The sequence below is a fragment of the Aphelocoma coerulescens genome, chromosome 2, assembly GCF_041296385.1.
Source record: "Aphelocoma coerulescens isolate FSJ_1873_10779 chromosome 2, UR_Acoe_1.0, whole genome shotgun sequence".
Classification (NCBI taxonomy): Eukaryota; Metazoa; Chordata; class Aves; order Passeriformes; family Corvidae; genus Aphelocoma; species Aphelocoma coerulescens.
The window spans coordinates 84,938,793-85,082,971 of NC_091015.1; the positions used below are offsets into that span (position 1 = coordinate 84,938,793).

At 35.8% G+C, this 144,179-nt stretch overlaps 1 protein-coding gene across 3 annotated transcripts; it reads left to right on the forward strand.

The window, feature by feature from the left end:
* Positions 1 to 19,282: 19,282 nt before the first annotated feature.
* LOC138105801 (cadherin-9) lies at positions 19,283 to 87,802 on the forward strand. 3 transcript variants are annotated; one of them, XM_069005885.1, is made up of 11 exons: positions 19,283 to 19,525; positions 42,769 to 43,063; positions 63,278 to 63,397; positions 65,622 to 65,789; positions 69,504 to 69,691; positions 71,001 to 71,254; positions 72,536 to 72,672; positions 73,980 to 74,101; positions 84,150 to 84,267; positions 84,354 to 84,605; positions 87,315 to 87,802. In XM_069005885.1, the coding sequence occupies exons 1-11, from the start codon at positions 19,295 to 19,297 to the stop codon at positions 87,800 to 87,802; spliced, it is 2,373 nt and encodes a 790-aa protein (XP_068861986.1). In that variant the 5' UTR covers positions 19,283 to 19,294. The 3 variants fall into 3 exon arrangements, with proteins under 3 accessions (XP_068861986.1, XP_068861987.1, XP_068861988.1); XM_069005886.1 differs by lacking the exon at positions 63,278 to 63,397 and having other exon boundaries at positions 19,457 to 19,525; positions 65,622 to 65,811; positions 69,520 to 69,691; XM_069005887.1 differs by lacking the exons at positions 19,283 to 19,525; positions 42,769 to 43,063; positions 63,278 to 63,397; ... (3 more) ...; positions 72,536 to 72,672; positions 73,980 to 74,101 and adding an exon at positions 83,699 to 83,774.
* Positions 87,803 to 144,179: the final 56,377 nt, after the last annotated feature.

Sequence of the window (144,179 nt, forward strand, 5' to 3'; positions counted from 1 at the left end):
GCCATATTCTTTAATTCTAGAAATGGATGTTAAAAGTCATAGGTTATCTCACTGAGAATTTAATACATAGTTGTAAAAGTTAATTTGTTTTACTGTCTACAATCCTCTAAAATTACACGCAAAAGAAATTTCAACAAAATCACTGTAAAAACCATCAGTATTTAAATGCAGAAACATACATATGCTTTCCTAAGATTATATTGTGAGAGTCATGTACATAATTTTGTTATCTAGTAGAAAGCAGGAATACCAGAAGATCCCAGTAGAAACTTAACATGCATGAAGCCAGTAACAAAAATTATTATCTACCAGAATGGCAGCAGTATCATAACATTTCTGACATTTATCTCTTTTCATACTGTGTTTCATACATGTTTGTCTTAACATTTTATTGATATTGAAACAGTGAAAGAGTGAGAAGTTTAAGAGTAATTAGTAATGTCTGTACTCCATCATTAGGAGCACTTCAGAAAAGGACAAGGATTGGCCTAAGCATAGGATCCCATCTGGCCTAAGTACATGCACCCATATCACTGGACATCCATAACTTATCGTGCTATTAGGGCAGTCATTAATAAGGCGAGTTACATACTCCTCTATCACATTTATTCCCAATGATAGTGACTGCCTGGCAAAAATTAATAATTACTAGAAATATTGCTAATATTTCTGCATTCCCCCAACATGGAAAATACTGCCTATTACTTAAGTGAAAGTCAACTCATCTTTTGTATATTAAAGACACTGAACCCAGCTCTAATAGAACAACACAGCACTGTCTAGATGTCTAGGGATACACTGGTTTGAGTGAGTGGTTCTCACACTGCGAGTCTGAAAACTGCTAAAACTGGAGCCTGTTTCTAAGAAAACTACACAAAAATATACAGGCCAATTACAAACAGCTTGAAATTTGTCATAAAGAATTGCACTTTCCTGATGGAAAATATTTATAGTGTCTGTAATCTGTAGTAACCAAAAAGGAACAATTTAGAACCATATGTGTCTACTGCATTTTCAACAGATTAGAGGTTTGTGAAAAAAGATATGTGGCCTAAGTAACCTTGTTTTTGTTAGACCATAGACTGCAAACAAAGGGAGAGATAGTACAAGAATAGGAAGTGGAGAATTTTTTATTCATACTTTGTTGGGATTTTAATATCACTAAGAAATCTGAAGGCCAAGAGGATAATCAAGAAGGCACAAACATTGCAGTTTTAAAACAAGACATTTTAACTCTTCTAGTTTTAACATGAAACTATTAACGAGTTCAAAACCTTGCACAGATATAAGACTGCACTCTTTAGGTTCACGCTTTGCCTTTGACTCCATCTTTGATGAGAATAACCAAATAATTTTACTTTTGAAATCCTGTCAATGTACTGGTACAGTGGGAGAGTGTGAACAGTCTTAGCTTATTGTTCAGGACAAAGATACACTAGCTTGAATAACATATTTTGTGATTGAGTCAAGAATAAAATACTGAAATTAAATCTTGAAGCAAGAAATACTAGAACATGTGAAAATTATACAAATAATATTAGCACATCACATGCAATGTCTTTGTAGCAATATGGTTCTATCTCATGGATCTGAAAGAAGATGTTTTATTAGAGACAAAACAAATTAGCGCTCTTGTGGTGCCCTTCAGAAATTGCCAATTACCAGCCAGTAATTACAACAAAGTATTTCAATGTGTTCTATGACAGCAATCAAGTATAAACTCCAGGTAAACAACAGAAGTGCACATAGTTCAGATGGAAAGCTCGTGATGGTCCAGCTGAGTATTCCCATGTACATGAGTAACATTTAGAGCCAATCATTATAAAGGCAGGAAATATTGTCACTATGAGGCCGCGCGGAAGACGTGAGAGCTGCAAAGGGACAGAAAGGGCAGAATTCACTGTACAGCGGAGCATCAGCTTGTTCAGAACACCTGAAGTGCCTGACTCTCACCAGGCTCCACCAGCTGGGCAACAGCAATAGGGTGGAAATGGTCAACTGTTGCACAACCAGGAGTAATGTTAAATTGCTAGAAATTTTTCTTTCCACTATCTTCACATCCTTTCTCCTGCACAGGGACTGATATGTGCACAGAATCCCCATTATTTGTATAATGTCCATGTGTACAAAATGTGAGCAGATAGATAACATTAAATGACAAAGCCAACTAATGTGAAAAAAACTATATATATATATTTTTTTTTTTTTAATGTATTCTCTTCTGCGCAGAAGTCATCGGTATTCAAGCAAACAAGTGGAATAAAATCCATGTTGCTTTCAAGGTAAATGTCAGAGGATACAGTATTGCAAAATGCCAACAGATAGTGATTTCTGATATGGCAGAGGATAAAGTTAGATGAAAATACAGACAATATAAAAAGGCTTCTTTTTGCATAGGCTGGGAGAGAAAGGGAAAGTATATCTTGTTCAGCTACCAAAATTGAGATTGAAATATAATTTCAGTATAACTTAAAATGAGATAAATATAATATTGTGAATATAGTACTTATAAAAGTAATACTTTTTAATTAAAATAAATAATAGATAAAATAAATTGCTATATATGAGTACTGTATGGCAAGAACAATAGAAAAACACAAATTATACACAGGGCTAAAAATCTTTGGTTTAAAAATTCAAAATCAAGTATACATTAGTCAAGTCCTGAAGAAGTCATGAAGGTATTAGAATGTATATATTACTGAAGAAATTGTCATTAAAAGGCAGAGACAGAGCCAAAGTGGAAAAACCATAGAAATATAACAGAAACCTAATTGTAAACCACTGTAGTTAGCAGAATATTTTTACTGACTTAGACAACTCAGAAGAAAGTTCTAAAATGTCCTACAAATACTAAAAGAGAGAAAAATATGAACAGTATTATGTACACCTGGGACGAGCAAATGTAATACATGTAGGTAAGAGGCAAAAAAACCAAAACATCCCTACAAAGATTAATTGGTTATTGAAATAATGTCCTGTGTAAGTGATGAAGCAAAAAAGAAAGGAAATAGAGTGCCATACCACACTTAAGCTTTAAATGCATACCAAATGAGAGGCATACTAGAATAAACACATTAGAAAAATGCAGAATACATTGGCTTTCAGAAAGAAAATGTAAAATTATAATTTTATGCATCATAGAAAAATCACTAGAAATTGAGAATTTCAACTATGAAGTCACTACCTAAATTCTTATTAAGGCCACTTTTTAGTGTAGGTGCGGATAGAACCTACATTAGAAACAGACGGTAATTAAGTAATCTTAGTTCACTTTATGACAGAGGACTTATATGATTAAAACAAGGTAATAAGTTGAAAGTATGATTGTTTGATTGTTGTTGACTCAGTTATAGAGTATTCAAAGTAAGCCTGATGATGCATAAGAGAACTTTGTTGAACATTACTGGAGTAAACATGAACATAATTTCAAATGTCAACAGGGAAAACAAAAAGTAAAAATATGGCTAGAGTAAGCACTTTTAATTACAGTTGCAATGATCACACCCAAATGAGGTAAGTTTCACATATAATATATTTTCCAATGTACTTTCTTTTATAATTTTAACACATGGAAGCAGGTGTTGACAAAAGTATTTTCTTTTGCATTTATCAATACAAAAAGGGAAGGCTAAAGACAAGAAATATGTTTCACCTCAATTTCATATTTTTTTTTATGATGACTTAACGGTAGCTAATTATGTATTTTTTTATGGTATGAAATTAGCTGCTCTGCAAGCTTACTCACTTCCATTATGACACAAGTGGGGGGGGGGGGGGTCCAATATGAAAATTAAGATAAAGTATTTAGTTTTGTATTAGATGCAATGTATTCAATAACTTAAGTGATTTTATTATTTCATATGAATTACTAAAACATTTCATCTCACAACAGAAATGATGAAGTGGAATTTGTTTTTGTATTCTGATGCAATATAATAAAAGCTAATAAAATATCAATAGTAAAAGTGAAAAGAGCAAATTTTAAAACATACCAACTAAATAATTTTCCTTTTGTGGGAAATTTGAAAAAATACTAGTAATGACAGTAAATTATGGTGAACAATTCTTAAAGAATAATAACTTGATAAAGATAAGTAACTTCTCGTTTTTGTAAGTTTTGTGTTCAAATATGTTGCTGGAGCAAATTACCTGGAGGTCAAGTCACAAGCTGTTACAAGGTGCATCATAGGCTGGATTGCCTATATGTCATAAGGAGATATGAGATAAGTAAAAACTATCTAATGAATTTCAGAGTGGAGAAGAAACTGTCTAGATGCTTTTTTCAGCTAAACTATTTTAAGGTGGAATGTTTATTCCATCGCGCTTTATTCAGTTATTACTTTTTTTTTAGAAAATCTGCAGTCCTACTTGTCTGCTTTGCTGTGGAGTCACTTTTAAAGCTTATCATAACTTCAATAACAAAGAAGTTTTCCTAAAACTTATCTATATATTTTATTGCAGTAGAAACTGCTAGGTGACATCAGATACGACTGTGGTAAATACAACTTGTGTGAATGATGCTTATTCCCAGAAAAATATTATCTTTAAAGTTTCACAAAAAGTAGCAGAGGTTCTTAAAACACATGGAGAAAGTACTGCTATTATAAATATTACCAGTGAGAAAAATCTCATAATAAATGAAACAATAGATCCAGTGTAACACAGACTGTTTTCAGAATTGCTGAGCATCTATAAAACTAGAATAATTCGTGGACCACCTGACAATTAGCAGCTCTGGAAAAGTCAGATCCAGGTTTCTTGAGCTGGATAACTGGAAAGTGCTCCTAACGGACAGCCATACTTCATCTAACAGATGCTATGAATGGAAGGTTCACATTTAACTTTAAACTCTTCTCTGAAGAACACTTATTCTCCTTTCCTACACCTTTGTTTTTCTCAAGTGTTTTTATCCTCTCCCTTCTTTTTCCTCATCTTCTCGGTGCTTTCCTCATCTTTGCACTTGCTCTTTCCCTTTCCTATACTTGACTCCCTCATCTTGTTTACTCAGCATTCATGTCACTAAAGACTAGAAGCAAGCAAACAAATAGAAAAGACACTAAAAGACATAGTGGTTTAGATTTTATGACATATAATTCCATGGTGTTTAATTTTACTTAAGAATAAGTAGAAAAATACTAGAAGAAATCACATTCCATACAAGGGTTTTCATTTTTTTTTTTTTTTTTGCATATACGATTTCAACCGCAGAATTTGCATTTGGACTTGCATCTCTGGACTTTTAACTTGGCCTGTCTTTTCTCATTGACCAAATAGGTCTGCAAAATCAGCATTTACATTACTTTCTGCCGATTACATTACTACAAAATACTGAGATATAGTCACAGATAAACCATGAAGAGAGCTTCCTATTTGTAAATCAACAGGAAAATCAAACATATACTTCAGTTAAAAAATATTAGAAAGGGATTAAACCACTGTCAATAAGCCTCTGATGCTGTGAATACCAAAAGCCCTTCCTCACAAGGGGTTAGAAGGCTGTGCTGGAATCCCAATGTGGCACATGGAACTCTCAGGGAAAGAGAATGCTGTAAAGAAATTGTGAAAGTAAAGAACATACTATTGATCACCCTATGCTTTTCCATTCTACACTTTCAGGTACATTCTTGTCCACTGACCTTTCAGATATGAAGGCAATCTAGTCCATGTTTTCCAAAATATGGGCAATGCCTTTACAAGTACTGTGTTCCTCTAAGCAAATGGTTAATAACTGGAAGTTTCATCAGTTATTGAGAGTATATTATGTCAATCTCACTTTTTACAGAGACATGCAATCAAAGTACGTTTAGAAAATAACTTAGGCACTTTTATATATATATATACACATATATATATAAATATATATTCCATGTCAAAAGACGGGAAATAAGTAAAAAGACACTACACTCTTCTCAAAATTGGTAAAAGTGCATGTGGGTGAAATCAAGAGCAAGAAAAATTATTCCAACTATTTTTTTTCATGACAGGATGTTTTCTAAATCATTTTTGTCTTTAGTGTAACCGTTTCACTGAGATCTGATAAGATTATTAGCATGTATTATCTAGTTCTGGGTTATGCTTATTAATATAAAAAACCAAAAAACACTTCAGAACAAGTATCATCTTTAAAAAAATGGAATAAAAGGAATTTATGTAGCTTCACTGTCTCAAAAAGTGCAAAGATATAGTATAATGTTATGGCTCCCTCTTTTGGATAACAGATATCTAGTATTAAATAATAAGAAAACTCATCATGTCCTTAACACCAAAAAAAAACTCCTCAGGGCTCGATTTTTTTTCCCCCAGATCTTCCTTAACAATGATTAATGCAGTCAATAAAAACAAGCTTTTTATAAGTTTCTTGCAAAATGCATTTATATTGTAGGTGTCCATTTTATAAAATAGATATGCATTTCCAAGATAGCACTGTAGTTAGAATATTTTTGAAATATGTTGAACATTAGTCTATCAAGTACCTATAAAAACTGGAACATGAAACTCTGATGGATTGCTCCTTATTTTAACAGTGTTGTTAATACAAAATAGAGAACACTAAAGAGATGATTGATGAAAGCACTTACCCTCTGAACAAGTGACCAGAAAGGAACAAATTTTACTCCTACACTATTATTACTTCATTTATAACTGTGAGTGAAAAATAAAATGAATGGTCACTTGGGTTCTTATTTTAGAATCTCCATGGTAAATGCAACCCAGTTGGAAATCCACAGATTTATATGCACTGGTTTTTGAACATACCATTAAAGAATAAAAAGAAATGTAACATGTTTAGAATTTAAAGAAAAATAATAATTTCTATAAAATAAAATGTTTTTTTGTTAAATGAGGAAGGTGAAGAAAGAGAAAAATTGTTAAAATGTATCAATCAACACAAAATAATGACTCCTGACAGAGGTTAAACTTCTATGGTTTATGATCTTTTCCTAATGTAAGATTAGTAATCATTGTTGTCTTTATAGATATTGTTGCATTGAATTCTGAATTTGGATTTTGTTTTCCCAAGTACTGGCAGCATACCACCATTCTTCTACATTAATATCTAGTCACAATTCCATAAAAGGTTCAATTTTCATCATGTATCCCTGTCTGCTGCTGTGAGACAACTAGAAATAAAATTTTCGCAAAAATGCCCATGCAAAATTCAGTAGCACTATTCAATTACTTCAGCAGCATCAGCTAGAAGGCAGAGTTTATTTCACTCAAAACCCCTTCCTATTGCTTTCTTATTCCTTTATATAAAATATTGATGTTAGGCAGGAACATATAAATGAATGGATTTACAGGTTTTGCTTAGCACTTTCTATTCCTAAAAATAGCCGTTCCTAAACATTCATTATGATGTTGAGCTGTACAATTATAAAATTAGCTGGATTTATATCAACTAACTTAAAATCGTTATGTCATGATGGTCATTTTTATTACACCATTGCAGTGTGTTTTCTCAACATCCAGAACTGCAATAGGACAGTTGCATTTGACTAGGGTGGGTCATTATTATTCATTCTATTTATTAGTAACAGTAACTATAAAATGTTTATTTTATAATCAACACTGCAGTAATGAGAATTAGATGAAGGTACATCTTTCCCATGAAGAACTGCCTGTGGATAGTGCATATAATGACAGTGTTTCAGAGTTAGGAAAAACAAGGCAATTTAGCAAGGCTTATTGAAAATAGAAATTAGGCTGTTTAACTAAGTGATGTTGTATACTCCCAGCCATACTACTAAAACATGACAGCAAAATTTGGCTGTAATAAAGATTGCAGAATCACAAAGTTAAAAAGAGGGAAGAAATTCCCTTGTACAAGATATAAGTTTGTTTCACATGAAATATCTCTTCCTATTTAAACCAAGAAAAGATTAAAAATCAGAGCCTGAGACATCCTTATGTATAGATTAACTGTGCACCTTTTTTTCCTGTTACATGCTTGAGTTAATTTGTTTTCTATGAAGTCACACATTTATGACTTGTCTTAGCCGTACGAAGCCCAAAGACACGTCTCCTCATATATCCTTTGCTCTCAATTTTTTAGGAATGCAAGAAGGAAGGGAGAGAGTCACAGACATTTGAGTTTATGCAATAAAGTTTTAAAGCCAGACTATGCACTGCCATTTCAGGCAAAGCTCGATCAAAAGTACTAGACCAGAAACCATAAAGCTTATGCTTTGCTATATCAACTTTTTTTCAATCTTATTTCTATTCTTTTTTCAGTTTGAAATGGGAACCATATACATGGTTTCATGCAGTTATAATTTTGCATTTTACTGGCTTTTAACCAAAATGACAAGGAAAATATAGGAGGCAATTCTGAAATGCTGTCTGAAAAGTACTCTGTGTGTTTTGAATTAATCCAAATAAATCATATGAAAATCTGAATGTTCTGGGAATTCATGCTGAGATATAGATTATTAAATCCTCAAATCTGGTTCAGGTATTACTAAAGGAAATATGCCACATGCCATTTAAAGCTGACTTGTATTTTAAGAGAAATAAACTAGTTATTTCCTTCCCTGGTAGCTAGGGAAAAAAAGAACAAAATAGCAAAACAGATAGCAAAACAGTCGGTATCAGCAATAACAACTGCATTGTCATCAGAGCAAAATTAAATTATTAAAAACATATGCAGAGACATATTCCTCTACCTTTACATGCAGTTCTAGGTGGGTCTGAAGTCTCCTGAAATTTCCTGCCATGGGAGCAATGATAAACCACATATAAAGTCTTCCCTAACAATACAAATTTGAGGAGGGCAAATTCAGGAAATACTACAGGAGATCTCAAAACCTCGTCGGGGAAAAGTTTAATCAAATTTTCAATAAGAAATTGAACATTAAAGCCAAACTCTCAGCTACTGCTCAGAGCTCTTGGTGGACTTCTCTGCAGTACTTTCAAACACCAGAGGGCCACATTCAAGCTATTATCTCTTGAGAGGGAGTGTAAATATAGACCCTTAGGAAACAAATAGCGGAACAGGGCTCCACTAAAAAAGCATATACAACTAATGTCCAGAGCTATGTATTAGTGTGATACCCCTTCTGTCATTTCGTCAGAGGATGGGGGAAACATTTTAACAAACTGGTATGATTAAAAACTTCTTTGGGAAGTTCCACGAAACACTTTACCATCAGTGCTGTGCCTGTGGCTACCCAGTGTCCTGTGGTTCACTTGTCACAGTTTTCAGGAAAATAGAGAAGGATTTATAAACCCGAAAGGAATGAATGTCACATTGGTTTGTTTATTTGTTTATTTATTTCTTTGACAAGGGACTCAGCAGAAGATCTCATTTCAGTACAGTGGGATTTCAAGTTGGCAGCCACTTCATGCATACTATCAGGAATCCTAAAATCTCAATGTTGAAACTGTTGAAATATTCATTTATTTTCTCTATATGCAATACCAAGTTTTAAAAATCTTTTCCTGCAACTTGTTCCTGGTACAACTGAAACTAAGTTTGAGGCCCAAATGAGTGAAACTGTTAACACTTATAAAGAACCCAATAGACACATGGTGTACTGGAGAAAAGTCAGTGTAGCTCTTCAGTAGGAAAGTCCTGCCTCACAGACCTATTCAAGTTTTCTGAGGAGTCATTAAGCATAGGAATAGCTTTGATCTCTTTGATATGATCTAGCTGTACTTCTAGAATGCTTTTGACAGGGTGACTCACCAAATGATCTTAAGCACCCATGAGCTAGAAGTGAAGGTCCCTGCATATATCATTAATTGATTAATAAAAACACTTTTAATTAATTTTAATTTAGTAAATAAAGAAATATTAATTAAATAATAAATCCATTGAATTGATTAAATGACAGAAACCAGCAGGGAAAAGGAAATAATGAGTTTTGACATTGAAATGTCTGTTTCAGTGTTCCACAGGGATCTGTACTAGAGCCAGAAATACACATACTCATAAATAAACTGAAAACAGGTTTGAAAATCAAGGTGAAAAACTTTGCAAGTGACATTCAGCATGTGCTGGGATATAAAGTTAATTTATTTCATAGTGGCTAGTAATGGGCTGTGTTTCAGATTTGTGTTGGAAACAGCATTGATAGAAATGTTTTCATTACTGCTGATCAGGGCTTACACAGGGCCAAGGGCCTTTTCTGCTCCTCACAGCACCCCACAGGTGAGCAGGCCAGAGGTTGACATGAAACTGGAAGGGTCACAGCCAGAACAGGTGACCTTAACAGACCCAAGTGATATTCCAGACCAAATGGCATCATGCTTCAGATATAAAGCTGGGCAGAGAAAAAGGAAAAGAGGGACGTTCAGCATACAGTTGTTTGTCTTCCCAAGTAACTACTAAATGTGATGATGAGTCCCTGCCCTCCTGGAGATGACTGAGCACCAGCCTGCCCATGGGAAGCAGTGAATGAATTCCTTGTTTTACTTTGCTTGGGAGTGTAGCTTTTGTTTTACCTATTAAATTGTTTTTATATCAACCCATGAGTTTTCTCACTTTTCTGTACCTCTCCCCTGTTCTACCATATGGTGAGTGAGTGGTTGTGTGAGGCTTAGTTTCCACCTGGGGATAAACCACCACAACACAGCATAATAAAGCCAAGGGGGTGTGCAAAGGAATCTTATGGCTATATATGAAAGGAATCTTATGGCTATATGGCTAAGCTAACATACTTCAACTTTGAAACTTTGTAATGCACCTCTCCATAACTTTTCAATATTATTACAGACCCTAGCATTATTTAGCTTGTACCAACTGTCACTCTCCCAGAAAATTCCCATTGTGAATTCTCACAGATGGTATGGACATGGTAGACCCACTTTGGACTGAGGCAGGGGAGAGAAGAAGACAGTTTACCCATAAGGATTTGAGCCTTGCTATGCCAACCAATCTCTACCTTACAATGGTCTAATAGCTACAGGAGTTCGCCATACTTACATTTGAAGTCTATGCAATACAGTGAGTGGACACCCAAATGATACATGATGAAATGGTTATGAAATTATGTGAAGCCACACACATGGTAAAACCCAGACTACAAATTTAAAATAATAAATTCTTACTACTTGCCATTGGGGAATTACACCATAATGTAACAAAAGATAATACAGGAAAACTTTAGCCCAGGGCTGTGCTGTCAATAAAAAAGCAAACTATGCCATATATCATGATGAAATTAAGTACAGAGAGCAATTAAGCTGCTGTTTCTATATGCATGAAGCAACAAATTATGATTGCCAATCTCAAGAGATACACCAAAAAAAAGAAAATAGAAGAGATTCAGAAGGGGGCTACAGTTGCAATCAAAAACCTGGCACAGCTTCCATAAAAGAAATGATTAAGCAGGCAGTCCCAGATCTTTCCATCTTGGAAAAAAGACAGCTGAATGAGACATTGATTTAAGTCCATACATTCATCAGTGGCAAGAAGAGTGGAGAGGGAATAACTATTTACCATCGCTTCCAATGGCTGTACTCGTTGTCTAATGAAGATGTCACTTACAATGTTCAAAAACAAACAAAAAGGGTTTGTTCTTTTCACAAGATTGTTAAAATATGAATGTCCTTGCAGAATATTGTTTCTCTGAGACACTTACATGCTTTCAAAGAAAACTTTGAGAAAGTCATGGCAAAGAGAATCTGTGGGGGACTACTACCTAATATTTGGAGACTGAGAAAACATACAGAAGAAAAACTATTATATGCTTCTCCACACTTAGGCACTATCATGAGTGTCTGCTTGTTGAAGACATCCTGATTTTGTTTTATCAGGTTACTACTAATAAGCACTACTTTATTGCACTTATTTTGAATTTATTCATGTTTCGTGTTTATCTTTCATTAAAACGACATGTGAGTGAATGAGTTTTTGGTTCTTTGTTGGCGGACTCTTTTTAATTTTTAAAAAGAGTATCAGACCTAAAAATAAGGAAAAGGAAAGTTATCATAATTTATATTTCTGAGATCTATTTTATTGTTGCAAATAGGAGAATTACCATTTGTAGGTATTTTAAAGTGTTTATTATGGAAATATAGGATGAAATCTCAGTTGCACCCGACTCCTTTCAGACAACCGGAGATAAATTAATACCAAAAATTTATGTTAAGGTTATGCATTATTTCTGTGCACAAATTCCTAGGCTTTCAGGAGTCCTCCTCAGCTCTGAGAATAAGACTTTCCTAGATTTTGTGATCGCATCGGAGACAGCAGAAGGACATAAAGGAGGTTGAGCTCTATAAATGACAGCATTCAGCAGCTGCTCAATTCCCTGAGGAAGGAAGCAGCAACAATGGGCTAGAATTACATTCTGAATTTGCTAACCACCTTTAATTGGTCAGCAACTCAGTTTTTCCAGTCCAGAGAAGTGAATGTATAATCCCTTGCAGGCAGTAATTAAGTCCTTCTCTATAGGAACAAGATTTCTTATGACTCAGATGTATGTGAGCAAAAAAAAAAAAAAGTATGGCAGAGATTAAAGTTTTTAAAAAGACTTTGAGATACTAGCTTGCAGATAACTTTATTCTGAGAAATTCTGCTTGTAACAACCTCTTGGGCCATTATACAAGCTGTAGACTCAGGAAGTTTAGCAAGCTCTCATTGTGGTACATGTCATGCTCAGGAGATATGCAGAGATAGGAGGCACCAGATGTGGAAACTCAGAATGCATCGTTAGGAGTAGGCTGTGTGACCAGAGTAGACTGAAGCATAATGAAACAGCAAGAAAAAGAAATTTACCAAAAACATGTATTCCCAGTTATCAGGAGAACTGGTAGGTCCCGTATTAACAGTGCTTCCATAGGTGAATCTCATCTGCTTCATGCAGAGACAATAATGAGAATCAATATGTCTGGAAAATAGGGGCGTATGCCTCCAGATATGTTTTGAGTTTGTATCTGGCAGATAGAACGCTGTACTGCTTATGAAAAAACCCCAAACACACAAGCAAACAAGAAAACCGCAACCCCCCAAAACCCAACAAAAATAAATCCCTTAATTTTGATACCTGCAGGGTATCAGTGTCAAAGTACAGACAATCTGGTTATGAGTGACAAAACATGAAACAATCTTAAAGGGGAGGAAAAGAGAAGAATTTTTCTTTGATGATAGCACTAATTTTTTCCTCATGTTTCTAAAGGCTGTTCTTTAAAACCATGAGTGTGATGAATGTGTTGCATTTGTAAATAAGGTGTGGCATAAAAATTTATAATGTACCTTCATTATATGATAAGACTGAAATGTGTTCCCTGTGGAGAAAAATCAATACTAAAGATCAAAGGAATATCTTCAAAAGTCCTTGCTTTAAGGGTTTACAAGTGCTATATTTCCTTGCTCTCCTCATGTTGATGAAAAGGAGATCCTCTAAAAATGTTCATTATTGAAGAAAAAGTTGGGGTTTTTTTCAGTGAGAAAATGCACATTTCACATTTGTAATCTAGTGACCTGCTGCCTCAGAAGTAGATACTTTAAAGCCTCTTTTAGCTTCATTTAATACCATTGCTAAGAATTGAGAGACACTTTCCATGGTGGATTGGGAGTGCTGCAGACTTCGTTCACCAGCTGATGGAAGGATGGTTGGAGGACAAGCAGTCCAGAAACAGTTTCATCTGCTCCTCAGAAGATACTTGATCCAGAGAAGGGCTGATGGTACTTTCACTGCCCAAGGAGAGTTGCTTTAAACCACAGCTATGTCTCTGCACAATTCTGCCAGTGGGGATTGTCCAAATATGAATCAACACTTTCTCCTGCCAGATCCACCCACCCAGGGGATTGGAGTTGCTCACTGTGAGTGCTGTAGAGAGGGTGACTGAGGCCATGATGAGGTGAATTTGGACCTGTATCTCCAATGCAGATACCCAAGAATCTGGAAAAACTTTAAAATAAATGCTAACGCTCTCTTGTCACAGCAAGAGAAATGTTTCTTCTAATACGCCTACAAGCCATAGATTCATTTGCCTAAAGACATTAACTCAACAGACATTCCAATACAAATTGCTATTATTTCAAATTCCCTATAAATTTATTTTTATTAGTATGACTCCTGGAGACATGTAGCTAAGGGAACCTGCACTGGTGTCCCAGAAATTAAGAATTGCCTTCAGCTGTTTTCTGGGAAAATTTTCAAATGAGCTTATCTTTACTGTATGTATTGCTCAACAGATCAGCAACCCAATAGGCAAAAGCAGCTCTGAAAATCTGTTCTGAAAGGTTTGCAGTGGGAGCTGCTGAGTGGGAAAATGTTACTTTATTAGTGTGGCCCATGTTTCTGTGCCTGAAGAGGATCTGAGTTTGTACTCAAAAAATGGGTGCTCATCAGTCAAAAAAACCTGCCCCTTAAGCTTTGGGGATCCCTCAAAAGCTACTTTGGCTCTCCTAGAAATAAATGAAAACACCTTTCTTGATTACCTCAAGTTTAGTCCGTATGCACATTGGTTGTTTCCTTTTAATCTTTTCATCCTTATCCCCAACCCCATCTTTATCCATGGACAGGAGAGGGAAGAAAAGAACCCCAACTTTCGGGCAGAAGAATGCGAAAAAAGAATGCTGTTTTTAGAAACTCTGACATCCAGAGTCTATATTCATGTGTGCACTATGACTGCACTCAGAGAATATTTGAGTGCTGCAGTCAGAGGGAAGCATGTGTATGCATACCTGGGATATCTTTAATTAGTTGGGGAAGTAATAAAAGTGAGACTGCAATGGCACAGATCCAACCTCTTCCTAAATCTTGGTACTACTGGTGGCAATGTGCTGTTTATAGCACAGCCTTTTGTTGCTACAGCTTCACCATTCTTAGTGCTCAGTCTAGGTAGATTAAAGATGCATTCAAATGTTTTGTTTTCCAAAAAAAAGGCTGACAAAGCCAATGAGACTGCTTCCATGCGTGCAGGCTACACAAGATTTATATTTGCTATATCCTGTTAAAATACATACTTAGTTTTACAGATTGTTTAGATCATCCTGAACATTAGTTACATCTTTCTTATTTAGAGATTGGAGTGCAATACGAAGCACTGCTGCTGCAGTTAACTCTGCTATTTTTAGCTACTTTAGCACCCGATCCTATTCTTTTAGAACACAAATTTTGCTTCACTGTTAACAAACGACACAAACTAATGTGGGATACATTATCAAGTTGCCAAAGGTTAGCTTTTCTTCATGTCATGCTTATGGGTGACTGTGCTGCACTAATTAAAATCATTGCCATGGCGATTGCTATAGAAACATTTAAATTGGCATCATCAGTAACAAATCCTTGCTATTGATCCCAGCAAGGCTTATTTCACACTACACCTGAAGAATCTAAATAGAATATTTTGCATTCAAAAGGACTTTGAGAGATAAATTTTTTACAGTTGTTACTGTGCTAAGGAGAATAATGTTTTTCATACAGAGATAATTCATTTACCTGGAACTGTTTTAGGATTCTGATATCAAAGTCCTTACTGCAAGGAGAGACTGAAATGGTTCTAGGCTACCACTACATATCTCTCAAAGCACACAAATAAAAAATACTTATTACCTGCACTCAGGTTCACTGATTTGCAAAAGGGGGAAGAAAATCAGGTTCTCAAAAATATTTGGCATTACAATGTTTAACACATGAATGCCCAATCTTAAGAGACGTTTCCAAGATAACTAGAAAGAAAACCATTTTCTGTAGTTTGACAAGAACAAGAAGTTGACATTTTACTGATTAAATGATGGGAGCAGAAATGAAGCGAGGAGAGATTGCATATAGAATATTGATTAGTTGCTTGGAAAAAGAAATTGTTCTCTTTGTTTTCAGACCAAAAATCTTTGCTCCTCTTAGAAGAAATCAAGTTAGATGTTTATCATAATGTTCAGAAGACACACTGACCCAGACTAATAAGTCTCTTTTTACACCTAAAAAGTCCAATTATTTTAAAATTGCAAACGCAAGAAAAAAATGGGCTGTAACTTTGTTTTTGTTTTTTCCTCATTCTTCTTGACATTAAGGATTCCACCTTTCCCCTCCGTAGTAACGTCCTGCTAATTATCAAGGAAATCAGTAGAGGGCAGCGCTACACAGAAAACCACACGTGTAAAGCAATCTCAGTTTAACTTCTGCCCCGTCCCGGACGAAATGTCCTAGACTCCTAGACTCCTTCGAGAAAAAGACCTCTGTTGCACAGAGATAATTTCTTCTAACAGCTTGAGAACATGTGTGCACGAAGCACTGGGTTCCTTTGAATTGGCAAAGTTTGTCTTACTTTTCCAGACTATACCACAATCCTTTGTTTCAGTATTAAACTCCACCTTCTGAGTCTACCAAACGCAACTCCTGACTTGCTTGAACAGTTGACAGTGAGACAAGATGCATAAGCCAATGACCACCTTGAAGTATTTCTCTGAGTACAAACAAAAGAGTAGTATAAACATCTCCTGCATTTAAATGAGTATGGCAAATATTGTTTGGACAGAAAGGAATGAAGGCAATTTCAGGAAATTAAAAATGTGCAGTTTTGAAATAACAAAAGTGAAGCACTTGAAATTTTGTTTACATTTTAAATTATCACCAAACTGAACATTCAATCATACATCTCTAAAAGGCCAAATGAAAATATACTGATGTCACCCATCCTTCTCTCTTAAAAAAAAAAAAAAAAAAAAAGAATAAAATCAAAGCAGACTAAATCATCTGACTGTCAGGTTTGTCTAAGTTTTGAAATAAGGACATTTTTGAGAGAAAATTTAAACTGTAGTTTTGTATAACTTATTTTTCACAGCAGTCTTTCAAGGCTTAGAAGTTTTGGAAAATATATTTTTACCATTTTTAGTAGTTTATAGATTTACTATGTATTAAAATTTTGCCAAATTTGCATGTCATTTTCAGGAGGTTTTTTTTTTTTTTGCTTTATGGTTTGTTATGTTTTAATGCAGAAAAGATGGCAAGAAATTAGAGAAATAAATCAGTCACAACCTTAAATATATAAAACAGAATATTTATGAGAATAGATACATAACAACGCATAGTACATATCAAACCAAAAGTAATCAAATCCAATATTTGATTTATAAGAACATTTGAATGTTATCCTTCAGAATGTACAGAAGAGGAATTCTTGAACTACAGTCCAAATGCAGATGTGAAAGAGAACTATTTGAGGACGCATCAAACAAGAATATCTCCAGAAGAGAGTTGATAAGAGTCACTGGACAAAGTTGATTGCCTGACTTCTGAATACAGTATTTCCAAAGGTTCCTGTTGCTGCCCACTTTCATTCTGCAATACCTTACACAGGATCTAATTTATAAAGAATGAAGAGGCCCTCCAATCCACCTCAGATGATGCAGTGGGATGGATTTGAAGCACAAACAATGATGTCTTATGCTCTACATTAATAAATAGTGATTAAAATCTACTTCAGTCTAATATTATACAGGGAATTTGACTCATCAAACTTAAACATGGATAGAAGATTGGCTGACTGTTGTTTTTTTTTTTCTTTTGATCTGTATCCAGTAAATTTCAACCACAAGGCACGATCATCATGTACTAAACATGCTTTCCAGTTAATGTCAAAATTTACTAGTATTAAATTAACCACAAGAGAGTTGCACTTTGCCCCTCTGCGTGCAACAGAGAAAACCAGAATTCAAAGAAAACACGTTCATGAATTTCTGCTAAGATCTATGTACATTCATGATTTTATGCAAATTTAGTTAATTTACTTGTGCTTTGACTCTTCACTTAAAATAGAAAACAAAAGAAAACAAGTTTTCCTGCACCATATACATGATCTTCTGCATAAACATGACACCTATTAGGTTGTTTTCTTTTTTGGTTTTGAACATGATCTCAGAAAGTGATAAATATTCCAAGCCTCCACTTCTTGCTCAGCTAAAACTCTGTTTGAAGTTACTAAAATGCTAAGACTTTGATCCTCCTTCACAATTGCTAGTTAAGACCCTGAGTCCATACAGAATATCATCATTTTAAGACAATTTCACACCGGGGCACAATTCCAGTAATTTAATCATTAAGGCCTTTAGAGCACAATTCACTGAATGTTTTCCATTAAACAGTTTTGGTTCTCAACTGACTAATAATTTTCACAAAAAGCATCTTATTTCCAAAATGAACTTTTTGTACAGAAAAGACTCCTTTCCCCTCTCCTATAAAAACCCCAAACAAATAAACAACAGAGTGAAAATAGCTGTTGGTAATGATGGGTTGCAGAAGAAAGGGGGATAATTTTGCATGGGTTTTTTAATTTCAAAATTTCTGAATGTTATGGCCTCATGCTACTATCACTGTTAATGGACCAGGATTCTCAGAGAAAGTATACTTTTGCTGCTGAATTATTTTCCTATGATTTCTGTAATATACAATGACAGCTCAGCAAAATATATCCTAAAGCAAAAACAGACTTAACATGAAAAAAAATTTATAGAAAAGACTGGGACATCAGGCACTTCATTTATACTGCCAGATAAAGAGTATGAGATTGATTTGGTTTGATTAAATATTGCTTACAAATCTCCACAGAAAACATCAGAGTAATTTTCAGAAAAATACTAATTAAAATAAGGTTCTATATCATGAAATTTAACATTCATTCAGCCATGATTCAGGGAAATATGAAGTACTTTCCAAATGGAGAATTATTTTCCAAATGCAGAATTTTGTTAACCTCAGCAGGATTCCTATGAACCCACAGTTGTCTAACAAGTACTTTTTGTTCTTGTTTCAAGAACCTGTGGAAGGCACCAATAATATTTTACAAATTCCATTTTATGACTTCCTTTCTGCAGAAATAAAAGAAGATCCTCTGGACAACTGGGGGCTAGCAAAGGGGAAGAATGAGATGTATTAATCACAAGGTAACAGAAAATTCAGAATTGCAGACAATTCTGAACAGATACTAAGGAAGGATAGCACCAGGCTGAGCTGGAAGGGATTAGGTTGGAAGGTTTCCTATTTGGGCTGTTTCCTTTTGTCAGGATGCTGCTGGTAGCTAAAGCTTTCAGATAAAGTATTTTACTATCTTGTGTTTTAAATTAATGTCTATATATGGCGTGAGTGAACTAATATAAGATGAAAAAAAATGTTAAAGAACTTGACTTAAAACTCTCTGAGTAATTTTCATGGTTATTTGTCATTCCCATGGGTTATTGTTGTGATCACTAGACTGTGTTCCTGTTTCCTTAGGGAAGAAAGTTATTTCAACTTACACAAACACTTTCCTCTGTCCCTTAGGTTCTTACAAGAGGAATACAACATTCGAAAAATTTTTTTCTGGTGAATTATTAGAGGAGTGGAGGCTAACAGCATCTCTGGAAATGATGAGGACTCACTCCTTTCTGGCAGTTTTGCTTTGGAGCTCTGTGTTTTATGTGATTCATATGACGCCAACCCAAAAAAGGACTAACAAGCACTCACACAGTGAAAGGATAACAGGATTGTTAGAGAATGATGGAAAAACACTGCACCGCACCAAGCGTGGTTGGATGTGGAATCAATTTTTCTTGCTGGAGGAGTACACAGGTCCAGATACTCAATACGTGGGCAAGGTAAGCCTTGTGTTTCAAGGATTCTTTAAAGGTGATGCATCTAACACCCTTGCTATTTTCACACCTTCTACACAGTTGTTTTGCTTTCTGTGTGGCAGTGGTCCCAATTTCTCATTAAGTCAAAGCACACCACAGACCACCTGAGATTCCATGATTGTTCAAAGTTGTGAGGGAAATGAAGTAGTTCAGTGAAAAAAGAAGGAAACTATTCAGACTAAAATGTTCTAATTTCTTATTACATATGCCCAAGCAAGTTTTATCACTTTTTGAACAGTTAAACATAAATATTAGAGGATAGAAAAGTTATGATTTTATTCGTCTACCTTGTGGCATTCACCAGTATACTGGGCTGTGTACTTCCTCAAGTGAAATATACAATTCTATTAACAATAAAATTGCTGTCTATCCATGATTCCAAATAGGGGTGTAGTGTTTGAGGGAAAAAAAAATCTGAGTTTTGTCATTTATGAAATAAACCAAAAATTTTACTTAATGACTTGAAGGGCTTTGCATTCTTTGAGATCTATCTACATCAGATGTTGTCAACAATGGCACCTCTGAATTCCAGCTGTCTTCAGTCCTACTTTCTCTGATAACATGCAACTCAGAGGTTTCTAGATATTTAGCCCTTTGGTGTCTCACCATCCACAGATCTGATTTATGGCCTAGTAATTTTTATCAAGATCTAGAATATCAGAGATCTAGAATACATCCAGAATGACTTACAATTAAGGAAATGTTGATCTTAATGGCTTAAATGAATAAATGCCCTTTCCAGTTTCTGTCATTCATCCACCATGTTGTCACTAGCTCTTATTGTCAGGTAGCTGTCTCATTTTCAGGTGCCTAGCTACTAAACTGACTTGGACATTTGTATATAAAAGTTCCAAGATATTTTTGAACATCAGTTAATATCTCTGGCCATGGCAGACATGATCATCGGAAAACACAAAAATCTCTCTCTATTAAGAAACAAATGTCAAAGAAGTCAACCCTGGTAACTATGAACTTGATTCTGACCTTGCTCATACCAACACCTGTACAATTGTTTTCTGTGACATAAATTCTGACTTGAAGTAGGAGAAGTAAGACAAACGCAAATAATCCTATTGCTAAATCTGTTTATCAGTGTGTAAAATAGGAAGGTTTATTGTAGGCAAAAAGGTCTTCAATAAAGGGTGAATTAATCACATAGAGATATTTCTAAAAACAACTTGTTTACAAGTATTATTTAATATTGAGTAGACTTGCCAAGAAAACAAAGAAAAAGTTACACAGTAATTCAAACTCCATAGCTGTAATTTCTACCTAGAATCACAGAAATAGACTGATTTTTTTTTTTTAAATAGAAATCTGTCATAGAGGAGAAATAAATATTGAACATAAGAGCTGCTTCCAATTTCAGTCCCACTGAATATAGATGAATGACTTCAAACCACTTTAAGACTCAAATAAATTAAGCTTACATCAAGACCATCACCACCATCCCGGTTTCACTCAAGGAATGCTTACATGCTTTGTTGCAACAGATGCAAACTTACCAGAGTAAGGTAAATTAGCATCTTACTTATTCCGAACTAACTAAAAGCTATTGGACCTTATTACCATGGACTTAAGTCTGGGAAGAAAACTCAGTTGGCTGTAGAGCAGTTGGATCAGAGATGTTTCACTTCTTACAACATTTTACAATTACATATTGATATTTTTTACACTTCACTGCAAAATATTACAGAAAGACCCCTGAGAGAGGTCAGCATCACTAAACAGAGATTCTCTAAAGAGATGTAAATTACCCCGAATATTATCCTGTGTTCCAAAGAGGAGTTGCATTGAACTGATGAACTCCATGTGGTTTTTTAATTTTATAACATGATGAAATGATCACAGTTCTGTCCTCAATGGTACAAAACTGTGGTAAATTCATTTTGAGTTAGTTCAAATTATCCTAGGTACATGTGACATACAGCACCAAGAGGGAGATGCTACAATAAGAAGTCAAAGAAGGAATTTTTTTAAAGAAAGAAAAAACATGCCAACAATTTCATTGAACAACATTGTTCTGAGAAAGGCTTAAATCGCAGGTTTATTATTCTCCTTCTCAAAGGGATGGTAATTAGCAAACTGGTATGTGTGAAGTAAGAGCACTTTTATTCTAACCCATGGGGACTAGTTCATAGCAAGCGTTCCTATCTATCCCCTTTTTAATATTGATATGCACATGCAGAAGGGCTACTGGGGTAGAATAACAAATGTAGTATTAAAATTTAAATAAACTGAATTAAGAAACTTTATCAGAAAATAAACTTCTAGGGGATAATAGTCATAATATTAAAATCTTCATTTTCACACCCTAGTGCAATTCTCATAAAATTTTTATCTGTGTGGTCATTGATTGTGTTTTGTTACTAATGTAATTTATAGATATTTTATTTTGTTATGAGTACATTCTGTTATTGGCAGTGGGGAAGAATCACTCGATATGACATAATGAGATAAAATTTGTTTACTAAGAAGGATGGGTACACAGGATGGAGAGATATTCTGTGACATCCCCACACCTCTCATTCTCACTGCTAAGACCCCAATCCAGTTCAGATCAGCATCAGGGCAACTGGACACTTGCTTTGACCACTGGACCATCCAAATCTTGTCTGGCAGTCTGGTCCTTATGAGAAGACTCCTTGTGCTCAGGCTCTACTAAGTTTCAAGGGTCCCTGGAGTGGAGTTTCTCCCTCATATCTGAGGTGCTATCATCTTAAATAGTAATTTTTATAGCTGGATTGTTGGCAGCCACGCTTCAAGGATGGGTGATATATGCAGAAAAATTGCTTTGTGAATGTGATGGGAGTCGGTAAATCCAGACAACTTACAATATGTCCACCTCACATCATTCTTTCCTTCTGCCAACTCAGAGGATTCATCTGTCTCAAAAACAGGTGAATGTAAAAGATAAGTGCATAGGGAGTCTCTAAATTTTTTAGGTCCTACTACTCATGCTTGTAAAAATGCAGAAACTGCTTATGGTATCCTTCAATTTCTTATCCTTCTAAGTTATATTCAGGAAATTCTTAGACCAACCAGCAGATCCATCTTCCTACAGGTTGTTTATAAAATGCATAGGGAGATAAACATTGTTCTGGAGAGTTTACAAGTGAAATATTCAGTCAGAAATATGTAAGGTAAGCAGTAATAGAGTCCTGTTTAAAAAATTAGCCAACAAGAAAAAATAAATTCTAGAAAATAAAAATGACCATATTCTTTCAAAATGCCTGTCACTTAGTGAGACTGTTGAATATGTCAATCAGATCATCAATGTGAGAAATTTTCACAAGATGTAGTGAGAGGAACTGTAAAACCTGATTCTGCCTACTAAGAATTAATGGAAAAAGTGGGTTATAACATAGTATTAAGAGTTAAATTTACAATATAAATTTCTTTTTAAAGGAAGAAAAAAACCTGTTGTGTTTTTTTTTTTTATTTTTGTGTGTGAAATAAGATGTTGGGAAAATAAACACCTCACTGGATGTCATATCTGGGATCTCCTTTTCTTTCATTAGGGAGGGGCCATAGATCCAGCCCCTTAGCTGATACTGACTTTAAGCTCCTTGCAGAACCTGAGATATGAAAGTCAAAACACTGACTGTCTATGAGAAAAGTGTACAAAATGTACTCACTTCCTAGCAAACAATCCAAAGAGATAACCACCTAAAAAAAAAAGGGACTAGCAATTCAGGAAGTATTAAAATGTTGATGAGGACAACGTTCATTAATTTAAGAAAAAACTTGCACTGAAGGCTCTAACCATGTAGCCCTTGAGGGAAAATTAGTTTTATTTTCCGAAGATAATATTGATTTTATGTGTCTCCATTTTTAAATTACTTACCTGATACCCACTGAATGGACATCACTTGTGCAAAATGCCAAATACCATTAACTCCAGTCCTTATGAAATTTCCCTAGACAAGAAGAAATAGACCTGATCAAAATCATTAGCCATTTTGGAAAACATGGTCCTTTATGTTTTGTAGCAGTATATTGAAGTGATTTCCAGAGAGGAGATTTTTCCTCCTTTAAGTCACTCAATTACATTTTTTACATGGAAGCTCTCCTCTCCCTATATCAAACAGGCATTTTGCTAATCAAAGTCTGCTAATCTTGATGGGCAGATAATGTGTGAAGTACCATGCCATAAACGTCAGACCCAATCATAAACTTTACAACCAAACACCTGCCATACCCCAGAATTTTAAAAAGAAAGAACAAACAAGAATAAAAACTTTTTTTCACACCATCTGCAACTTTTCTTTCTCATAATAAGGGGGGAAATACAAAATCAAACACAAAATAAATGTCACTGTTCAAAATTAGCTGTTCATGAATAACCTCCTGTTTAATAACTTCCATATAAATAAATGAACTAGGTTCTGCATGTCATAAGGGGCATTTAAATTGGATGCAAACTGAAGAAATATCTCTTTTCTACCACCAGTTAAGCAAAGAATTTGTTTCATGACATTTGCTTGTGTGTCTTAACAAGAAATATAAAATGAAAAGAAAAATAGTAAGAAGCTAGTTTTTGGGGGGGGAGAGTGTTTGGTTTGGTTTGGCTTGGTTTTTGGAAGGGCAGAGTACAACATATGCAACCATTTATTTCTTGTAATCTGCATTTATAAACATTCAGACTTCCACAAGGAAGGTTGTGTGCTGTAGCAGTGTGTCTTATAAGAAAAGAGAGAGACAAAACCAGAAGAACTTAATGTAACAATTGCCAACCTCACCAGACTAGGTTATTTATATAAAATTTCAATCAATTGCCCGTTTTTATTGAACGGTTTTGGGGTTTTTTCCTATTATTTAATGGAATGGATAGTATTTTTTTGTAAATATACACTGTAAAAGTACTAATGGCTGAAAATATTATTTCACATTAGTTTGCTGTCTGTCTTTGGTACACCTACCAGTCAAGAGTAGGCTCCCTCTTCATATGCAAAGCAGTATATTAAAAAGCCCTTCCTTCATTAGTCCTACACTCATTCATTCATGTCCTCTCAACATGTTGCTGAGGCCTTGACCATACTCAGTCTCTGCTCTGAGCAGTTTGGAAGGAAGAAGCTTATGGCCCCCAGGGGTGACCCAAACAAGCTAGCTCTTGGCAACACCGCAGTGCCCAAATCGGCAGTAACCTTAGTTGCTCCATCCTGAAGCATAATGTTCTCTTCCACAGTAGTTTTTAATAATTACCTGATATTATTTTCTTTGTGTGTTGAATTTTTATCTTAATCTTGTGTTTGGAGTGTGACAGAGAACTTACTTTTTTACTTGTGACCTTAATCAATTTGTGTAATTTTTCCATAAGATTTCTTTACAGCATTTGCTATTTCCCCTCTACAGAGTCAGTTTAAGAGCGACCTATAAGGATGGGAGGTGCACTATCCTTTCAGAATTTCAAGTGTGCACAGTATCCCAAAGCCATCTTATAAATCACAACTTTTGGAGAAGATCTAATAATAAATTTTCATTAGAATTTCTGTTCCTAAAGTAACACCAATATATTAAGACTAAATAAAAGAAGAAAAATTAGTAGGGTCTCCTTTTGTCTTTCCTTTCTCAGACCTCAAGCTTTCCTTGTATTTAAATAAATACAAGGAAATAATGATGTATCAAAGCAAAAAGGGAAAGAAAAATACAGTAAGTACCAAAGGAATAAGAAAAAGAGTCTGACCAATATTTTAAAAAACACAAAAGAGAAAACCTCTTTGATTCATAAATTAATAAATCATCTCCATTTACACCACATTCTTCAGTTAGCACATTTTTTCAAGAAACATTTGATCTAGTTTCAAGCAGCCATATCCCTAAGCAGACGAATCACCGAAATAAAGCTAAAATTGAAATGGGCAAACAGAAAAAAAAGGTTAAAAAAGTCCACAAGAAGACTCTGTCTTAGGTACATTAATAACGTAATTGCAAAGACCAATAAGGAGCCTTAGTTTTACTTGTTTAAAAATAATTTGTATTCTGAAGGCTTCCAACATAAGCCTTATTGAAAAATTGCTGGAAGCAAAATATACTTTTGTCAAAAAATAAAAATAAAGAAAAGTCTTCCATAAATTTTGCTATTTTAAAAAGGAGGCTGGAGGGCCAGGGAAGAAAATGATGAAAGACAACTGTTACATCTGCCAAACACAAGGGACTCTTTTTTTTTGGAGGAAGGAGAGCAGTGATTTCTGACAACCTAAATACATTTTCAACTGAAGTTTCAAAAATAGTGACGAGATCTAATCACATCACGCATAACCCAAGTATAAACAGTTTAAACATTAAGTATCTTGAATGTTACATTGCAATAATGGGCCTAAGCTAGAATTTTGCTGTCAAATTTGAACATCATATTTCACATAAAAAAAGATTTATTTTTGAAAACAACTGGAATGATCAGAAGCTTCAAAGACATGAATAACAAGGGTGAGTTGGCATTGTTTGGTACAGATAGAGCATCTGTCATGAGATCTGTCAGCTTCTGTGTCTTCAACTACATAAAAGACTGCTAAAAAAACAATCTGAAGTTCTTGTCATGTTCAGGACAAGAAGTTGGGTTCATATTTTCATAAGGTTGATTTACAGTCATCAGCAGGAAAAAAAATTGATGGTAAATACAGTCAATACAGTTAAGTACTAGGTAAAGAATGCTCAGAGAGACAGGATTATATTGATACTGGAGGTTTTCATGCCAAACTAAAAAAAACACATGCCAGAAAGTTGACACTGATCCTACCTGGAGGATGGAGGCTGTATACCACTTTAGGGCCCCCTCTGTCCTGTTCTCAAGGGTTCTGTGTGAGTTTTCTAAGTTCAACTGCTAAATCAGCTAAACTGGTTTTGGGGGAAAAATTAAACAAACAAACCAAAAAAAAACCTGAACCAAAAAATAAAGCCGGAAACATAAGAAATGAGGAAGTCCTCAAACCTCTTGTCATAATTTTTTCCCTTTCTCCTTTCCCTTGTTTTTTTTTTCCATTTCCTTGTCCCTTCTTCTCTCTCCTCTTTTGGGACAGAACATCTAGTATGCAATGATTTTCAATTTTAAAAGAACAAAACAGGAAGCTACCAAATATGTGCCTTTATAGATATTTAATGGAAAAAGGGGACTTCACAACATAATTTTTGAAAATTTAGCAACACTAACTGAAAACTTCATCCATAGCAAAAATGCAGACATCTAAAAAATTACTCACCTACTTTTAAAGCTAAAGTCAATGCAAGAGAATTCAACATAGGCAAACCAGCAATATTTCTCCAATTCTTTTCCCTTTTCCCTCTCTCCCTCCATGCTTCTCCCAGGTGTGGAAAAAGTTATGCTCACCCAACACCCAACCTAGCAGTAAAGGTGTGGAGTCTAGTTTACAGTTCATCTCCATGCTTGCTCTTGGCTTAGTCACAGCTTCCCAGGGGATGTCCTGAGTGTGCTCAGAGCACCAGGGGGGTGGGACCAGAAAACAGGAATGGAGGTCGGGGGCTTGCGCAATGGAGGCCTCCCCTGTGGAGTTCACCGGGATTGAGAATGTTGACATACTAATAAAAAAACAAGGCTTGAAGCAAAACCACCTGTTTTAAAGACATAGTGGGCACGGAGAATGGAGCCCTCTTCTGTCTGCAGAGGTAACTTCCAGCTGCCAGTTAAAATATAATTTTCTTTTTAATAAGCAATGGCTTTTCTGAGCTTAAAAGTCTCTTGTTCTTGTCAAGCTCCTTATGCGAAAAGGCCTAAGAAGGTCTGGCTTGAAGATCTGGCTGGCTTAGAAACTTGGCACAATAGGAAATTGTTATGCATAGAATAGTCCTATCTTGTTACAACTTCATTGGCTGGTATTTCTAGACCTTGCAGCTTTAAGCCTGGGAAAAGAAGATTAGACCAGTGGCAATCTGCAGACCTATCATTATCTATTATCAGGCAATCATTTATTGCACATGAAAAGGTGGGAGGGTGAGGAAAACATATTTCATGAGATATTTTTCATTATGCTGTTTATTTATTCCCTTGATTACATTATGGGAGCAATTCTGGAGGGGGTAAGTGCTTTGACTATATTGTGGTTTAGTGGTACCTGCCAGCCTGGTGATAGAGTGCAAAACTCATCAGAGCAAAACAAAATGTGACTCCCTAAAAAGGTCAATTTGACAGCATCAGAGGATGGTGTTGTGCAATGACTTGTCTGTCATGGAGAGAGTTATGAATAGTCGTCTTGACAACAAATAGGGAAGCTGTCAACAAGCAACTGCCAAGAACAGCAAGACTTTTCTTCCTGTATGTGCCCGATACATCAAATCTTGTCTATTGCAGGAATCATCACACATTTCAGTCTTCTGGAAACTGAAAAACAATGTTAGTCTGGTCCATGTAATTGGCCAATTTAACACTATGCTGGGTATCAATCAAAAGAGGAACCTGTGTACTCATAATTTTTGGAAATACACAACCACCTATGTAACCATATATACTGCTGTAGCAGCACAAACACGCTGAGCTAACTTCTGCTCACACTTACATCAATCTAGGGTCAAGAAACTGCTGAAATGCCGCTTTTCTGTTTCTACCCAGCAGAATGTAGTAAAAATAATAAGAAAGCATTACAGCCTCCATGAACATTTCAGAAGTTCCAAATTCATCCCTGTCTTGCTTCACATTTCAGAGACAAGTATGCCCATTTCAGATGGAAGCCACTATAACTGTTTTGTCAAATTTTGAGTTCAAGGAAATGACAACCAGGGTGATAATATTAACGGAGTCTTTTAACTGAAGAGAAAGTTTGTTATGTATTCTCCATTTTCATAGGAGGAACCTAAGGAGAAATGGCACCAATTCGCCCTTGTTTTAGTTATAAAACTCTTAACAGAATCTCAAAGAGGTTTTTGGAATGGTTGATTCATCTACAAAAATTAATTTTTAGCCCCTTTCCTGCCATAAAACTAATTGGTAATGCTGGAAATAATTATTAATAAAATTTGATTATATTTTTGTTTTATATAAATTTTACTTCATTTTTTCCATCCATAAATTGTAATTGCCAACATTTCTCTAGTGAAGCTTCCCTCAGAACATGTCTGTGTATGAGGTGTTCCCACAAATATTACAAAACAAAAGCTCTGGAATATAGCGACAGTAGCCATGAAGTATTGGGCTGAATGGTATACCAGGGTACATGATGAAATGGAGGAAGGTACAGATCCAAATATTTACTAGTTCCCTACTTGGTGAACAGTGCTTGAATGCTTGAATTTGTGACAAAATTGATTGTTTTAATTTTTCCTAATGAGTAACAATGACAAAGACAGAGATACTAAGTGGGATATTGTTATACTTCTACACAAGCACTCATAAAAATAATATACCTAACTTAAAATTTGTGCTTTTTGTCACCACCTGTAGCCATTTTTGCCTTTCGAACTTCTAGCCGTTACTACGTATTTCTGATTAAGACCTGAAATAAACTACATTTACAAATATTGAGAATAAATTTGGCTCTTATAAAAAAGTTCTGGTTTACAACTTCTATGCAGTTAAGTAGAATTAAACACTAATATATCAAACTGAAAAAAATGTTGCAAGTACTAATGCAACCTTTAAAAATGGTGCTCTTCTGATAGTTCAGTCTTACAGGGACTGTGGAAGTAAACATATTTTTCTTTTTAATAAGCATTTCTGATTAATAAACACTGTCAAATACCAGGAGGTAACAGAGCATTAAATGTTCATATACAACTGGGTCAGGTAGCTGACTGATAGGAACAAATTAAGAAATGAAAAATAAAATATTGAAAGTATTTGCTTTCCTTTTCTCTCCACCATTGCAACAGTTGCATTTAAAATGGTGACACTAAAATTCCTTTAAAACAATAATTGAGAAAAAAAAAATGAAAAAAAAGATTGTATGTGTGGTGTAAAACAACTGACTAAAAGAAATAACTGTGTATATTTGCCTTTAATTTTAAACCTATATTAATTAGGCGTGGACAAGAAAATGAATTTAAAGAGGAATTTGGCATGGGAGCAAGTATTTCTGTATACAGTGTCACTGAAGCAAATGGAAGGAGGGTTGTTGCAAGAAAGCAAAATAAATCACGGAAGTGTCTTGGGATGAGTTTCACAGAACATGTAAATGCATTCATCTCTGTAAAGGCTAGTAATTATGAAATGGAAGAGGTCATGGTTTGATTCCCACACACTCCGTATGAAAAATTTAGAATCACATACAGAAAGGCATGAAGTGAAGGGAAAAATATGAATCTATAGCAGAAGAAATTTTTTAGTCTCTTAAAAGTACTGAGGGAAAAAGGAATCACCCATTCTGTTTTCATCTTATTGTAGACACTGCAATTAATTTTCTTCGTATTTCAGGTGGCTAAATCTGGTCTAACTTCATAGTGTGTAAAAGTAAAAGAAACAAACCCCCTGTAATTTAAAATCATTTTATGGTCCTAAAAATTATGAAAATATATGTGTGTATATATTCATGTAAATCTTTAGGATAAAGAAAGGATTTACGTTGATCTCTTTGATGAGGATAAAAGAGAAAAGGATAAGTAAAATGCTAAAATCATGATTCTAAGATTAATAATTTCCACTTCCTTAAGTATCATTCAATGAAATGTATCAAAGTATTTTACAATAAATGAACATCACCTATGGTGAGACAAGCAATGGCAAAATATTTCTTCTGAGGAGAAAATTGCAACAAAGTTGCTGAAACAGTGACTTGAGGTCACAAAACAAGTCAATGCCAACAGTTTGATGCAGAATGGAATAGCTTCTGGATAGGGACAAATTCACATAATGTCAAGGCTTATCTATTTGTAGAGGTCAAGACAGAAAGGACAGCACTCATCAAGAGTGAAAACAATTTGAAAAAAAAGAGCACTCCTGTTTACTTATTTTAAATAATAGTGAAATCTCAAGCTCTATCTTAAAACCTATTTTCAAATGATTAACTAGATCATTGTCAACGTTTGACTCCAGATGAAGTTGTAGGATAATTAGCAAAACAACCAGTTTTATTATGTCTGCTGTACTCCAAAGTACAGAGTACTTTCTTAGATAAAAATGGATTTCAGAAAAGAATGGAAACAGTCATCATTGAATTCTTCAGTTCTAGCCCCACAAATCTTTTTTCATAAAGTTATTAGAAAATTAGCATCAATACATTCAGAATTTTATCTGCTTTAACCACATGCAAATGCTTTGAATATCCTTTCTGTTAAACTGATAGTAGTTTAACTCTTCCCTTATGCATCGCCTGCTGTGTTTTTCTTTTAATTAATATTTGCATTAAGAATTTTTTTTTAAAACCCCTTCTAAATAAGTCCTGCATTGTCTAATGTCTCCTTCTTAATCTCACTTCATCTGACAAGCTTTCAGATTCAGCTATTACATTAAACATGAAGCAACACTGTTGGTCTGCAGGGCTTTATGCTTGGTTTGGGCCTTATTTTTTGATTTCTCTAGGCACCACTTCTCTTTCATGGAGTTTTCATCTGAAGCCCCAGGGAGCCTTATCCTGGCTCCCCTCTAAGCCATGATCTTCATGTTTAATCAGACAGGTACAATCAGCCTGTGATTTATGCAGAACCTGAACTCCATCTCAGGCCCCCTCCAAATAGAGTTGCACTTATCAGTTTCTGTTGTGTCCTGGAAGTCATTAAGAAGTGTTGATAACTATTCCAGCCACTGCCTTGTCTTTGCTCTAATTTACAGCTATGACCTTCCAAAGATGGTATTTTGAAATAAGATTTAAAAGAACCACATGAGTACGTAGTGCAAATTTGAATAAATACAAAATTAGTGAAAAATAAGAAAAAAAAAATACATTGAATATATTTTCCTAACTACTGGTTTTCATGACATTCTTCTTGAAACAATAGCTTCACTTAGGAAGATACCTTTTCATAACACAGATTTAAGGCTTGGTGCTTATTATGTTCTGTCCTGATTGAAACCTTTTTCTTTGGTATATCTACCTTTGAGAATCTGCTTCCTGAATTTTACCAGGAGTTAGGCATGTGCCTATCTGTCTTGGAGCAGACATGGGGCAGGGGAATTGCACTCAGACTGATGAAGGTATGACATGGATAACTCCACAGTATACTTTCACTGACTAGTCTTGAGTTGGTATGACAATATACATTTTCAATACAGTCAGCAGAACAGAAAAACAGTATAATACTTAAAATTAATTTTTCTGAGTTTTTCTTTTTGTTTCTTTTTTTTTTTTTTTTTGGCTTGGTCAACTTTGTCAATAAATAAGCAGTAGCAAAGGACCTTAGTGATACTTTAAGTCAAGAAATGACCTTACCTTCTTTCTAGTACTGTTCACCTGAAAATTCGGTTTTAGATAAAAATTTAAGGTATTTAAAGTGTCACCACATAACAATGGTATTCTGAAATGAGTATTGAGGAATGAATGAATTTCTTCTTGTGAGGTGTGTACAGTGTCCACAAAATATCTAGTTTACCAGTTTGCAAAGCAGGATCTTAGGAAAAATACATCATTTTAAAATGAAGCTTTGTGGTAGAGATCATTGTGAATCAATAATCATGACACTCAGCATAATAACTTTTTAGGTTTGAAATGCATTCATGTAAAAGCAAGTATGTTTTAAGGATAATAAATAACTCATTTTGAATATTTCTGGAAACTACATCTCCAGCAGCTTAAAAAAAATCTACATTTCAGTCTGCATGTCTGCAGTCTGGTTTTGCTTGCTTGGTGTTGAAAACCTGGAAGTCTGTTTACATATTTAAGGCCAGAAAAGACTCCGATCATATTGGCTTACACCTCAATATCTTACTATTCCATTATACTGTATGACTTTCTAAAAATCATGCAGTCTTGATCAGTGCACAACTGTCTATAAGTGTGTGTATATATATATATATATATATATATGAAATTATGATCAGGAGTGACAAAATGCTCAAATATTCCTGTTATTGATATATTCTTCATATTGTTGTGGATGACCTATCCCTGGAAACACTCTAACTTTCAGTATATTCAGTCAATACAGTCCTTGTCCAAAGTTAGGGCAATGGATAACCAGACAAGTTTAAAGATAAAGATATAAAGACAAAAGAAGAAAGGAGGGGAGGGGAGGGGAGGGGAGGGGAGGGGAGGGGAGGGGAGGGGAGGGGAGGGGAGGGGAGGGGAGGGGAGGGGAGGGGAGGGGAGGGGAGGGGAGGGGAGGGAAGGGAAGGGAAGGGAAGGGAAGGGAAGGGAAGGGAAGGGAAGGGAAGGGAAGGGAAGGGAAGGGAAGGGAAGGGAAGGGAAGGGAAGGGAAGGGAAGGGAAGGGAAGGGAAGGGAAGGGAAGGGAAGGGAAGGGAAGGGAAGGGAAGGGAAGGGAAGGGAAGGGAAGGGAAGGGAAGGGAAGGGAAGGGAAGGGAAGGGAAGGGAAGGGAAGGGAAGGGAAGGGAAGGGAAGGGAAGGGAAGGGAAGGGAAATCACAAAACCACACACAGGTCTATTACAATCTGAAAGTTCTAAATTCTGGGAGGCAGGGACACTAAAATAATCAAAAAGTACAATAGTCAGACTGAATACTCTCTCAAACCAGCACCTCCTGTTGCCTCTGAGATAAAGTACTTGGCTAAAAAAGACATTGGTTTCCCCTATTAGAGTATTTCTTGTAAGCTTATTAGTATAGAGCTGAGCTCAGAGCAATTAGTTCTGCAGAGGGTAAGGGATGATCCATCCATATGACAAACTCATGTTGCTTCCAGGGCCAGAGCTTTTATTCCTGCCTATTTTTGTGCACATCTTTTGGAACTAAAGGACAATATGAGGGGCTCTAGAACAGCAAGAGAAGTCATGCACACAGACAGATTTCACTCAGGAGTTTCTGGTGAAAGAAAAACCCATGAGAAAGAAATTTCTGTTATTGCGAAGCCTTTGAAAAAATGATGGATTTAACACCTGTTACAGGGATTGATTAAAGTGACAGTGCTTAATGTTATGATGTCATAATTTTGACCTGTGGACACAACTGATGACTAGAGTCACTTCCCCTAAATCTGTATCTCATGTTGTGGCAGAGAAAAATGACTGTGTATGGCAAACCATAAATAATAATAAAAAAAAGTTGGCTCTTTTGATCAGGCTGAAAACCTGTAACTCAGGGTGATTTGGAGGGTAGAGAGAGAAAAAATCCTTTGTGCTCTGAAATCCAGTTCCTCGCGTAGAAGAAGGATGCAACCTCTTTTGCAAGTTTTGACTACAGTTTAGCATAAAGGGCACAGGAGATACAGAAGGTAAGAAGGGAAAGGAGGCACTTGAAAATACAGCTCTGGTTTCCAGGACTCCTTCCTAGGTATGCAGTGGATATATATGAAATTTCCCCATATTGTGTTTGTATCATTCAAACCAAAAGACTACTAATAATTCTGCTGAACCCTTCCTCAATGGAAACAAGATTTACCCTAACATACGAAGTAAAAATCAGCACCTGCAGCTGATGTCAGCAGTGTTTTTTCACAATATCATTCTCTAGAGAATTTCTAACAATAGACAACTGAACACAAGAACCAGATGCTGGAAAGCAGAAGATAAGAAAAGTAAATGTCATTTGCCTTGTTTAATATACAGTCACTTAGGTTACCAGCACACACAGAATCTGGTTGTTTAATTAAGAAGTTTGTGCTGATGTCACAAATTCAGGTCAGGTAAATACATTGCCATTTAGCACATACATAAAACTTTTGATTAAACACACATAAATAGAAAATTAAAGCAATGCATATACTGCTACTCCAATCCACACTGAAGAACTACTGCAGCTGTTAAAACGTCTTTAGAGTTTTTAATTACTTAAAATGCTAATGAAAGAGAATATTGGCTGAGCTGCTGTATCCTAACTGCTGAGGATCTCACAAAGGTCTGAAATCATACAGCAAGGGCACTAGTTAATATCCTGCCTGTCACTAGCACTCAATGCACTGTGTGTGAGATTTTAGGTTTGGCTGAGATGATACCAGCCTGTATTTCAAGCACACCACTTTCATTTTTTGATTAGAAGTAAATTATTTTGGTTTGGGCAATACTCATCCTCTCTCACAAATACTGTCTTCTTTCCCACCTCTATATACACAAACTTCTTTAATTGAAGCAAGCTTAGAGTGATAATTACAGTCAAGTCTCCTGGAGTCAAATAAATTTGTGCTTTCATACATACTGGGATGACATGGAAAACTCAATTTCTTTCTGTTTCACAGTTTTGTAATAAATAGCATAGTATAATCCCCATACATGAATAGAAATTTGATGTAAATAGACACATGGCTTTGTAGAAAAAAACATACACACATTTTCCTGTACGTAGCATGTTTCTTCCCTCAGGCCAAGAGCTTTAGCTAAAAATTGTGATTGAAAGATATTTGAGGAATCCTACAAATAGAGAAATGTTCTTTATTTTCCTCTGGTTTCAGAAAGGGTCACTTTGGACACACTTGAGTATCTTATGCTTCTATGTTCCTTCCCACTTCTTACCATAATACTTATTGTTTTAAAATTTAAAAAGATATATTTGAATGCATCATACAAAATATGACAGTTAATAACACTTTTTCAGGTTGATAGCTCATGCCATATACAGTCTATTATTCTTTCTCTATACATTTCCCAGAGCCAGGAGGTCTGGATACATTACAGCCAAACCCCAACACTTTCTAGCTATAGAGCTATTGAGATAATGCTTCATTAGGTTAATTTTATGAAAAATATTTTTAATTTGAAGTTACATATGGCTTAAGTATTTCACCTTAAGCAATGAAGAAAGCAATGTTACAAAAGGTAAATTCAAGAAAAAGACTTGGTAGCAAAGGTAAAGTTATGACTTGCATGTGGAAGGTGCCTCTGCCCATGGCAGGTGGGATGAAGGTATATGATCTTTAAGGTCCCTTCCAACCCAAAATGTTCTGTGATTCTATGTGGAAACACTTGAGCTGTGCCAGAAACTAAGAGACTGGGTATACAGTGGTTTGATAGGGGAGGAGGAATATTTTCCATCTGATTCATAAATTGCACATGAAATTAAAAATCCCCAGACATGTATTCATACATCTGCATTTTGGCTTATCAAAACTTTAAATAGAAATACATTTGGTATATGACAAATAAGTTTTAATTTTCACAGGGCTAAAAATCTTTGTCTTTTATAGCTTTCACTTTTCTCCTTCTGACTTGTGATAATCTCAACCAAAATAACTAGCATCATTTACATTTCACATTTTATTCTTTTGCCTCCATCAACTGGAAGAAAAAATCCAGGTAGTAAACCATAAGAAACTCCTTTAAGAAAGACCTTTGAATTACACATATCAAAATAAAACACTATTCCAGATAAAATTAACAAACAGCATGAAATACGCTACTGCTCTGAACATCTGAAATACACATAGAGGTATTCACAAATTTACCATTAACATTTTCAGTGATTTGTATAAATACAAATACAATCTAACTTTACTGGTGGAAGTGGAAAAAAATCACAAAAAAGACTGCTGTATACCAGATTCCTTCAGAATTCCATCACAGAAATATAATGCAAAAGGGGAATGAATCCCTTTACATTATAATAGCAAAATCACAGAAATTATGAAAATACCTTCACAGTTCCACAAGATGGAGTTAATAAATACTGTGAAAACAGTAAGATTGTCTAATGTAATTTGTAGGACTTTTACTGAAAGGACTTTTCACTTTATACACAACACTAAATAGTGAGTAAGGATGAATGCCAAGCACAATATTGCACAATACACAATATACAAGGCCATGTGTTTAACAGTGAACACAGGAAGAAAGGTAATACAACATTTCTGTATCTAACCTGTGGTACCCAGAACTGCTTCCCCATGCCAAGAAAAGATTCAGTTTTGCATCTTCCTCCCATTCCTCCATGGCATGGTCTGAGGAGAGGAAACAAAAATAGCTGAGACAAATAGGAACTTCTGCTCAGTCCCATGTGGCCAGGATATTAGAGTGTTTGGAGTTTCAGGCGTTTGGGTTCATGCATGCCCATGAATTCACTTGTCCTCCAGATCACATTTAAATCACCTACCTACCTATCTGATAAGTTTATGAAACATTTGGACACCTCCTTCCCACCTTACAACATTCCTAACTTTAAAACTCTGCATTTGCACCTTTTGGCCCTCCCATGTACATCTGTATTCTAACTTTGATTGCTGCTCCATGCAATCCTAATTCCTCGATAGCCTTTAAAAGATTCACTTGTGTTCTGATAGTAGTTTCACTAGGACAATGCAGAAATTAGGATGGTCTTCATCTCCCACTAAAATATGCAGATATACCAATTCAGTGTCTCTAAAGAGTTCACTTGACAACAAAAAACCCCCAGTGTATTTTCTTCACTTTAAAGGTAAGGAAAGAAAATTGCTCACGCCTACTAGAAGGTATTTACAGGCAAATAGACCACAGGACATCAGGATTCCTCTGCTGGAGACAACTTGTAGTGGTTTGGTCCAAAATACTCATTACTTTTTATCTTCTGTGAGATGAGAATTAGGAGAAACGCAAAGCAGGCACAAAACTTGAAAGAATATAAAGAAGTTTATTAACAGACCTAAAAGAAGAAAAAAAATCATACCACACCTTCAGAACACTTCTCCTTCCCCCCCCCCCCCCCTTTCTGCCTTCTCCCACTGACAATGTAAAAAGACAACCCTTGAGATGTTCAGTCTGTTTACCACTTCCATAATAACCTTGTTCAGTCCATTTAGGAAGAGGAGTCTCCCTTGTCCATGTTATGAAAACATTATCACAACGAGACAGCCGCCCGGGTTGGTTCTCTGCTCGCATGTGAGTCCCTTCCCACGACTTGCAGCTTTTCCCACAACTGCTTTTGAGGGTCCACTCTTGAATTACTGAGGTATAAATTTAAGGTTGAGCTGTTCAGAAACAAAAGTTCTCTTCACCCATCTCTGGGAGCATTTCATCTCTAAGAACAGAGGCCCTCCTCTTTCCCTGGGAGCAAAGGGTCCTCCTCATCTTCTCATCTCTGGACTATCCTCTAGGACTATCTCTGGGAGCATTTCTAGGAACTGAGGTCTTCTCATTTTCCATTTGGAGCAAAAGTCCTCATCTGGTCCATCTCTCCCTGTCCAAACTTCTCATGAAATTACAGCTGCTTCAGCATCTGCCTATCTCAGCACAGGTGCCTTTGCTCTTAAGTACAAGTTGAATGCTCCACCCCCCATGCCTTCATGAAATTACAACGGGTACTCTGATATATCATAGCTTTACAACAGAATTTCAGCTTTAAGCATCTCCTCTTTCTTCTCCCTCAGGTTTTCAGCTCTTCACAGCACTAAAAGGGTTAATCTCACCTAGGCCTTGCAGCTGGAATGTGGCTTATCGCTGTTGGTCACATGATCTTTTGCCAGACAGCAGGGCAGCTTCAGCTGAATCTTGGCTGCACTGGAGAGGGGGAGCCAGGCCACTCCCGCTGCCCACAGCCCTGCTGTGGGGGGGAGGGGGGTTCCATGGCTGGAACAGGCCCATCAGCTCCAGGCTGGCCGTGCCCCGGCCCGGCCTGGCCCAAGCAGGGTCTGGCCGGGCCCGCTGGCCCCCGCACGGGGCCTGCAGCCACCTGTCCCAGCACCGGAAACGAGAGAGAGGCTCTGCCCGGGGTTTCCTATTCTTAAGTGTGGATCACAGAGGCGGTCACAACTTTAAGTGGCTCAAAGAATTGTCCATATTCAGACTGGCCATCTGATAGGTTCTGTTAGGTCACAGAGGAAGCTGTAAGCACCCCTCAGCAAGAACATCACTTCCAGGATTATGCTTGCTAACCCATGACACAACTGTATGGGTGGAGGCAGTGGAGGTAAGAGATCTGTAGTAATAGACCATTTTCTATACCAAGATACAGAGGCACACTGTAAAACTCCTAATTTGTAAGCATTATTAGAGTGCCTACCACAACTTAAACATGGGTTTGTCCTCTCCAGATATGTCTTTGTCTTTAATTTCTCCTCCCCTGTCTCCACAAAGGAGATTATACCTCTTTTCTGAATTTAGGCAAACAAATAAATGTTTTCACTGTATTTATTCATAACCATCTCACTAGTAATAAGTAGCTCTTGCTGTTTTTTAACCCTTTTCTTCTGCAACAATAGTTGTACAGAAGTAAACTACAAATAAAATGAAATCTAAATGAAATCTGGCAAGGAAATGCATTCATATAACTGTATAATTTGTTAACTGTGTCCATTGATTCTCTCTTCTTCCATTGATTATATGTCTGCCTAACTTGAAAAGAGTTATTGTCTATTAGAAAGAGTTGAGAATGTGATCTGCTACAATTTAGAGGAAATTTAGTAAATCAAAACCGAATTAATAAGAAACTTGGACCTTTAAGGAACTCCTTTCTAAGGCAAGGCTATTTTGTTTTTCCTCCATATTTTTTTTTACATTCCATACCAATTTCTGAACTTAATAATTTGAGATATATTCTCACTTCAAAGAATACTGATGACTTCTCTACTATGTATAAAAATAGCAGTTTTGAGAGAAGTCATGAATTAACCTCAGACATAGTAAGAATGTATAGTCAAATAAAATACTGCCTGAAACCAAGAAGTTATGTGCCTAAACACTTTTTTGATGAATATTGAGTACTAGATAAGGGTGAAGTGTAAGATAGAGGAGCAAGGTGCTTGATTTAGGGAAAATAAAATTATGCTACAGAACTCTGAGATAATCTCTGCTTGCTTACTCATTTATTTATTGGAAATCAGAGTAACAATTAGGGTAAGATTTTTGAGAACATCAAGATTTCAATTATCACATCACATCACATCACATAAAAATTCAGTTTCACAAAATTGGATAGACATGCTAATTTGAGAGGCACACTTCATCTACATTTAAAAAAAAAGGAAAAAAATTTGAGAGAGAATTTATAAGTATGCCCATGTTTATAAGATACACATTGTTACAAAAATAGCTAATTATCACACCCCTAACCATTACCAATATCTTTTTCTCTGATGATCCACAGGAAAAGTTGTGTTGAGAACTGTTTAGCCAGTCACACAGAAGAATACAGAGAGAGAAATATGTGCAAAAGATTATTAAGAAATCAAGATACTCAGCAGTGCATCTGGGTTATGTCTTCATTTCCAACATGTTTCAAATGAATTAATGGGGATGGTACTTGTTATCTGTGGTCACTACGTACTATACATACATACTGAGGAATCTAATGTATTATCTGCTTTTGTTTGGGGTTTTTTTGGAGGCTTGTTTGGATTTTTCTTTGTAGGTTTGATTAGGGGAGGGGGATGTTGGCTTGTTTGTTTTTTCATTTATCAAAATGTTTCATGGTTATCTGACTTGCAGAATGAACAATTTGTGATATGAGAAAGGAAACGTTTGACAAATTCATTTTCCACCCATGTGGAGTTTTTGCTTTCTAACTTACCCCACTCCAACTAGAGAAAGGTCATGCAGAGTAAACAACAGGAATGACTTTTTGCTTTCTGTAAATGGTGGGCATTCACAGACCTGCTGAGTCTGTAAAATGTAGAGGGAAATGACAGCAGTCAAAGATTACTTCAGATCACATGTGTTGATATTATTTTCCATTTTGAACATCTGAGCCTCTTTCACACACCTAAACAGTTTACTGTTTAGTAAAATACCACAAATAACACAAAATATTTTGTATGTAAACTGATTTACTGTAACTGGAAATATGAATTAGAAAATTTTTCTGTTCTTGTTCTTTGGTTTTAGTCAATAAAAGGGCATGATTATTATAACACACCACATTTTTGCATGTGATTTACTGAAGACAATTTTCTGTAGACTTTATATAGGATAATTAACATTTGAAAGGCTGGAATTTTATTTTATATTATAAATTCAAAATATTTAAACAGTTTACAGAAGATTACCAGTCATCAAGAAACACAGTATAGATTGTCAAAATTACATTGCAGTATCTCTTTACAAATATATTTATCAGTATACTTATTCTGCAGAAACCTTCACAATATTGCTTGAAGTTACTTTGTCTCATAAGTTAAAAGCGTATTTTGTAATTACATAATTTCAAATAGTAAGAAGAGGGCTTAATTGCTCTGCTTCACACAATTAGTATTTTAATTTTATAAGATGCCAGATAATGTTTTGCTTTATTTATTCTTATATATGAAAATGGTCCCTTTTTTTTTTTCACAAGCTATGATGTTGCAAAATTGCTTCACAGATTAATGGAGATTCCTCTAATATGAAGAGCAAAACAAAACATACATAGGAATTAGAAATTGTCACATTTAGTGGTAGCTTGCAAATGTAATTTTAGTACTTTCTAATAGTAAATTGGCAATAGGCAGCGGAACTCTTCATTGCTAGGAAATCACATTCTATTCACAATTTTAGCATGCTTGAAAATTCTGTTTATCATTTGGTAGAAACATGAGATAAGCAGGAAGCTTAAATATCTATCACTGTTCGAGCTACCTGGCATCTCTGTAGACAGTTTGAACAGATGGATAAAATAAATTAACCTTATCTCTGGGGGGGTCTGTGTGTTGTTAAGAGGATGGGTAAAGGAATGACAATGGACATATAAGATTTTTTGTCAGAACCACTCTATAGCATAGAAAAGATCACCAGTCCCACTACTTGCTTATTGTTGTCCCTTTTGAGAGGTTGTAGACCCTGGATTACCAGCTGAGTTGCTCATATGAGCAGTCAAAATGAGGTTGGCAAGCTCGTACTATTTATGTTTACAGCTTGCTATTCATCTGCAGCTTTTAGTGTATAGGACCTCTTTTTAGCAGATGACCATGCAATCCTCAATAATTTTCACAGGTATTTATTACAGATATACACTGAATGTGGTAGGTCCTAGTACTTACTATGAGGTGACCTACCTTGGATAGTTATCTCATCCAGTCTTATCTCTGGAAGGCCAAAGCAGTAATTAGATAATACTTGGTGACTAGTGTCATGATACAGTGTTAAAATGGAGGAAAAAATAAAGTGAATAATTTGGACAAAATCTATTGCAATCATCCTTCATACAGGTAGAGTAATAAAAATTTGCAAGGCTCACCTTTGAAACATGGAGGTAAACACTGGCAGGAATACAGAAACAAGGAAAGATGTGGCAAAAACAAACTTATTGTTCTAGTGACTATCTAGAATGATACCATTGCTGATACTGAACAAGATTTTCTCAGGTTGATGATATAACATGTTTTACCCAGAGAATTAAAAAACATGTTAGGATAAAACTCTCTCTGTTCACACTTCAGAAGCACTCAAGTCACCAATCTGTGGCCAGATGTGACTGTAAGGATTTATATAAGGAAAATATGCGGCAGAAGCTAAAAAAATGAACTACAGGGCCATGTAAATGAAATAAGAGGAATAGACACCTGAAGAAGTCCATTATATGAGAATTTCTAGTGCCTGGGTCAGCTTCAATGGCTTGTTTTGACTTTGGTTTTAGACACTTTTTTATAATGGCAAACTAACCAGTTCCTGTAAGTTCACAGGGACAGAGTTTTGAACCCTTATGAGGAGGTCGAGTAGGAAAAGGATTGTTAAACCCCTCTATGCTTTGAACATTTACCTCCTAGTGTTCTTGAAAATTATTTCTTCTGTGTGGAGAGGACTGGAAAGAAAGAAATAATCAACGGAGGTAAGATGTTTCTTAAAAAAAAAAAATAAAATAAGAAAACAATACAACTAGAAACATAAGTTACTTAAATCAGAACACTTACAGGTGATTTGGGGAAGTTCAGAATCTCTAATCCTTAAAACCCATTTGTTTCAAGGTAACTGGTTACCCTATCAGCAAGTAAATGCAAAATAGAAATTTGGGAGTTTTGCACTCTCCGTCATCTTCAAAAAGGAGAATTCTGGTAGTTTCTGGTCAGACTGTTCAAAGAAATACAAATTTTTGTTATAAGTTTGTCATTTTAAATACTATTTCAATATCTTCTACATCATCCTCTGTCCTTATGAGTTTGTTTGGAGCTATTTTTTGTGTATGACTGAGTCTAAAATTTTCAATTTTTCCAACAGTGACAGAAGATAACCACTACTGACCCCAATTATAGTCAAGATTGTACAGACTTATTCATATATGATGAATTATTTGGTCTGTAATAACAATATATATATTTATAAAATTCTTCTTTTCTACCTCTCTGAAGCTACACACTGACCAAGATAAAGGAGATGGAAATTTAAAATACATATTAACAGGAGATGGGGCTGGCAGTCTGTTCATTATAGATGAAAATACAGGAGATATTCATGCTGCAAAGAAATTGGACAGAGAAGAAAAGTCCCTATATGTGCTACGTGCCAAGGCTATAGACAGAAAAACTGGAAGACAAGTGGAGCCAGAGTCTGAATTTATCATTAAAATCCACGATATCAATGACAATGAACCAAAATTCACCAAGGACATGTACACCGCCAGTATTCCGGAGATGTCTGGAGTTGGTAGGTAAAAACTTCTCCTTATGTAAAATGCAAACAGGTTTGAGCTGACTGGGAAGTTATAAGTAATTTATTATTTGAAGCACTTGCTACTAGCTGCTCTGAATATCCATGGAACAATTTCTGTTGCCAGCAATGTATCATAAATAACTGGTTTCTGCTTTTATTCATTTGTTTCATCTTTATCCACTTTTTAATCCTTTTTCCATGCTATAAGCTACTCTTACTCTTCTAAGCCCACCGGAACCATCACGGAATGCAGCATGTATGGCTGTCTCATCAGTTACTACATAGTGTTGTCACAGCCGAGACTATCACTCGCATAAAGAGTGTCATCTTTGTGTTTTAAGGTCTAATTTACCAAAACTTTCTGTACCTTTAGACACAAACTGTTTTAAGCATGTAAGTATGTAAATCAATTAATATATCAAAATTATGCAAAATATATTCCTACAAATGTCTTTTCTTTTTCTTTCTGTTATCAGTATTGATAGTTCTTGTTGGTGGGTTTTTTGTTGTTTTGGGTTTTTTTTAATATGGACTTGTTAATTTAATATTGAATTTTTTCATAACAAATATATGAACACTGTCTCTAAATAATTAACTATTTTTGTTTCAAAAATATTTGTCTTAATGGGTAAAAATTTACACCTATTTATAACTGCTGCAATGAAAAGTAAAAATGTGGAGTTATAGTAGATGTGAAAAACACAGCATAACAGGAAAATAATTCTCTGAGTTTTGTTCAAATATATAAAGTGATAGATAATATTCACCAGCACACACTCATCGGAAGTTATCATGATTACCTAAGTGCTTCACTTTCTTACAGCAGAGACAGATTCTCTCATAAGATAAGCATAAAATCCATAGGCTATGGGAAACAACTAACCGATAAATTCTCAAGAGTTATTTACTTCTCATGATTTACTGTATTGGTTTGCAAAATCAGCCCTGGATAATGGCATAGCTAAGAGAGACAATAAAATAGCCATTGAATCTTGTGATTAATATGCATCTTCACGAAATAATTTCCAGAAGCTAATATCTCTGAGAGCAGTAGAAGTATAACAGAATAAGGATTTATTTTATAAACATGAGAGTAAAAAATATTATTTTTACTTATTTTAGAAAATAAAATATTTTATATATACTTATAAAATACATTTTAATAATAAAGTAATATTTTGTGAGCATGAGAAGGGAACAAATATACTACTATGTGTAATGCAAAGAGTCCAAGGATGCTTCTTTTAAAGATATATGGAAAATAGAGAAATCCTTTCCATTCAGAATTTAAATTGCTGATAATAACTGAAAGAAAAATGTTGGCAGTGCACCTGTCATATTTAATTTGAAATATATTTGTAAGGAAGGAACTCTATGGGAATAGATAGGAAAAAAGCATGATGTCCATGTTTAACATTATCACTTAGTCCAACTTTATTAGAGTCAATTGAGAGGCATGAATAAAAGAGAAGTGAATAAGATCCAGTGCTTTGGCACTGCCCGAGAAATATTAAGTCTATGAAATGTTTATATTTTATGAGGGATGATAGAATAAGTACCATGATGTAGTTTAAGCTGAGGAAGTGTCCATAAAAGACAAAAGTAAAGGTGAATTTTACTTTCAAGGAGACTTTGTATACTTTTCCTTGAGGAAAGGGATATAAACAGTAAAAAATGTTCTTTGGCTTCTAATATGAAAGCAAAAGAAGGTATCTGAGTTATTCTTTCCTCTGTTTAGTTGACATTTAGCTGGCACTTAGGAATATAAAAACCACTGGAATTGGAATTTTTAGCATTTGAATTTGAATGAATGAAAGTAGGTTTGTAATTTTTTTAAAGTGGAATAGAAGAACCCAAATCCAGACCAGTCCATTCTAGCAACATATATTCTATATTTCTGAAGTCAGCCATAAGAATGCTTCAAGAGTCAGGATGAGTATACAGATGTGAATAAGATTGAGCACACAGGTATTTCTTCTTGGAATCCTTTTGTATCATTCTTCCAGATAAGGAACTGGATGCCCTAACTGGAAAATAAACAACTTAAATAGAAGCCCAAAGTCTAAATTTGTTAAAGCAGTAGCCCCAAAGAGAAATCACAAAATAGTATTTCAGAAAACCAGAAGAGTGCAGAATAAAACATTAAGTGCCTTTTAATTCTAGATTTTCCTCTATTTTCTGCTAACAAATGGAGGAAAATAAAAATAATATAATAAAATCCAGAATCTCTGGAAGAGAGTGATCATCTTTATTAAGACTAAGTAAAATGAAAAAGTCAAAGTATTCCTGCATTACCTACATAAACACTAGAAATTATGAGAGATATTTTTTAGATTGTATATAGAGATTCCTGCACACCTAATCTAAGAAGTTTTCTGACTGGAAATTGCTATATGGTTACACTATACACACTATAAAAAATAGACATACTCATGATAAGCAGGTCAAAAATCTGTAGGAAAATCAGTTTCTTTCAATTCTTTCTGTCTTCCCAATTTTCTGTCTCAAACCACATTTTTTTCTTAACTATTATATTTATTATGTTTGTCAAGTCCAACAAATATAACAGCAGATATTTATGAAAGCTCAGGAAAATGTCACTAAGATGGAGAAATTGAAGAGGAATCATCACTAGCAATGTTTCCAGCTGTGTGTATATCTGTTATTCAAATTGAAATCATACTATGTACTTCTCAGTGTGTTACTGACTGTTTCTTGGAATAACTGTGTCTAGAACACACTAGGGAAAATGGTAAGTCAACACCTCTGACAGAATGTGTGATTTTCAGCACCAATAAGCAGATCTCCATCATGTTTAACCAGTTTTATAGCAAGAAGAGTGAAAGCATAATGTGGATTTTCAGCACAACCTATTCAAGCCCGGGGGAAATATGAATGCTTATTTGTGCACTAGTTTGTGCAGCCATCAAGTTATATATAAATTAGCCCTGCTATGCCTAAATAGATCCAATCCAACAGTGTTATGGATAAACCTAAAATGCGGTGTAGCAAAGTTAGTACTGGGAGTAATCAAAACCACTGAAGTGAGCTGACTGCAGTGTCATTTCAGATAAATTTTATGGAAATGATCATGTTAAATGTTTACACTGATTGTGAGTTAAAAAGTTGAATGAGAAAGTTAGTTTAAAATATTCTGAAACTCAGTAACATGGAATCTGTCATTAAAATAATCTGCTGAAGTACTAGAGGATAATAACTGCTGTAGCTATATTTTTGAACAATACTAGAGTTGACTGGAAGAATCCTGAGATTTATATCAGATTTAGTAAATTATTTTAAAAAAATATAATTTCAAAAAATGAGAAAAAGAGGCTAGAAAGACCCATAGAGGTTAATCAAAACATTATATAGGAAGCAAATTTACAAAAGATGTTCAAGATTTTAAACTGATGCAATGCCAAAGTTCTAAGGTACAATCTTGATCACAATGAAGAATTGGTGGGTTTCAAGCATGACCTAATCTGAACTACCTATCCAAAACCCCAAAAACTTCAGAGAAGTTAAATACATATTAGGCATCATGAATAATCTTTTGATTTCCTCTTCATGTAGAATGAAAAGTACAGTCTTAATCACATTTTAAATCTCCTCAATTCATCTTCAAGACTTACATGAGTATAAGCTCAGTCCAAGTATTTTTCTGAGTGAAACATGCCTAAAAAAACCCAAATAAATTCAAAACTAGCACCGCACATCACTGTGTAATCCACTCTCAGGTTATTAAGAACTTTCTGAAAAGGGAAGTTAGTGATGTCCTGTGTAGTTAATCCCTTTTGGCATCCAGGTCAATATCATTACATCCCTCTGTACCTGTTTTGCTAATTTTAATGAGTAAGACTTACCAGTTTCATGTCATTAAGCTTCTTTAGCATGCAGCTGATGAGTATTTCACAACAAATTTTTAGTCTTTGCATGGATTCTACTAAGAGAAGGGATAATGTCTAATTTAATTTACCAGTCATTTCTTCAAACTGCTACTTTCTAAATTTATAGATCTAACCAAAGACACCTAACATATTTCGGGATTTCTACATGACAGGATTAATCTAAATATATTAATCTAAATCTGGAACATAAATTTTTTCCATTATACCACTTTTATAGAAAATAATCAGAATAAAAGAGTTTTTCTTCAGTTGATGAGTGGGGCTTGATAGAAAAATGTTATATATGAAATATAAATATGGCCATTTTCAATTGAGGTATACAGGATTATAGCAAGACTAAACATGCCTTGAATTGAACAGCTATTCTAAATAAAAGCTATAAATAAAAGATATATGTAAAAGACATACACATGAATAAAAAACAAGATGAGAGTGAAATAAAACACACTGGGTAATATACATTAATATTACCATTCTTATCACCATGCTGTTGTATTTGAGTGCACTAGTATATCCTGAAACACCAATTATACAATGATTCTCTTAGACGTTCCATTATCATTGTTCAGTATTTCTACAGTATCTCTTGGGAATCTATAATGATCACAACTACTACTTCATTTAAGTAAGACTGCACTACATTCTGATATTATTTTTAGTTACGCCGTGTTTTCATCATCACATAATCCCAAGCACACATTTCTCAAGAACAGTTTGTTATTTTGTATAGGAAGCTCTTACAAGAACAAGTCGAATTTACGGTAAAAAAAAAAAAAAAAAAAAAGGAAAGAAAGAAAATTAACCAAATGCAGTAACCATCACATTTTCTATTTTTGAATTTTCTTATGTCAGTAGCCATTAATCTACAGATGTGTATAAACAACTAAAGGGAGGCAGCTCTCATCTTCCATGATTCAGCAGGAAATATTTACATTTTCTCCTTTGTATATTTTCCCTGGTTTCAGACATTCATAAAAAGAAGCTATGAATGACTGTTTTGACTTTGACACAAGCTTACAAAAACTACTTTGTTAACTTGCAAAACTTCAGAATGCTAGTTGTTAATGTGCACTCTATTTTAAAATGAATTATTGAGTTAGCTTTAAGAGAAAGGTACATTTCAAATAAAAATTTTATCCACAAGTTCATATTTTACAAGATAGAATTAGAATTCCTTTTAGTCAAACTAAGCATGATGGCAGAAATTCTGTAACTAGAATACTTTCAATATTTCTTTTTGCATTTGCCACTATAAAGAATTTCAAAACTTTTTTATATGTCAGAATCATTTTTAAATGCAGAATTTTTATTCTAATTTAGGTTCTTTCTTATTTTCATGCAAGTCTTTTTATGAAAAAAAATAAAATATAAAATAAAAGTTCAATGCCCAGTAATTCTTTCTTAAACCATTAAGGTAAAAAAGTCAAAACCCTCTTTTTTATTAAGTAGTTAAAAACCATAAATCTTTCCTGGATATTTTCAAATAATTTTGGAAATTTGGGGTTTTTTTCTTTCACTTTTGGGCATGCAGTCTGTTAAGGACATGTAGAGTATTTTTATTAGGGAAGTATATAGAAGTATTTATAAGTATTTATAAGTATTTTGCATTTGGGATGAGGTAGATACTATTTTTAGAGTAGCATGAATGGATGCTTTAAAACTCCATATTTCTAGAGTACAAAAGAAAATCACTAGAACACCAAAGGAATCTTATTTAGATCATGATGATTAGCTTAAATTATTCTATCATTTGTCTACCCATTCATCTGTATACATAATATGGACAACATTTTCCCAGCAAAAAGGATGTCTGCAAGGAACTTACTACAGCTCTGCTAGTGTAAATAGGTTATTTTGAGTTTGTACAGCTCCACTGATTTCAAGTTGGATTTTACAGAAGTGTTAGGATCTTCCTGCATGTGTTCATTTCATGATCAAAGTATATAATTTCTGTAAAATTTAAATATTCATTTGCAATTACTATTATACTTTGTTACAGGTTGAAGATAAAATAAACACCTAAAATATAGTATAAGCAATCACATCAAAAAATAATATGTATGTATTGTATATATCATGTAATTATAGAATAGTTTGGGTTGGAAAGGACCCTAAAGATATCTAGGTCCCTGCCACGGGCAGAGCCACCTTCCACTAGACCAGGTTGCTCAGACCTCCATCCAACCTACCCTTGAATGCTCCCAAGAATGGGGCAACTTCTCTGGGCATCCTGTTTCAGTTCCTCACCATCCTCACACTAAAGAATTTCTACCTAATATGTAATCTAAACCTACTCTTTTTCAGTTTAAAATAATTCCCCCTTGTCCTGTCACTACAGGCCCTTGTGAATAGTCTCTCTCCCTCTTTCCTATAGGATTCCTACAGGTACTGGAAGGCTGCAATCAGGTAACCCTGAAGCCTTCTCTCCTCCAGCTGAACAATTCCAATTCTCTCAGCCATTCCCCACAGGAGAGGTGCTCCATCCCTCTAATCATCTTCATGGCCTCCTCTGGACTTGCTCCAACAGGTCAATGTTGTTCCTGTTCTGGGGACCCCAGAGCTGGATGCACCATTCCAGGTGGGCTCTCACCCTGCTGGCGAAGATGCTTTTGATGCAGCCCAGGACACATTTGGCTTTCTGTAAGTGCACACTGCTGGGTCGTGTCCAGCCTCCCATCCACCAGCACCCCCAAGCCTTTATCAGCAGGGCTGCTGTCTACCTGCTCATCTCCCAGCCTGTGTTGATATGGGGCATTGCCCCGATCCAGGTGCAGCACCTTGCATTAGTCTTGTTAATCCTCACGAGATTCCCATGGGCCCAGTTCTCAGCTTGTCCAGATCCCTCTGGATGGCATCCTGCTCTTCAGGTGTGCCAATCACATTACTCATGTGGGGTCATCTACAAATTTGCTAAGGCTACGCTTGATCCCTTTGTCTATGTCATTAAGGTATTAAATGACATTTGTCCCAGTACAGAATCCAGAGGGACACCACTTGTCACTGATGTCCATTGGGACACTGAAGCATTGACCACTACACACTGATTGTGACAGTCCAACCAATTCCTTATGCACCTAACAGTTCACCTATCAAATCCTTCTCTCTCCAATTTATAGAAAAGAATTGTGGTGGACCATGTCAAAGGCTTTACAGAAGACCAGGTAGAAAACATCTGTAACATTTTTGTGAAGATTTCAAATCATTCACAAATTTAAGGTTCACAGAACATTTTAACATTACAGATAGGATCTCAAGCTACAGAAAAAGGAGTGGCACTCTTTTTCTCTTTTTGGTCTCTCTGTTCCCTCCCAGGTGTGCTATCTTAGGTCTTTCCCACTGTTCTCTGAACCCAAAAGAAGAAAGTTTAGGGAGCTAAAATCATCATAAAGATGGATTTTTCAAAGTCAATATTCATTTTCTACTACTTTTGTTCCCTGGTTCAGATCACATGAGGTTTGATGCCAGAGTTGGTACTAGGGAAGTGACAGGAATATGCAAAGTAAAGCAGGTAAAAGCAGGTGAGACTCTTTCATCCAGCAGTGTCTAACCTTAGCTAAAGAATCAGTACTTGACATATTCATTTTTCTTCAGCTACAAAATCCTTCTAAACTAAACAGGATTCACCACTTTCTTTCTTGTTTTTTGTTTTGTTTTGGGATGGGGGCAAGTTTGGTTTCCTACAAAGACACCACAAGTCTGAGGCAGCACAGTGGGAAAACCAGAACCATTTATTCACCCACTAGGAGTAACTGCTGACTCTTGGTGCTACAAGAAATTGGGGTTTTGTAGAAGTGCTGTTGGCAAGTAAAAATAACTAGTGTTTGCTGCCAACACAGGAAGGTATAATTAATTTTTGTATTTCTGTCCTGTGAGAACTGAGCCACTATCAACTCACTGTCAGTCTGTGACCTCGTCTGAGCTCCCTTAGACCTCCACCCACTGACCTTTCATGATGTTCTAAAATATTTTTCATAGGAAGAAATAAGATGCCAGAATTTCAAATGCAGCAATTAGTAAGCAGGAGGGGTGACTTTTATAGCACCATATGGGACTTTAGGATTCATCAACTAACTGGTTTAAACTTTGGAGATGCAGTTTTAAGCTGACCACAAACTCATTTAAACTCAATTTCCTACCAGTTCATAGAACACAAGAACAGATCTACTCCATAGATATGTCTTAATAAGTTCAGCTACTGCAGCAATGGACACTGAAATGATAGCCTTGGAATGACAGTCATCTTGCCAAATGGAATTTTCAGACCTGGGCTGTGTTGAATATGCCTCCCCTTTCTACCTCTCTGAAATGACTCATTGCAAAACTGTTTGCCTGGTTACTTTATTGCAGCAAATTTATTATTTCCCATTCTCTGTGTACACTGAAAACAAAACAAAATGAAAAAAAAGACAAAAAAACCCCAAAATACTAAAAAAATCCCTGAAAACCAGAGACCTGCACATATCTAAATTAGGGCTTGAAACTACCATTAAAATTTCCTGTCTCTTACCTACACAAAAAAATTTTTGATGCATTAATTTTCCTTACTTTTATTTCACTAGATTTCAGCTATAACACTATAATCTCTGAACAGAAGCATAATGCTCCTGGATTCTTTGCATCAGCACTTTTGCTCACGCTGCAGGGCAATACAATGGGATATGTTCTGCATTGTTAGAGATGGTGTCCCTCTGACTGGACATTAAATCCTTTCATCTTTCATGGCTTCTCATCTGAAAACTAAAAATATCACATTCTGAAACAGCATGTTGCTTCAGCCAAACCTCTTTATGTGAACATACACTCTTCCATACACCCTTTGATATAAACATGTTACAATTCACAACCACGTGCAACCTGTTCTCAGAGCCACAGTAAACAGAGTTCCTATGCATGATGCCAGTTTATATTTACCTAATTTAATCCCTTATGAGCCTTTGAAGCTACCAACCACCAAATAATTTTCCTTCTTTTAAGACATGCTACAGAGTAAGTCTTGCAGTGAGACCCTTCTCACATTTATGGGACCCTATTAAAGCCTGCAGCAATTGAACTGATAGTACTAAGGACTGGAATAGCTGGTACTAATGAGCAGTACTAATATTAGGAACACCTGTGTCTTCTTCAGAAGGAATATGTCAAACAGAGGCATACATGTGTTATAGCCTTCATTACAACTAAAGTATGCCAGACATTAAATTAAACAGGTTAGTATTGGAGAGGAGATGATATGTTGTCTAAGGACAGATTATGCATTAAAAGTGCTAACATCAGTGTCACTATTTATATCAAGCTAACGCACAGAGTTCTATTCTGAAATCATGTAATTATGATCCTTGTGCAGTTTTAGGTGTCTGAAAAAAAATCCTTTTCTTCATTTAAATTATTTTCAAGAATGGGATTTCTCAAATGTTACTTCTGTAGTTGGCTGAGAAGGCTGGTTGCACAGATATAAGTGAGAAATTGCAATTAACTAGATAAAAGGTAAATCTGTTTGAGATTTTTTTATATGTACCCATAAAAGAGAATTTTCAAATTATATTGAGAAGTATAATTTTTTAAAATTAAAGCCCATCTGGGATGCTTACTTATTCTAATCTATTGAATGCAGAATATTTTCAGTTGTCTATAAAAGGAAAGACAGCTTTCTGAATGCCTGAGTATACACTTTAGTTGCTAACATAAAGCAGCTGAGTGTAAAAGTTGTTGATTTTTTTTTTTTTTTTAACCATGCTAACACATGCAAGCATCTATTTTGAAAGTAAAAAACACAGGCAGGGTTGTTTCTGTTGTTTTGTTTTGGTTTTTTTTTCTTTTTTTTCTACCAGATTTCTACATAATTTCTAAGAATCTCCAAAATATATAAATAAAATACAATGGATCACATTTGCATTCAAGATAAAACAATTTTTTTTTTCTAATCTATTATAAATTAACTAATCATCACAGAGAGAATAGAACACACATAAAGATGCTTTGACATAATTCTCAGTCTTCAAAGGAGATAGCAGTTTCATCAAACAGATCAATCTCTCACAAAACAAAGGTCTAGATTCCAAAATATTTATTTATCCTGTAAATCTATTTTTGTGAGTTATCCCACTCCACTCTAATTCTCAGTTTTAGTAGGGTTACTGAGAAGTTAAAGCTTTATCTCATGTGAATCTGAATGATTAGTAGCATTTCAAATATAAATGATTTAGCTGCAGCATTCCAGCAGGCTAAGAGTAGAAAGCACAGGAAAAGAAGATTACCATCCCCCAAGAAGTCCACTACTCACATTAATAGATATGATACAATATCTGTCCATAATGGAACAGTATTATTAAATAAGTAAATTTCTCACTTAAAATGTGCTCATACATATATGTATATGTATACATTAGATACATGTGCTTTTATATATTACATAAATGTGATGTTTTTTAAATTAAATCATTTTAAAAAGTAGAGTTGATGACAAGTTATTAGCAACACAGAAGATGAATTATAGGAATGGCAGTTACATGTGTGGTTTTCTTAGTTCAATTAATACTTCAGCTTGAATTCTATTATAGAACAGCAATTTTCCTTCTTGCCAATCATATAGTCATTTTGGAAATTTTCCCTGCCATACACAGCCTTCACAGAGTCAGGAAAATGAAGGTAAGAAAAGTCTTATCCTGGACTCTCTTGCTCTACTCCTGCTTGTTTGAAAAGTACTTGATATTATTCCCACTGATACTTATCTTTTACTAAGCATGTGTAACAAATGGATTACAGCATTTCACATTTATTTTTCTCAACACCTTGCAAAACATACATCTGTAAGTTTCCACAATGACAGCAATCCTGATGCTCACATTTACCTAATTTTGTACTATCTTACCAGATGCCTCAGAACATTTTCCAGAATAGCTTTTTCCTACAACCTCAAAAATATGTAACACTGTAAAATTAAGATCAAGCATGATTAAGGTCTGTACAAGTATCAGTTTTATTCCTTATGAAAGTTGTTTGTATCTTCATATTTAATCACCTAATTGGTGATTAAAAACAAACAAAACCCTCCAAAAAACCAGAACAATATAACCTAACTTAATGTCCTCTGAAGTATCTATATGTGTGAATATCTTGCATTTAACTGCCAACAAACCCCAAATTCTTATCAAAGCTTCCTGTGAGAAAGCCAGTTCAAAACCAGTTACTTCATTCTACTCCAAGGCAAATGATAAGTAGCCTGTGATAAACAAGGCTACATACACAGTATTAAAAAACAACACAAAACAAAATTGAAAGGCTTATTTCTTCATAAAGTCAAAATATGTGACAGTTGTGAAAAAAAAAATATACCCAATCCTAAAGGGTAGCCACCCCTTTAGTGCACTGAGGTGGTTTGAGAGGAAGGTTAAAAAATAATCTTATATTTCATGGTCCAGAAGACTGATACTTACTGACTTCATGACTACAATTTTAAAAGACACCTTGGCTGTCAGGAACGTGTGTCTACCCAAGGAAGACAAACAAACTGTTTAAATGCATATGCCAAATGTGTTTTCATGGAGTCCTAATCACCACAGCGTCTAAGCATTCTGAAATTGGCTCTGGTATTTTTAAGAGTATTTCCCAAGCAAGTAATTTGTAGTCAACACCTTTAAATTTTCAGTCAGAAACATGCCAATCTGTGAGATATGCCCAGATGAGATCGTCCCCATGATGCACATCATTTACTGTGACCAGAGTCTTAAATGGCCAATGAACTTCTAATTGATTTGCAGTCATACTGAAAACTCAACAGTCTTTAGCAGAACACTTTTGCCTTTGAATCATTTGACACATTATACTTAAGAATTTTGAACATTTTTCAAGATAAATGAAATATCTAGAAGCAATAATAAAAAAGTCTCGATTGAGCCTACTTAATATTAGACATGTACCTACACTGATACCCCCCCACATATATATACTTACTTCTGTATTTACTTATATATACACATGCACACTCTAGAAGTGTTCTGCTTGTGTGTGAAAATGGTACTCTAATGTAACTTTAAAAAGCAAATGACTGAGATAACTCTGGAATTTGATTAATTTGCTCTCCTCTAGACTCCATTTCACCTCAAAATTATAGGTCTTTATTGTTATTTTAACAGACAACATCTGGAATATCTAAATATGACAGAAGCAAGAGTTTTTCATGAATCACATATTATAAACTAATGTAAATTTGGGGCTGCCATAATAGCTTCATTAACAACATTTTTATGGAAATTACTATTTTCCACAGCTGTATTAATTTTAAAGAGACAAACTTTATCACTACCTGAAAAGGAGTTCCAACAGATGATGAAAATGATCCCAAGTAAAATAGAGATGACGCCGGCCCGTCATTGTAAAAATAATTATGTACTTTTTCATGGTCATAACAGAGATTCACATGTGGCTCTAAAATGCACCTGTTTGCAGAGGTGGCAAAAGGTACAAACTCTGTAAAGGTTTCTACTAATTTGTATTATAGACTAATTTTGAAGATGGAAATGAGAGTATTATTCTAGTTCTCAATCATAGAAATTAAAAAACTTATAAGGAGTTACATAAGATGAACTCAAATGAGGAGCAAATGAAAAATAAGTACAGAAGGTTAACTTGTTCCTTCTCAAAAAAAAAAAAATCATAACTATGTTGGAGTTTCATTGCAAAATACACAACACTACAGGCATATACATCAGAACTCAAAGTTTGAAAACTGTTTCTTTTAAGCTTGCTTTTTTTCTTTTAAGTGAGAACTTCAGAGATTATTTGGAGGACCACAATTAACTAGTTTTGAGAAAAGAAAAGGGCAAAGCAGAAAGCGTCTTAAAGCTGTAATACATGAACAAAGGAAGCTAAGAGTAGTGGAGAAATAATGTTTCTATGTCATTAGTTTATAAATAAAAAAACTATAAATAAAATGAAGCCTTCTTTGAAACTGCTGGCTAGGAGTAGGGATTTTTAACCAAGAGATAAGCATGCTGCAGCCTTTATCAACTACTGCTTCTCCTAATAGGATCAACAGGGTCAAACTCTTCCTATGTTTAATCATAAAAGCGGCTGAACATTGTTTCTCTCTTTTGGAGTATTCTAGAAATTAAGATGGGGCAAAGGGTGAAAATTGCCAGCTCTCATCTTAAAGAAGGAAACAAGTGGTGGAGCTCCTATGATTGATCTGTCATGGATCTGTCAGCTGCCAGTTTATACAGGTGGCCTATTTCCACATTCCCTGTGGGCAGATTAGGAATAACAAAGGTAATCAGTGGCCATATTACAGTATTACTTGTGGAGCCTTCCACACCTCAATTTCATTGTCAACTATTTCTAGTTGGAACAACCCCTCTGTACATACAGCAGCTTCAGACCCAGAAACATACTACTGGTGAGTTTCATCATTATTTTGAATTGAAATTTTGAGGGTAATTCTGTGATTAATTATTTTAATTGGAGTTTAGTTTATTTTCAAACATAGACTGTAGATACTTGTTTGGCCTTAGAAAAGCTGTGTTTTCTAATTTTAAAGATGTACAGTGTATTGAACAAAATGAAGAAGACTTCTAAGCTGCTATTCATTTATTAAGGGTAGCAGATCACTTTATACTGTACCTCTTCAGTCACTAGAAAATGCAATGTAAAAGGTAATCTATGTTAACACTTGAAAGAGTCTGACTACTCTTTCCTCTGTTTCATCTCTGCCATTTGATTGCACCAGTATTACTGTTTCAGCAGTGACTTTATGGTGAGAAGGGAAAAAATGAGCCTCAAAAAAAAGAATAAACTTGCACAGAGTTGTTCACCCACTACTCCTTCAAACTATTCCCCATTCTTTTCACTGTTTCCCACTTGTTATTGCGTCCATAATGCTTTTCAAATTCTCATGCAGGGCATCTGATGCACTTCACAGTTACAATTACTGTCAAAGGAAAACTAAAGTTACTGTATCAAGGTATCGAACAGCGGGAGGGTAAGGGCTGGAGTCTTTGTTCAGCTTTAGCCATTCTTTCCTAGTTCAATTTCTGACATTATGTTACAATGGTGTATGTATTGTATTCACTGGCAAATGCAGCATTTCAGGCAGGTTATAGACAGAGTAGTTTAGTCACATTGCATCTCTCTGTGTGGTGAGACAGCCACTGGCGCTTAGTTCCTACTCTAATGCAAGTTCTCATAACATAATCTGAAATGGGGCTTCTTTTTGTCATAGGAAAGGATGCAGTAAACAAAACCCAAAACTATCCAAATGCAATACACACAAGAAATTATGAGCATTGTTTCCTCGTTCTGTTTACAAAATATAAAGTACTGTTTCTGAAGTAAAGCTGTGCAAAAATAGTATCTCATATTTCTGAAATGAGTGGTTTGGTCCATCTGTTTTTACTGATATGGACTAAAATGGAAGTAGTTCTGAGGGAAATTAAGGCTACAGCAGGCAGCACAGCTTTGTTTTCTTAAGTCTCTCACAAATTACTTTTAGTCACATTAGCAGGGATTGCAGTGACTCTTTACATACACAGCAGTGGTGCAAAGTTTGTGATTCCTGGGTTGGAGGACAGTGGACATCAAAAACAAAGGCGCAGTACCCACAGTACAGTAGCTAGTATATCAGCTGATTTCTCAATCAAACATTTTGTGAGACATGATACACAAAAATAAGACAGCAAGTTTTCAAGTGAAACTAAGCTTCACCTCATAACTATGCAATGGATTATTAAAAATTGTTAATTTAATAAAATGTAATTTATGAATTATTTATTACATGCCCTCTTTCAAGCCATCTTTTTACCTTCTCTCTTTTGTCTTTTTAAGAAATATCTTCTCAGTGTATATATAGCTGAACTACATTTTTAGATCCTTTTCAATTTTCCATTTCAATGTTTTCGCTCTTTTGAGTCTGGTTCCTCAGGTTGCTTATTTGTCCTATGCTGGCTTTATTGTTTCTTTTCTTGGTCATGCCCATTTACTCCTCTTCTGCCTTGGATCATACATCTATTTACCTGTTGACACTTACTCCTTTTCTGCTTTTACTCTTTCTTTTCCTTTGTTCTATGAGATCTTTCATGCTACCAACTTTCCGGGCCTTTCTGCATAAAAGGAAGACCAGTCTAGTGAAAACCCCACTAAACTGTGGTCATGTGCAAAAGAGCAAAGTTCACTTTACAGATCACTATTCTTTCAGCTCTCTAGGTAGATTTGTCTTTCAATCAAAACATAAGAGATGTATCTCAACCTCATTTCGTCCTGTCCCTTACATACAAAGTAGTCAGAAATGTTGTCATCCAGCTGATGTGGTAATGAGATATCTCCTTAAACTTTTAAGGCTTGGGTAGTGCCACGTAGCTCCTAGTTCATCATTTGTCCAGTTCTTTTCCTAATCACATACTACTATCCAGAGAGAACAACCTGCTCTCAAAGACAAAAGTAGTTCAAAACCTCTCAAAATTTCTGTAGCTCACTTAAAATTTCACTCATGTTTTCAACAGGGGCATTTCCACAGTGCACCTGCATAATCTTCAGAGTGATGTTGTTTGAGCAAACCGTGTGTCCATTCATCTTCTTTAGTTTTCTACAGATACAAAATCCCCAATTGTGCCTTCCAGAGGCTTTCCAGAGCTCACCCAAATCTTTTCACTTGTAAAAGTAACCCTCTTCTAAAATCTTCCCTCTGTAAATAAACTTGACGAACAGCAGATTGTCATTGTGCTTGAAAACAGGAAGCAAGCATAAGAGCTTCTCCTTTAGGGAGATAAAGTCCTTCCTGCCTCTCCACTTACCCCAGCTGGTCTTCTATTTCTGAAAATGAAACAGACTTTCTGCACATACACAGACAAAACTCCTCTGTAAAAGTCAGAACTTCTCAATAATCGCCAATTTTGACAGAAGTTGACTTGAAATAAAATAGAAATAAAGTTGTCTCATAATGTAAAAAACATCCTGTTTCAGCATTTTCAGATTGTTTTGTTTCCAAACTACTTTTTGAATAATTTATACTGGAAGGCCAAAGCCTAAGCTTTCTTAGAAGTTGAATTGTTCTGAAATACTACTTTTATAAAAAATGTCAGAATCAAAATGCACTTTGAAGTTAAAGATTTCTTTTTAGTAAAAAAAAAAAAAAAAAAAAAGATATAGTTCTAAATGATATTTAAATCACTGTCATTTTTTTATCCAACATTCATGGTAGAATCTTGAGGCACACATTACTAACAACATAATCTGCTCATTTTCTTCTCCCAAGATGGAGAATACTGTTTAAAATGAAGGTTACAGAACAAGTTATCAGTAAAACTAAAATTTTCCAATAAATGCAGATATATTCTTCTGACTGGCAGAAGCTGTTGTAATTCGTGTCAGCCAAAGGAGCCAAGTAGGAACAAGAGTTGCATGCTGAACAGCATGACTTCACATGAAAAGGTAGCAAAATATGTGCCAGTCTCATCTAGTGGAAGACCTCTTTTGCACTACAACAATCCTCTTTAAGCTATTTTCTTCAGTTTTGCAATGGACTCTGGTATTATGATGGGAGACCTAATTATACCAGAGGGACTCTTTCAAACACTAAATAGCAGAAAGGAATAGAAAGAATTTTAAACGTAATTCATAAAAGCATTCTCATTTCAAATGTTGCAGTGGTTTTTCAAATTTATGTCTCACTCTTCATGAGTTCTAGTAATCTGTGTTCATGACACTAAGTTCTGACACTTCCTAGATATGAAGTGACGCTCTCTCTGGCTCTAATAGTTTTCCTTTTTGGGTTCTACATTTTTACTTGCACTTACATGAAAGTTTATGCACACAGAAACACACACAGAACCACTACTTTCACAGATTTAGTATAGATTTGTCTTATCTCAGGTTACCTTCAAAATTTACTTTCTGCATTTTTCTGCCCCTACATTAGGACCCCAAATATCATAAAACAGATATGTTATCAAAGTGCTTAAGCTTCCAGACTCAAGACAAAAAAAAAAGAAAAAGAAAAAGAAAAAGAGAAAAAGAAAGAGAAAGAGAAAGAGAAAGAGAAAGAGAAAGAGAAAGAGAAAGAGAAAGAGAAAGAGAAAGAGAAAGAAAAGGAAAAAGAAACAGACAAAGGAAAAGGAAAAGAAAAAGATGATATACCTCTTGAGAACTCAGATTTAGTTGCAATCCTAAAGTGGACTAGACTTTCTGGGTTGGATTGGATTGGACTGTGCTTTGCAGAAGGGTGATGTTATCACTACTTAGACTGCTATTGTAGTTATTCTCACATTTCCTCTGTCATCCTTCACACCAATTTGCTCTGTGGCACATTTGATCATGGCTGGCTCACAGAAGCCCACCCAACTGCTCTCTCACCCCCCCTCCTCAACAAAACTGGGAAAGAAAAGAAAAACGGGAAAGCTCATGGGTTGAAATAGAGAATGAGTGATTACCTATCAGTTACCATAAGGATGAAAACAGACTTCACTTGGGAAATTAATTTAATTTATTGCACATTAAAAATAGAGTTGGATGTGAGAAACAAAGGTAAACATTAAAATAGATTGCCCCACCCCCAGTTCTTCTCAGACTCTACTTCCTTCCTTCACTCCTGCTGTATTCATCCAGACAGCCTATTCGTACTTTTAATCAAGCTGATTTCTGCTGACAAATGTGGTAAGAGGCTGCTTGTGAGGTAATCTAGACCATAAATAAATAAATAAATAAATAGATCATACTGTGGGTACCATTCCAGTGGGGTAAATATAAAGCATACTTTTCTTTCATTAAAAAGTTCCAGGCTGATTTTGCGTCTTCACCAAATATTACGTAATTAACTTTGAGTTCCTTTATTTCACTGCCTTTATTTCACTGTCATTTCTGACCCAAAAAGCTGAGAGAAGTTTCTTACCTTGTGAAAGAAAGTTGCACAAATACTGTCTATCATTTGTGAGCATCCTTCTTTATGACACAGCAGACTGTTGGCAGAGAAGAGAGTAAACTGCCTGCTGACATTGAATTTTTTGAGGATATACTCTTGTTAATAACTTTTCCCAGCTGTACTGTTAACAGAAGAAGGAGCTTTGTAATACTATGTTTTCACCACATGAAAAGTTTCTATGGGGTTACATCTTCTCTACTCTCCTCAACAACCATAATTATATGACACTTGAGCCTCAGGAAACAAAGATAGGCATTCCAATGAGACAAACACAGAAGTCTCCCAAAGACTGCCCTAAGCTCTCTAATAATTGTCTTAAGAAAAGAAAAATAAAAAAGCTCAAAACAAATTCAGCATTTTTTCTTTTCATCAAAACAGTGAACTAGGGAAAGAAAGAAAGAACATTATTGTGCATTTGGTTACTATAACCATACTCCAGCTTCTGTGTCAGTCCCATGACAGTGCACAGATCAGGAGGCCACAGCAATAACCTTTCCTAATTAAGGTATTTAGGTTGCTTTGCTTTTTGGGGGATGGACATCTAAATTCCTCTTGATTTTTAACTTCTATATGCTACAATGTCATACAATATAAGCATATGATTCTCCTGATTATGTTTTTTATAGGCTAGCAGGGGATATTGACTCTTCCTATTCATCTTGAGGAGGCAGGGGATTTAATTTACTTGCTTCTCTGAAAGCAGGATTAATGGAATTTTAACATTCTCAAAGAATTGTCTTCACTTTGAGCAGTTCTGCTGGACACTGTTAGTGATAACGATGACCTTAAATATTCACGTCTTTGGGATAATCTTAACAGCTCAGCTTGGCACACAGAAGACTTCCAACTGTTTAACCAGGCAAAAAGTAATCTGGAGAGCTGATGGCAAAAATTCTCTTCAGAGTTTTATGATTTGTGACAAAGCATTTTTACAACGTTTTTCTGGTGGTCTGTTGCAGAGAGAGAAGTATTCCTCCTCTCTTGACATGCTCTTCAGATAACCTGAAATACTGGGAATTGTTGTGTAGGTAAAACTATTATTTGTAGAGTTGTATTACGTTCTATGAAAAAATAGTTGCATCTAACTGTACCCAATAATAATGTGCTCTCACAAATCTGTTTTGATTACTCTGGATTTCTACTTTTTCCAATCCCTGGAATATGCTGAAAAGCGACAGTAGAAATTATTCACTTCAATGATATTAATAACAGGTAAATGAGGATCTTCTAAACTTATAGACAAGACAGACATTTGACTGCAAGCTATCTGGGTGAACTTCAATCTAGAGAGACTGAAGGTGTAGAAGAAGAGTAATAGGGAATAGCAATAATTAAGTGGACAGTGCTCACTAGACTTTTTTCTTTCAAAGAAAGTGAGATACAAAAAAAAAAAAAAAAAAAAAACAAACAAAAAAGTCAGAAGTAGGGTAAAGAGCTTCTTCTCAGTCAGCCTTCTTGCCCTGGCAAGGAGTTGAGCACCTTTACACCTCTAGCTATTGGACTGCCTACATTTATCTAGATATTTGTCAGCTCTAGATTGTGTTAGCAAAATGCATTCTGACATCTTGAGAAGTGCTAAGATATAAAAGCTTGTGAAGGACAGCTTTGTGCTTTTCTAAGAAAGGCTTGACAGAAGCTTTCTGTAAAAAGCCTTTCTTTTTATTTGCTTCTGACCCATAAACTACATCAAATGTATTGGCTCACAGTGCTCATAATGCCATATAACCTATATTGTCTTCTTTATGGTCACAGGACAAGGGTAAACTATCGCCAAGCAAAATAAATGAATGCTGAAAAAATGACAGTAATACTTAATGTCTTTTATTTCCCAAATAAGTGGATAGCTTTGACTGAAAACAAATAAACAAACAAAACCCCACAAACATAATTTCTTATTGCAAAACCAATCTATTTTTAAGAGAATCTCAAAAATCAGTTCATGATGAGACAAAATTTTTTATTTATTCGGAATTCAGATATTTTGAGTTTGCCATCTAAGCAGAAAATTAGTATGGGGAAATTTGCTTTAGATTTATTTATTGATTAAGCCAAACCTTTAAGTGAACAGTTTCAGCTGAGATCATATTATTACTGGAGAACAATCTTCAAATCTATTTGATCACCAAAAACCCTAATGCTGTGTTGGGTTTCAAAGATGTGTCAGTCCCTGTGTGTTTACTCATGTTAAACTGAAGCATGAATCTTAAGTGATAATGATTTTAAGTCTAGTTATGAGGAAGATGTGATTTTATTTTAGTTTCTCCTGAATAGGATAACTCTGGATTTATCCACTGGATGCTGTTTGATTTCTTACTGAATTCAATACTGCAACAACTGTATGTTTGCAAGAAGTAGATACCTTCCTAAAACCTGCTGATTCTTTGCTTGGTACCCATTTAGGTACATCTGTTATTCAGGTGACAGCCACAGACGCTGATGATGCGAACTACGGGAACAGTGCCAAAGTGGTGTACAGCATCCTCCAGGGACAGCCATATTTCTCAGTGGATCCAGAAACAGGTGAGCAATTCATTCAGTCTCACTGTCTGCAGTAACAGAGACAGGATGCCGGGATCAAGTTACTTTTCACTTCCATTTCAGTTCTGGAACAGACATATGACTTGACACAAAGCTGATACCCTTTCATTGAATGAAAACTGGAACCAAAATAAAAGTATGCCTTTTCTGTTAAAATAATATTATTGTGGAAGAATTGCTTTACTTGGTATGATTTCCAGAAGATGATTGTTAAATGTAAAGGTCAACGGTTTAAAAAAGGTGTAAAATACTGTAAAGGGTCCAAAGAATCATCAAAATTAGTCACAAGCCTAATTTACACTAGTTTCTGGAAATTTCATCTGTTTACCTTTAAGAAATATAACTAGGAACTGGATATTTTCATACTATAAGGTAAAAAAAAAAAAAAATCTCACTGGTAGTTAAAAATTTCTAAAAGTTTGGAATAGATTCCTGGCCACTGACAATTTTTAACTTAAGTTGGTTTTTGAACCTGCATTCTGATTTCCAGAGTTATGAGAACTGAAGCAAGAATCATTAATGTTTTCAAGCTGTAAATCATGAATTGAAGACTTTTACACTGTTATGCAGTAAGTTGGATAAGAGACAAATACAAACTAAAAAAAAAAAGTGCGAATTTTAGATATTTATAATTCAAAATTAGGGTTCAGAAAAGAAAGATGCAACCATAAACTCCCCCCTTCCAGATACCTGATCCTAAGGCACTCAAGAGTCAGCAGGCATTGCTCTAGCTTTTCCTGCATGTTACCAAAACTATTCTGGTTTGTGAATTGAGAATTTAAGTGCCACTCTGCCCAGAATCACTGAAGTTCCTAATCCATTGAAAATGCTCAGATGATGGCTATCTTTGTTTTTAAACAATTTGGCTTTTTCTAAATACAGCAAAGGCATAGTAGGCAAAAGATAATGAATCACAAGGCTACAGTTTAAAACGGAAGCATAAGGATTTTGCCTTGAATAAAAGTGTTTGGTTTTTTCTCCCTTTTTTCAATCCCTCTCTTTTTTCTATTTTCTTCAGTCCTCTACTCAAACATCTTTACCAGGCATGAACAGGAAAACAGGACCAGTACCCCACGGACAATAACTGATGGAAGCAGGTGCTTAGGCAGGCAGACTGTTTGCGAAAGGCCTGGACTCTCATCTTTGGTTCAGAGATTATTTTTCATTTTAATCCAATTTGCTGTTTCATATTACATGTATTAACAAGCCTAGGTATGGTAATCAGAACCTGGTAATCCTGGATCAGACATAAATGTCATAACCCCTCAGCTGCAAAGTTTTTTTCTCTATTTCAGTCACTTGCTAGAAGAAGAAATTTTCCAGGGTTGCCTTTTTTCTTTTGCATAATATCAAACCGAGCCTAAAATGAGAGACTTCTTCTGAGAAAGAAAGGGTAGGGGTGTAAATCCTTTGAGCAGAAAAGAACACTATGTTTAAATTTTCCCACTTCACAAGAGAAAGCTCTCATCACTCCAGCTTTGAAAAGCCATCACCCTTAAAAATAAAAATAAAAAATCTCTACTTGGTTTTCTAAAAGAAAACCTGTGCATGCCCACTTTAATGAAAAAATGCACCACTTTTGGTTTTCTCACCTGAGACCCATATTCTTTTTGTGTACTGTAAAAATGTTTGAGACATGTAAATTACAGTTATGAAATTTTTGAAGTTGGACACCTCAAAAAAGACTTTTCAAAACTAATTTTAGAGTCTTGTCCAATTCTTTTTTAGCTATAGCCCCAGCTGACTTACAGTGTCCATCACTGAGTACTACAATCAATGATCTATTATAGCCCAGAACAATGAATCCTGAGCTTTTTAGAGTTCAGCCTTGTGGTATAATATCAAAATGTCACCAGAGCTGGAGGTTACACAATATATTAAAATAATAACTGGGGATAGAAACTGAAAAATGTCACTAATTCAATGAACATATTAATATTTTTGTAATTAAAAGAATAATCAAATTGATTTAGCACAACAAAAACAATGAATGATGCATCTGTTACATATTTTTTGTCTTTTTTCTTAAAATCACATTAAAGCAGCCATAGATTGCAAGGCTTATTGCAGTATATGTTGTGATTGCTATGGATTATCATCTGCACAGTATATCTGACACGAATCGGTTTAAGAGTTTTGAGATTAAAGTGGATGGTGCCTCTCCTTCACTGCTTTTTTTTTTTCTTTTTTTTTTCACTCCTTCAAGGCATAATCAAGACTGCATTACCGGACATGAGCAGAGAAAACAGGGAGCAGTACCAAGTGGTCATCCAGGCTAAAGACATGGGAGGCCAGATGGGCGGATTATCAGGGACCACCACCGTGAACATCACATTGACTGACGTAAACGACAATCCACCTCGCTTCCCCCAGAGTATGGAGCATCTAATAGTTCGGTTTTCCAAAGAACCTCTCAAAAATCAGCTGGTTTGCTTTGGCCATCTGGAAGATTCTTTTTTATCACTCTTTTTGTAGCACTTACTGACTGCTGTGTCTGTTTATGTTGCAGCACTATTGGGGCCAACAGGAATGTCTGCCTACATCTTTTAATATCAAATTATTTGTTGGAATGATAAATTTGTTTCTCATTCTTACTCTGCTTATAGAAATATAAACGGAAACAATAATTTAGGCCAACTGCAGGGACTTTAGATGAATTTAACTACAAAATATAAAAATCTGTTCTTGGAAAAAATTTTAGCTCCACATATTTAGGCAAGCAAATATGTCACAGATTTTCTAATATTCTGTCTTGCACAGGCAGAGCTGATCAGGTGGAATGTTCTGCTGGCAGTCTAAGCATTTACTTTAGGTACTCGTAATCTGTGTTTAGTTCTTGAATAGTTTTGATAATCTAGGCCAGTCTGACACAATAATGTTGGGTTTTTTTAAATTCCTCTGTAGAAGAAAAAAAATGGCAAATAGCAGAAAGCTGCACAATACAGAAAGCTTCAGAGTAGCACACTCCAGATCTTTTTATCTTTGGCCAGTGTTTAAATCCAGTCTCATGTTATTACAGTCAGTGTCTGATAACTGTTTGATAGGCTGCAGACAGGAGAAATTTACAGCCTCAGTTCTGTGCCAACCAGAAAAAATGTCCACATAATAAAATTTGAATTGCTTGTTCACACTGATGAGAGACCTGGCTCTCTTTACAGATCCACTAAGGACTGAACAAAGAGCTGATTTAGAAAATGCTCTCCCAGATTTGAAAAGCACTTCAGTACCATGGCAATAAGTACACCCAGAACAGCACAAACTCTTCAACCTCTTGTGGATTTAAAAAAAAAAATATTGGTAAATTCTGACAGTATGGAAGAATGGATCCTTGGAATTATAAATTAATCTTTTAATCTCTATCCATGATAACACATTACTTTAAAAGAAAAGAGGGGAGGGGAAGTACTGCAACCCTCATAAAGAAATGATAATTTGAATTCACATTCAGAGTTCACTTGATGAGAATCACCTTCACATGGCAAACTCAAACAGCAATTTTGAACCAAACTTCGACTTGATATGAGGGGACACTTTTTAAACACATATAGCATGATGTAGCCTATAATATTTTGGCAAATGAGAATACTTGAACCTAAATTATAATGTAGCACATTGCATTTTAACCCTCACTACTGAATAAAATAAAATACGATAAAATAAAGAATGAAGAACATAGAGAACTGCGAAATAATTTAAGGTTTCCAGTCTCCTTAGCCTGTGTTCCTTACAATGCTCTTCTTTCAAAATTAACTGAAACCTCATGTCTACGAAAGTTTTTCTGATTATTTCAAAAAGCTTTGGGATGGGTACTTTTTAGAAAAATTTACACAATTTGATGCCTCATACAATATTCTCTGTAGTGTTCCACTTTGAACATCACTGAAACACATTGCATGGCCTACAGAAGGCCTGCTGTGGGATTTTCCAATGCCACAATTTCAAATTCACTGGTAACCCTTCCCACTCATTTTCTTTCTCTTCAGCAGGGTGGTTTTTAACACTTTCTAGGAAATCAAAGCTAGAGGAATATCTGGAAGATCTGACTTCTTTTTAGGTAGTTATGAAGAGGGGCACACCTTCAAAAAATTATCTGTTGTGGAAGTCTGCTTTTTACAAAAAACATTTGTCTTCCATTTTCTCTTATGTGAGGCAACAATAAGTAAAAATGTTGTCAAAAATAGAGAGTCAATGGCAGTTGCAAACAACACCAGTTAATATCAAAGTATTTAAGAGCCAAAAATTAATTTTTTAGATGACATGAGAAAGCAAAATAGCACTGTGAAGTACTGGTTGTTCAGACTGTGTTAATAAGAAGCATTTTCTGTTTTGTTTTGTTTCCTGAAAGGAGTTGTGGAAAATTAGAAGACATAGGTCTAAATGGAATTTAAATGGTACTATAATGAAAACCTTACACATTTTGAATTCTACTGTACTCGAAACCAAATAGCCATTTCACATGCCGAAAATGTGTAGCATTCACACAGCACCACAAAATTAGGAATGCTTTCAAATGAAAAGCACTAAAGGGAGGTATTCATCTGGAAGGAGTAATAAGTACCATGATTGAATCTGTTCCTTTGGTATTTCTGGCTCAGCTGCCAAATGATTGAATTTGTCAAGGGTTCAAGGTTTCAAACTCATGTTTTAGCTGCCAGGAATCCTACCTTCATCCCATTTGCAGTCTGGTTTAAGGGAAAAATATGCATTTTAGCCTGTGTGGATTGCAGTCAAACAGGCTACTGCTGAGTTTTCACTTATAACTTTGAATTTGTAACAGCAATCACAATTTAGCATCAGGCATTAGCTTCCATTTTGCTACACATCTGTATAAATATAGGGTATTTCCAGTGACTCTCTTTTGTGCTTAGTCTTTACAACTGGGGACAGAAACTCATTCTGCACTCAGCAGTCTGATATATTACTTGTTCTAAATGGAATATTCAGGACCCTCTTAGTGTCTTAAAAGGCAAAGAACACGTAAATATAGGGAATAGGGTTGTTGAAAGAAAGAGTTGACTGTACTTCACTACAAGTCAATAAACTTTATATGTGTTCTTATTGGATTCTTTGGAGAAGGGTAGTACATTTTATTAGGTGCTAATTTTGTCCGATTCTTAAGGTATTTCTCCAATGCTACTACTTCACTCAATTAAGTAATATGAATTTACATGAAAAAACATCAAAAGAAACATCAGATTTTGGCATGTTGTGTACAAAATCTTAACCCATCAGATATTTTTTTTACATTTTTTTTGGTAACAAATAACAGAAAATACAGATTCAGAATTTTGTTTGTCTTGCTAATGATGAAATTTCTTCAATGTCTGCTTCTTACTGGTTAAAAAATGCCACTGATTAATACCTTTTCTGCTACAGCATGTCTTTACAATTGGGTTTTTTTTTTACATATGTTGTCAGAAAATACATATGAATTCACTTTTCATGCACACAAGAAAGAGGAAAATGTCTGTGTCACCAGATTTCTTTCTAGAAGACTCTGATTATAAAAATAGCAATAGCAATTAACATGAACATGTATACAAATGCTCTCCACCATGACTCTTTAGTATGTACTATCAAAAAGAGATTAATGAATTATTTTCAAACAGAACACTTACTTGAATATATTTCAAAATAATTAAAGGCTATTCTATTTTAGTGTTTTTCCAAATCCTCACTGATTTCTACAACTATTGTACCTTGAGAAAACAAAACAAAATTGTCTCCTATTTCAAAATATGTCTAGGAACGTTTCTAGAGGAAAAAAAAAATATACAGTGTTAATAATCAGGGTAAGAACTGGTACGTTACTGTATAGCTCCTATGTCCCTTAAAACTGAAAAAAAAAAAAAAAAAAAAGAAAAAAAGCACAGTCTTCATTGGCTTTGAAGAATAATTTGAAATATTTGTGACAGTTTGTCAATCAACTCTGAATCCTGTTTTAAAGTTTAGTGTGATGGCTAGCAGCATTTTTCTTACAGTGTTTGGAACTTCAAGTAACGTAAAAAATCTAGGTGAAATTGAAGATGGTTTTTATTCAGAAAAAAAAGTTTCTGAAAACAATAAATGTTTGATTTTGCTCTTCCAGGCTCCTACCAGTTCAGCTCTCCTGAATCTGCACCACCTGGGACTCCACTTGGCAGAATTAAAGCCAATGACCCTGATGTGGGAGAAAATGCAGAGATTGAGTATAGCATCTCCAATGGGGATGGATCAGACATGTTTGATATCATCACTGACAAGGACACACAGGAAGGGATTATAACTGTCAAAAAGGTTTATTTTTTCTCCCTCTCTTTTATATGTACTTAGCTCTTCAGGTGTTACAGTTATTTTTCTTTTTCCAGGGGAAGGGAGGGTAGATCTCACAAGGGGTCAGGCTACCAAGGAGCTGTTGTATTAGTTTCGTTCTTCTCTTTCTTCAGCAGGTATCTGTTATTTTCAAGTCTCAAGGGAAATTTACTGGCATGTCACTTCACATAAAGCAATATTTCAGTGGCTGCTGTCTGTTCAATATATAGAGTCTCACACACAGTACTTTCAAATTAGGGCTGTGAAAACCAGGAGAGGTTCAGTTCACAGTGGGGTTTATCAGCTGATTGCTGTGGTAAGACTTGCAAGGGTGGGAGGCTTACCTGGAGTTTCATGAATTTACACATCCAAGGCTAAACTCTCCCTCTCTGATCTGTCCAACAGCCAGTTATCTCCAGTACCTAAAATCTGTCTTGGTTTAAGTCCAGTCTTGGTGATACTTCAGTTGTTACATATGATGTCAATGAAAGTTCATAGTGCAAGATATTCACAGAAATGTATTTTAAAATACCATCTCCAATAGATTTATTGGTTGCTTTTCAGAATTCATCCTGTTAAACTCTGAACACTCTTTTTGATTCTAGTGTTATTAAATATATCAGTAACATTAATTGATACCTGCATATAAATAAAATATAGATCCATAAACATATTTGGAAAGATGTATACCTTTTTATGTATATGTATGTATGAACATCTATATACATATGCATATATGGATAAGCATAATGTCAATGTCACATAGACTGAAAATCAGACTTCATCGATTTTCTTTTCACTGCAGAACATTGAGACCAGGGTCAAGTCTGTGTTGCTCCTAGTACCAAACAGGCAAGGGTAGATACTAATGGGGGAAGAGTAAAGAAAAGGTAAATAGGACAGATAGCATTTAAGAACTGGAATAATTGCTCTTTTTACTGCCAGTTAGATGAGACAAATTAGACTTTACACAACTCGTTGTTGTGGACTGAGTAAAACTTCCCTGTTTCTTTCTTTCTATTTTTATATAGGTCAAAGCTTCCTGGTTTTTGTCAGAAAAAACCTGAAACCTGAACAATTAATAGGCAGAGGGATCATAGTTGCTTTGCTATCCTATAATAATCCTTATTTTTTTAATGACTAGAATAAGACTTAATACACTCCATCTTCCCCAAGATTGATTAAAATTTAGAGCTTTTGTTCCTAAAAAAACTTTTGGTTCAATGCTGTAAAACTTACATTTTTTTGTAAAGTGATATAATTTTCTTTATTATTATTATTATTTACTCCTCAGCATCTGGATTTTGAAAACAAGGTGCTATATACGCTAAGAGTAGAAGCAACCAACACTCATCCTGATCCTCGTTTTCTTCAGCTGGGGCCATTCAAAGACACGGCTTTGGTCAAAATTTCTGTTGAAGACATTGATGAACCTCCAGTGTTCAGCAGACCCTGGTATTTAATAGAGGTAGATGAAGATGCCAAGGAAGGAAGCATTATTGGGCAGGTTTTAGCCCAAGATCCAGATGTAGCAAAGAACGCAATAAAGTAAGCCATTACACAGTATAAAATTCTTTAGATATGGGTCAAGTCTCATGCACAGAGAGTGATGAGAGTGCAAGGTATTAAGAGGCTATTTGGAAAATTAAGCACATGGATGCTGTTTAAAAGTGTTGAACAAGGAAATATCTACATGTACTTGTGAAGGCTAATACAATTAACACAATGAGCAGTGCAGACAATGCTTTTGAAGAACAGTCTATAGACATCAGGTAAAAAGAAAGGAGACGTCAGCATTTAACTGCCAGCATGTTCTAGTAGTTTCACCAAACTGTTCATAAAATTATGCTTTTATACCATGTAAAACACTCAAAATGGTGTATTTCTATTCTCCCTGATGCTTGATAACTGTCAGACTTCTGTACATAACATCCATATTCCATAGCTTAACTATTTAATGATCACAGTAGATTGAATAAGAAATGATTGCTAGAGTCATAACAATTAGAGGTAAGAGTTCAGAACTGTGAAATTGCTGTAATTGTTACCAATCTGCTATTACTATCTGCAGTGGCAAACACAGCACTTAAATTTGTGTATTTAGCATGCAAGTGATTATGAAAACTGATCTCTGCATTTCTGAACAAGCCTTCTATGTCCTGCAGCAGTATGCTTTGAGGTTGAAGGTGTGAAAGAAGGAAGAGAATAAAATATTTTTAAGTAAAATATGTATAAAATCTCAATTTAACCTGATGATGACTGCCAACTACTAGGCTAATTAAAAAACATCTGTAAACCAAGTTTTTCCTTACTGGGTAAGAACAAAGCAAAAGCAAGTATCATAAAACAAGATTTGAAGAAATTTCATCCTAAAGAACAACTAATTGAAAGATTTTTCTGTTGAGTTTGGTGGTCCTTGTGACACTTCAAAAATATTTTTTTTATAATTTGATATTCCTTATGTCTTTAGTATGTGTCCTTTGGTGACAAAGTTCTCTAAGAAACAATTAATTTGAAAAAAAATCTTATCTAAAAATATTCACTTTTAGTTGTTCTTCTAGAATCCACTTTATGAGCTAAAATGTAGTTTCAGTTATCAGTCTAAAATCTGCCCACATAATAATTTATTCTTCATCCTGCTCACTAGCCTTAAAATTGTTTCTAAGTATTTGTAGCATGCAGGCAACTATGGGAAAGCTTAGGTTAGTTGTAAAGAAAACATTCTTGACTAAGCACAGTTAAAATTAGAAAACATTTAGAGGTGTCTGTAAGCTAAACTGGAGACTGCACCAGGAGATAGTGATGCTCAATTGTACCGTATCTTGACAGATATTCTGTAGATCGACACACTGACCTTGACAGAATATTCAACATCTATTCAGGAAATGGATCCTTATTCCTCTCAAAGCCACTTGACCGAGAAGAAACTCCCTGGCACAACATCACTGTCATAGCAACTGAAATCAGTAAGTTGAAGATAAAATTTATTTCAGAAGAATATTTGAACTGAGAAAAGAATTAAATTCTACAGTATCTGTGGCTTGTTTTATTAGTTTTGCCCTTATCCAGATATTATCAACAGACAAGACATCTTTAGACACACATCTAAAAGTCCAATTTATAATTTTAAGATATGTTTTGCCCATTTTTTAAAAGATACTTTGGAATTCTCAGGCTCAACAAAACCATGTACAGTATATATTAGACAAGGTTCCTTGAGAATTCGCATCAAATAATTTGGTGCAGGTGTGATGCACTGGCTCTATCCCAAGCTAAGTCTTTGGGAAAATCCTTGGGGAAAGGGAAAAAAAAAAATGTCCATGACATACAAATTCATTGTCAAAACAATCTCTGTAAACAGGAACAAATTACACTTTACCTCAACTGATTTACCTTATCTCAGAAAATGGCTTTATTTGAAGCCAAGACTAGAGGAAATACTTTGCCTTCTATGTCTGAAGTAAAACCTGGGCCTAAACTTTCACCTGGATTCTTTACTATTATGTTAGATACTTTTAGATATGGATGTCTCTTGCCTAGCCTTTTTCCGAGGCAACAGTTATCAAAGGTGAAAACAGACATGGATTTGAAAAACTTTTCTCCTTTCCATTATTCTCCATATAGATTCCCCCGGAGTCAATGTGCTTAAGAATCTGGGAGTTGGGTCATATGGAGAGATGAATCATATCCCCATTTTCAGAAAAAATGACATATTTTTTCTTTTCCTCTTAAATGCTTTTCATTCTTTGGTCAAACATGTTCTACATTTCCAATATGTAGAGTGCTTGAGTTTGGAGGTTTGTGAAGAGTGATGGATGATCATATCCTGTATATGTATTTCACTGTTTGTTTTTTTACAGTTAGGGGAGAAAGGTTTTTTGTGGGTTTATGTTTGTGCTGGAGGAAAAGGTGAGTGTTCTTAACAGCTCAACCTCATGAAACAACTTTTGCAATGAGTCATTTGCTGTACTGATATATAGAATACAACTCCATAACAACTCAGTGACCTGTTTTTAATGCAAATGAATTTAAGCACACTTTATATTACTTATATATATATATGTATGTATATATAATAATAGAAAAACTTGTTCCAAATATAAATAGTACTTTTATGTATATATGTCATGTATGTCAGCAGAAAATGAAATATAATTGTTTTAGTATAATCAAGAAAATAGAACATCTATAATATCTATTGGAAAAAATGTACTGGATTATTTTTATATACATATCTCTTTGTATTGTAATATAAATAATTTTATTTTTTCAGATAATCCTAAACAAAGTAGCCAGATACCTGTCTTCATTCGGATTTTAGACATAAATGATCACGCACCAGAGTTTGCCAACTACTATGAAACATTTGTTTGTGAAAATGCAAAAGCAGGACAGGTAAACCAATACTTATATTACCAAAGAACTTATAAGGAAATTATTCTGCATTGCCATCATGAAGACTTCAACATAGTTTAGTTTGAATAGCAGCAGACTAACCCAGCCTCTTCATTTCCTATCTTCTACAGAAAATACAAGTTGATTCAAAAAAGGAGGAGATAAAAGATGAAGGATAATATCCCAGCATAATAACATAAGATATAATAAAAAATGATACTTTAGGGTGGTTTTCCATTTCTAATATCAGAAAATATTTTTCAGAAATAGTTGTACATAATGGTACAAAATCCTACACGCCGTTCAGTAATTCCATTTCTTTCTGGATTTTTATCATTGGCTTGGTAATATAGCCATACCTTCAAGTACACAAAGCAGGAAAATCTTTATTATGTCTCGGTAAAGAGGATGTGAAAACTAAACTTTTTTTTTTTAAAAAAAGGGCAATGCAACTATTTCCATTGTAGATTAAAACTCAGTTTGGTATTGAGTTGAGTCTGGTCAAAGATCATGTATATCCCTTCCTAAACTACCTTAGCAATTCTGTAAAAATCTAAAAAGCAAAAAAAAATTGAAGATAAAACAAAGTTATAATTTGGATTTGAGTAAGTGGATAAACCAAGAGAACTCAGAGACAGCATATTATGTTGCTGAGATTATAACATCATCTATTTAAGCTAATGCCAGTCATTCAGTTTTAAATCCTGTGAAGAAAACTTTTAAATTCTGAAAGTATTTACAAATGAACAGGATTTAGTAGCAGCTAGGGTACTTCAAGATTATCTCTCCAAAATGCACCTGAGACCACGTGTGAGTCTCTTCTCCAGACTGTTTCACTTTTGACTGGAAGAAAAACCTTGAGATCATTATTTTCGCTAGCACAAGCATGAGTGGGTTCCTACTCTAGGAGAGACAAGCCAGGATGAAGCCCTAAGATCAGCTTAGGTTTATTCTCATATCTCACTAGCTTTAGGCTGTCGTCATCCAGCCAAAGCTGTCTGACTTCACGGAAAGTATGTGGAAAGAATCAGAATGTATAATTTTTTTTTTTTTTCTTTAGAGGACAGTGACCATGCAATATTCAAAGATTTTACAAAGATGGGTGATGTGGATACACATCAGGAACCATACTCATATTTTACCTGATTTTCTGCCCAGTGTTTTATTTAAGTCACAGAGGCTTCACTGAAAATAGCATGGATGGTACCTGAGATGAGTTTAGCATTTCGTGTACTGCAGAACTCTATGCAAAGCAAAACCATGTAATATTTCAGTTGCAATTCAAGTCATCTTTTATGAATTGTTTAACAGAGAGAAATAGAAAAAAAAAAAAAGGAGAAAAAGAGGATACAATATGTTGTTGGGAGACTGCATTTGTTCCTATTTATTTTTTATTCATTACACATGATATCGTAATTCAGGCAAAACAGGTTAGAATGGCAGAGGATACTTTGATTAAAGCCACTTGCCTTTGAAGAGGTATTTGCCAATTTTTTCATTATTTTTTAAGAAAGTTTTATTATTTTTCACGTAAATGATATAAATAGATGAATATACATATCAAAGGCAGTGATTAATTAAATTAAAACAGTGGAAGGAATTATCATACCAGAAAAATGATCAAAGAGTGCTTTTCACAACAACTAAGGTTCATGATCACATCATCCTGTCTTAACCAGTGACATAAACTGTCATTTAACAATACAGTTCAAGCCTTACAGAAGGTGCAAAAATTCTCTAAACTTTTGGCTCTTAAACCCATATAGTTTTAGTTTATGACTTATAAGCTGCTTTTTCCAGGTTGTACACATTCACATAATTCTAGCCATTAAGTTCAAGCAGCTGCCATAGAACCTAAATTCTGTCAGTGTAACGTCTCATTGTATAAGACAAAATTGAGGTAAATAAATCTTAAAACCTCAGTGTAACAACTACTAGAAAAGTCAGTCATGTATTTTAATTACATAACACAAAGAAAGGTTCCAAAACTTACGAATGAAGATCTAATTGAAATTAATCTTGTGGAATTTGGTCAACCAGCAAACACAGGTTTTGCCACATATTTGAACAAGTTCAACCCAGGCATACTGGCTATCACTTTCCTTAACCCAATATCCATCTAGTCTAGCAAACTTGATGAAATATCCATTAATGTATGACATTTCCTTTACCTTTCTGGTAAATTCTGTGCTTACCTAGTAACAGACATGACAGAGACCCATTAGATAGGCACGTTGTTGTTCAGACCTCCTATATATCTAGCTTACCAATGTAACTTCAGCAATTATTTTCCCTCATTGGAAAAAACCCACAAAAATATTTAAAAGACAGTGTGCACCAAGAAGAGCTACAGGAAAATGACAGACCCACTCTTTTTTTTCTATTTGTTAACAGCTGGGGTCCTCAAGAGAGGCACTTGAGTTCATATCTGAACATTTACACATAGTTGACTTAGTATTTCAGAAAACAGACTACCTTCAATACATGACAGTACTTTTATTTTGGTGCTTAAAAACATAAATTAATATAGAAATACAAGTTTGAATGTTTCGGCCAAGGATTTTAAGTTCCAGAGAGCCTGTATTGCTCATGTCTAGCAGTCCCTGTATAATATAAGAAAGATAGAATCCTGTGTTCATTTAGTACTACTCCAACCTATTTTAGAGATCACCTAAAGCAGTTTTTTTATTAGAATCGTTTTTGCTTCTTGACATATCACAGCACTGCTTCTACATTTGGTACCATAGCAAAAGAGCCAGACTGAGAAGATAAATATATTTAGTTCATTTATTTTTTTTTTAGCCAAGACTAGTTATTAGTCACACTGCTCTCTAAGTCTCAGGTGCATCAGGAAGCAGTCAGAATGATCAAATATTGTTCTCTGCCACCAAGCAACATTACTCATTCTCAGCATCAACAGATATTAGAGGCTTCAGTATCTTTCAGATAGCCTTAGGAGAGTCAGAGGAAAGAAAATCCTACAGTCTCTCATCCTCTTTTGTCTCCACACAACAATGGTATGACTTGGGAGAAACCTTATCACTAAAGGTTAATAAAATCTATGTTCATTAGACTGAAACACATTTGTCACCATGAGAATCTCATTCCACTGGCTAGTACACAGGCTAAAGTAAAGAAGGGAGCAGCCTTCCTCTTGTGCAATTTAGAAATGCCTAATCCTGAAGCCCTAGTGACTGCTGTGGGGAAGGCTTTGGTACAAGTTCTCTCATGCCCTTGTCACAGGAATTAATTGGGACTTTTTAGCTGGATTAGAGGATGACTACTCTCCATGGAAACCAGGAAGTTATACTTGAGAAGGAGACTGATTTAAATGAAAAAATTGTTGGTAAAAATTTAGCTCCACACTGTATTGCATAATTTATTGTTGGCAATAATTTAGCTAATTTCAGCACTGATCAAGAAAACAACCTGAGTCACTTTTTTTTTCCCCCTCTGATGCTATATTCATTCCTGCCATTCATGGGCTTTCAGACATTAGCATGTAGAAAGTTTGTGTCCTCCTTCAGAGACCTGGCTGATTTTTCTTTTCATTACTCTCCATACCCTCCCTTGCTTTTTAAAATAGAGCACAGAGGGATCAGTTTTTCTCAATTGTGCATTGCTAATTATCAGTCATGACTTTATATACATTGTAGCTGCTTCACTAGGTACACACCTTTTGGCTTATTTTAGTGAGAGACCCATGCTAACTGTCTGTCTTTTTAAGTAAGAATTGAAGTGAGAGTTTTCCAACTTTTGATAAGCATTCAGTCCTGCTTAAAACTGCCAACACATTTGTGGAACACAGCCTAGATCTGGAAGGCAAACTGTTTTGCATTACTGAACATGAAGTTTTGTTAAGTGGCAGGCATCTATTCAAGCCTGCACACGCATGATAGAGGCTGTTTTCTGCAGCTAGCACCTTACAAGTGTATAGCCTGGAATTGTGTCTGTACAAGTGTGATCACTCAAGCACATAATGACAAGATGGACATCCACTGACAGCGGGATTGATTTTGAAACACTCCTATGGGTCATACCATCATATCTTTTACGTAATCTTCATCCCACATATTTACACTGTGCTGTTACTAATACATTCAAGATTATTTAGTGACTGACCCTACCAGATCACACAAACAGGAAAAGGGGCAAGAGGAAGAAAGGACAGGAGAAACAAAGCTGTCCTTCCACAATTTCCCCATAACGTTTGCACACTTTGTTCTCACGATTGCCAAAACTAGTTTCTCTTACAGGATTTTTTTTTCCCCACAGTTCATTGCAGAGAAAGTGGTGAGATCTTTCCAGATTCCTAGAGAAACACTTGCAGTGCCAAACAAGTTCAATAACTTTCAAGAGATCCAGTGCTTCAAGATCCAGAATACCACTCCCATACCATTTCTAAAAAAATGTGTTAGACAAAAACAAACACTAACATTTCCCTTTCTCAAGTGCTCAGTGATATTTTTTAAGTCTAATCTCAGAAGCAGCTGAAAAAAGTGACTTTTGAGACATTTCTCTGTTGTACAATAACCAGCTGTAACTAAGAGCCTGATATAACAAAAATGAAAGCCCAAATGATTCAAGTGGATTTTTTATTTTGAGGGCTGCCTATGCATGTGCATGTGCACTTCTGTGTGTTTAAAAAAAGTATCATACTCTCAAGTGGATCTTAATAGGTCAGTTCAAGTTTTTAAGGGTCAATAATGATTCAAGAGGCCTGCTCCTCTCTTCTGTTGCATACAGAAACAACAAACTTCAGCAGTTGTTACTGTATCCTGTATCTCTACCTTAACAATATTTGTTTCCAGGGGTCTTTGTGACTGGAAGCACAATTTTTATGCTATATGATAATCATGTTATATTAAAATTTCAGAAAGGCAATCTACAACACTGACCATCTTTAAATTTCTGTGAAAGTGACATTAGTTTTCACCATTTATAATGAATTTTGAAAGAAGGACTTTTGGAAAAAAAAAAGGTTTAGAAATAAAATATCATCCACCGATATGTTACTGTTTTGAAAAGAACTACCAGCAGAATTCTTTGCAAACATTCTATTTGTCTCAGGTTTTGTATTATTAGTAGAAATGTTTAACCTGAAAAATATAACATATCTGTCCACCCATGGACCTCATCTTGCTCATCTTTCTCCAAGGAACTTTTGGAAGCATGTGGCTGTAGTTTTTATTTAAAGAGTATACCCTGGAGCAAAGATGCAACAGCCATTTATTTGCATGACATTCTAAGCCAGCACAAACTGAAAAGCCCATCTTAAAAGCAGCCAGCTGGTGCTGACCTCTGTGCTGGTAAAGCTTAACATTTGCTTTAATGGTTCCTATATTTCTTTTAAAGGCATTCCCAAGGTTGAGCCTATGACCAAAGCCTTCTAGTTGCGCAGCTCTCTGTGTATAAAAATGCAGCCTCAGGAACACTAACAGCATGCTCTGAAGTGCACAGGGACCCTTCCTATTTCAGAATTCCCCCACCTAGCTTTTACTTGCTTTTTGTCTTTAAAACAACTTGAAGAACAGCCTTTGCCTAAGGATGTATGAGTTACATATAAGGAATCTGTTTCTGGGTAGTCCACTCACCCTCAACCACTTTTTCAGACATGATTATGAATAACTATAAAATAGCCTGAACATGAACTACAGACATAGTTTTGACTGTGATGTAAGTCATGGCCCTAAAATCACAGCATCCAGGACAAAATAAAAAAACAAACCAAACATGAAATAGGATTATAATTGAACCATTTCCATGTTTGAAAAAAATTATTTAGGTGGGAAATAGGTCCAAACCCTTTAGCAGAATTTCTGTCTTCTTCATGAAAGAAATAAATAGAATCATGGAATCATACAATGATTTAGATTGAAAAGGACCCTAAAGATCATGTAGTTCCAACCCCCTTGGCCACGGCCAGGAATGTGACCAACTAGACTGGTTGGGTTGCTCAGGGCTCCATACAACCTGGCTTGGAACACTTCCGGGGATGAATCATTCACAATGTCTCAGGACACTCTTTTAGTGCCTCACTGTCCTTTGACTGAAGAATTCCTTTCTAACCTCTAATCTAAATCTCTCCTCTTTTAGTTAAAAACCATTCCCCCTTTGTCCTATCTCCATCTGCCTGTGTAAGAAGTGAATCTTCCTCTCTTTTATAAGCCCTCTTAAAGTACTGGAGGATGACAATAAAATGTCTCTAGTCTTCTCCATTATGAACAACCCCAACTCTCAGCCTGTCTTTATAGGAGAGCTGCTCCAGACCCCTAATCATCTTTGTTTCCCTACTCGGGACTTGCTCCAACAGACCCACATCTCTGTTGTGCTGAGGACCCCAGGCTGGATCTCACAAGGAAAGAGTAGAGCAGTAGAATCCCCTCCCTTGACCTGCTGGCCACTCCTCTTTTGATGCAGCCCAGGATACAGTTGGCCTTCTGGGCTTTGAGTGCACATTGTTGGCTCTTGTCCAGCTTTTTTTCCACCAGAACCCTCAAGTTCTTCTCTGCAGGGCTGCTCACAAATGAGTTCTTCTCCCAGTCTGTGCTCTTGTCTGGGGCTGCCTTCACCCAGATGCAGCACCTCACACTTGGACTTGTTGAACTTTGTGAGATTCTCATAGGTCTACTTCTCAAAATTTCCCAGGTCCCTCTGGATAGGATTCCTTCCTTCTGTTGTGTCAACCACATGACTCATCTTCGTGTCATCTGCAAACTTGATGAGGGTGCACTTGATCTTGCTGCCTATGTCATGGATAAGGATATTAAAAAACATCTGTCCCAAAGCACCAGTCATTGTCAGAGCACTGGTAAACAGCATGGCTGAAGAGCACTGGTCCCTGATCTTTAAGAAATGTTTCCATTGGGAATAGTTCTTCATTTGCTACTCATTTAATATTGTCAAACTGCTGCAAACCCCTTGTCTTAAATGTAAAAGAGAAAAATTCATGTCAATGCTTATGTTTAAATTTTCATTACCCTCAAAGAAAAGTGACCCTTAAAAACTTGAACTGACCTATTAAGATCCACTTGAGAGTATGACACTTTTTTTAAACACACAGAAGTGCACATGCACATGCATAGGCAGCCCTCAAAATAGTGACATCAATGATGTCTTTTCTAAACTGTTCTCATTCATGTGGGAAAGTATGAAAGAAAGAAAAGAATGGGAATGTTTTTATCTTCTCTAAGCCTTATATGCTTGAAATATATTGGAGTAAAAATAATTTTCTTGAAATAACTCTGCTGTCATAAGCCTTACGGCATCAGAGATCTTGCTCTGAAGTCCTGGTGAAGAGTGATCATAACTCAATGTCCATAAGTGCATCAAAACAGATGAATATATTTCCAAAATGAAATTACAAAATGTACACAAAAGAGTACTAACTTTTTTCATATAAATAAGATACTTAAAAATAGCCAGATCGCTTTCATTTCTGTGGTGATTATTGTTGACATTGTCTTTTATTTACAGCTGTATAACTGAAAGAAAAAAAATCCTTAATTAGATAAGATTTCTAATTTCCTTTCACCTGTTCATCATTTGGAACAATTCACCTGCAATCATGGTTTCTCATTGTTCTTTTTATCTCCCATTTTTTCTGGTAGGCGAACAGCTGGTTCTCAATTTATGTTGCCAATAGTTAGATCAGATAATAAGGTTGGGATTTTTCTTCTTCTTCAGCCTTACCCTGAACAATATTTTTTTGTTGTAATTAGGTTCCTCTGTGCCTGGTACAATTGTGCTTCTCCCTGAGATTTGCACATGAAGGGAATCAAATCTTACAAACACCCACTGATTACATCTCAAAAAGACCCAAGATACTCAACTACAGTTTCTGGTAGTTATTATACCAGGATATTTTCTCCTTGAGCTTTTCAGCAAGTAATTGTAAACTGCACAAATGTTTTCATTTACTCTGATTCTCTCTTCTCCCTGGTACTTTTCTATTTCTTTCATCTTTCCAAACTTGTGCTAATGTGAAAGGAAAATGTTCTCATTTACATTTGGTATCTTAGTCCCCTCAGAATGTTTTGGGATTTTTTGAAAATATTTTTAAACTGTGGGAAACTAAAATTAAACCCCATCCTGGTCTTGCTTTCTGTCCTAACACTCTCAGAGGTAGATTACAGGAAAGACAAAAGTGATTGAACATTGGAAAGTTGTTGACATAAACTGAGGTTTAGAAACACACTAAACACCACACACAAGGATTTGACTTATCTTGTGGAACAGCTAAAACTTAAAAAAAAAAAAATCAAAAAAGCAATGATCATTAAATCATAAAAGTGAAGAGATTTTTATATAGTTATTATTCTAATTACACTTAGAAAAACTGCATAATCCTGCTTTCAGCATAGTCATATCCTTTTGTGCAAGGCTGATGTTCACAATTTACCTTTCAAATTCCTCAATATCCCTCAAAAATAAAAAGAAATTATAAAAAAAAAGATTCTGTGCTTATTTTAGAAGGAGCTGCTAGAAAGTGAATGAGCTAAACTCAGACCTCTCAACTGTTTAAAAGTTGTGTTTTGGATTTGTTTTTTTTGGGGGGGGTTTAATTACAATTCAATATTATTAACTGTAGTCAAATTATCCCAAAGTTAACTAGAAAAAGTGGGTCGAATATTCATGGTGTAGTTCAGCACTAGCAGTAGCAAGTGTCTGAATGATACAGCAAAAAACCAATTTAGTCTCACTCAAGCCGATATTCAGAGGAAGTATATTAAAAAAAGGAATTTCTTATTTGATTGGCATAAAGCTTACAGATCATATTAGTGTACTTGTCAATTACTGTATTTCTGAAAGAAGTCAAGCTGCACCTTCTCTGGAAATAAGAGAAAAGGCACAAAGTCTTTGGTAACAAGTGGCTTTGATATCTGTGGGATTTCAAGACACCCTGAACACTGGAAACACCTGAAAACTCAAGAGTCATTGGCTCTATCTTGGCTTTGAAAGCAAAATGTCTGACTGGTGAACTCATTCTGCCTTTAAGTTTTGGTGCCACAGAAATGCACCTGCACTGAATTATACCATCCTCAGTTGAGACTTACTCCTGTGTTCTTATGCCACAAACTTTTGTCATCTTGTGACTAAATGCAAACTTGTCCTTGCAAGCTAAACTGGGCTATGGGTTACTCTCCAGCATGACACCCACCAGGAAGGACAAAGGACAGAGCAGCCATTTATAGAGCTTTCTGGAGTAACTGTGACTTACACAATGAGGGGTTGTAACTGTTGTGAGTCAATTCATAAACCACAGCTGTTCCCAGGTAGCTTTTCCTTCCTCAGTTCTGCAGCTGTTTCCCTCAGCCTCTCTCTGTCAGTCCAGTAGTAGATAGATAAAAAAAGAGTCAAATTGTTAGCATTTATGTGTTTCTACATAAATATGAGTACACACATTTGCACATTTTGATGCAACGGGAAAGCTTGTGCAATCCAGAGGTACTGCTGAAGTCTCTCTTTTTTCAGTCCACTCTGCTCTGACCCTATTCTGGCACTATTATCCCTCCTTCCCAGCTGGGCTTGAGTGGCCTTGTTAGGGCAGCTATTAAGATCCACAGCCAGAGGTTTCAATTTAGGAGGGAGCAAAGCCTCTCTTTTTATTACCCCAGGAGAATTGAGCATCCTGCCAGTGCAGTACTCCAATTTATCGCCAGGAGCAGATGAGGTGGATTGAGAATTAGACCCACTTAACAACTGCTTTACACAGTACTCTCTGTCATTGCTTCATGAGGCCACAGGAGGTTTATGGCTTATTCAGAAGGGCAAATGTTTCTGTATCACTGCAAGATACTGAGTACAAATCAAAGCACAGGGCTGTTTTGCAGTGAGGACTGGACCCTTTTTCATCCTTTGTTATGTGTTTAAACGATAAAACAATTGGTTTACTGTAACCTCTACTGTGTTTATGTGAGAAATATTTGGCTTAGGACATCAGGTTTTGTCTTCAAATAGAGATTCATTGGATTTTTACTGGACATGAAAAGCAGAGAATTGAAACACAAGGTTTCTAAAATAGCATGAAATACTCTTTTCTTTATAGCTCATACAAACTGTGAGTGCAATTGACAAAGATCAGCCTCCTCGAGGACACAAATTTTTCTTTGAGTTGGTGCCAGAATTTGCAGTTCATCCAAACTTCTCTGTTGTAGACAACAAAGGTAACTGCTGACCCTACCACCCCTCTCCCCAATATCACACAAAACTTAATTCAGAGACATTTATTGATTCTGCGTTTCCATTCTAGATAACACAGCAGGAATTATGACTAGAAGAAATGGATACAGCCGTAGTAAGACGAGTACCTATCTTCTGCCAATCATAATATTTGACAACGACTACCCGATCCAGAGCAGCACAGGCACGCTGACCATCCGGGTGTGCGCCTGTGACAGCCGGGGGAACATGCAGTCCTGCAGCGCTGAGGCCTTGCTCCTCCCTGCCGGCCTCAGCACGGGGGCACTGGTGGCCATTCTCCTCTGCATCATTATCCTGCTAGGTAGGCACCTGAGATCTAGTCACTTCAAGAGCCCTGATATTCTTAAAACCCTTATTCACATGACCCTGCAGAAAAATATCATCATTACTCTTTAGAAGATTGAGTGAAAAGAGTGAGACTGTGCTATTTAGATTAAATAAATTTGAAAGTATGGGGTCAGTTTTAGTTACCATGCTCATTTGAGTAATGTTCATACCATAATCAGATCTTCATTTAGATCTAGAACTTTAAAATAATATTTCTGAAGCTTAGTGCTAAGTTTTGCACTGATTAAATGTTATGAATTATATTAGCTATTTAATGATGAAAGATTTGGTTTTTTTCTATTCAGAAAATACTCAGCTCAAAATCATAGGATAGAAATGTTCAATTTCTTCCAAGTGATAGTGAGAACAACTGATTAAATAAGTGTGAGCACAAAAGTCAAATGAATGTTTGGAAGGTAGAAACATTAGAAAGATGTGGTGACATATGAAGGAAGTAGAATAAATGCTATCTCATTATCTGGTGTTAAGAACAAAAAATTGTAACTTGCATGTTTTGCAAGAAAAGTGCCATCATCTTTACTTTCCAGTAAAACTCTGAAGAAAGCCTCTTTCCTTTCACACCTGCCCTAGCAAACACAGCTTGCTGAGGGGTCAGTGAGAAGCTACAGGCATCAGTTTATATCATTATAAGGGGATCACTTTTTTTTCAGTTTTTACCCTGGATTCAAGATAGCTCTGTAATCCTCTTAATATTTTCTATAGGTATTAGAAGGGCAATATCTAGAAACTATATCTGTACTGGGCTTAAGGAAGAGAGGATACCTGAGCTCTGACAAACTGATTGACCGCTTAGGTTCAGGAATCACTGCTGGCCTGGTTTCAGCATTAGCCCCCTTGGATTCTCCAGGATATTGCCCAGGCATAATCTGAGAGGCAGAACTTGCAGGGCACCACCTTGAGGAGAAAATTATGGCTCAAACTCTGTCAGACCTAGCTCTTCACCTCACATAGTTCTTAACACCATGTCAACAAGCTCTGCATCTTTAAAGCCATTCTTCATGCCCCAACTCAGAGCACAAAAAAATGGAGCGTGAAACACATGCCTTTACATGCTCACAATGCAAACATTGCTGATTGGCTGCAATGCTTTAATACAGATTGAACAAATCTGTACTAATCTTTGAACTTACCAAAATTCAAAATGTGCCTTAGGGCCACAGCAGTAGCACATGAGACTCAGAAGAAGATCAGGGGCCATTGCTGTGCAGAACAAGTATGAACACTTTGTGTCTCTCAGCCTCATGGTTAGAGGCCCTGCTCTACTTAGCACTACAGACATGCATGAAGTCAAAGAAACGTGGCTGTAGAGCATCTAAACAGAATTTTTAGTCTACAGCTAGTGTGATACCCAGCATCTTATTTAATTTTTCAACAAGCAGTAGTGTGTTATAATAGTAGACTGGTGTCAACATTCCCAGCACAGATGAGACATATTAAGTACCAGGCTGTGAAAGACACTTCTTCAAAATAACCTTTCAGTGATCTGCCCTTTTCTCATATATGGAGTTCTTAAACTTATTAAAGTGTGTAGTTACTCGCCTAGCATTATGAAAACTTGAAAAGAAGGGCTTCTTTACAGATACAAGGAAGAAAATCCAAATAAAACAGAATGGAACACCCTTTCTATTCCCAACATAATACCATGGCATGTGGAAGATCTCAGTTCCCCTCTCCCTACTTGCAGCATGTCCAATCACCAGTACTCAGGTGATTCAGAGTAAAGACTTGACTCCTAAGACTCAACAAAACCATTCAGCACTGTTGTAATTTACAGTTCAGTAACCACTGCTATGTCTCATTGACAGATGGTCCCTCTGGCCTCTACCATTTACTCCAGCTACTGGAGAGAGAGTCAAATTTTTAAATGCACTTAAGCATTGAATTGCTACTGAAATCAATAGCATTTAGACACCAGAATGTATTTACAGATCCTAACTTCATTTTTTTATCTCCCGTTGTAGAGCCCCATTTTTATGTCAATCCTTACCTCTTCAGAAGAAAGAGTTATTCAACTAGCTCTTCATAAACTAAGGGAATCATGTTTTTTCAAAAGAAACTTTTAGTAACAAAGACTGGATTTCAATTCTTGCAGTCATTGAAGCAAAAGTAGTTCTGTCAATAATATTGATAGCTTAAGGTCTTCAGGTTCTTATTTTCAGAAGGACCTGTAGATCCCATATTCAGAAGTGAATTAGACACTTGGGAATTCCTAAATCACTAGCTTTCAAGAGTGTGAATAACTTTTGCCAAGGAGATTCAACTACATTTGATGAAAGGACCGTTAACCACCACCAGAAAGGTGGTATTTCACAAAATTAAAATCAAAGTCAAACCTTGGTAGGATAATATTTTATGGTATTGTTTACTTTTCAACTTCAGCTTAGTTGTAAATCTATATAAAATAAAAAATATTTTGATCATTTCTCCCATAGATTTAAAAAAAAGCATGTGTTTTTGACTAGTAGAATCATTAATAAAGTCTATAAAATCATTAATACTTTCCCTTACTAAGTTCAACTTGGAGATAGATTTTGTCACTATATTCCTACTAAAAATCCTATTCCAGGCTTAAAACCTTTCCAGGTCAAAAGAGGTAGAATTTTGGTTCATTTGTTTCCTTTCTAACTATCCATTTCTTCATTTATCTTTTGTTTCCTTTTAGTATTAGTTGTCTTGTTTACAGCTCTCAAGAGACAGAGAAAGAAAGAACCCTTGATCATCTCAAAGGATGATGTTCGAGACAATATTGTGACCTACAATGATGAAGGAGGTGGGGAAGAAGACACCCAGGCTTTTGACATTGGCACACTGAGAAATCCAGAAGCAAGGGAGGAAAGTAAGATGAGAAGAGATGTTATCCCAGAAACAATATTTCAAATAAGGCGGACTGCACCTCTTTGGGAAAACATCGATGTCCAAGATTTTATTCATAGAAGGTTAAAGGAAAATGATTTAGACCCAGCTGCTCCTCCTTATGATTCACTAGCAACATATGCCTATGAAGGAAATGATTCCATAGCAAATTCACTCAGCTCTCTGGAATCACTTACCACAGAGGGCAACCAAGACTATGATTACCTCAGTGACTGGGGACCTCGGTTTAAAAAATTAGCAGATATGTATGGTGGAGAGGACAGTGATCGAGACTGAGAAAGTAATCTGTGACCTGGTCAGTGTTAGTGGAATTCATGTCTATGTTCCTAGATAAAGTGGCCTACTCTCTCTTACTTGGGAAGAAAAAAATTTACAAAAAATAGGTGTTGTCTTAGTAAGGGTTTGCTTAATCAGTAAGTCAACATAAATGAATATGAACGATTGAGATTAAAAAAAAAACTATAACTCACCCTGTCTGCCTAGAAACCTCCAATAAAAGGGTTTTATAGGGAATGAAAAGAAAATAAAAGGCTTTTTGTGCCTTTAATAATGACATGGAAACTCCATATTTTTAAATTGCTTTGCTTTACCTTTCCTACTATCTTGGACAGCGTGCATCTGCATTGTAACCTAATCTCAAAAATATACTTTTAAAAGATTAATATTACTGCCATATTTATTGAGTTAAAGAATGTCTGTGTGTTGATTCATCCTGATATTTTTATATATGTATATTTATATTTTTGTATTTTTATTAAATAAATTAGTATTTCTAAAAACACCACTTACTCACGTACTTTGTTAATCATAAAGAACTGTCCAATCTTTCTGAACAAAGGAAACTGCGTATTGTGCAATACTTCATTTTTGAATGCATCTTCTTATATTGGATTAGTGGTTGCAATGTACTGTGCAAGAATGATATGGAGAGAGTGCTCTGTAATGGGAATGCAGTGTAGAAAAAAGAGAATCTATTTTGAAAAGGTGATTATAAATAAACGCACTCTAACTTGCAATGTGTATTGCTATATGGCATAAATAATACAGTTTCATGGTGAAGCTCGCTCCCACATACCTTCTTATGTGAACAGATGACCACCAAGAGGACCTACCAGATAGATGCCTGGGGATCTAAGGAACTATTAAAGTTTATTCTGGTAGATTTGAAAACAATTTTTAATATGCTTTCAAAGAAGTTGAGTAATTAAGCTAACATCAATAATGAAAGGAAGGCTATTATATACGAATCTTATTTTGAAGCTTTGAGACAATTAGAAAACTCAGACATTTTACCAATAGTTTCTTTTAAATAAAAGAGAGCCAAGCAATAAAAAAAAAGTCTAACTATATTTTATTAAAGATGTTAATGTTCTAGTCCTTTAAAGAAGTGTGTACATTTACATATTTCATAAAGCCTTAATGGCAGACAGCAAGTATATATTTTTGTTTAAAATATATTTGCTGGATAAGCTTCCACATAATGCACACTTTTTTTCACAACACAGGATAAAAGGAATATAAATGAGTCATGTGATCTAACAGAGTTGAAGGGTTTATCCACTTTTGTTTAAAAAATGAAAAACATAAAACCTCAAATGTATGGAAAAGAAACAATGACAAAAATATAGGAAGTACATTATCCATAGCATTTCCATTTTTAATACCGACTTAAAGGAAAACCAACACATACAGATGTCCAAAATAATAATGTTTCAAAGTTTTCTCTTTATTACTTAGCCATTTTTCAGGTCTTTTCAGAAAGAAACTTAAGATACACATTGACAATGTAACGTGGACTACTGAGGCACTCATCTCTTACCATAAAATTAATAAAGATGCTGCAGCCAAAGACCCTTCAGCCAGACATAAGAACCCACTCCTGCCTACTAATTTTCTTTCTATTGTGTGGACTTTCAGATAATTTATAAAAAATATTTCTCTATTATTCTTTATTTAGTCCTTCTATTATACTTTTCTGCCAGCTTGAAGGATGTATCTAAAGTTTCCTCGCATTGAACTCCTTTTTTTTTGAGGAAAGGAATGTCTGTGCTTGTGATTGTGGCTCCAAACAAGCACCTGAAGAGCTTGCTGTGAGATGCGCGTCAGGTCTGTGACACTATACTGAAAACAATAAAAATTTAGTGTCACAGAAATGTCAAAATAACCTGCAAATATGTGGCAGCTATGTACATGGATGTGATGCAGTTACAGGGCATGAGTGTATAACTTGACAGCATAAGAACACATACTTCTGTTTTGTGCCTTTTGGAGGTGAAAGCAAAAGAGTTATGCAGTGTATGTTCTCAGCCTGTTGCTGGCAAAATGAAAGTACACAGGAATCCATTAACCTTTGAATTCAATTTCTATAACTTTAAGGCACTTCCTTAAGATGGGATAGAAGAAAAAGCAAAGGGACAATAAAAACCCATGTTCCTGAAGAGAAGTGACTGGGGGAGACGGGAGGAGTGAAACCCAAACAAAACCAAAATGGAAAGAATATAGGATAAACTTCCCTGACTTACAGAAATTGTACTCCAAACTTCATCTTACACAGTAGAGGAGATCTTTCAACAATCTTGTAAATTGTCATCAGAAGTCTGAATATCACATGGTGTAGTAAAATGACAAGGCAGAGGAAAAGGAAAATCTGTCCTCAAGCAAGAACGGATACAGACAAGGTATATGTCCGTGAAGTTGACTAGGTTTTTAAGTTGTCAAGACTTGGTGCAGGACACATCAAACCGTGACTTCAAAGAGGCTACTAGTGAAGACAAGATAAAGGAAACAGGGTGTGAGAAATTCTTCCTTGAAGACACAAAAATACTTAAAAATATATATTTTCCACATAGAAATAATCTTATTTCTGTATTTTGGGGTTTCGTTTTGTTTTTCTTTAGTGACAGAAAGCAGAAAGAAGTATAATAGGTCTCACCTCACAGAATGCTCTGGTAGAGATGTACTCAGTATCATCATGTCATGGTACCACTGTGGTACTTTGGGAGGAGCAGAAAGTCCAGAAAATCAACAAAAAAAGGTACCGCCCTCCCCTTCTCTCACCCTAGGTTTTCTCATTCCATGAATCATAGCCACTAAAGAGAGGAGATTTAGACTTTGTTTTCAGCAAAAGAATGTGACTTTCCCATGCTTTCCTGTTAGTTCACTAGTGAGTCCCAGAGCCCTGTACTTCTTAAAGCAATTCGAGTTTAAAAAATGACCTACATGGTGATTTACAGATCACAGAAATTCAGGTCCCTGACATAGTAAAACGTGTAATTTCTCAAAATTACTGGGAATTTCAAGCATTCTTACAATGAATAAAAGTAGTTGACAAAAAGTAGTTTGATTCCCAAAGACACAGAAGAGGAAAAGAAGGTTATGAGAGGCCTCTTAGAGTTTGATGGCTACTGTTGGTTTTACAGGTCCACATTTGGAAAACCGGGATCCAGCATGGATACTCCTACCCTAGTGTGGTGGAAGGAGCTAACTGACACAGAAATTGTCTTTGAGTTGTCCCATACAAAATGGTACTGATTAAGTTGTTAGCTTCCTTTGGCATTTCAAGATGAGTGATATTGATGAGTACTAATTACAGAAGGTCTAACAAAAAAAGACCAGGAAAGACCAGGATTCAGCTACACAGGCAAATAAGATAGGTCTAATAATGGGCAGAAGTGCTGATTGACAGTGGGATATGCTATGCTCATCAAAAAGCATACTCATCAAAAAGCAAAGAGAGGGACGAGAGGTCAAAATTGCTTCCAGTGATGCTTCTGCAGATTTTCCTCCCTCTGTGAGAGAACTGAGGCATTGAAGTGCTGGGCATTTCATATTTATGCACATCTTCATCCTCTGTGAAGTCATCTGTGCTTGTTCACCGAAGTTCTGGATCCATGGGACTGCCTAATATGTCAGACATCTCTCACTGGGGGGTGCAAGGCCTTGGGGTCATAGAAGAGGCTCAAGAGGAAGGAGCAAAGTAATTTTTGTGGCGCTAATCTCACCAAGGATCTCTTTTCTGCCACTGCAAATGACTCTGTTGTGGTTCACTGCAAATGAGAAGAAGCAGTTGGGGAAACTTAGAATTTACAAGACTAACTCAATCTCTAGCAGAAAACCTACTTGTGACTACTAAGGACCAAGATAAATTTAGTAACTCCCAGAGAAATACTGTTAGATTTAGTAATCATTCTGAACAGACTTAAATCGATTTTGAATGGGCTCTCTCCAGGGTTAAGAACAAATAAGCTGAAAAAAAGGAGTAAAAATGAACACAGAGAAATGTCAAGTAAATGTTCCAAGGGAAAAAAAAAAAGACAAACATAAAACCATTCCAGCTCGATGGAGGTCTTGTTTTGTAATGTCTACATGGTTTGTATTTCTTTTCACTTAAACTGAATTTTATACTAGTCTCACAGACTTACAAGCTTACTCTGCTACATAGTCGTAGTACAAAATAATGCTGGAGACAATCTCCCACAGAAGGTTACAATTTTCAGTGAAATGCTGAAACAGGCTCCTCATTATGCCAGATTAAGCAGCCACCACCATACACAAAAACACCTAAAATTTTTAGTCCTTTCATTAAATGGCTGTTTTCAGAACTGAATAGTGACACACAGAACAAAAAAAAAAATACATAAAACTTTCCCTGAGTATATTTCTTATGCAACAACAGACATTAACACCTTTTTTTCTACCAAAGGCATTTCAACTGCTAGTGGTCTAATTTACAATGAAAGTTGTGTTTTAAAGTTACATATGCACTTCACTTCTCACTTGTGTAAGGAGACAGACAATGCACATAAGTGTTTGGGTCTTTACATATTGGAGAGTTGTTACATTTTATGTTTTATAATTGAATTTGTAGACAAACAAGTAGTTCCAGAAAGAAAAAAAAAACAGAATGAGGATATCGCTTTTTTTGCTTCTGCCATGGGAAGATGAATGGGAAACAGAGGAATGCTAGAAGAATGTTTCAGGAATGTAGCATGGATATTATTTTATAGGTACCTGGATTTTTTGTTCTATATGCATGCATGAGTGTATATATATGCATACATTAAAAAAAAAATCCCCACTTTATTATCTAAAAGTTTTGCCAACAGCGACCTTTAGGTATCACACCTCGTCAAACAGAGATGCCCATCTAAAAGGAAAACAAACCATGGCAGAACACAAGATGCATTCAACTAAGCAGAAACTGGAGGATATAAAACAATCTGATTTCACAGATTTGTTTTATGCTGTTCTACCATCCTGTTGTTAGAAGGTATATTTTACACTTCGGTTCAGTTTCAGTTCATGAATCATAATTCAAAAAGGCAGAGATCTGGCCTGAACTCTACTTAAAAATCACTTCCAAATTTGGGATTTTTCATCTTCAATAAAGTCTTGCAGACAAGAAAATGCAGAAAAGAATGTTGTGAATATCAACGTTCTTGTGTTCCAAAGAAATCATGTTGACGTTATTTCTACAGGGGAAGTGAGTGCCTTTGCTCAGAATCAGCCCACTGGTTGTCACAGGGCACCATGCATCACAGGAAATACAGGAACATATACTTCTTTCCTTTTACTTCCTGCCCCCCATCATCCCCATTCAAAGCAAAGCACCTTTCTCCTACTCCAGCAAAATTCATTAGAATACTTTTTAGAAAAATTTCAGATCATCAGTAAAAGCCGAAGAAGTGACAGTGTCTTGTCACAACTCCAATGTCTTTTTCTTGTGCACTGTTATAGCAGGAAATACATTTTCATAACAGTCCTGTAACTTAAAATATAAGCACATTCCTGATTTGTTAATTTTATCATGGAATTTGACACAGCTCCTGTCATAACACATATTAATATACTTTTATCAAACTTGGAATGAACTATGTAATTTTAAAAGCATTTGCTTTTAGAGTCAGTGTGGCAAGCATTTCTCCCATTACTTCTCACAGGGGAATGACAGGCTGTACAAAGTATGCCTGCACAAACACAGATCTTGATTTTTGGTAAAATGGTAACATTGTTCACTGCTTATAGTTCTGTCCTTCAATTTACTTTTTGATTATTGGTAGACATTTAGACCAGACTAGAAACAGTTTATGATCTGTTTGAGTAGTGCAAGAATATCTTTGGAGCAACACAGGATCCCAAAACCTGTCTGGGATCCTTACAGCCTTCCCTTCCCTCCAGCAGCTGGAGGCAGAATGACCATCCCAGACACTAAATCATGTAAGTATATATCTGGCCCATACTAGTGAAAGAAGGGGTGAAAGATAGAGTTTCATGAGTAAAAACAGTGAGAAGAAAATTGGGGCTGGGATTTTTTGTCACTTGAGACTTGCAGCTGTCAGGAAGCAGGCTGCTAGTTGCTAGGGGCAACGATAATAATACTTACTTCTTATATAATGCTTTTATCCCTAGTTTTCAAAGCTTTTTTATACAAAGAAGGTCAGTGTCATTATCACTGTTTTACAGGTAGGGAAAGCACTTATTTGTGCACCAGTTCCCCCAAGGACACCCAGCAGGACAATATTGAAGACAGAAGCAGAAAACTCTCTCCACAGGCCATACTGCCTTTAGGAGAGCTAACAATTTAGGAGACATTAATTTATGTACTTTCGCTGACAAAAATAGGCAGAAATTTTGCTTGTAATCAGATTTCACTGCCCCACAAATTTCAGACATCTTCAAAGAGGAAAACCTTCCATGTCAAAGATTATTTCCAAATTAAGTTGTTCTTTGGACAAGTCTGTGCTCTGGAGACAGATCCAAGATAGTTTCAAGAGGTCAAGTTCAGTTACTTTCCTGGGTTGGCCTCGTGCAGAAAGTGAATGAAAGAGGCTTTTTAATTCCAGGTACAAAGGAAAAAGGATAGACAAAGAAATGTGCAGTAAGCCCTAAGGACTGTAGGAACATGCTCAGATTTGAGAAAGATGTAGCTTTAACCTTCATCTATCACTTAAAGCAGATTACAAGTGGTACAGAAGGGGTGGACAGTAGAGGAATATCAGGTTGTAGTACCCAGCACCAGCTGGTCTCCACTCCTTCAGAACTGATTGGGTTTCATTCCTAAGGACTCCTTCCATGCCATTTCATTTGATTTCTTGATGAGACATTATCTTTTGATTTCTGAAAAAAAAAAATAATTTTTCTCCAGCAATTCCGGATTTTTAATTTAATGACAAATCTTTCGGAACAAGTCTGAACAGCACTCAGCAGGGATGCAGAGAGAAAGCAAGACATGAAGAGGCTTTTCAACCCCATCCACTGTGTAAATGAAGGGCTTTGTTTCAACTAACACTCAAATTAGGATACAGAATGGGCACCAGGCAACACAGCAACATCCAATGGGATCCAGAGTGAGAGCCAAAGAGTAAACAGCTTCCCCACCTGCTAACACATATGCTGCCATCTGCAACTTACTGACCAAGGGGGAAGTTTGATCTTTTCCAAAGCAATGCCAGTGTGTTTTCTTCTGTTCCATGGACGAGTGCCTTCAGCCATCCCGCACAATAGTGCCAGAATATTTTTTGTCACTTATGTTCAGCCAACCCTGCACCATTTTACAGCCAGCTTTTGCACAGCAATAGCAGTAAGGGCCAGATTTCACCCACTGCATTTTTCTTCCCAAGTCAATGATGTGCTGCTGTACTTATCAACACCAAATTCATTGCAAAGTATTATGAACACTGTAATTTTTTAGAGGTAAAAAACCCCATCTGTTAAAGATTTTTCTCTTGATTTTATGAAAAACCCCTAAAAATAGAACAAAAATGAGATTTGCATTACATCAGTGATACAAACACATACTTGTACTAGTGATGCAGACTGATTTAATCCACAAATTTATACACTTACAATAGAGTGAAAGCCTGAGGAAAGAGGTAGTATCTTTTATCCAACTGTATTAGCTACTTTAATAAAGCCAGGCATGCTTTTAGGCTTATTAATCCCTTCTCATAAGGGGCATATTCCTGCCATCTTTAGGGCTTACTGCACATTTCTTTGTCCATTCTTTTTCCTTTGTACCTGGAAATGACTTTTTTTACTTTCTTACAATAATCATGCTTGGAGAAAGAGCAGGACAAAGAAGAACTATTTATATACAAGATTTTTACTAATTGCTGTGGATCACAGATTTCAAGTTACAATTTGGGAAATGTCAAAATATATCATAAAAGAGGGACATATATATCAGAATGATAGCATCAAAAAGGATAGATGTGTGGGAAGATGAAAGATAATGGAAATTTGGGAGCAAAAATCAAAATCAAATATTTTGAGTTTATTTTAAAAACAGGAGTCACAGAATGCAAACAGACTGATGAAGGGACCGAGAGTGGACTATCAGAAATATGGTCAGCAACAAAGAACAGAAATTGGCTAACCAGAAATCTGCTTATGTGCCTGCATTAAGCCATTGGTTTTAGCAATACAGAGAACCACAAAACCAGAAAATGCTAAATTTGTGAATTGGTACTATTGATCATTGTATCAACGGTGATTGATTGATTGATTTCAAACCTCCTTCAGTCAGCAATCACAAAAAAAATTATATTATTTGTATCCAAAAATGAGTACTTCCAAAACCAGACAATTTTTTAAACTAGCTTGGGGTTTTCTTACGGATTTTGTGTGGTAACTTCAAAATAATTTCAAGTACAATTTCTCCTAAGAGAATATCTTATTTTTTGTGATTGCTAGGCAATATAGTTCTAGCCTAGTAAATAGTTCAACAAAAATGGGGACTCCAAATTTATTAACTGGAAGTATATTCAATATCATATTTGCTCAGTCTCCTAGTAGAAATATTGCTTTCATTCTTAGTCGTGCCTCAAATGCAGCACAGAAGCAGAAAGTCAAGCTGTGTTCCTTTTCTGCTCATGCATCACCCATAGCTCTGCAATTAAAACTTCTGGAGTGAAAAGTGAAATAGAAGGAAGGAGAAGATTTTGTGGTATAAAAAAGGTTTTCATAAGGTAAAGTTTCTTCTGATAACACACAGGTTAAGAAATAACTTGACCTGTTTGTGAACTACGACATGCTTAAAATAATTTAAACAAATGAAACAAGAAGTGCCCTTAAAACCCAAGCAATTTTCCACAGTAGAATTGCACCATTAAAATTTGAGAAGAGGAAAAAAGTGTAAATACCAGATGTGGTCTACAAGATACTTCTCTTCAGAAACACAATTTAGAATTATGAGTAGGGATATATAGATGGATTATAAGGAAATTCAATATCAAAGCACTGATATTTCTTACACTATAGAAGTATCTCCCCCCCAAAAAATGTAGATGCTCATTTCCTTCTGACAGTTTAAATTTACTAAGAAAAGAGCAAACAGTAATTTAGTAGAGAACCATTGTGCTGGGACATAAGGAAGTGGAAAGAGAATGAAGGAGTAAGAAAATATTACTCTTTCACAGAGTATCATCTGCAATGTTAAATAATTGTACATAGATTCCTTTTTTTTAATTGCATAGTATTGAGATGTAGACCTGGTCCTGCAGACCTTCTCCAGCAACAAACTTTTTTATACATCTAAAATGCCCCTATTAAATTGCTTTTACTGGTCAACTTTTTTCCTTTTTTTTTTTTTTTAAAAGGGTCTCATTTCTGAGCAGTGGTACATAAGCATAAAGCCTCTGGGGCATGGGAATGCCAAACTTACAACCCTGCTGCGATTTTTATGCGCCTGTTTTCAAAAAGAAATGTCTATGCTAATACAGTAAAATGGTTGAATCAGCCCAGTATGTGACATTTTTTATATGTTCTCTTGCACTCCTAAGGAATATTAAAAAAAATATGATGTTTCATTTGCTTTAATTTCAGCATTATACAGAAAAAAACCACAAGAAAATATTAAATATTTTGATTATGTTTGAAAAATATTAAACATGACATTCAATGTATCAGCTGTTAACAGCATACATTTCTTGCACTGCTTGTTGGGATGTAATCAAAGAAAAACAAATCACCAATATGTCAGATATGGAAATTTAAATCTCAGTAGCATAAACACATTTTGTAAGCTACATTCATATATAAATATTATTATTCCCGTGTGGACCTTTCCTTTATTCTTTCCCATTTTTTGTATAATATAGCACTGAAGTTGTTTGCTGTACTGCCATTATCATACTGAGATATATAGAGAGCAACAGCATGAAATAAAAAAAGGAAGAGTATTTCATTGTTTTCTGTAGGACAAATCTAGGGGCACAGAGTTCTGCGACCGGCTTCTGCTGTTTCTGTGCCACTTCCTCTGCCACCTAGAAGGCTACCAAAAATGTCACTCACAGACAAAACTGTTAACCCTAACAAGAAGGGGTGGACTTCTGCATTCAGAGAAACAGACCCAGGGCTCATTGCCCTAAATCACAGTCTGTGCCACTGGGGAGGATGGTGAGAAGGGTGAGAATAAAGCAGAACCTGAAAAGCATACTTAGGAGCATGGATTAGTTCTTCATGGAACTTCCCACAGTGAAAGCTGGGGGGAAAATGTTCACAATTTTGTTGCTGTTGGCTTATATTGGCACCTAAATATTTGAGGCCAAATACTTGACTTTGAAGCCTATTTCATGGGGGGTGTTATAATCCACCCTAGAAGGCAAGGGTATCTCAGGTTCTTGATAATTGACCCCTTGGGGCAGATTAGAGTGAAATGACACTGAATGATCAGTGTTGATAAATAAATAAATAAATAAATATGTAAGACTTATTTTAGAAGAATTTGTTCTTCTAAAAAGATGTGCAGCTATTCTGGCTATTATTATTATCTAAATAAGAGATATTTAGATAGATAAGTAAAGATCCTACTCAAGCAAATATATATGGAAGAGAAAAATGATAACAGTAGAAAGATCTCACAACCCATGGATCCAAGAAGAAGACTTGATTGTTGCAATTTCAAAGTCTGTTGGTTGAAGTGATGGTCTCAGTCTTGATCCATCGAAAGCAAAAAACTCTAGAGCAATTATCTGCCATAGGACAACACTGAATAAGAATGTGGTTTCTACAAAAACTTGGGTTTAAAGAAAATCAAATGCTCAGAAACTTGCCATTGTCAAATCCATTAATTGAAATATGACATCATGCTCAGCATATAAAGCTGGCTGAAGAAGAAGGAAGAGGAAGACACTTGGAATGATGGTGTTGGTCATCCCAAGCAACTGTTACACATGACGGGACCCTGATCTCCTGGGAATGGCTGCCTGCCCATGGGAAGCAGTGAATGAATTCCTTGTTTTGCTTTGCTAATGTGCACAGCTTTTTCTTTCTCCATTAAATTGTCTCAATCCATGAATTTTCTACCTTTTGCCATTCCTATTCTCTCCCACATCCAGAGGGAGAGGTGACATAGTGAGCGAGTGGCTTGTTTGGGGCTCATTTGACAGCTGGGGTTAAAACACAATGCAGGAAAAAACACAAGCAAGGCCTCAAGCACCAACTTTGAGCTAAACTGGATGTATTTAGTCTATTTCAATAAGCTCCTCTCTTTTAACGTAGTCTCTGGAGAAAACTACTGCTCTCCCCTAACCTTCTGCGTTATTTCTGAATCTTTTTTTTTGGCACATACATATTACCAGAATCCATACTCAAATCTGTGATATTGTATCCCAATACAGCTTTCCAGTTGAATGAATATTTAGATAGGCAGGCAACTTCAGAAATACACTGCAGAACCCACAGTGCCTGCTGTGCTCCTCAGAGACATTTGGCAGGATATGATACTACACTCTGCCAGTTCCCCAGCTTCATGGAAAAGGATGTAGTTGCCCTTGGCAGGGCTGTTCTGCCCACCTGGATTGGCTTGTCTGAAAATGAGGATACTAGCCAAGGAAACTGCTACATAACACCATGCAACTTGCGCAAAAGGAACACGTGACCAATTCTGTGTGGTTACATCATGGTCAGAAATCAGAACTCTCAGCTCCTCCACAGTCACATGTCTTCTCTAGACATATCTCTTTTCACAGAAAAGGGGTGTTGTTTTGCATTTGCTATGTAAGTTTTATATCCTACTTCTCTTTTCCACAGGTGATCAGGACAGATTTTGTTAGCCTCAGTCTCATAGTTGGACTTAATGGTTAGAAAGGGAACCTGATATTAGGAGAGATTTATTAACAGAATATAATGATAAAACCCTAGTTGGGATTTTGTTAAATTGTGCTACATAACTAGTTGACTCTTCTGAAATTAAAAAAAAATAAATAAACAAAAACAAAAAGAAAGTATGAAGTCCGCATTTGTTAATGAAGCTACATCTGGATTTTTCTGTGAAATATATCTGCATTCTTCTTAGAAAAGAGCAATGTTCATCTGCATATGCATCATGTGGACAACTCCTTTCAAATCTTCATGAAATATAGGTTTTGAAAAAAATTCCTATTAGAGAAAGTTCAATTTAATTCTCCACTGAGCAGGGTTACATCTCCCAGTACACCAGGAAAAGACTGTAGATTTGAGGGTGCGCCAATAAAGCTTTTAGTCCTTATTGGTTCAGCAAGAATTCCTCCAGCATCCTGGTGATTTTGCACTACCGATAGCGTTTTTTCAGTCAACCACGAAAACTGCCAAACCTATGCTATCATAAATGTTACTGCCAGATTCTGAAAGGCCATATGACCACTAATTATATCCTAGCAGAGCAACTCAATGCACCTAGATAAAAATAAAAAGCAGTGTCTTGGTTCACAATCATCATAAAAATACTGCTAAGCTAAAATCAGTGTTTTTTTCAAGTTTTTGAAAAATTAGGTAACCATTTTTTATATAGCTTTTTTACATTATTTGCATAGTCTTTCACAAAGATGTCATTTTTTTTTGTGATCTCATGTCTTAGTAATAATTCTAACACTAGCAGTTAAACTTGTAACCTGGTACTCCTCTCCTTAAAACAGGTAACAAACCACTCAGAATTTATTATTGTAAAACAATAATGGGAACTTACTAAACGTAGACAAGGAAATAAGAGGAAGGCTGTATAGCTGGAATGTACAATGGAAGATCGTAAGTTTAACCTTGTTATGTTATAAGCAGGTTTTTCAACACAAAGAAGTAGGACAAAAATGGGTTAGATTGGTAGGATAACTAGGATTGCTATGGAGATAATTAAGGAAGATGGGATTATCAACAATGCCAAATACTGAAATCAGGTTAAGGACTCTTCATTAGCAGAGAATAAGAGGACATTAACTACTTCAGGGAGAGTGGTTTCTATGGAAGCCACAGCAGAACACTAACTGAATTTGGACAAATAATTTGCCTCAGGGTAAGAAAACACTTCTAAGAGCTGTGCTGAACAACAATAGATTTCACACCCCAAAATACCCAGGAGTTCAACATGAGAGAATTTCATGGTACTATTACACACACAAAGCACCCTGAGCACCCTGAGAAAGAGTCAGAGAGGATAATAAAGAACTTTCTTCCATGTTGCTTTGCTTTCTTCTTGACCTTTCTTGTCAGAATCAAGAGTATAAGCAGACATTGCTAACAGATAAATTAACGGGAAAAAAAGTAAAAGAAAGAGGTAAGAAGAGAAGGGGCTGGAGAGAAAAATGATGAAAGCTCTTTGTACTTTTCTGGGAGATGTAGCTATGGAGGAAAGGTGGGTCAGAAATAAGTCATAGGAAGACAGGCTATTTAATTTGTAAATTAGGTTTTGTAGTTCACAGGATTTACCTGTGGGAGATTCCGGTAAAAAAATCTCACATTGCTCTCCAAAACCAGTTATTTTATGTCAGTATGAAAAACTGACACAAAAGCCACATACATTAAATACATTAACTGTTTATTACCCATTTGTGAACCACAATGCAAAATATAAGGAAAATAATTGCCACCTGATCTCATAATTACAGTGAAGTTACAGATTTTTATATATAGCTTAATATTTATTTTTAAAAGGCTGGGAAAGTTTAGAACTGATGTTTCTAAAAATGCCTTTGGTTTTACCCTCAAGCATGTTCTTTCATGCACTAAGTAAGAGGGTAGCATACAGGAAATTCCGGTTTATTGGTAAAGCACCATGGGAATGTTCTCAGATCCTGTGAAAACTTCAATTACTTCTTGCAGTCGAGGGGTACAGTCTTCATTTACTGACATCAATCACAAAACTAAGGGGTTTTTAGCTATCATTAATATTATTATTGCTAGAAGGAAAAAATAGTAAAAAGATGAAAGAAAACCTGCTACACTTCTAAAACCATGGATAAAAGGCTTACTACGTTGCTGCTTCCTCTGTTAAGTAGCACATTAAAACACACTAACATAAATATACACAGCAAAACAGGATCTAATTTTCTGGGCTAGTCAAGTGGAAGCAACTTTACTGATATCTGATCAAACTATGACCAGTTTTCTGGCAGCTGTATAACTAGATAATGACATCAATGTTACACTTTACTCTTAGGTGTTTTTCATGAATTAAGGTGTTCTGCTCTAACAGTAAAGAAAAAAATGCAAATAGCAAATCAGTTTTGTTTGAATTTTCATATTTCTGTTAAGATATATTTCACCATTATACTGAATGGAATCAATAAGTTCAGGTTTCACAGAACCTGAAATATAAATGTTTTTAAAAAACGTATCAATATCTGGAAGAATTTCTGTCATAATAAAAACACAGTTTTGAATGCCCCAGTCTATATTAAATCCTTCTATGTAGTATCTAAAAGTATAAATCTGGCAAAAGTGTGTTGCTCATGTTTACCAAATTAATGATTTTGCTGAACAGCAGTCATTAGTACCATATTTCTGAGAAAGCAGTGTGCTCTTTCCTGTTGTGTCTACAACTTGCAAATGCAGAACTTTTTTTACTTTTAATAATAGATATATAAAAGTTATTGTCAAGCTACTCTTAAAAAAAAAAAGAAAATACAAACATCTGTACTACTCTTATAGATTGCATACTAAAACTAAAACTAAAAATAATAGCACTATTTTTACTGTATATGCAACTGCTGCTAATAAAAATACAGCAGAGATCACTATTGTTTACTTGGAAACAGTTTATTCTACCATCTTTAATAAAATGTAGGCAAATCTATTAGTGTAAAAAAGAGAACTTTCAGATTGCTTTACAATATATATATATTTACTGTGGGGGTGATGAGGCACTGGAACCTGGTTGCTCAGAGAAGTTGTGGATGCCCCATCCCTGGAAGTGGTCAAGGCCAGGCTGGATGGCGCTCTGAGCAGCTTGGTCTAGTGGAAGGTGTCCCTGCCTGTGGCAGGGGGGTTGGAACTAGAGGATCTTTAAGGTTTCTTTCAACCAAAACCATTCTGTGATTACAGAATTTTTTTATTAATCTGGAAGACCCATGGAGAGCTAGGAGATGCTACAAAGAACACCTGCAGAACTTACATTTTATCCCCTAGTGTATATTCATTACAATACAGTATTTAATTGCTATTTATATAGTATTTTCCCAAAGGACCCTCTCTACCTTCCCATTTCATACACACCATAACTAGCTTCATAAAAGAAGAGCTCTTCCATCTTTTCTTATACTGTTATGACTTAATATTTGCCACATAAAATATCTGCTTCGTACTCTGCAGGTAAAGCACGGAACACAGAATTTTAAATTTTCTCACTCTTTAGTCTCTGAGATGGATCTGGCATAACAGATACTTTTATTCAAGAATTCTTACAAGCTAGGAACTAATTCTTTAGGCTACCATTGACAAATGATACACTGTGCACATTATGCACTTCTCTATCTATAGCATACTAATTGCAGTATACCTCAGGTGTAGGAATCATCTTTCTGAGAAGGTTTGCATAAGCACTAAAAAACACAAGAGAAGAAGACACATTTCTGCAGGATGCTGCTGTGAATTGATATGATGTGACAGGGAGTTACTAGATATTCTATTTTAATCATTCAGGGGTATAAAATCAAGGCCTCACAAAAAAAAAAAAATCCCTAATCCAAGGCTTTTTTTGTGACTTACTTGAAACACTATTTGAAAAAATATAGAAATTGTTCTGAGAAAAGAGAAGAGAAGAGAAGAGAAGAGAAGAGAAGAGAAGAGAAGAGAAGAGAAGAGAAGAGAAGAGAAGAGAAGAGAAGAGAAGAGAAGAGAAGAGAAGAGAAGAGAAGAGAAGAGAAGAGAAGAGAAGAGAAGAGAAGAGGAGAAGAGAAGAGAGAAGACAAGACAAGACAAGACAAGACAAGACAAGACAAGACAAGAAAAATCTGAGTTTGCCTTTTTCAAATAGATGCTCTAAAAAAATAGGCTTGTTAAACTGTACTCCCTTCAAATCACTCTCTCCATCTCAGGAAACTTAATTTTCGTTTGTTTTTGTTGTTTTTTTTTTTTGACTAGTACTGATAGAGTTTCAAATATATGAATAAAACATTTCCATTCAACTTCCTCTGTCTAACTTGTCTCACGTCCCCTCCCCACCCCTGCAAAAGTTTTTTTGGTTAAAGAAGGAAATAGAAGCTACAGATATGGCAATTCTCAACATGTGGAAACATGACCTGGCCTTGGAGCCTGGAAAATTCCCTATTAGCTTTTGTTTATTTATTTATAAATATGTAAGTATGTATGTATTTATATGCACACACATATATAAAAGCTGCCATTACCTGTCTTTTAGGAGAGAACTAAGATCTCTGTGCAGTTCTGCAAAAGAGCTTTTAACAGATGGCTACCTTCCCAGCATAGATGGAGGAAGCTGAGACCTCCCAAAAATATATTTCCTGTGGCTCTGTATTCCAGTGCTGTGAAAGGCTTCACACTGCTTTCATCAGGTTCAGAGCTAGATGAAGTCTCTCTATGTGCACTGCACAGTTAATCAATACACACACCTTGTTGGACAGAAGTTCAGAACACAACTGAAAAGTTTATAGGAATGGAAGTAGGGCAGATATGCCCTACTTCCTCTTCACACTCTTCCCCTACTCCCCTCCTACAAGAGACAGTTGTCTGTGAACTTCTCCAATGTGAGCCCTTCCCATGGGCTGCAGTTCTTCACAAACTGCTCCAGTGTGGGTTCCTTACACAAGGTGCAGTCCTTCAGGAATAGATTTCTTCTGCATTATTCCCCACGGGGTCACAAGTCTTGCCAGTAAACCTGCTCCAGCATGGGTTACCCACTTTCCAAAAGTCCTGCCAGAAGTCTTTTTCAGTGTGGACTTATCAAGGGGTCATAATCTCCTTTGGGCATCCACCTGCACTGATATGGGATCTTCCAGAGGCTGCAGGTGGATATCTGCTCGCTTGTGGATATCCATGGGCTACAGGAGAAAATCTGCCTCACCATGGTGTGCACTACAGGCTGAACAGGAGAACCTCTGCTCCACCATCTGGAACGCCTCCTCCCCCTCCTTCTTCCCTGACCTTCATGTCTGCAGAATAGTTTCTCTCACATATTTTCACTCCTCTCTTCTCTGGCTGAAATCGCTCCTGAGCAGTAACTTCTCCCCTTTCTTAACTCTGACACTGCAGAGGTTGTTACCACCATTGCTGACGACCTTGGCCGTGGCCAATGGTGTGCCCATCTTGGAGCTGGCTAGCATTGGCTCTATCAGACAGCAGGTGAAGCTTTCAGCAGCTTCTTGCAGAAACCGCCCCTGTAGCCCCCACTGCTACCAAACCTGGCCATCCAAACATGATACAAATCAATTGGTGACTTATACACATCAGCTAGTGCTATGTAACTGATAAATGCCATATAATTTTTTGTGCTAATAGAGTTAAGATATCGCCCATTATCTTTCACTCTGCATATTCAGTGAAAGGATATTACATACAGGAATTTGGCTTGATGAGAAAGGAACAAAAGGCATGAACAAAAGACAAGGGCTCCTTGCTGTTCCTGAACATTAGAATACCTTTCACTGAACTATAATTTGTTATTTTGGCTGTTATGTTTGGGAAGACTGCTAAACTGTTGTATCTCAGAGCAAGCTGGTAGAGAAAAAAAAAAAACAAACCCAAGAGCCATTTGGGTTGTCTTGCTACAATAGAGTTATGAACTTTTAGATTTGCAGTATGTCAAGAGGTAAAACTTTGAGCAGCTATTCAATACTTGGGAATGATTGTAATGATGTTTAATTCCCTCTTGTATAATGTTGTTACTATGGCAACTAAAAATTCTGAGCTGGTGAAGCCAAAACTGCTTTCAAATTTCAAAATATTTCAGTAATATGTTGGCTTTTTTGTTTTTTTAAATAACGCATTTAGACTTCACATGTTTCAAAATGTATGAATAATGACACCACAACATTATGTTGACACAGTAAACAGTCAAATAGTAACTTGGGACAGAAAGATTGCAAAAGCCTCTGATAAGAGTCTTTGTTGGTAATTAGGACATGCAGCAAAAAAAAGCATATGCCTGAACCAAACACAAGCTCACCTAGTGTCTCGTCTTTGTGAGAGCGTTCAGCCTAAGGAGCTAAAGCCACACCTTGACACAGGGTGTTTACTATCTTGTTCCCTTTTTTTTTGCCTATTTACAAAAATCACGGTTTTTTTTCCCCCCCCAGAAATAATCATCCAATAATTTGGCTATGAGGCAGTTGATGAGATGTGAATTGGCTTGCTGCTTCTGCAGAGAAATGCTACTTTACTGTTCATTGCACACCCTTACTCTTCTCCTGTAATGCTACTGCTTAGAGACTCAAAACTTTAACTTTTAAAGGTAAAACTAAGTATTCCCTCAGCATCCCCTGGCTTGGTCTATAACAAGAAATATTCACTTTGAGTAGGAGTCTGCATTCCTTGTAGAAGTAACTTGCTTGATGGCTTCAGTGGGAGTCTTAGTTGCAGAAAGAATTCAAGATAGAGCTTATAAATATGATGTGCAGCACTTCTGTATTCCTCATAGGGCAGCCAGAAATATGGAATTCTACATGCACATACCTATTTTCAGAGGCTACTTAAGAGAATTACATTGAGTTTTAATAAATTCAAAGTATGTATTTTGCAAAATATGTTGGGATCATTCTGGAGGAAAAATGCAGTCGTTTTTTGTAAGGTAACATTAAACAAGGAGAGAGGAAATGAGAGAGGAAATAAATGGCATCATAAAGCAGTGCACCTCTCTTTGAAAAGCTCAGTAGATCACAAAAATCCTCATGGACATGTTAAGTATATAAAGCATCTAAACACCTTTACAAAGCAGTTCCTCATTTCAATGCTCTGATAATATTAAAAACTCAAAATATGGCTCTTACGGGTTAAATAATTTCTATATACATGAGTTTGGAACAGACAGTGGAAGCAAGTGGATTCTGTTTATTTGTTTCCTTACAGTTTCACGTCTAGCTTGGATATTTATTGTCTCTCAAACAGCTCAAAAAGCTTCTTAAGACTCTCCTGGCTCCTCACTGCAAAGCACCAAAGGAGCCTGTCGCAAAAGCAGCTACTACAGACAAATTAGAGAATGTGTCACACTAGTGCAGTGTATGGTAAGAGCTATTATGTGCCTTCAGGTGCAGAAAGTGGTGGGAGAAGAGGCACCCCACTGATAGCCTGTGTTGGTTTCTCAGAAAGACTCCAGACCTGACAAGACAAAATCCAGGAAGCAGGTACAGAAGATTTTAGAGAGGCAACAATGAAAACACAAAGAAGCAGAAACTGTTTTTTTAGCAGAACAGAGTAGCAGCAATTGGTACTGACTGTGAGTGTTTGGGATAAATTGAATTCTGAACCAACAAAATTCATTCTCTCTCTGGGCAAGATAATCTGGAGACAAAACAGTTGTGACCTATCTGAGCACAAACCACAAATGGTTTTGGAAAAATCCATAAAGAGCAACAAACAGAAAGTGAAAGAGTACACAGAAATAAGTTACTGTGAGAAATTCACTGCTGTTTTTGGGGAGGGCTGCTTGCATCCACCTTCTTGAACAATTAATGTGAATTATCTTTTTTTTTAATATCTTTAATGTCTTTTCAACACTTAACCAAAAATTTAATATTTCAGTTACAGATACACAAGAACTTCAATAATAACTGCGAGGTTATTGCTTTGCTTCACATCGATTGGGGGTGGGTGCTGTTGTACTGGGTTGACCTTGGCTGAATGCCAGGCACCCACCAAAACCTCTTTATCAGTCCCCTCTGCAGCTGGACAGGGGAAAGAAATGTAACAGAGGGTTCCTGGGTTGAGATAAGGACTGGGACAGATCACTCACCAAATACCATCATAGACAAAACAGGTTTAAATTAGAGATATTAATTGAATTTTTTGCTAACGATGTTGGAGCAGGATTTACTAATGAGAAGTAAAATAATACTTTAAAAACACCTCTCCCACAACCAACACTCCCTCCTTCCCAGCTATATCTCCTTTCCCCAGCAGCACAGGGAGACAGGGAGTGAGGGTTATCATCAGTTCATCACACATTGTCGCAGTGATCGCTGCTGTCCATGCCCAGGCTAGCTCCAGCGGTGTGTGGCAGGAGAGGGGAGCAGCCGGAGGCACGGAGCTTTAAGGCTGCTCCTCTGAAGCCTCTGCTCCACCCAGGGGAGCGAAGGCTCCGGGCTCTGCAGCAGTCAGCAGCCCTGGAGGAAGGGAGAGATAAAAAGTAGCGAGGAGGCTTGCCACGGGAGGTAATCCAACTTCATTGGAAGGTATCCACAGAGGACAAGCCCAGACCAGCTCTGAACAGCAACTTATAAAGGGAGGTGTTACAACGGGGATGGCTTGACAGGGGACCAATAGGGATCTTTAGGGGGAGGGATGTGGACAGGGATGGACATCCACATGGGCCAATAGTCTTGAGGGGTTGAGGGAAAGGGTCACTGGGGCGTCGAGGTTTAGGGGATTTCCAGAGGGGAGGTATCCGAGGGGGCAGGGTCTTGGGGGATTGACAAGGACCAAATTAGGATAATTAGGGAGGGCTTCGGTGACAGGCACAGAACTTTCAGGAACAATGGGAGGGGTTTAGGTGATTGATATGAAAAGAGCCAGAACAAAGGGAGGGGATAACCATATTGGGAGCACCGGGGGCGCGGCTTGGATCTGGGACAGACCAACTGGGAATAGAGGTGGGGAAGGTAGGGATGAACCACTGGGGTACAGAGAACATATGAAAATACAATAAAAACATCGCATCACCACAACACATTGTTTCAACACATTGTTTCTCTGCTCAGGGAGAAGAGTCCTTCCTCTGCTCCAACATGGGGTCCCTTCCATGGGGGATAGTTCTCCATTAATTCCTCCAACATGAGCCCATTCCAGGGCAACAATTCTCCACAAACTGCTCCAACATGGGTCCCCCATGGGGTCACAAGTCCTACCAGAAAACCTACTCCAGTGTGGGCTCCTCTCTCCGTTGGTCTTCAGGTCCCTGCCAGAAGCCTGTTCCAGCATGGGTTTCCCATGGGTTCTCAGCCTCCTCTCAGGCATCCACTTGCTCTGGCATGGGTCTCCTCCAGGGGCTGCAGGTGGATCTCTGCACTCCCATGGACCTCCATGGGCTGCAGGGGCACAGCTGCCTCACCATGGTCTGCATCATGGGCTGCAGGGGAGTCTCAGCTCCAGCGTCTGGGGCACTTCCTCCCTGTTCTGCATTGACCTTGGTGCCTGCAGAGTGGTTCCTCTCACATATTCTCACCTCAGTCTTCTCTGTTTGGAATTACAACTGCACAATAACTTTTCTTTTTCTTCTTCTTAAATCTGTTATCACAGAGGCATTACCATAATTTCTATTTGGCCCAGCCTTGACCAGCAGTATGTTTGTCTTTGGAGCTGCCAGGCATTAGCTCTGTCCGACATGAAGGAAGATTCTGTCAGCTTCTCACAGATGCCACCCCCATAACCCCTCTGCTACCAAAGTTTGTCCATGGAAACCCAATACATGGCATGTTTTTGGTTTGGTTTTGTGAGTTTTTTGTTTTATATTTTTAAAGAAAATGTCATAAACATAAAACTTGATCTAATTTTAACCTGACATCACCCCTTAAATTAAGGTGAAAAGAAAAGAAAGACAGAAAAAAGGAGAGAAAGATGCAAACTGAATAAATAGCTCCTTGAGTACCCTGAAAGACAGTGTAATTGCTTAGGAAGGAGTGTGCTGAAATCCCAAGTTTGGCAGTACACTCACCATAGTAAAACCGAAGGAACGCTTTGAACTGTCAAGTGCCACAGTGTAAGGCTATTGTAAATACTCCATGCAACATTTATAAAGGCACCTCTAGAAAATACCTAAATTTCACATACGGTTTTAGCCTAAATGCAATGGGTGTTCTGTTGTTATTTTTAATGACACACTATATCATGTGCAAGTTATAGGTACATATCAACATCTTGCATTGTATAATCCTACCATACTTCACTGAAATGTTAAGCTTTCAGCACTCTCGCCCACAATATGATAATTACAGCCATTCAAGCACTAAAACTGGCACATTTCTTTTCCACAGAATATCATGGGTTGTTCAGACATTTCACACCCCACCTCCTTCTACAATTTTCTAACACTAAGATAGATATAAAAAGTGAAGATGGCAAACTGTGTGTGCCAGATAAGACTGTGAAAAGCAGACCTTTATCCTCAGTTCTGTTCTTCACCTGCAACATGAAACTCCAGTTCTCTCTTCTCCCTCCCTTCTCCTTCTCCCATCATATGATAATGTAAGATATTCCTCTTTGATCTTTCCAAACATATTTCAAGCTCTTTTGAAGACTGTGCATATGTAGTTTTTATAAATCCTTTAAATTTTTTATAGTTTTAAAGGCTTCCTGGAGTATAAGAAGCTTTTAAAATTTAATATTCACACAGCCCATCCTCTTGTGTCTATCTTCAAGAATGCTATGAAAACCATGCTGAGTGCCCTTGTTCTTTGTGTTACCCTCCTGGAATTTCATGGCTCCCTGCATGCACAATCATACAAATTTAGTTAGTAAGGAACACCTTGACTATTTTCTGCTAGGAAGTATGCCTCTGTAATGGATAATCATTCTGATTTTAGAAAGCCTCAGGAAATGGGTGTGTTATTTCTATTTTTATTATAGCAGTTACATGGGTTTACAAAGATATTTTCCTCCTTTCTTAAAAAAAAAAAACAAAAAAAACAAAAAACAAAAAAAAAAAAAAAAAAAAAAAACAAAAAAAAAAAACAAACAAACAAAAAAAAAAAAACCAAACAAAAAAAAAAAAAAACAAAAACAAAAACAAAAAAAAAAACCAAGAAACCCCACATCACTTTTATAAAAGTGTTCATGAGTAGCTGGAATTGACAAAATTCCTAGAAGTGCTAAAGGCTTTGAGAAAATGTTAGAAAAGAATAATTGCACTAGTCCTACTATTAGTTTAGCTATTCATTTGAGTATGAATTATATATTTAAGGGCTTTAAGTTATCCAAAACAATATATTCACAGAGATTCATAGGGTCACTTAGGCTGGGAAGAAACCTTTAGTATCACTGAATTCAAATGATGTCCCAATAAAAAGGACAATCTTAAAAGGCAAAAAAAAATCTGTGATGAATTTCAGATGTCATATGCAAGGCAGAAGAACTGGGGTTAGGGAAGTAGTGAACTGAAATTTTATGTCTTTTGGAATTCATGCAGATTTGCCAACAAAAACTTGTCTTAAAATCTGAAAAAAAAGTATCAAACATGAGTATGATAGAACAATTCTTTGCAGCCTGGCATCCACCACCCACACAAGAGCATAATGATGTTACTCCTCTGCTTTGTGACTAAATGGACAGATGTAAATCAAAGTGGCAAAGATCACAGTAGAGGTGATTGTTTTATATTTTTTGACAGAAATATTGTTGTCTTCTGCAACATCCTTTCATTAAATTGATTTAGATACAAATAATCTCATGTATGCAATTGAAAGTCATACTGGTCTTGTAAAGTAGTAGAGGACTGAACCAATGGAGGCTTTCATGAATTACAAACAATCTTTTTTATCTTTCACTATTTTTACTATGACACTTAACAGAACATGAGTTAGAAATTAGAACCTATGTATGAAGAAAATAAAAGCTGTTACAGCAGTATGGTGTGTTGATTTCCTATTTCTCCTAAGAATATCCTATTAAGGTCATTTTGTTATTTTGTAGAAGTACTTCAAATGTTTACAAAAACTCAACATCAAGGAAATTTGTTCCTGAAAAGCATCTCCTCTATGCATAAAATGAAATTTCATAGGGGTAAAGGGACTAAAACAGTAAAGTACAGAAAGTATTATGCACTTAAACTCACGAAGAAAATTATGCATTTTAAAGAAATAAATTTAAAAACTGCTTATATAAATGTGATTTAATATTCAAAATCAGCACAGGACAAAGTGCTTGGATATTCCTTTCTAGTTGCAAATGGAGCAGCTTTCAAGGGTGAACATAAATAATTGGTAGAGGAGTGACCAGGGGGAGATAGCATTCCATCGTTTGAAGCCACCACTATCAGGAAATGCTTCTTCCTCCCAACAGCACTTAGGCCATCTGCAGATTAAGTTCAATAGCATCCTTTTACGTATTAAGAATAGCACTAGATTAACACCAACATTCCCTTTTTCCACTATATAATATATGACACTACATCTACACAACAGCTTATTCTAGCTACAAACAAGAAAGTCAAGTTTGCAGGACTGTGCTAGTATTAATATTGAAAACTGTCCTCACATTTGCTATCAAGTCAGGGGTGATCCCTTGTTATCCTAATCATCTTCTGTGAGCCTGCTTATGACTTTACCTTCCTTTTCTCCATGCTCAGCAAAGGGAACCAACCGGCCCTTTACCAGAGCTCCTACCCTGTCAGCAGCTTTGGGAGGCTGCAGGCAAACATGGGGATGTGGGATTACAGTCCCAGTAGTCAGCAACCATCTTTGCTTGGTCCTGCTGCCTGCTGGCTAACACTACTATTCATACACAGCCCATCCTGATTTAATGTGTAAAAGACCGAGTAAATCATGACATTGCTTGAATCCAGCAATTGCTGTGATATTTGGTTCATTTTTTACTACTTATAAGAAATCCCCCTATTCTTAATTTTTTTGAGAAACTCCTCCATATTGAACAATCAAATCAGAAGGGTCTTGATGCTGTTACCCTAAGGGAATGCAAGGCAACAGTAATTTGTTTCCACAGGATTTATCTGAAATATTTCATATCACAATGATTGCTTTTACTTTGCTGTTAGGGATTGCTGTCTGTCTTTGTAAGCTGAGTCCTGATTTTTTCACCTCTGTACACAGAAATTTGTAATGTGTCCATTGCTTCATTACCTACAAGTCATACTGACACCAGCAATAAAGAAAGTGGAGGTGGTAGGATTTTCCTTTTCAAGCTTGGCAGCATCAGAATTGCAAGTATAAGCTCTGTCTATTAAAAGAGCTCTTTTCTTTTGTGCTGAGAAGCCAGCCAGCATTTGTCACTAGAGTAACACAGAGATGGGAGCTGCTTCTTTGTTGCTGAACATTCAAAGGTATCTATTTTTCTTTCAATAGGTCCATCAACTCCCACTTAAAATCAATGAAGCTTAAGCAGAGTCCCAGGATTTCATTCTAAGACCAGTACCAGTTCTTAACTGGCCCACAGAAGAATCGGTTTCCTTTGTGTTGATTTCTTTCAAAAATTCTTAATAAATCATTTGGGTTGACCTTGAACAAAAACACTGAATTTGCAAATTACTTTGTGTGTATAAATATACTAAAAAATACGGGAACTAGCTATTTACAGTATTATTTATTCCTTTTCATTTCAATGCTGTATCTATTAAACAATATTAAGAAAAGTAACATATATTTTTTAAAAGCAAACAAAAAAATTACTTTTAAAACTAAAATAAAAAACATTACATGAAAGAAAAAGAAGTTTATTTGAACCCTTGAAGAATTACCTTGTCCCATTTAGATTAGAAACATTCATTCAAAGAACCCTCATGAAATGAAATGAGACTTGACAATATACCACAAGGATGTACACAGCATGGGAAATTAAAAGGAATCAGGGACATAAGTATTTTTGCCCTTAATAGAACTCTATATTTCACCTATTATTAATTCAGATTTTCTTTTTAGGTCTAATGATGGAAAATGAGTGACAGAAAAGTAAGTTAATGTCTATTGGTTTCAAACGGGTTTTATACAGCTTTAATTTGGTTTATTATTTCTCTAGCCCAATTCCTGCATTAACTTTTATTTACCTGTCCTCATTTCCAATGAGAATTGAATATGTCTGAGATTGTTTATATATCTCTGCCTCACCAGAGATGGAATATAACAAGGCAGAGAAGAGCTCTCTGTACAGGGAAAAATAAAAAAGACGTAAGAGAGCAAAGAATAAAGAGAAACAAGTGAAAATTAATTCTGAACCTACTGTGGGATAAAATATGAAGAATTTCAGGCAATGATTTGTAGAAAATAGTGAAACACAGGAAATACTCTCTTATGGCAAGCAAGTTATCTTTTTCCTGTGTCTATTCCTTAAAGGCAATAATTAAATACTTTGAGAATCATGCAGAACACTCTTCTGATCTGTTCTCAAAGTCCATGCAAATACTTTGCAAGCTTGGAAGGAATTGTTAGTAAGGCTTCGGCTGATTCAGTTGTTGGTAGAAAAAAAAATCAGGTATGTTCAAAGCTTACTGGGTTCAAGATTTCCACCAAAAACCCCAAAACATTTCTAATAATGCCTTTACTGGGCTTTTTTTTGCCTAAAAAAACCCATGATGCATTTTAGAAATAGTTAGGGACATGACCAGTTTGCACAAAATCATTGTACAATAGATGCAATTTTGATTTTCACAAAATGACAGAAAAAATTATCAGGTATTGAGCCTAAGTGGAGCTGTGGAAACTCATTCAAATGTGACAAAGATTGAGGCTGGAAATGGAGGGCTTTTGGATATAAAGACTATAAAAAACAAGAACTCTAAAGGGTGGAAAGGATCTCAAATCTATAACAAAAAAAGGATGCAGAGAGTGGAAATATTTGACAGAAATGACAAAAAAAGGGCCATTTAACTGATCAGACTTGTTTACCCATTTGCATCTACTTCCTTAGCCTTCCTTTCAATTGCTTTAGCATTAAATCTTTATCCCCAGAGACAAGGAAGAACATTGCTGCCAGAGATAATCATACCATAGCCTGTTGGAAGCATGGACTTGTCTCTGAACTCGTCAAAGAAGTTGAATGTTTGGAAACAGCAAGTTGATGATATTAATATCTGCTTGCCTTTTCCTCACAGGTAGAACTAATCGATGAGGGAAAGGGAATGTCTTCCAATCACATCTAAAATCTGGTTACAATCTGGTTACACATCTTCCAATCTGGTTCAAAAATTACTGATAGATGAGCTATGAGCAGATAACCTTAGTGCCATAGGAAATCAAATTTAAAACTCTTTTGAGAACAAAACAAAAACGGATACCCCGCAGAGACCTTAAACTGTACAGTGCAGCTGAAGTGATCAACTTGGCAAACATACAGTATCAACACATAAAATGTGTTAGAGTTTGTAATTGGTACCATCTCTGCCTTGTTGAAACTTAGAAACAGCTGCTTTTCCAAGGTACCTGGAGAAGGATGAAAAAAATCTATGAGAAGGTAGGGGAATATAAGACAAATTACTTTTGGAGAAGATGGGGAGTATGTAATGCTGTTTGGCAACTTTACAATTTCCTTTTTTTTATTCCTATATCTTCCTCAAAATTCTTATCTTGTGCTTGCACTGGATGCTCATCTTCAAATCATTATAAGGTTTTTATTAGACTTCTTTCCAATACATCTCATTTACATTTGACAGACAGAGAAACCAAGGCAGCATGATTTGAATTTATATAAGATTCTTGTTTCTTGCAGACCACAAAGAAAACTTGATAATTCAGTTACAGCTTTGCACTGTTACCGGTTACCTTGACCAAAAGATTTACCGTATATCTACTAAATATTTTTAAGAATAAGTAAAAAAATACGTAAAGGTCACAAGATGTTACCTCAATGCAACAGTTAGAACAAAAGCATGAGTCAGACAGAATTAACAAAGGAGAAAAGATATGCAGACTTTTCTATGACAGGAACAGTTTCCAATATGGTATTATCCCCTTACAAATTGCGGGACCTGTTCAGCTCTCAGTCTCCTCAGCTTCCCTTCAGTAGTAATTGGAATAATTAGCCTGTCTCTCCACAACAAAACAAACACCACTTGAAAAATGCTGTCCCACTCCTTCTTGATCCCAAAAGACAACAGTCCCAAACAGGCAAAACCATAAGGAAAAAGCAAGGATAAAACTGTCTTTCATATTCCACTCCACATCCTGCTCCATAGTACAATTAGTGCAACTCCTTTTGCAGTCAGCAGACAACCTGTGACATACCTACTAATGCATGCCATGTACAAAACAGTTTTCTGGGAAATATTAAGCTTCTCTTTGGTGTCCCTTCAGGCAGAGGTAGTGGGTCTTGCCTTGGCAGAGTAGAGGGCTGCTCTTGATTAGTTGCTTCAGCATAACAGAAGAGGTGTCTTACTGAGGCCAAACATGGTGGAAGAACAGAGATATCAAGTTCCCTTGTAAAAGAGAGGCCGTATTAAGCAAACTAAGCAAGCAAATTTTAAAGTATGGAAAAATACTGCTCTTCAAGAAGGACTATATCTTTTGCATAAACTAAACTAATGCCACTGCTTATTAGAGCTGCTCTGAAAATTGAATTTTCACCTCTCAGAAAGACTAGGCTTTTGTTTTGTTTTTACTTTTCTTGAATCATAACTAAGCATTGCTGCTGAAGAATTTCTCATGGAATTTCTCACGGAATTCCAAAGCACTAAATTCCGAGCTATCAAAATATATTGATTCAGCACTGTCGGAGTGCAATCATAACAGAGCCTAAATAGAACTAATTGCTTAAAATAAAGCAATACCACTTCCTCTATTGATAGAGGCATTTCCAGAAAACGGAACACAGCCCATATGCAGCTGATCAAAATCCTGAGTATTGCAAAACCTGAGTTGCAGTACCTACTGAGTGAATATACATGGCAGAGTGTAAGTGACCCTGAGGCCAAGATTTATGTTGAATTCCATACTATCTACCCTCAGAAACACAAAGGTAAGACCCAATGTGAATTAGACTGTATACACAAAGGGAGAAGCCAGGGTACACCCTGTATTTAGAAGGGCATGCTGTTACCTGCCACGTAGGAATGCATGGCCATGTACTCCTATGCAACATCTATAGCACCTTCATGTGATCAATATGAAACAAAAATAAAGTCTGACATCCTTCATGTAAAGGCACAACACCATTTGCTGTGAGGACAAGGGGAATTTCAATCTTGCAAGAGCAATATTCATAGCTGGAGGCTGTGTCTTGGGAGTACAGTGGGACTTTCCAGCCCAGAGACCTAGAAATAGTTATTTGTAAGCAAGCAGTCACTTATGTTCAAGAAGAGTATATTTTTTAGAGCTACCAACTGAAATGTACTTAGCCATTCTTTCTGGAACAGTGATACTTGAAATAATGAGGATTAGGGCAAAGCAAAAAAGAAACATATGTTGCATTGAAATGACCTTTTCAACCAATGTTTAAATGTGTAAACAGAACTCGTGGTGTAATTCACCTATAACTAATGACTTTACTGTAAAATTAATGCTACATTTAATCCTAGTTTATAAGTTAGCTGCTTTCCTGAGGTATGTCATAGTTTGAACACACATATAAGCATGCAGGAATTGCATTTCTAACAGGAAGGAAGAAAGGACACCATGATTCTGCACAACTGACATAAAAGTTTTGAAAGGGATTTGGAAGAAAAAAGAGAACTGAACCTTTCACCTTTAGCCTGTGGACAACCACAATAACTGCTGCCATTGAAAGTGGCAAAAATACTCAGCTTTCTTCTTAGTTCTGGAAGTGAATCTTCAAGCACATTATTACAGTTCAAATCAATGCTGCACGGCTGGTAACTCTTCATATGACTTAGCTTGAACTGGAGTAAAAAAAGAGAGCAGCTCTAACAAGACTGAAGAGGAATTGCAGTTGTTTTTAACAGTATCCTTTGAACTGAATACTTTTGCTGCTGCTCCTTGAAGATGAACCGTCAGCTTGTTTCACAAGGTCTGAATACGAATCAAGTGTGCAGAAAGTGGAGTAGCAGATGTGTCGCAGAGCAACACATCCTACCCACTGAGAGCCACAGGCCACCCAACCACAGGAGCAACTTCAGGGGGAAATTGAAGGATCATGAAGTGTGACCTCAAATTATACAAACCAGTGGCCACAAACTCACAGCAATAGTCAATGGTGCATAAACTGTGGTTTCAGATACAGAATGGCTGCATAGATGTCTGACTAAAGTGTGTGAACAGGATCATGAATAAATGAAGTGGTTCAATTCTCTGTGCTATGTGAAAAGTGTCTTGCAAGAACTACAGATTCCTCTAATTTATGTGAAGGACAAGGGAATACAACTAACTAAAACCCCCAGAAATTTGATTCTGAAAAACATATCCACAACTTGATATATATATATTTTCCCCCTTGTAAAACAGACATGGGAAAAAGAACCCCAAAAAAATCCCAACCCCACATCAGCACAGTCTTAAAGATATTTGGGAGTTATGGATTTGGGCATTTGGATTTTTGGGGGAGGGAGTTGTGGGGTTATGATTGTTTCTTTGTTTGTTGGTTTGTTTGTTTTTGTTGGGGAGGTTTATCAAACAAAATGAAGGGTGAAAATGAAAAATAAAATTAAACAAAAGAAAAAAAAAAAGAGAGAGAAAATTTTATTTCCTCACCAAAAAAACTGAATACATTATGGTGTGTGACTTAGTTCCCATGATGTTGAATTATCATGAGAGCGAGTGAATCTTTCCACTTCCTTTCTTACAATATCTTTATTATGAATGACATTACCACAGATGGTAATTTTTCTGTTTGTGATCATATTTAGCTAGTAAGCTGATAATGCTGGAATTAAAAGGAAAATGTTTGGCACAGAGTCAAAAATTTAACTCAAATAGAAGTTCCAGGACATTCGGCTTGCTAAAGTTTATTGAAAGAAGAAAGAGTGATGTCTCTTACTGTCATAAGACAATGACTGATTTCTGCACCACAATTTATTATTCTACCCTGTGTCTCAGAAAACCATCACTATGTTGTGGTTTTTTTTTTCCCCTTCTTAATTCTTGTAGTGCTATTTAAATTGAAAGTAAGAAAAATAAATATGCTGCTTCTTTACATCTATCACAGGTCTCAAGTGGGGAGAGTAGAAAGGAACTAGGGAGCGGGAGAGTAGGGATGAAACTCTTCTATGCAGTAACAATTCTTTTCAAACAATGTTACATTCAGTTGCAGAAAACACCTCTCATTCTTTAACACTGAAGTGCATTGTGTATCGTCATGGCTGATTTAATGCACACTCTATACTTGCTGCATATTTGACAGCAGCTGAGTGGTACATTTGGACCCAGTTACAATAACAACAATTCTAATAATTGTACTGTAGGTCTTAAAATATTTGGTCTTCTTCTTAAAAACAGCTCACTGAAACAGTGTTTACATGTGAGGGTCATTTCAAAGTACACTAAATGTCCAGTCCTTATGTTTTCAGAGAAAATCTTCAAAACATGTTTAGAATCTATTATAGAACTTCAAAATAATTTAAAAAAATCTGTCAAAACCCAATACTAAAGATTTTTACTTTAAATCTATCTCGATATTTTATTATACCCTGATTACTTTCAAGCCACTTGATATGTAGATTATTCTTCAAATTTAGTGCAAGAGAAGTAGTCATTAAAAATTATTAATCCAGATATTTTGTTTTACCCATTTTGTTGGGTTTTTAATTTTCTTTTAATTTTTATAGGGACTTTTCCATTTGTCAGATTTTTTTTTCCCAAGTATGCAGAAGTAGTATCAAAGGTGTTCGTGGCAATTTCATTGAAGGAGTCAGGGGCCAGTAGAAGGAAAGAGCCTTAAAGATGTAATATATCTTAATTTATCAGCCATTTAAAAGTTGGGGTTGGGGGCTGGATGTAGAAATCAGTTAAATAATAAGCATTGCTATTGTTTCACAGATTCAGATATTGTTTATGGTAGGGGAAAATCACCAATACCGTGGCCTCTCTCTAGTAATGGAACTCTGATGCTGTGAAAGATGGAGGAAAAGGTGCCAGTTACTTTAGTTGGCAAAAGGCACTGACTTTCTAGCAGCAGGCAAGTTGCATTCTCTAAGATTGTACACAGACTGAACACTGTAGCTATTTGATCAATCACCAACTTTTTATAAGTAGTCAGTACTGTAAAACTGGAATTCTGTAGAAACCAAGGGGAATTAAGATACGTGAAATCTTACATAATCACGGTCTTAAACTACAGATGATTTTACCAGCAGAGGACTGCCAGGGCCTTTAAACATGGAGAGTGTCAGAGATTCATTGCTGGGTCAGCTTTCTTGACTCTTTGTCTTAATCAGGATGAAATGCACGATGTCAGTTTGAATGACAAGCTTCTTTGCTAATGGGATTTATTGTGAAAGCAGCATAATGAATTGAACAATTCTGAAGTCAGTTGTAAGCACAAAGGCCAGTAATTAGTGCTTCCAACTTCTGACTCTAAGAAATTTACATAGTCATTGAGCTGGCATTTGAGCTTTCATGGCTGAATTAAAATTAAACATTTACAACGAGTTTGTTTGCATGTAAGGCAAAAATTACAGTCCCCTATAAAATCAATTTACTTATAAAATGAAAAAATCATAACACAATTTGTTATAGATTTTTTGGATTTTTCATCAGCCATGTACAATTGGCTGCTCCCCCAGGAAAAAGACCTCCCATAGTTACAAGCTGCCAGAAAAATACAGTTATGCCTTAAAATCCCTAGCAAAACTAGTATCTAAAATATAGCATACTGGTTCATTAAAATAAATAAGCTTTTTAGATTATATAAACACCTTTTTGCTGTTATTACAACATCTATTTAGGATTATCATAATAAGCATGAACTTTACCATGTTTCTTGACATCACCTCTATGACACCAAGTGTTTAGACCAAAATTTTTAAATATTATTCTCTCATGATATGAAAATAAATGGAAAAAAAAAAAAAGAAATTCACTAAGTCACAAGTTATGCTCAGCTAGTGAAGTATATTGATTCATGCAAAACTTGAGATTGGTTACTATTTTCAGAAGATCTATTTGTAAGTGTGACACATTAAGATTTTCTACAGAACCAAGAACAAACTGGCCTTGGGACAACAGTGTTGAAAAAACCCAATATTTACAAAATACAGAGGCATACAAGCAGTATGAACTTGATAGAAGTAACAAAAGAGCAGAATTGATAATTCTCTCTGGTTTTCAGTACAGTTGCTTGATAGAAGAGGCCAAGCACTACAGCCTTTGACAACAGCAAGAGAGGAGACAATAGCCACTTAGAGATGCATTTCAGAACAAGAGAGGAGGAACTAAATATTTCCATGACAGACATGTTTTTCCTCGGCCTTCTGGCCTGTATTCTACTATGGAAAAAAAAAACCAAAAAACAAAAAGAAATCCAAAAAGTTTTTTCAAAAGGGACTCAATACCTTTTTTACAAGTGAAAAGCTGTCAGCTACAAGACAACTGAGATGGCTTTGACCCAACCCCAGGTACAGCCAACTGCTTATGAAATCTCCACACCAGTTCTCCCCTTAGGACATTTGCCTTTAACATGCAACCCTCACCTGGTTTAGAGTTCCAATCTAGAGGTATCTGGCTTGCTAGATGCAGCTGTTCATGCTGCTCAGTAAAATGTATCACTTCTCCTGTTTCTAGGACCACTATGATCCTCAAAGGTGGATGTAGGAAGTGAAGAACGCTTCAATACAGAAGTATCAAAAAGCATTGAAGAAAGAAGCTTCATGTAGAAATGCATGAAACGTAGTTCATCAATCATTCTTTGATTGTTGCCAATCCTTTCTTTCATTCCACCTACCCTCAAGCCCTTGAGCTCCTCTTGCATTTCTTTCTCCTAGCTCTTACAAATTTAAGGTGTTTTATTTTTTATTAAACAATCATCAACGCATAATTTCCCAGAACCTCATGACAACATATGAACATGTACTTTATCTAAGGCAAGTCAATTATCTGCTTTATGTCACATTATTAATTCTTTTTCACAGAAGGCAGACTAGGCACCTCCTAAAGATAAATGTCTCATAAAGCATGTTATACTATACCCATCTTGCTATATTAAGAAGACATTAATTGAAGGGTATTATCTATCTTTCCAACTAAGAGTAACTTTGATATAAAATATCTTACACTGAATAGGATGAACTCTAATAAAGTAAGTTAGGACTGTTTTTGTATAGTCAGCTCCTTAAGGAATCACTTAAAATTTCTCCTAATACAAAAATACTTGGAATATTCTTACAGGGTTAATGACTTTACTGGGAAGCAACATCATGCCATTAGAATACCTCAGTACATGTTGAACAGGTAATATGGTATTGTTCTATTTAAGTTCATATAAGCTGATGTTAACCTTCGGTGATCCTCCTTTTTTGTCAGCCTGTAAACACGCTCACACACGTCTCAAAATATTGCCAACTTTTCAAGAAGAGAATAAACATATACTTTTATCTCAATTATTTTCAAATTAGAAAACAAAAGTCACAAAAGAGAAATGAAATTCCATTGTGAGGGGAAAAATCCATTTTTCTAATTTTTTAATATATTTCTGAACCATGATCACTATAATGACTAAATACCTCACAGATTTTAACATGATTGTCTTCCACATCACCACTCTAAAGCTGTGATAATATTTCTATTTTATAGCTGGGGAACTAAGGTACAGAAACTCTACACAACTTTGCCATACCACAGGGTCAGATTAAGAGAGTGTTGAAGTCTTTGTAGCCACTGGTAAGCACCTGCCTTGATATCTAGCAAACAAGTCATCCACCTTACCAATAAGCAATCAAATAGGTTGAATCTTAGAGCAAAGACCACAATAAAAAACGAGAAATGAAACTCCACACATACAATTATTAGCGTTCTGAAGAAGTATTTTATTCACGTGGCTCTGCAACTCTTACCAAAGAGTCTGTAAACATAAAACATAAACTAAGGAACAAACTTCTGCTTTACCAAGCAACTTGTTTCTCTCGTACATCTCCCTCCTTTTTCTTGGTTTTCAGTATATAAAGGGAACATATGGGGAAGACTGGGAAGCCTGAAGTTTTTAAATATGTCAAGTGCAGACCAAAGGCAGCCAATTCTGTATCTGGGTATCAATCACCAACCCCCACAAATGATACATGAAATGCTTTGTATACATAGGGCCATAAAAACCTGCTAAATGACACTGAAAAATATTTTAATTTTCTTTTTTTCTTGTAGTATGTGGGAATAAAAAAGAAAATGGCATAATTAAGGGACAGTGCCTGCTCTTCATCAGAGCGCATAATCTGAGATTTTATTTTCTGTATTGCAATACTGCATAGAATCAGCAATAGATCTTCCACCTGCATGAGACCAGGAGACACGTGATGTGGTTGCTGTAATACTTTTCAAGAATGAGAACATGACTGGAAAACCTGGAAGTGATTGCAATGCAACACCTCATTTATCTTCCTATGTAATCTAGGATGATTTCTGTATCCTGTCCATAATTTTCTGAATGTTAACCTGTCTCTTCATTGAATGTCAAACAGAATTTAGACTTTTACCCATCATTTACACCCTTGAAACAGCTAAAACTTACACCAGTAGTCCTTTTGTGTTGACACATACTCAAAGGTATTTCTTTGTTTAGCTCTTCTGTCAGTCAATGTGACAGAATGTATCTGAAGAGTAAAAAAATTAAACTATTTCTCACCCAAAAAATTCTTTTGCAAACACTTCAAGAGCTTTCCAAGAAAATAATCACTTCCCACTAAAAGCCAATTAATAGAAAATTCAAATTTCTTCTGAAAATAAAAAGCCCTGACTGAAAATTTTATTATTTTCTATTTTTTATTATATAAAGCTACTTTATGCTAATGTTTTAATATGTTAAAGTTCTCAGCCTTAAAGTATAGGAATGCTTCTAGATTTTGAAAATTATATCAGTGTTATCTACCCCAGAAAATGGCTGATAATTTGACATATCATTCTGCCCAGCATTACTGTTTTTACATTGCAAGCAGCATAACAAGGCACAGAAGGGTATCTCCACTCTGATTTTGGGGCACTTTGTTCTAGAAAGGGATAAGATAAATGGTAGAACAAATAAAAAGTTTGAAAGTGAGCTGAAGAAAAATAATCAGTGAGGAGCTATGCTGGTGCCTGGGCTCCTGGAGAAGAGCCCTTCATGAAGCTGGGCCTGTACACAAGCAGCAAAGGCCACAGCTTCTGCCTGCTCCTCAGTAACACCTCAAATGGAACTTGCACGAGCAATACTTGAAAAGGTTAACACATGCAAGGTGAGCCCTTGTGCAGGACACCTGAAAATGAAGCACATTTCATGTGTTTGCTTTCTTTCTTACCTCTCGAGAACCTAAAGAGAGCAGAACCACCATCTGCTGTTCCTTTGGGAGGAAGCGTAAAAGTCAACTTCAAACTTCAGTGGCAAGCACCTGCTGTGTGTTTGCTCTAAAATACTTATCACATAAAACCAGTTTCAGTGGATTGAGGTTTAAGGTCTAAGCACACTGAGTGGAAACAGATTGCTCACAGCTATGTTTATTTCTTTATAAATGTCTTTTGATTACTTTTGCTTAATACAAAATTAGAGACTGCATTGCTCTTTACGACAGCACTCTGAGGACCTGCTCTTTTGTTCTTACTGTATTAGTCCAATTTCTTCTTTGAAGCAATTAAAAGGCTAACCTTTCAATTTGTGCCAAATTAGTAGGAAGATGAATCTTTTTTACCCATAATTGGGAAGCATTTTCTTTGCTCCTGAATCTAAAAAAGTCCTAAACTCCAACACAGATGTTTCATTATATGACACCTGTGTAATTGTTCCCATGTTTCTATGGGAAACTCAGCTTTTTATACCTTTGAAATAATTAGGACTCTAGCAATAAGTGTTGCTTATAGTAAGGCCTGGTTGGATAATGTTTGTCAAACAATTTAATGAATTATGCCATAATAATCTTCTGAATGAGTTTAAGGTTGCTGGATTTTCTATTTGCTGAAGTGCGACAACCAATTCAGCATGATACAACAGACAATCATGACAGTATGATATATATATTTGTATGATGTATTTACTGGGTTTAAGATTACACAATGGAAGTAAAAGGTTGCTATAAAAGGACATTCAAATGGATGATGCTGAAAAAAAGAAATCAGTGGCTCAGATTTTTCAAAAGATCTACTAGATTTAGTCAATTTCAAAGGTAAGTAGAGGGAATATGTCTTTAGCTTCTTTACTTTTTCTTTGAGAGCATCACTTGTACCTCAAAAACAAAATCAAGAGCTTCACTGGTATGAGTCTCAGCAGTGGGCATTACTGTGATTTCTCTTCTCATAGATCATCAAGTCCTGATTACACAGTCTTTGAATTTTTGTGGATTTTTTGTCCTTAGTGAATATTTGTTTCAATAATCATTATTGAACTTTGATCAACATCCATTGTTATTTTTTAGCACTGATTCTATGAAGATGATCCTTCTCTTTGGTTGCAGGAGCTGTACTTTGTGTCAATGCAGCAAGCTATCTCTCCATAAATTAGCCCAGCACTGGACATGTAGGAACAATATGTGCTCAGCTGCCTAAATAAAGTCTCATGATACCAAGAAGATTTTGTCGTCTCCATCCCAATTGGATTCCAAATCCAGGTACAAGTTCTGTCCTTGGGTTTTCTACTGCTTTCTCCTGTGAAACCAAGGAAGCAGTTTTATTCTGTCTGTTCAACGACTCTTTATTGGCAAAAGGGAAGAATAATATCCACCTCTTATGAGCAGAGCAATTACCACATAAACTGGTTGATACACAACAAAGTTTAAAAGACTATTTATGGCATTACTGCCATTATTATAATCATTGCATCTGTACTGTTTAGATTTTCCAATCCATAATTTTTCACCAACATTAAATCCATGTTAAAAAAAAAAGAAACCTAAAAATAGCAGGAATACTGGCTTTGTTCCTGCCTGGAGGACACGTGAATCTAGACTCTTTTCCTTCATTAGGACTACTTAAAGTAGCAAAGACACTTATCATCAGCCCTGACAATATCTCATGTAAAATCAATGAAATCATATCTGTATCAATGTATCTGTAGTCTTGTTTTTGAATTGAGATTGCCTTTTTATGAAAAACTGATGTTGGAAATGCTTCAAATCTTAAAAGATTTCCAGAGATGACAGCCTCAGTTTATTTACTACTAAAGTAATGATGTACTATTAAAACCTCTAAATAGACTTAAAACTAAAGTTAAAAGTTAAAGTCCAGTATAAATGACAAACTTGAGTGGAGGGAAAAAAGATAAAATAAAGCACAAAGAATCTATGGAGGAATATAAAATTCAGGAAGGTTTATGTAATTAATATTATAGAAGACAAAATCCCAAAGATCGCCCCCAGTATTAGAGAACCTGTTTTATTGATACAAACAAAGTACATAGAGAAAAATTACTCAGGCTTCCCAATTCTTAAGGTTTTACGTATAATATTAATTTGCATTTAAATGCATTTGCATATAAGTGCATATGAATTTTGCACACAAATTTTATCAATTACCACAAGGTTAGAAATCTTAAAAACTTCTTGCCACAAAAAACCTCAACTCAACCAACATATTTTAAAAAAAGGTTAAAAAAAAAAAAAGAGCACAACCCAAACAAACAAAAACATAAAAAAGGCTGATAGAGACTGGAAGTCTGAGCATCAAGACAAATTAGAGAACTAAAAAGAAAAATTCAACCTTAATTTAATTTATAAATATTTGCACTGAATCATTCAGGACATATATTTTAAGTGTTGTAGACAAATTTCTAGACTGAATTAGAAGCTTATTATTTTTCAGATTGTTACTCTTAGGTGTCCACTGTAGTTTTCATATTTCTCTGGGAAATTTTCATGTTGTTTTTTTTAGTTTTATTGAGTGGGTACTAAGTTCTTCTTGGATAAATGAACCTACTCTCGAAGACCTAGATTGATCGAGTTGCTAATTTGATCCTTTAATTTCACTTATATAAAAAACAGACAAAATTGTGGAGTAAATGATTATTTGTTTTTTCTTCTTCACTCACATATGGTTTACATATATTTAATTACACCACTACAGTTTCAGTGTCAGATTTTCCTTAAAGGATATAAACATAACAATACAGTTAATTTTAAAAAGAAAATTTTAAAAATGTCAGAGACTAACAAGAAATAAAGTTATTCAGTTTAAAATTATTTATGCTAAAAATAACAGAGAAAATAAAAAGCACTGTATCAGTTATTCCAAACAATGGAGACCTATTTTGTTTGGAAAAATTAAAAAAATCCTTTTCTCAAAGTAAGTGTTAATAATATCTAAAAGCTTTTGCCTTCTTTTGATGTTTCTTTTTATTCCAAATTTGGATTCATTCTTTTTCTTACAGATGTATATTAGTGAGGCTGGGAGATTGGGCTGGGTTTTTTGTGATTAAAACACCTTTTTACTTCCTGAAATATAGAGCCTCAAGATATTGATTTATAATTGCATATGATTTTTTTCTTAATTTATGTTTGTATTTTCATTCATTGATGTTGTTTTCCAAAGCAACAAATGTCTGTTTATCTGTTGCTCCTATGACAGCTCACTGTTGATGAGATTTTAAGTTTTTATTCCTTGTGGCATTCTTTCAGTGTAGAATTCTATCTTTAAATAAAAAAAAAATAATAATAAAAAAATAAATACATGTATATATATAGAGAGAGAGAGAGAGAAGTCCTCATACTGAAGTAATAGTTATAGGTCAAATACTCACAAATGCTGTGGGCTTAGAGAAGAAACCTGTGACAGGGAGGTGTTTGTGAATATGATCATTTTTAATTTCAATTAATGCAGAAAAGTGAAAAAAACATGGAAACTCTTCAGGCATTACATTGCTTGAAACTATTAAGCTTCAAAACCCTACGTATGAGTATGCTGAAGTTACCTTTGCAATATTTAAATGGAAAATGTATGGTTTCCTACTTGAAATTTTTTACTTTTTTATGAGAAAGAATAGCATCATGAAACAATTATGTTGAGAAATACTACTTAGAAATATCTTGTGATCACTTGTAGGAAGTGAAACTCGTCTCTCCTGACTTTGTACTTCATAAAGCATTCTTAATCACATTTATTTTTCCTATAATGTATCCTGGTCTTGTCATTGAAAACAAATCACAAAAATGACAGAATATTTTGAGTTGGAAGGGACACAGGATTGTCAAATCCAACTCTTAAGTGAATGGCCCATACAAGGATCAAATCCATGACCCTGGCATTATTAGCACCATGCTCTAAAAAGGAAAACAGCAGACATTTTTCACAAAGATGTTCCTTGTGCATTTAAAAAGAGAGGCTCAAACAAAACATTCAGATTTCTTAAAAAACCCATGCAGAAGTTTATTTTTTGAAAGTCAAGCATCTCACATATCTCCTGTAGTTCAAGACTTGATATTGAATCCTCTCTTTCAGAACTAGCTGGAGATAGGAATTACAATGTAGATGAGAGGAAATAAGATTATTTTTAGGAAAATAATCTGCTTTCCAAAGTAGGCCTAACTGGACATTTGAATTGCATGTCCTTAGAGTGATAGTTAAGCATTCCATCAGTTTTGAAAAATTAAAAGGAGAGCCTCTTCTCTTCCAAAATATCCTAAAGCATTCTGATTTAATCCTTCATAGGATTCAGACAGAGAATGAATTTAAAAGATGTCTTCTACAGTTGAGATACCAAAATACTAGATAAAAGCCTAAAATTGGTCTAGCACAAATGAAGTCTAGACCCCTTATTTCCATTGGCTTTCCTTCTGAAAGTGCCTGAAACAAAATGCCCAAGCCTTATTTCATGTAAAATGAAACCTATTTTCAGTGTGAAGTTAATTTATTTATGTATCCATTTCATCTGTGACACTCCCTTCCTTCCCAGATCCTCCCCTTCAGCCCACAAATTTACAGAAAACTGACATCCATCCCACAGTCCTAGCGAGAGGCACCAGAACAGAGTGTGGTTTTGTAGCTGTTCAAAAACTGTCAAAGTGAAATTGTTTTACAGCTTGCTGCTGCTTTGTCTCCAAGCTCACTTGATTTTGTTCTCTGCTAGCCTATAGCACGTCAAACATGGCTTAACATGTTATACTCAGCATTTTGTCTGTATTTGCTGTTTGTTCTTGCTCCCTTACTGCCCTGTCATGCTGCAGTGTCAGATTTCTCATACAATTCAATCTACACACTGTGGACACGACATGTTTTATGTGCAGTAGTACACACCAATGCTGTGTCAGCTCTAGGATCACAAAAAAGAGCATTAGAGTATTATTTTATCTTCCCAGGTTTCAGAAGATTGTTTCACAAGAAAAAACATACAAGGAAAATATTATACTCCTCTGAGGAGACATTCCAGAAGAAAAAGGATCCGCAACACTGATTTGAGACAAAATGTTAATTATGCTTTTATTTTTAAATAAAAGGATGAGTAGAGACCTAATAAGCTCATCCCATCTGTGTTTTTCTTTCTTCTGTGTTCCTAGTGAATGGAATTTCATGTCCCAGTACTGTCAGAGGTCCTTAGGGTTCAGAGATCTTATTTTTCCTTCTTGTTCACCACGATTTTAGATGTTAATTCTATACAGCATTTTAATAAAAGCCTCTGTGTTCCCTAGTAAACATAGCTGTTCAATACTGAATGTGCAAGTTCAAAGAAATGAGTTGAAAACCTTCACTTTTCTTCTTGTCTCCAAAGAGATGCCTATTAAACTGGCAGTGATGGAATGATGGCACATCCCTTGCATACATTCATTCAGTGAAAAGATCTGGCACACCATTTGGTGAGAAAGTAATTACAATCTATGTTAACACAATATGCATGGTACGTCACTGAGTGAACACTGAGTTATGTTTGGTGTCAGTCATTTCTGGATTTTTTTTTCCCCTTTACTGACTGCATATATTATAAAAGCACTAAGAAAAAAAAAAGTTTATAGGGATTTTATTTTGTTACATACTGTAGCAGTTTTGTGGGGTTTTTTTCAGATTACCCATTTGAAGGGAGGGAGAATAAATATTGTTAACAGTGATAAGTTTAGTTATATTTAATGATTTTCCCTCAAGAAGATTTAAACAACAAAAGCAACCCCAAAACATTATCCCAATGGGGGAGACACCTACTGTGAGGCATTCTAATACTTTTGTTCCCCAACCACCATATGTGGAATCCTTTGCAATAATTCTCTGCATCCTGGGATCAAGGCTGGAGTGGTACCATTTCTAGGACTTCAGAATGCAACATGAGAATTTCTCAGAACCGCTGATTTCATGCTTAGTCCTTAAAAATGTTTATTAAATGTCTCTTTACTAATAGGCCCACTGTTAGCAGTGCCTGTTTTTTAATGAAGAATATTTTGTCTGGTTATTTATTGGTAAGAAAAACATCATACCCACTATTTTGACACTGAATAAGTTTTCAAAGTAACAATTTCAAATTATAGAGAAAAAAAATCACCATAAATGAAAGCATCTGTTGGTTTTTTTTTTCAGCTGAGACCTAATTCATACTTGTCCACAACTGATGGTAAGGTAAGTACTGTGTACCTTTTCAATTTTCATATTGTTTAGACTAACCACTCTCATCAGAGATCTCAAGGTTGTAGCTGTTTTCTAAGTTATTATCAATACCTTTGTGGCCAGCTGATTCTCTGAGGATATGTGGTGAGCTGAGATGTACTGAAAGCTAATGCCTTTTCTGTCATTTAGATGGTGTGGTGGTGTCCTGGTCTAACCCCATGCAGTCCCCCGCTGGTGAGATGGCGAGGCGAATCACAAAAAAACCAACAAATTTGTGGGTCGAGAAAAGAAGAACTTAATAATCCAAACAAAGCAAGTTATAATAATAACAATAACAATAAAAACAACAACAACAATAATTATACTACTACATCAATTACTACTAGTAATTAAAAAAAAAAAAGAAAAACAAAGAAAAACAAAAGATGCACACTTAAAATTGCTCACCACCCACTGACTGATACTAAGCCAATCCCCAGGCAGCAGCTGGCTCTTCCAGTCAAATTACACCAGTTCATATACTGGGCATGAAATTCTATGGTATAGAATATCCTTTGGCCAGTTCAGGTCTGCTGTCCCACTTATGCTTCCCTCACCTTCCCGTGCTGTGGCAGACCATAGGGAAGTTAAAAGTTCTTGACTTGGGGTAAGCACTACTTAGCAACAAGCAAAATGTCAGTGTGTTATCAACATTTATCTCATACTAAATGCAAAACAGCACTGTATGAGCTACGAGGACAAAAATTAACTCTATCCCAGTGAAAATTAGGACAGGTGGGTTGACCCTGGCTGGATGCCAGGTGTCCACGAAAGCCACTGTCTATCACTCCTCTCTTCAGCTTGACAGGGTAGAGAATATGAAACAAAAGGTTCGTGGGTCAAGATTAGGACAGGGAGCAATCACTCCCAATTATCATGACAGCCAAAACAGACTTGACTTAATTTATTACAAGTCAAACAAAGGCAAGACAATGAGAGATAAAATAAAATCTTAAAACACCTTCCTCCACCTCTCCCTTCTTCTCGAGATAACCTTAGGCCCCAAATTCTCTACCTCTTCTGCTCAGTGATGCAGGGGCCAAGGAACGGGAATCGCGGTCAGTTTATCAAATGTTGTGTCTCATGTTCCTTCCTCCTCTGGGAGATGACTCTTCACATTCTTTTCTCTGGCTGCAATTGCTCCTCTTCTTATTTATGTTATCCCAGAGGCATTAACAGAGGCACTATGGCTGATGGGCTCAGCTTTGGCCAGCAGGTCTGTCTTGGAGCTGGCTGACATTGGCCCCATCAAACATGGTGGAAATTTCTAGAAACTTGTCACGGAAGCCACCCCTGTAACCCCACCACTACCAAAATCCTGCAATACAAAGCCAATAGAATTGTGACACTGTTTATGGCAACATCCAGTAAAATATCTTTGAAATCTAAAATGGGTTTTTTTTGTCCCTACATATGTTTTTTCTCCTTTAAGCTAGATTTTATTAGAAAATCATGCTCTGGTTTCATGCTATGAAGATGTCTGATACTCAGTACAAAATCCTTAATTCTTTTGGTACTCCCAATAATTTCACTTTTAAGCAACCAGACCCAATCCTCTACCACTTGAAAAGTCCTTCAAGAGTCCTTGGCCACTTAGCATTGCTACTTTTCCCATAAAATGAGATTTCTTGTATATCACTAAACTCCACATCCCTTAAGACAGTCTTATGGGATTGTCTTTTTCCTGTAACTGGGCATTTTTCCAAATATCTAACAGAGTGGGTTCTCAGACTTTCTGGAAAACAATTACTGAGCATATTTTCCTAACAGTCCTGAGCATGTGCAGAACATGTAGTTAAATTGGCTGTACTTCCTTAATTTTCACATAACGTATAGTTTATCAATCACGTCATAAGAACAGAAATCCCTATGCTGTGCCCAGGACAATCAAAATTCTTAAGCTAAATTTGCTTTGTTTTCAACAATTAAGACTTATGATTCATCAAAATACATTGTGGCCAATTCACCCAAGAATGGACATATCTCTTCAAACTCAGAACCTCTAGGATTCTCATTAAACATGAGGTATTTATCAGTCTATTTAACACTGGTATGAGCAAATTGTCTAGAATTATATACATACATTGGTGTTTGAGATCACTGTTAAGAAATATGGAACATGAATTTGTGTTATCTTTTGAGTACTTGTGCATAACAGCCTCAGTGTACTGTGATTGACTGCCAATTGACCTTATCAGCAACATTACTGTTCAAAACCCAGTTCCTCTGATGTTGCCATTTATTAAAATTCTCAACATTTATTAGAAAAGTGGGTGGAGAAGGCTATCAAATTTGACTATTTGAGCATAACAAGCACCTTATCCTGGCACACTGCATTAGCACTGTTGTTTCTGGACAGTTTATTTCCTTTCAGCTCCTGCATTTCTTGTTCCTGCACTGCTACTATGACGTATCCTGTCACAGTAATATCTTCTGTCTTCCAGAACAGAACACATTTCAGAAAGGTGTATCTGAACACCACAAATTCCAAGAGCTAGGCCATTTTGGACCAAACATGTTGTACTTACATCTCTACTGCAAGTGTACCTGCCTCTCTCACTCTGGGACCAGTAAGACACATGGTAGTGTGTCTATTTCCTCACACTTACTTTTTCCTTCAAAATATTTTTCTTACTGTTTATCTATCTATGTCCAATGCCATATTCAAGCTGGCCCCTTGAAAATACTTGATGTTCAACTCCGAATATTCAGTTTCTGCATATGATGAGCTTCAGGGGATAATTACGAGATATCTAGCAAGAAACTAAGTAATTTATCTGAATGGTCACTGTCTGGACCTTCACAAATATTTTCTCTGTCATAAATACTGTAGGTCTTTCTTATGCTTAGAAATATTACTAAACGAGAAATTGTTCTGCTTCCTGGTCTATTAATGCGCATCTGCACTGGTCAGGAACTATTGAGATTTGGATACATTGGCACAGCATGACACTAAATTGGCACAAAGTTTAAAAAATGAATGTCTGTATTTATTTCACTATCAAGTTGCATAATAACAGCAGTGAAAGAGTCCATAACTCAAAAAGTGCTGTGGTGCTACTAATGACTCATGTTTCAAGTAAATGTAAAAACTTACATTTCATACTTTCATTGACTAAGAGAGCAGTAGTGTGCAAATAGTAGTCTGAAAGTTTTAGCAAAAATCATGTCAATAGTCTTTATTTTTAGAGTAAATCTTTAGCTCACGTACCTTGATATAATTTTCTATAGTTTAATGGTTTTAATAGTTACATTTTTTTCATACTTCTGTCTTGATTTCTTAGCAAAATGTACAAATTTTATCCTCAGTAAGCATATTCTGAAACGTCAGAATCTCTATAGAGAATATAGCCTCATATCAACAAGGTTTACTTTATCAACTATGATAAAACGACTCAAATTCAAGGTGGAGCTTCCAGAAAGTCAAAGGTGATGCCTGTGACACCTAATAAATATGAACCTTAATCTGTTTAAACACACAAAAAAAGTAGAATTCACACAGATGCTAGGCCACTACATTTTATCTTCATGAAGGTCTTGATGAAAGTCTCAGATTCTTCAGCAGCCCCAGATCATTGTTCATGAATGATGCTGACACATTTCGATGTGCAGCAAAACCTAAACTGTGAAATAGTGAGATTAGACACATATTCATCTTTTCGTGATTTCCAAATATCTAAAATGTGGATATGAAGGGCAAAATGTGGAAAGGAGTTATAAAAAACCAGGATGCTGAATTCATAACTAAATAGAAACTACTGCTTCAAAAGAGAAGATTTGGGTCATCGACTCTTATTGAGAATTTGGGAAAGAATATTTGAAAGGAAAGGATTTTATAATGGACAGAAATGCTTTACTGTAATATAATTTCAATTTATTTTAACTTCAGGGAGTCCAGTCCTATGGCATGTCTTTTTGCTTTCAAGAATATAAAATATTGAAAAACATCTAGATAAGTATTGGTAATGGCTAGGTTCATTAATACAAACCCTATGAAAATGCTGTATCCTACCCTGAATGTGTGAGTATATTTGGAGTTGGATTCTGTAGTGTTATTAGGAAATATATAAGGGAAATAGGAAATTAATAAGGGAGTTTTAAAAACAATAGAAACACATATTAAAAAAAAAAATCTTTACTAAAAATAGAAAACATCAGAAATAAGGAGAAAATTTGCCAAGACAGGGAATTAACACTATACTTGTGCCCTGTGCAGAAGAGCTGACAAATTGCTCTCCTCAATTTCAAGGTGTTGATTATAACTTGTATTGTATAGGGACTTGTATGTGTGCAAGCATATACCTTAGAAACACGTGTACATACTCAATTACAGGAAGCAAATGTGGTTGTGTAAATATCCAGAAGTTGTGGTTGCATTATGGTGTTATGTTTACCATCTACTTTAAAAGATTTATCTAGGCCTCCCTATGTCACTTCAATGCACGGTGCTAGAATGTACACAGAGGTAAACAATCATAAAGACCAAAATGATGAAGTGACCACCACTGGTGCTGGCATGATCTGCAGTGGGGTGGTGTAGCATGGTGCACAAGGGGATTTCCTGAGCCAGAGGAACCTCAGGGGAGTGGAGAGATTGATCAGGAGCCAATGGTTCATGCAATAGTGGCTCACAAGATGTAGGTGAGGCAAGGAGCAATGGTGGGCAACAAAATTGACAATCCCCACATTAAAACATTAGGACCAGGGACGTTAGGGACCAGGGCAGACAGACACAGCGTGGTATGTCAGCCAGGGTTGTGGGGCAGCAGTTTCCATAGGAGTTCCCATGGAAGAGCATACACAAGGGGTGCTGAAGCTCTGCCAGCTCAAACAAGGAGCAGTGGTAACCACCTGGCAGAAGCCACGGCCTCTCTGAGCTCAACAATTCCACAACTGATGCAACTTTGCAGTCAGCTCGTGGGAACATGCAGGGCACACCCCAGGGCAGCTGCAGGGTGTGCCCTGCTCTTACACCAGGACCGGCCAGCAGCTGTGAGCACCTCTGTGGGAGGTGTGCCCAGGTACAGGAACTCCTCTGGTTAGTGACAGAGCTCCAGAAGGAGGTGAGTAGGTTCAGGAGTATTAGGGGGACTGAGGGTATGCTACACTACTGGAATCACACCCTATTGTCCCTGGAAAGGCCCCTCAGATAGACAAGATGCATAAAATCATAGAATCATTAACGCTGGAAAAATGTCACCAGCACAAATCCTAGGGGAAACAGCTGAGGGAGCTGAAGTTGTTAAGCCTGGGGAAAAGGAGACTTGGGGGGAACTTACTGGTATGTACAACTACCTGAGAAGAGGTTTTAGTGAGGTGGGAGTCAGTCTCCTTTTCCCAAGTAAAAAGCAATAGGACAAGGGAAAATGGCCTTAAGTTGCACCAGGGGAGGTTTAGATTGGATATTTGAAAAAATTTCTTCACCAAAAGGGATGTCAAACCTTGAAACTGGGTCCCCAGAGAAGTGATTGAGTGACCATCCTAGGGAGCATTTAAAAGGAGTGTAGGTGTGGCACTTAAAGACATGATTTAGTGGTAGGCTTGGCAGTGTTAACGGCTGAACTTGGTCCTAAAGAACTTTTCCAGCCTTCATGATTCTATGATTCCAGTTTCATCGGAACTGCTTGAAGGTCAAGACACAACAAAGCAGATGCACTTCTAAACAACAGAACAGTTTTGGTCCTTTCCTGTTTTAAGCAGTAGAACCATGTCAATACAGTTTGAACAGTATGTTAATGATTCAAACTGTTCATTTAGAACCTAAAATAAAGAACAAAATCAAAAGTGGGTAAAATCAAAGGTTTTTGCCTTATCTTTATTTGTACAATTTTCAGGCTGAGAGTGTTGATATCTTCACAAGCTACAGGACAACTAAATAATTGTCTTGTATTTTCCTTGTCATTCAAAACTAAAGAAAGGGGGGTGGGGGGAAAGATGTGTATTATATTTGAGGTATTTGTTGATATACAGATATTATCCTACCATTCCTGTCAAAAGTTTGATTGTCTCAAATAATACTCAGTTAATTTAACCACAGTGCTAAAACTGTCAGTGGTACCCTTTGTGCAGTAATTGAATGATGCTAAGGAGCTTCATGACCTTTGAAAATGCCAGCTCCCAACCAGGACCTGATGTAAAGTCTTTGCAAGCACACATATCCTTCCACAAGATGTAACTGCTGCAGCTGTCACAGTCAGTTTTTTCTAATGTCAAATTCAGTTTGTCCTGTGTTTGGTATTTTGAATTCTATGCATAGTGGTAGATGACAAGTCTTTTTATTTATCTCCTTTAATTGTTTTTAGAGACTTAATCAAAACCATAGTTTTGGAAAGCTTTTGTCTAAAGGGTGAAGCATGTTGTCTCTGACTATCTACTGAGGCTTATGTATTAGTGGTCATCATCTGAAATGTCTGACAGTTCCCATTTTCTGTTGGAATATTATTTCACCTGAAGAATTTCAGCATTTATTTTAGAACGACATAGAATAGGTTATCTGGCTCCTAAAATACTCCTATTGTAATGATGTTCAAGAGGGCCTTCTAGACTAAGAGACTTAACAGTGTAAAAGATCTATTCATGGTCCTATTTTATTAGTATCATACACCTGTATATCTCCACATAACCATACAATAAACCAATATTTCCACACAAAGAGTACAATACAAAATTACAAAAGAATATGAATCATAGATAAAAGGAGGTGATAATTCACACATCAGATTCTGAGCTCAGTAAGAAGTGTTTTAGGTCGATCTCAGGAATATTGAAGGAGTCAATGCCTATTCTTACACACTGACATCTCTGACAAAGATTATGAATCACCCTTAAGAAAGAATGAAAATAGGTATGTGTATTTAATAGCAAAATGCATTATACAGAGAAATATTCTGGTGGCATGTGAGAGAGACTGCAATGGAAGACAGAAAAATATACAAAAGTAAACAGAGCTAGAGAAAAAGTACTGTTTTTCAAAATTATTATTCAAAATAGATTTTTTAAATTTGAAAATAGGCAAAATGATACTGAACATAGACACATTTAATTTCACTCTTCTAGTTGTTTGCTTGTCTTTATCCCAACCTATGAGTTTTCTAATTTTATTCTTAAGATTCTCTTCCCCATCTCACCAGATGGGAACAAGCAAGTGGCTGTGTGATGCTTAGTGACCAAGCTGGGGTTAAACCATAACATATCCCAAGTGGAATTCAGTGGAGAATTAGAAAAGTACAGGGAAAATTTCCATTATCTTCTCTCCACACAATGCATTCTCTAAGTAAACAGGTAAAGTACTTTTATCATGGGATGTTCAGTGCTCCTGAGTAGGATCTCACTTTTTGTTATGACCACAACCTAGAATGCTAACAACACTTCACAAGCCTCAGAATATTTTACAATCTATGGAAAAATGTCTTAATTTTTCCCCACCCCAGCTCTGCTCAATTTTTTTCTTGGAAACTACAGAATAGTTCTTGTGCACTATTACTACTCTATGACTTTTTGTCTATATAAAAATCAATGAATTTACTCTTTAAAATAAACCAGATTCATATTCACCTTTCTTCCTTACTTGCAGTTGTCTTTGAATTATGTTACCTATCAATGACCTAACCACGTTGATTCAGATTTTATTGACAACATTCCTTTTTTTTAAAAGCATTAACACTCTCTATTGGGCTGTTTTGCAGACTGTCTTCCATCATGACATCATGAAGTCTTTTTCAGTTAGAAGAAAAACAAGAAAGACTATTAAAGCGTTTAGAAAAACAATTGCAATTTATAAAACTATGTGACCTTTATCTAAGCAGTCCATGACATTCTCTAGCAGTAAAAAATTTCTTTAGACAATCAGGTTTTTGGCTGAGATTCATTGTATTGTCCTCAGCTGGGTTAGAAGCTCCTGCTTAAAGTCTCATTTAGGCAACAACTTGTATATTTTCTGTCTTCCATATATATTTTTCTACATTACATGTATGATAGATACAGGTAAAAATACCAGCTATGTTTATTAGTTCAGTTTGAAGTTAAAAGACAAATTTATTATTATAAATTTTGCCAGATTGCCTGTATATGTTCCTATCATAGTATCTTATTTGTGGTATAAAAAATGTGTCATGCTGTGAACAAAAGAAGGGAGGTGTAAGCTGGACTGTGGAACTGTGAACTGTACAACAAAGTCATTCAGCCTCTGTTTTGAACTGAAACCTAGCACTTACTGGCAGAAAGACAAGAAGAAGGGACCTGGATTTGGGATTTTATTTATTACATTTTTTGGCTAACCCCCACATATATGTTGTATACATAAGTTTTGGTCTGTACCAACTTCACAGAGATGTAGCAGGTATACTAAAATTATGTGCTGCCATGATGGCATGTATCCAAACTCTTGGCTGAACATCATGTCCTGAATATTGCCCTAGTTTCTTCTCTATGGCAATCAAAGTTAGTGAACTAATAGAAGCATAAATCTCCAATGCAAAACTTGATCATTAAACCACCTTTCTTTTGATTTATCCTGACCTATTATGGGCCCAATAACCTTTCTAATGTCAATAATAAGAACATGAAGGTATCTCAAATCCAAGACTCACAATGATGCAAATCATTCATATTTTCTACTAGGAAATTCTTTGAAGTTATTATTTGGTTTAATCTATATATCTATATTTCTATATATTAAAAATAGCAGTTTTATATACAGAGACACATAAGCATCTGCTAGAACAAAAAATATGAAAAATTAGAATAAAAATCACCGATATTAGGTAAATTGCAGTTTGTCATAGAACAAAACTAGTTTTTGTGAATTAGCAACACTACTTTGTGAACTAACATGGAAGCAAAAACAATTTATGCTTCAAACAGGACAGGCCTGATCAAAAAACTTGATCATGTTAATCAAAAGGCACGTATTGATTTAAGTGTGTCTTGGGTCAGTCCCTTTGTTTTATATAAGTAATGCTCTCATAGTTTTGCTACTTGTCTTTGAAAGGTAATTTTCATGTTGCTTATCAGAAAAGTTGATGTATTAAAGTTACTAGTTTCTGACACTGGAATTTAGTTTGCAAGATTTTACGAACAGCAAAATGTTGCATCACAATGGCTTCTTCATAAATGTTACACTTTACACTTTATTTACCTGCACTAAAATGCAAATTATACTTTCTGGGTCTGTGTGTTTTCATGGTGGCATCTGGGAATTTAGTAAATTGTAGAATGGAATTCTGCTTGTGTTGTTTTGCCAAGAGGTTATTGTTGTGATATTTACCACTGCAGTATTTGAATTCTTGTGTGCTGGACATCAGACATTACCTCCAGGGAGAAAAAAAGAATATTTCAGGGCATTTTAGAAAGAAATTTGCATTTCTCCATAGCCTCAGGGATCATTTTCTGTAAAACATACCTGGAAATCAAGAATGTCTTCTGAACAGAGTCACATTGCTCTGCTAGCGGTCTGAAAGCCATAGAGCTGAGAATGGAAGTATAAATTATCTGATTAAAGGAATTCTCCCCATGGAGCACATAGGTAAACATCATACCCCTGAGAATTTCTTCAGAGGTGACTGCTGAGGCAAAATACCTGCTATGGAAGATTTAGTTTCCTTGAACTTGAATTTCCTTGATATATTGTTTCTCCCTCACAAGCTTAGACTGGTACAATTTTGCCCTGACTCCTACTTCAATCTCTGTCTTACAGACCTGACCTAGTTTTAAACAGTAAAAAAACCAAAAGTGGCCTTCTATGAGCAAGTAACATTAAACCCAGTATATTCAAGATGTAGCAATCTAAAGTTGCTGGGTTTGAGCCCCCAGGTGGCATTAACTCATGCAAGACTACTGGCTGGTGGTGGGCTCCCTAGTTCTTCTCTTTTGTACTGCGGTTAGGAAAAAAAAAAAAATAAAAACCTTAAAATTTTTGAATTTTCCAAAGCCACACATTAAAAGATGAAGGGGAAAATCAAATGTCAGTGATAAAAGGCACACAGGATAATTGCCCCATGTTGCATATCTAAAATTTTGGAAAATAAAAGCCCAGACTTTGAGTTATAAGGCACAGGAATTCTACATTTTAGGATTTTCTTAAGGAAGGCATGTTTTCAGTAATTCCAAATTAGAAATACTCTTATTGACACAGATGGCATCCATTGTACTTTTAGTACCATTTTTCTATAAGTAGCTTTCCAGAATAAGGTAGCTGTCTTCAATATTATACTAAGTAATTGTGACTAATGTAATTGTAACAGTAGACTTTCATATAAATCATTGCTGAATTTTGTGCAGGGCTCCTACAGGTTTGACAAATTTTTTGCCTGCTTTCTCAGCAAACTCTATTTCAAAATTAAGTTCTACACGAGTTACACATCTAAGATCAAAAAAATTCTTTTACCTCTATTAAATTTTCTTTCTTTGAGGCATTTTCTTTGCCTCAGTCTCTTGGTTCTTTTACTCAGAGTTTGGATTGAAACGCAGGAGACACAGAGTTTATCTTTGGACTCAAATGTTTGTTGGAACCCCGGGTTCTGAGAATTTCAGTCTTTCGGTCCTGGGAAGCATTGATCCGCAGAAGTACACTGTAATCGATCCAAAACCCTGGGAAAAGCTTCCTAAACTGTGTGATAACACTGACGTTTTTGCTGTGTAATTAACAGTTATATCACTGGGTGAAATATGTAGAAATGTAGAAAATTAGGTTTAGAAGAGATAGGTAATAATAGGTTACAATATGGAGGATTTGAGGTGTGGATTTATGTCTTCTTCTTTCTCCTTCTTCTTCACAAATCTGAATGCTCTGTTATTGGGTCAAAAGTTCCGCACTGCAGAACAGGAAAAGTTAGTAATTGGGTTGTAAGTAAAAACATATCTCATAATTGGTTCGTTTAGACTTTAAAAATCCTTGAAAGTTAAAACTCACGGCCATTTCCCACCCTACCAACAAAGAGGCACATACCATGCAGCTGTATTACTGATAAGAGATAATAAACAACTAAGTCCAAACAAGAATTCTCAATCTCCTGCGTCTCAATTCAAACTCTAAGTAAAAGAACTTGAAATACAAAAACAGAGAAAATTAATAAATGTTTATTATTTCTTATCTATAGTACAGCTGCACAGAATGGGCCTCTAAGTTAACAAGGTGAAAATGGCCCCTGAGCTCTACCTTTCAAGGTCTTTTAAAGCCCAATCTATCCAATTATGGAATGCCAACTAATTTATTTTTACTTATAATCCAATAACTAATCATTCATGTTCCACACTGCGGGTTTTTTGAACCAATACCAGGCCATCCAGTTTTGTGAAGAAGAAGGAGGAAAGGAAGAAGAACTAACTTACACCCAAAATCCTTCATCTTGTTACATGTATATTTATATATATTTATATATATATATATATATATATATAAAACTATATCCCATAAACCTAAATTTTCTACATCTCTACATATTCTACCTAGTGATACAACAAACTTCAATTACACAGCAACAACCTCAGTGTTATCACACAATTTGGGAAGCTTTTCCCAAGGCCTCAAGTCAAATGCAGTGTGCTTTTGAGCATCACTGCCTGTCAGCACTGAAAGACTGAAATTCTCTGATCCCAGGGTTCCAACACAACTCCAGTTTTACATGGCCAGTTTCCTGAAGCTACCAATGCTCAGCCCTGAATAAGGTAAAGGCCAGTGCTAATATGAGTTCATGAATATGAAATGAAGATGCAGCAAAAACCAAAAGCAACACACTAAAATAGGCATTGTAACTGTTTCAGAATACAAAAAAAAAATCACTGAGGTAAAATCTTCTGTCATCTATGTGGTGATTTTAAGTTCAGATCAGGTCAAAATGCACATAGATGGGCTGTCAGCACTGATGACAAAGATGATACTCCTGTTCTCTTCCAGTACCTCATCACCATCACATTTACTATACATGACCTGATAAGAATTAATCTTGTTCCACTACAGAAAGTCATTTGGGGCTACCGATCTTTAGAAAAGAGCCTTAATCAACAGCATAGGTACACAGATTAATCAGTGTTCATGTTATGCTGCAGAAAGCATCAGACATTGGTGTACAGCCAAGGGTAAATTTTTTTCCAAATATTTATTTGCCTTTTTTTTTTTTTTTTTTGAACCCTTAAGACATGAAGTTTTTTGAGTTCTGAATGCAGTCATACTGTCCTGTTTTGGAATGACGTGGCCCATCGAATTATCATTTGCAAGTATCAGATAAAGCTTATGTATTAGTACCACCTAGCTCAAATTCCAAAATTTTTGTGTAGTTCATTATAAAGAAGGGGGCATAATCAAGTTATACTTCAGTTCTAAGTCACAGAAATATTTGACACAATGCAACAAAGGTTACACAAGGATTGACTGAAATTAGCTAAGCAACATAAATCCAATGGCTTTTAAACTTTTCTGGAAGTCTGGACAGCAGTGTTTTACTTGATTGCTTCTTGGTTTGTGTAAAGGTAACAAAATATTAATACTGTATGATTATTCAAAGTGCAGTTTCTCTTATACTGCTCTGTTAGTGGTCCTTAGCTGAGATATGAGTGAAAGCACAGTCAGAAAACCAAGCCAATTTCTTTACAAACAGGTCCACTGAACAAGCTAGAAGCAACACTATAAGTAAGAATGCAAATTTTCTTGTGTAGAGAAACTGGTCATTATGTTTGAACACATCATGTATTTATTGGGTTTTGCTGCTTTACTAAGGAGAGGAGAAAAAGAAAGTGAAGAATATGACAGAGGAAAAACACAATAATTTTTCTGTCCTTTTTGGTTTTTTTCCTTTTTTTTCCCCTTTCTTTTTAATTGGGGAAAAAAAAAAAAAGAAGAAAGAAAAAAATAAGAAATTGCAAACACAAGTAGCAATTAATGTGAATTGATGTCCACAATGTCAGTGTACCACAAAACCTAACTTGGAAGGACAAGGTTTTGAAATTAAAGAATCGCTGAACTCATGTCCATTTTAGCTTTAAGCATGTACTCACCTGTACAGTTTCTGGTTTGAAAGAAACTACTTTCAGGTAGCCTAATGAAAAGCACAAGCAGCATGGCATAGGTCACCACCAGTATGATGCATGTTCAAACTCCTTGACCTAGTGACAATCTCTCATCACAATTTTCAGCAGCAGAGAGAAATCTGGCAAACTGGCTTCCCAGCTTTCCACTTTTAACCGTCAGAACTTGTAAGACAATTGTGAAATCTATAGCAAGAATAAATGATCGCTTTTCCAGTAAATACCCTTTCCAATATTCCAAAAAGTCAGTCAAGTCAAAGTGCTCATATGTAGTTTATAGGCACTCACAGAGGCAAATATATAGAAATGCACAATTGCACCTCAGTGAGCAGGCTAAGGACTTCAGACAGCACTCTGGATCTTTCTTTGTCTTCTTTTTTTGTTAATGAGTTTAAAACACAGATGTGTGGAAGCTAGAAGGCTTTTCCAGCCTTGGCTTTGTCTTGAGTGACAAGTGATATATAAAAACCTGCTAAATAGTTTTCATTATGTTCAAGTATTTTCTATTTCTTGCCAAACATAATCTACTATACTTCTACTACATTTTGTAATCAGTTCTTATTATACATTCTAGTGTACATGAATAGAGCTTTGTTAGTGTTTGATTTAATGTTATTATAAAGGTCCTGAAATAAACATATATAGGTATGAAAATGTTGCATGGGTCTGATACTACAGAATTACCCACGTGTCATCCCTAAAAAATACTTTCCTAATTTTAAAAGTAAATTAAATAACATCATTATGACTTAGAAAGACAGGGAAAAGCATAAAAGAGTATTAAAGATTGTCATTCTTTTAATTATCTTTATTCCTTCAATAAAGAGTGAACAATTTATCTTGTCTGAACTAAAAAAAAGACAAAAATCATACTAAAAAGAGTTGTCAGTGCAATATAACATAGAATATAACAGCTTCTGTGTTAGTCTGTTTAGCAAACA

Excerpts from the sequence above, each read along its gene's own strand:
- LOC138105801 (XM_069005885.1), top strand. The coding sequence starts at position 19,295 with ATGATGAGGACTCACTCCTTTCTGGCAGTTTTGCTTTGGAGCTCTGTG. Across the intron at positions 19,526-42,768 it reads ATACTCAATACGTGGGCAAG|CTACACACTGACCAAGATAA; the intron begins GTAAGCCTTGTG and ends ACCTCTCTGAAG. Across the intron at positions 84,268-84,353 it reads CTCTGTTGTAGACAACAAAG|ATAACACAGCAGGAATTATG; the intron begins GTAACTGCTGAC and ends TTTCCATTCTAG.